The following is a 144,179-nucleotide window of genomic DNA, read 5'->3' as shown; positions in this document are numbered from 1 at the left end:
GCTATATAAATAAAAGTGAAATGAATTGAATGATCCCCTGCAGCTGCTGCAAGGACCAGTCAAAGAGGTGGAGCAGCACAATGCTATTTACATAGAGGAACAGAACTGACAGGCGTTAACACAATATCCATAAAGCTCCTGGTGAAGACTGTCACAGGGAGTACCAACCTCACCAACAGCAGTGTTAGCATCTTCTCTTCTGCCACTGTCCAGGCCTGGAGAAGCCCCTGAACTGTAGGATACACTCAAAATGTGTACATTCACTACTCAGCAATGCTGCAGCACAATCCACTTCTCACTCCCCCTCTCTGTGTTCAGTATGCTCAATCATTGTTTTTTCAGAATATGGTTAAATACATCATTTTTATAACGTATGTCAGTTTGAACCTCCTTTCTATGATATAGAAAATGAATTCACATCATAAGGATTTATCTAAATTCTACTTTGGAAATAAAAAGTTAGGAAAAATGGGTTTGGCTGGGTTTAATCCCTAACCTCTTGAAGAATACAATCATACAATCATCATACAAGATCTAGATTTTTGGAAGATGGTTGTTATGTGTTATGGGTTATTGTGTAAGATCATCAGACCGCTTTACACAGACATAAAATAAAGACAAAAACAAGTAAGTTGGAACATTGCAAATGGAGCCAGATTTCATTTGCGTTTGTGTTTTTCTCTGGAATCAGCTAAATGTCAACTGGGAAGGCACACAAAGAGGGTAGTGTTTCTGTTCTCAGTTAATATAAAATGTGATTTGAATTTTGTCATGGCTTTCATGAGCCTGTGGTATTTTCAACCCAGCCTGGTAAAACACAAGAAAAAGAGACCAAAAAAGAACATTTTTGACAGCCTTAATATTATAGTATCACCAATATTGTAAAATTATAACCAATTTTACCACCTTTCACATTACATAACCAAATTATGTAACATTATTAATATTTGGCAAATTGTTTACCATTGATAATGATGATAATAACACCATCAACATAGTCATGTGTTCTTGTTTCTCTGATACATTTAGATGAAGGTGTGAGCTCACCTCCCCTGGTGTCACAGCAGGTGCTGAGCTGATGGGAACCACCTGCTGTGACATCACTGAGTGGCATGTTGCCAGTGTGCAGCATGCTGGGTTTTCAACCTATAGAGAGCAGCTCAGCAGCAGTGTTCTGCCCTTTAGTTGTAATCAAAGTGAAACTCCCATTAGGGACCTGGGGCACTTTAATAGAGGGTAGAATCAGTAATGTAAGATGGCCGTAGTGTGTTAGTAACCTTTTTGTGCAGCAGCTACACCTTGCATGGCCTGTAAATGAAGGTTTGTGGTCAGCATCTTGCTGTGTTGAATTGTAATGCCAGTGTATATTAAGATGTTAAGATACCAAGAGTCTTACGCTGCAATTGCTGTGACAGAAAAAAACTTCCCATTTCTCTCTTGAAACTCAAAATTATAATTTTTCACCAAAGGATTTCCTCACATTAGCAAATGGAATTCTTATTTTTCTCTTTGCGATTATTTAAAAATGATTATTAAGATTGAAGTGAAAGCATGTGCTGGGGAGTATTTACCTTTATTTATCAGTGTCTCAGCCATCACACACTGTAGTGGTGGCAGACTGTATGGCTTCCAACAATAAAAAAGGAAGTAAACGTGTTCCATTCTCCTGAGCCAGTTAAAAACAAATCGTGAATCGGAAAGTGATTACAAGTGATAAAGTCAAATACAGACACGTGTGGTTTATCATCTGTCAAACAGCATTTCTCATGTGATGAATTCACATATAGGCATATGTGGTTTCTGGAGATTACATAGGTGAAATATATGTAATATTTCACACATATGACCTAAATCTAGGTTATGGCCTTGTGCCCTTGTCAATACATTTGATCACCACTGTGTTAATCAGAGAGAGAGAGTAGCTAAATGGTTTCCGGTACTATGCATCTCACTTCTTGAATAAACTGCCAAACAAACTGAAGTTAGAGACATTCTTCTGACGGATTTTAAAGTTCTACTTACTGATTTTTTCAATAATACTTGTGAATGTTTTAATTAGCGTGTCACTGTGTGTAACTTTGTATTACTGAATTGTCTTGTTGTGTTGTTGCATATATGTAATTTGTTCTCAGGTGTCTCTTGCAAAAGAGTTCTTGATCTCAATGAGAGTTCCATGTATTTATCCAACATACATGGAACAAACATGTATTTATCTGAAAATGTTGCAGATTTTTAGTTTAATTATATTATATATATTAATTAAGATTACACAAAATTATAATACAAGCATTGATGGCATGTGAATGCGCAGGAAGGGGAAGAAAATCCCCAACAGTTTATCATGTCATAGTACCGAATAGCAATAAATGCTTTCAAGAAACTAAAAATGATGGTTTGTAAAACTAAGATTGATCCATAGTCCCAAATAAGACCAGGAAAAGGAAGTTGGAGCATATGTGAGTGGACCTCAACGCATTCTGGTATCAAATGAAATGTGACTTATTCATGGAGTTCTGGCTCATTTATTGGCATCCTGTAACCACAGGATGTAACCTGTAACCCCCCCCAACCATATTATGGTGGTGGTGTTTGGGTGGGGGGGTTACCCATGTTTCTGTGTGCCTGTGTTTTTTTCACCACTGTACATGTACATGGCGTTTCTGGTTTCTGAGCACATTTGGTTCACATATGGCATCAAGGTGTCCACACCCCTCCCCCCACCACCACCCCAACACATCTTTCTGTGATTACTCTAAGGACCTTGTAGTAAAAATAAACTCTCTTCAGCTTTATTCATACTAATCACTGATTTAAAGTACTAAAGCTGCACTAATCAATATTTTTATATTAACAATGGGTCAAATGAATAAAAGTAAAGGTGAAAGGTGTCACTCAGTCACAAACTGTGAGCTTTCATTAAACCAATTTCCAGCAAAAAAGCTCTGATAAACCCATGCTACCCAAAATTTTAGCAATAAGCTGATGAAAAATGTCAAGTTGGTGATGAAAACAGAGGAAACGGGTGATTGAATATCAGATTTACATTTGTCAGGTGGGCAGAAATATGACTCCAATTGGATAATAAAGTTGGTCCATGTCTGCTGGATGTGTATATACCCAAACAATTGCTAACACATTAGCCACATTATAGACACATTATAGTATAAAAACTTTATACGGTTGTAATATGTCAGGGTTTGAGTTTGTCATCTGATTGCAGCTTTAAAGCAGCAATAATATATATTTGCCCATATTTTTGGAAAAGCAGTAAACTTGACTTTGACATGGCAAGACGGTGTAGTCCCTCATTCGTCCAGGAGTGTTCGAGCCGAAACGTCTTGATTCTGAAAACAGTGTCCAGATGACTACGACTGAAACCTTTTCTACGATTGACTTTGACATATTACCACCTTATGGTAATATGTCAAAGTTGTTATGGCGAATGTGTTAGCCCCAGTCATAAATGAACTGTATCTGTTCAAGTCTACAAATGCCACCAGGCTTTTACAGCCATTGTTGCCCAACAATTGTTTGTGTGGGGTAGTGTGCAGAATGAAGAGCAACACATAATCCTACAAAGCAGCTGAGTAAGATGCTACAGACTACATCAGAATGTAAATAATCACAATATTAATATTCTAACAAGATATGTAGTGGAAATGGTTGTGCTAGATGTGTGTTGAGCTATTAAAAAGGGGCAGATAACTGAGTCTTTATTCAACTTCCTTAATTTATTTAATGTTTATTTGTATAGGGACAAGTGTGTAGCATAAACCAATGCCACACACCACAGCATGGTATGACCACGGGCACCACTGTCGGCTTCACCTTCCATTCCTTCTCCAGCTCTTCTGTGAGCCCTTGGTATTTCTCTAGTTTCTCATGTTCCTTTTTCCTGATGTTGCCATCACTTGGTATTGCCACGTCAACCACAACAGCCTTCCTCTGCAGTTTGTCCACCACCACGATGTCTGGTTGGTTCGCCATTACTATTCTGTCAGTCTGAATCTGGAAGTCCCACAGGATCTTGGCTCGGTCATTCTCTACCACCTTTGGACGTGTTTCCCACTTTGACCTTGGGGTTTCCAGTCCATACTCCGTGCAGATGTTCCTGTAAACTATGCCAGCCACTTGGTTATGGCGCTCCATGTATGCTTTCCCTGCCAGCATCTTGCAGTCATGTGCTGGATTGTCTCAGGGGCCTCTTTGCACAGCCTACACCTTGGGTCTTGTCTGGTGTGGTAGATCTGGGCCTCTATTGCTCTGGTGCTCAGGGGCTGCTCCTGTGCAGCCATGATGAGTGCCTCTGTGCTGTCCTTCAGTCTGGCCCGCTCTCGCCATTGGTAGGATTTCTTGATATCAGCCACTTATGTTCCGGTGGTACATGCCATGTAGGGGTTTGTCCTCCCATGATGGTCCCTCCTCCAGCACCTCTTCCTCTGTTCCCCATTGCCTGAGACATTCACTGAGCATGTCATCTGTTGGGGATTTATCTTTGATGTACTTGTGGATCTTGGATGTTTCATCCTGGATAGTGGCTCTCACACTCACTAGTCCACGGCCGCCTTCCTTATGGCTAGCGTACAGTCTCAGGGTGCTGGATTTGGGATGGAACCCTCCACTGCCATTGAGCTGACTTCTTAGGACTTGCCTTACTCGTTGGAGGTATTTGGCAGTTGCTGTTTTCCTTGTTACCTCTTCGAGGTTGCCATTTGCCTGTGGTATTCCAAGGTACTTGTATATACATATATTTCATTGTCACTCATCATCATCATGAGGTAGGCAGTAGCGTGAAGGTTCTTGCCTAAGGACCCACACTGGATGATGGGTCATTGCTCATTGCAATAGCAGACATTGAGGATGGTTACAAGTACCTTGGAATACCACAGGCAAATGGCAACCTCGAAGAGGTAACAAGGAAAACAGCAACTGCCAAATACCTCCAACGAGTAAAGCAAGTCCTAAGAAGTCAACTTAATGGCGAGAACAAGTCCCAGGCAATAAACAGCTACGCCCTGCCAGTGATCAGATACCCTGCAGGAATAATAAGGTGGCCAAAGGAAGAGATACAGACCACAGACGTTAAGACATGAAAGCTCCTCACCATGAATGGAGAGTTCCATCCCAAATCCAGCACCCTGAGACTGTACGCTAGCCGTAAGGAAGATGGCCGTGGACTAGTGAGTGTGAGAGCCATTATCCAGGATGAAACATCCAAGATTTGTGGACTACCTGACTGGCTGATGACAGCACGTGCGCCTGCAGCACTGTGTATCGGACAGAGTGGTCAGCAACACTGGGGCCCCTCAGGGGACTGTCCTCTCTCCCTTCCTCTTCACCATCTACACCACGGACTTCAGCCACCACACAGAGTCCTGCCACCTTCAGAAGTTTTCTGATGACTCTGTTGTGGTGGGATATATCAGCGGTGGTGATGAGACTGAGTACAGGGTTGTGGTGGGGAACTTTGTCTCATGGTGTGAGCAGAACCATCTGCAGCTCAATGCAACAAAGTCTAAGGAGCTGGTTGTGGATCTACGGAGGGCCAAGGCACCAGTGACCCCGGTTTCCATCCAGGGGGTCAATGTGGACACTGTAGAAGACTACAAGTACCTGGGAGTACACTTAGACAATAAACTGGACTGGGCCAAGAACACTCAAGCTCTTTACAGGAAGGGCCAGAGCCAGCTCTATGTTCTGAGGAGGCTGAGGTCCTTCAACATCTGCTGGACAATGCTGAGGATGTTTTATGAGTCTGTGGTGGCCAGTGCTATCCTGTATGCTGTTGCATGCTGAGGCAGCAGGCTGAGGGTAGCTGACGCCAACAGACTCAACAAACTGATCCGTAAGGCCAGTGACGTGGTGGGGGTGGAGTTGGACTCTCTGGCGGTGGTGTCAGAGAGGAGGATGTTGGCCAAACTTCATGCCATCTTGGACAGTGTCTCCCACCCGTTCCATGACGTGCTGGTCAAGCAAAGGAGCACCTTCAGCGGAAGACTCATCCCCCCCAAAAAACACCACAGAGCACCACAGGAAGTCATTCCTGCCTGTGGCCATCAAACTCTTTAACACCTGCCTCTAAGAGTTAGTCTGTATGACCCTAGGTCACTAAACTGGACATTGATCATTACATCTCTGCAATACTTGAATAATTGTGCAATATCCGTGCAATATTTAGCTTTTTCCTATTTATTATTCATACCTCCATTACTGCTGTTGCAATACTACTTATTACTTATATTATTACATTGCATTATGATACCGGTAAACCCACTTGGTACTTCACACTTATTTTATTTTACACTTATACCCACTTGGTACTTAATTTATTTTCTGACCTGTTTTTATAGTGTATTGTATTATATTTTTTTGCTGTTACTTTCTCTTGTGTATACTGACGTAATGGCGAGCTGCTGTAACAAAGAGTTTCCCTTCGGGGATCAATAAAGTATTTCTGATTCTGATTGTGATCAAGTACATCAAAGATAAGGCCCCAACAGATGACGTGCTCAGTGAATGTCTCAGGCAATGGGGAACAGAGGAAGAGGTGCTGGAGGAGGGACCATCATGGGAGGACAAACCCCTACATGGCATGTACCACCGGAACATAAGTGGCTGATATCAAGAAATCCTACCAATGGCTAGAGCGGGCCGGACTGAAGGACAGCACAGAGGCACTCATCATGGCTGCACAGGAGCAGCCCCTGAGCACCAGAGCAATAGAGGCCCAAATCTACCACACCAGACAAGACCCAAGGTATAGGCTGTGCAAAGAGGCCCCTGAGACAATCCAGCACATAACTGCAGGGTGTAAGATGCTGGCAGGGAAAGCATGCATGGAGCGCCATAACCAAGTGGCTGGCATAGTTTACAGGAACATCTGCACGGAGTATGGACTGGAAACCCCAAGGTCAAAGTGGGAAACACGTCCAAAGGTGGTAGAGAATGACCAAGCCAAGATCGTGTGGGACTTCCAGATACAGACTGACAGAATGGTAATGGCGAACCAACCAGACATTGTGGTGGTGGACAAACTGCAGAGGAAAGCCATTGTGGTTGACGTGGCAATACCAAGTGATTGCAACATCATGAAAAAGGAACATGAGAAACTAGAGAAATACCAAGGGCTCACAGAAGAGCTGGAGAAGGCATGGAAGGTGAAGGCGACAGTGGTGCCTGTGGTCATCGGAGCACTCGGGGCAGTGACCCCCAAACTGGAGGAGTGGCTACAGCAGATCCCTGGAAGAACACCAGACATCTCGGTCCAGAAAAGTGCAGTACTAGGAACAGCAAAGATACTGCGCAGAACCCTCAAGCTCCCAGGCCTCTGGTAGAGGACCCAAGCTCGAAGGATGAGACCACCCGCGGAGGGTGAAGGACGAAGTTTATTTTTTTATAAATATATAATGTTGTCTTCACTGTCAACAATCTCCACCGGCATTAGAAACTTGTGAACTTGAGAAAACTCAATCCAAGCAGACCATGCTGACCAGGTGCATGTTAGCTACAGCAGAGTAGCTATGGGGGCTACTTGCTTAGGCTCCATACTATACCGTAACCCCTTAACGCACAACTATTAATCCAGCTTAAGTCTGATATTTACCCTCCAGCTCTCTGGCTCTGTTTTAGTCTCCACTAACTACTGAGGGAAATATCTGCCTCATTAGAAACTGAATGCTATACTTTCTTCACTACCTAGTTGCAATCTGTTTGGTGCTGGGCAGGTAGTGTACAGTGGGTTTATCAGATCTTTTTGACTGAAAACAGTTGCCTGCGGCTGCTGGAAACAAAGTTGATGAGAGTGCTGAGACTAAACCAAAACAGTAAATGTTCAGCTGTACAACCAAACCATAGAGCTGCAAAGTTGAGGGATAATCCTCTGTGGGTTTGTTACTATGTGTGACACCTTTCACATTACACATAGTCATTTGATTCATTGCTAACATAAAACTACTAATTGAAAGACATACATTTTCTTCCATTATGTACCTCTCACTCAAGAATTTCCCCATGTCTCTGTCTTTATGAGGACATTTGTCATTCAAGTATAGAAATACAACACATACACACAGTGATCTCAGATGACAGCCTTGGCTCTATAGTGGGCCACAGGTGGCTCATGTTATTTTCCTTCATTCTATATTCAATGGCATTGTGAGTCATGGCCTATCTCAGCCATGTCAAACCCAGTGCCTAGAAACCAAGCAAACAGTTAGAGTAATAGTAAAGGGGGATTTACTGGGTAACAATAGCAAACCATATGTTCCTGTTTCCCATCCATCATGGCTGACACCAAAACACTGACAGAGCCTCCTCTTTTCTCTTTCTCTGCCTTTTCTCCCTCTCTGACACACACTTTCCAATGCAGGGCACCCTAGAGGTTGTGTCTGTCTCTCTATGTGTGTGTGTGTGTGTGTGTGTGTGTGTGTGTGTGTGTGTGTGTGTGTGTGTGTGTGTGTGCCACTTCAACCATATATGAACACATAGTATACATGAACAGCTAGTGTGAACTTGACAGATGTTTGCTTTGGGAAAAGTAGGGTTTCCATTCAAACCTTCACTATAACCCAGGCCTGAGCCTATGTGTGTGTGTTTTCACAAACTGACAGGTGGTGAAAGGCCATGCATTGCTGCCTGAGGGACATACACAAAAACATAGCACTGAGGTCTGCACACACACACACAGCTGTACATTTAATCACCTTGGTTCCTGCATAGGTGCGAATGTAAACCCCACACACTAACACATCACATGGAGTATCTCTGTTGAAAAGGCAGAGAATGAGGCTTCACTATAACTCAAACAAGCCTTTACTAGTCAACACAAGAGATAGCACGGAAATGTGTTTAACCCATTACAAAAAGTACTAATAGGGGGCTTTCAGCTGATATACACAGCCTCTAGATATCATACTGGAGGTCCTCAGCTCTTGGGCAATATGGCTATGAAAACACAGATGTTATGTATGACTTGGGAATGATTATTTCTTTAGATATTCATGTACTTTATTGTATAGTGAATGTTTTTAAGGAAACTACAGTATCTGGTCAGCTCCATCCCATCACACAACAGTTTTTGATGGGAAGTTCTGAAGCCTGGAACTTGGGTTTGGTAGTTAATGAAGCCAGAAAGTACAAATCCAGAATGTGATAGGCTGAGAAACTCAACCCAAAATACCCCAAAGCGTAACTCTCTTTAAACCTTAATGTTGTTAATGAATTAATGTTTTTAATCTCCACCAAAACACACACTAAAGTGAAGTTAACTAATGAGAACTCAGTTGAGCGTATCTCCTAACAAGTCCTCCAAATTTTGACCATGAACAACACGTAGAAGAGTTCTCTGATCTGACGCCCCTATCAGCAGGATGACATCATTTGTCTGTGCTTTCCAAAATTATTAGAAATCACTGTTGAAAAATAAATCTGTTTTTGATGTGATGATGCTGTTACGGATGTATGTGTTTCCCTGTGCTCTTTGTCCCTTCTCTTCTTCTGTCCTCTCTAGTTCTGCCCACGTGTGTGACATCTGATTGGTGGTAATGAGGTACTGGCCTGGGAATGAAGTGCTTAAAAGCGCCTGTGCCAGCATCAGAGGAGACAGGCTTCTGGCTTTGGGACTGCTGCTCTTACTGCCTCTCAGCCTGGGATTTTGTGTTGCTGTTGTGTTTGACTTTGTGTCTTTTGATAGTCTTGATTTAGTGTCTTGGTTGTTTGAATGTCTTTATGTTAATAAATCCCATGGATTTGGTTGTTTTAAAGGTGTTTCTCTGTGGTTGATTTGGGTCAGTGGTGGAGTGTTGTTCACCCCATAGGACCACCTAAGGGTGGGGCATAATAGATGCTATGGTGAAGGTTTGGTTAGGTTTAGGGAAAGATCATGGTTTGGGTTAAAATACTACTTCGTTAAGGATAGGAGACCTTCATCGTCAAGGTTACAATAATAAACATGTGGTTAATATTAATGAATGATCTTTGTCATGCTTTATAAAAGATGTTTACAGTTGGTTGTAGAAAGGAAGTCTCCCACGTTCAAGTCTGAGGTTTTGTTGATACATCCATCTCCCTCACCTCCTCCCAATGCACTGCTCTACTGCAACGTCACCTGACTTTCTCTTTTGCTGCCGTCACAATTCCTACGCCCGCTAGAGGGCTTTGTGTAGAGTCCGCCTCCCCTCGTCTTGCTGCAGTCTTGTGTTCTGTCGGCGCAGAACATGGTCCACCTGTCAAGTGCAATAGCTTGATCCAGGCTGTCGTGGTGGAGCCAGGTCTCAGTAAAGATGTGAGCACAACAGTCTCTGATTTCCTGTTGCTGAGTTAGCCTTATTTCAGAGTTTTATTTAATCCATTTTGTTTTCCTGTGACTGGACATTAGCCAGGAGTAGGCTGGGTAGTGGAGCAGCCTTAGGTCCAAGCTGGGTTAGCATAGCTCTTAGCCCGGCTCTCTTCCCTCTCTTCCTGGGGCGGTCACACCACTTGCAGCGACGCTTGGTCTGGCTGGACTGGCTGGGTGGCCAGAAGATGCCATGGGCAGTGATCGTCCCAGGGTCTGCTGCACTTAATCCAATCCCTGCGCTTCATTTTCCAACATTGATGAGTGTATTTCTGTCATAGGAAATCCGTGCTTCCATACGTGCTTCAGTAATAAAAGTTGAAAAAATAGCAAACTAAAACAAAAATGTAGTGAAGTTTGAAGGAGTTACTGGCCGCCGCATCTGCACACGTCACCGCCACCATGGTAACATAGAATAATGAATAATTTTGTTTTGATTTTGGACACACATGAATATATTTCTGATTTTGCTTGTTAAACAACATTGTGTTATCTTTGACATCCTTTAAACATTTGTTAAAATGTCAACAATATGTTTAATGTTATATTCTGGTAATTCATGCACTCAAATTATTAATTCAAGTGTACGAAGTAGTATTTTCTCTCCATGACATCTGACAGGCTCCAAGAAACTAAAGGGCCAGAGTTCTATTTTTTTTTAAAGATTTGGCGTTTCCGCTTTATTTGACAGAGAGACAGGAAAGGCAGGGGAGAGAGAGGGGACGACATGCAGCAAAGGGCCCGGGCCGGAAGGATCCAGCCTTCATTCATGGTACGCGCTCTGCAAGGTGAGCTGCCAGGGCGCCCCAGAGTTTTATTTGAGTAAGCGAGTAGTAGCTATTAGAGAAACAGCAGCTTTAGGTACGTTCATATTGGCGTCAGCTATTAGCTGCAGAGCTTTCTGCTTTGTTCTCTCTGTCTTCGTTGATCTTAACAAGTTTGCACACTGATTTGTGTATCTAACCAAAGCATCTGTTAGATGCATCTGTGTGTCTGGTAGAAGTGTTCATTTTAGGAGCTATTTTAGATGTAGTCTGATTCTTTAGACAAAAATGCTTATTGCTTTTAGTCACATTTTAGTCATTTTTATCCTTTTAGTCTAGTTTTAGTCGACAACAACTCAAAACGTTTTAGTTGACGAAAAGTAATTACATTTTAGTCAAATGTAAACTAATTTAATTAAGCTAATACAGGTATTGGAAATTGTAATCAAGGTGACAGTATGTGTTTCTTTTTAAGCATGCCAAACAGTTTGATCAGGCTGTTGTGTAGATTGTACTTACAAATATTACCATTAAAATCATACTAGTGCTTAAACAATTAGTCGATTAATATACCTACCTGGCCTTAGAGCTAAGAAATCATACATAGCTTCCAAATAAATTACTGTGTAATATTAGAAACAACAGTTTGACTAGATAGTAATTGCAATGCATGTTCAGGGCCTGCCATTAAGCTTTTTCTGGTAAGGACAAGTAAGTGAAAATGGATCGAGCATAATAACAAGTTGCTTGTCCAAATATAAAAACAAATATAATTGCAGGCTATGAGCGTTACAGCAGCAACACGTGATGTGCATTTAGACACATTGGGGAACAGGTCTGAATAGCTAACACAGTTGTTCCCCATATGTTTCACTCGAATGATACGACAACATATGATAAATTATTTCACTTGTTCAAAAAGTTTACTTGTTCCAGACATGTTATAAAGCTAATTGTCGAATCCTGCATGTTTCATATGTTTCAAGATAACACACTAACCCAGCCAACGTTATGAAAAGCCAGGTTCGTTCTCTAATTTGCTACCACAAACTGAAAACTTCCAGCCAGGCTAGGCCAGCGTGGCTTGCTAGCACATTTGCCACAAGTTGACACAGCCGATTGCCCAGTAACGTAAGTGACTTAATGTTAGCAAATGTATATGCTTAGTTAACATTAGGACTTACAATTAGCTCATTTACCATGGCATAAATAGCAGGGTGGTGCTCCTTGTATTCTTCCCACTTAATATGTAGCCGCAGGGCGTCTCTCCGTCTCCAGTTACTACAGTGCATTGTGTTTTCATTTCTGCCGAATTATAAATAAAGTGTGTCCACAGATTTATTCTTTTTTTCTGACCAAACCCTTTTTGCGTTGTAGCCATCACGTTGTTATTAACTCGCTGTCGGTTTGGGACAGCATCACCTGGGATTCTGGGAATCTGCACACGTCACATCAGTCTGCACACATCAGTCAATGGCAGGGATGAATATATTTTGACAGACTAGATGCACAATTGGGGGAAAATATCATGCATTTTTTGAATGTCTGATAGTCCACCACTAACATTTTAGTCCCGTCTCATCAACGAAAACAAACATACATTTCATCATAATTTTTACTATCAAAGATCTATTTTTAGCTCGTCAACATCTCGTCTTAGTCATGGAAAAAAGGTCGTTGACGAACAGTTTTCATCATAGTTTTCATTAACGAAATTAACACTGGCTGGTAGTTGCACTTTTCTGTTGCTTCTGTAACTGTATCCTAAATGCTGAATACTATTACTTGTATTCGTGCATAGTTTTGCTCAATGACCGATAAAACTTTGTGATAGGACTCTCAGAATTGTCCCTGTGTACACTGTAGATTATAGTTCAGCTACAGATAATTAAACAGTAAAATGGTGTCAACCATTCAACCTGACTGAATGGGGGTCTGATTGGGGTCTGATTGGTGTGTGTGTGTGTATGTGTGTTAGATCCTTCTATAGCCAGTCGTTCTATCATTCTCCTTCACGTAACTGATTCTACAACCATGGAAAATAGTTGTATTTGGAAAATAGGTGTGCTGTTAAAATTGGAGACAAACAAATTGAATCCTTCAGCCAGAGAAGAGGTGTTCGTCAGAGCTGCAACTTAAGCCCGACTTTATTTAATGTGTATATAAATGAACTTGCTGTACAGCTGGATCAGTGTGCTGCTCCTCGCCTCTCCCTCCTAGATAGCGAGGTGAAGTCTCTGTTTTACGCTGATGACCTAATTGTGTGTTTGAGACACATTTCTGTAATTCAAATCCAAAATCATGTAAACTCAAACACAAAGATGAAATAAAGAAGGTGTACAGTGGTGTGATTTCTTATTTTTTTGCATGTTTGTCACACTTAAATGTTTCAGATCATCAAACTAATTTAAATATTAGTCAAAGATAACACAAGTAAACACGAAATGCAGTTTTTAAATGCAGGTTGTTATTATTAAGGGAAAACAAAATCCAAACCTACATGGCCCTGTGTGAAAAAGTGATTGCCCCCTAAACCTAATAACTGGTTGGGCCACCCTTAGCAGTAACAACTGCAATCAAGCGTTTGCGATAACTTGCAATGAGTCTTTTACAGCGCTGTGGAGGAATTTTGGCCCACTCATCTTTGCAGAATTGTTGTAATTCAGCCACACTGGAGGGTTTTCGAGCATGAACTGCCTTTTTAAGGTCATGCCACAGCATCTCAATAGGATTCATGTCAGGACTTTGACTGGGCCACTCCAAAGTCATAATTTTGTTCTTCTTCACTCATTCAGAGACCCCACAACAACATCAGAAGAACTGCAGGCCTCACTTGCCTCAGTTAAGGTCAGAGTTCATGACTCCACCATAAGAAAGAGACTGGGCAAAAATGGCCTGCATGGCAGAGTTCCAAGAGTGAGTGAGAGTGTCAAAATGTTTATTCTGTTGTGTACAGGTACAGTATATAACTCCTCCCACCATATTAAACCTGAAGGTCTGTTTAAGTCCATAAGCTAACTAGCACTAACCGCAGGTTGGAGGTGTAAAGTTGAGCATCAGTTTGCAAAAAGTTCCATGATTGCAGTCCAAATGGTACAGATTTGTTCATTTCAAAGTGGTATGTATATATGTGATAACTCCAGATTGTCATTTTGTTGTCACTGTAAAATAAAGGCTGTGTTCAGATTGACGTTAGTAGTGTGTGACACTGTGTGAAAAAAATGTAGCCCCCTAATTAATTTCAATCAGACCACTGTGTAAAGGCACAGCAGGTATGCTGCCAGGCAGGGCTCCTACAGAAATCGCAGGCTTGGCCCGCAAATAAGTTGAACCTGGCTCTTTTGCCGCAATGCAACGCCATCCATGAAGGCCCTGTGTTGGCCAGTCACATACATGCAAGCATACATTCCTGTTAGACTTTATTATTATTATTATTTACTTCTCCAGAGTCTGGTACCAGCTCTCGCTCTCCTGCTGCTGATCCACCTCCTCCGGTCACTGTCCCTGACGACTCCTGGTTACGGCTCGGGGTTAAGCCTACAGCCCTGTTCAGCGTCACTCCATCCCACCACGAGTCCTGGAAGCTGGTTGGCACTCACAGCAGGAGAGGAAGGCGCTCTCCTCCTGCGCCACCTCATTATAATATCCAGCTGGAAAATAAATATGACATCCTCGACCTGCAGGACTTCCCTCCTCTAGCTGCGGATTCCTAGCCTTTTTCTCCATCTTTTTAACAAACTCAAAAACTGGAAAGTCTGTCTTCATCTCAGGCACGATTCCCTCGTTGTGCAGGGGCATCAGCCATTTTAGCCAACTGCTCTCTCTCCACACATGGCTGCAGTCAGCCTGTCCCTCTTACAATGTGTTTTTTATCTACAATTTTAACCTTTTTTGAAAACAAACCTCCTTTTTTAGCAGAGATGGTATCCACCCTAGCTTCCATGGCACAAAAGCACTTTCAGCAAACATTTTTCATGCAGTTACTCCAGCCTCACGCCCAGTGGCAGCTGGCCAATGGAGGGGGCTAGGGTGCCGCCCTCCCTGAGCCACAAAAAAAACATTACTACTACTACTACTAATACTACTACTACTAATAATAATAACAATAATAATAATAATAAAGTAAATAAATTGCCTCGATGAACAGTTTTTCGAGTTCATTACCATCTGTCAACATCATCGCTACAACACTTTTGTAGAGGCTAAGCACCTTACTTCCACATGGACAATGAAAAACCAGGTATCAAGCAGATGTAGTCAAACTCTGACTGCAGTGTAAATTTGTTCAAGGTCAGCCCCAGTGTGTGTTTTTGTGCTATGTGCATAGCTGACATTTTAAAACAAATCTCAAATGATTCCATGTGTTAGGTCAATTGATATTCACCAGATTGTTTATTATTTTGGGTTTCCTTCTGTTAACTGTTTTGTATTGGTTATCAGGGACCCCACAATATATTTTTGAGTATAATTCAAATGTATTCACTTGTGACAGAGTTTTGAAGCAGAAGTTAGCTGGAGTTTACCATCTCTACACCTCAGAGCACTTGACTCCCATGCTTATGTCCATTCAAGAGTCTAAAAAGCAACTTAACACCACAAATTGCACTTCATGTTTACTTATCCTGATCTTTACCTCCCTTTTGGTCCATAGGGGCATCTCAAGAAATAAACATTTTCTATTACATGTTTTATATTATGCTGAATTCGCCTGTGTGGGTGACCAAAATAAGATGTACTGATGCATTTGTCAAGGTGTTATTTACTACTTTTGTTTTATGTTGTAATTTAACTGCAAAGTAGTAAGTCCTTTTAGATACCTTCTCTTTTTTTCATTAAATCATACTGGGATGTTTGCTGAAACTGATTGGATGTGGCACAGCCCTACCTAGAAAATATTTCACCAGCCGCCACTGCTCACGCCATTGACTAACCGTTACTTGCTCCACAATGGCTCTGGACTACACACCAGTCACTAATTTACTCCTCTTCCTCTGTAGCGACCTCTCCTCGAATTGTTTAACCTCTTAGAGTCTTTTAATTTAGTTTTACACCCCACAGGGCCTACACATGACAAGGGCCATCTTCTGGATGATCATATGGCCTGAAGATCAATAACATGGAACTTATAAATTTCTGTGTATCTGATCATCGTAGTATTATGTTTAATCTGTATTATTCTCCACCGCTTAAAGTTACACTGGCCACCATCCAATATCGCATCATCAACTCAACAGCTAGTAAATTTTCAAATGCGTTCTCTTCCCTCTCTTCTGAGCTGCCTCTCTTCCATGACACCGACCTTCTGGTGAACTCCTTTAATGACCTCTGCCTGATAACATTGGACTCAATTGCCCCAATCAGAACCAAATCAATTTCAAACACCCGCTCCCTGAAGAGAGAGGTACGCAAAGCAGAGCGCAAATGGAATGCCTGCAAACTCCACGTATGTTATGAGTACATGAAGGACTTAATGAAGAAATACAATGCTGCAGTTAATGATGCACGAGCAACTTACTTTTCCACTTTAATCTCTCAGAATGCCCAAAACTCAAAAGTACTGTTGCTTTTACACAGTACACTTAATCAGATTGTTGATCCCCCCCAACATTGTCTTGATTGTAACACCTGACCTCTGTGAGCAATTTAAAAAAAGTATTGAAAACAAAAATCAGATCCCAGACTGTTAGAAGCCAGCCCCATAATTTACCTAGCCTTTAACCGATACATCAATGGATTTTTCATCCTTCATCGTATCTGTTGTAAATAGCTCCCTGACCTCTAGCTCTGTCCCCGCTTGTTTTAAAGTTGCTCTGGTTGAACCTCTTCTTTAAAAACCCAATTTAGATCCCTCAGCTCTGGATAACTACAGACCTGTTTCAAAACTCTCATTTTTATCCAAGATCATAGAAAAAGCTGTATATAAACAATTAGAAGCACATTTGACAGATAATTTATTCGAATTGTTCCAGTCTGGTTTTCAATCACTTCACAGTACTAAGACTGCTCTTCTCAAATTCTGTAATGACCTTCTGTTGGCTGAAGTTGCTGGTGAGTTCTCTATTCTAGTTCTTTTGGACCTCAGCGCTGCTTTCAACACATTCTCATCGACAGACTGGAAAGGTGGGTAGGAATCACTAATGTGGCCTTAAACTGGTTCAGGTCCTACCTATCTAATAGATGTTTCTCTGTGACTATGGCAGGCTCAGTTTCATCCCCCACGAACATGCTCTGTGGTGTCCCCCAGGGTTCAATTCTGGGTTCCATTCTATTCTCCATCCATATGCTCCCTCTTGGTGACATCATCCGCAAACATAATGTCCAGTTTCACTGTTACATCGATGACCACAGCTCTATATTCCAATCAGACCCAGTGACCAGTCTAATATAGCAACCCTCCACAAGTGCCTTGCTGAAATAAAACACTGGATGTCACACAATTTTATCTAACTAAACTTTACAAAATCTGATGTCATTGTACTTGGTCCCCCTGCAAACAGAATTCTAATCATGGATAACCTAGGTGAACTAGCAACTTATGCAAAGCCCTTGGTGTAGTTTTTGATCAGGACTTGTGTTTCCTATTCCATGTTCATGTTTTAATCATTTGAGAAATATAGCCAAGGTTAAGACTTTTATTTCACCCACATATGGAGAAACTCATCCATGCTTTTATTTCTTCCCGCCTCAACTACTGTAACTCCCTATATACCTGTCTCAGTCAGAAATCAATCCACCGCCTACAGTTAGTCCAAAATACTGCAGCTTGGCCTTTAACTCATTCCAAAAAATGTGACCATATTGGATTGATTTTAAAATTCTTTTAATTACTTTTAAGACCAAGCATGGGCTGGCCCCTCCCTACATTTCTGACCTTTTAACCCCCTATGAGCCACAACGCAGACTGAGGTCCTCTAGTAGGGTGTTGCTAGCCATTCCAAGGTCTAGGCTGAAAACCAAAGTAGACAGGGCCTTTGCTATCAGGGCCCCTATACTCTGGAACAATGCCAGCTCCTCTGCGGGTGTGAGGTCCTCAGGTGGAGGTCCCCCACCAGTAGCAGTGGCATCCATCTTTTTTTTGGTGGCTAAAATGGTACATATTTACTGCTACTATTTTTACATATACATTTCAAATTTAAAAATAATTTTATTTATAGAGCACTTTTTAAGCAATAAGCACAAAGTGCTTTCCAAGGTCAGAAGATTATAACATAACACATAACAGTAAATGCATTGTAGTTATGTCAGTTCTCCTAAGTTAGCCTACACCATCATTTTAAACATACATCTGATATTATCTAGCCTGCTGATAATATAGCCACAGTCTTACTGTAGGCTAGTGATCTGAATGTTCATTTATTTACAAATACAAAAAAACATTAAGTAGCCTTGTAAAACTTACGCATTTAGTCTGTTTGTAATTTTTTGCCAAGCCATCTACCTCGCCTTGTTAATTGCGGCAGTATTGTCCTTTTTGGTGATGACTGTTTTCCTCGTACAGTTCCATCAGCAGGGTTTTTTCCGCCACTGAGAGGAACACCGCTCTCGTCTTATCTTCCTTTTGCGACATATATCCTGTTTTCGTTGACTATGCACGGCTGAATTGTGTTACTGGAACGGCTTGAGCCTGATGTCAAAGTCGACGTTATTCAAACGGGGCTTTTTCAAGTAAGCACAGATTTCATTGGCTACGTTGAGGGAATACCCCCCAGGGCAGCCGATACATAATGCCAATATCAAAACAAAGTCATGGGTAATACCATTACACCATGCACATTACAATCTAATATACATTATCGTTATCTTAGCCAGTAACATGTTGTTTTAGATGGAATTTTTATTAATTAATGAAATAGAAAAATACATTGGGTTATGCTGTAGACTTTAGACCATGACTGGTATTTAAGGGAGAGCTGGGTACAGTATGTCAGAAACGACGTCATTCGACTGCATTATACATTATATGTATAGCATAATATATATTTAACACTAGTCATTAACGGTTAGATTAGATTTGCTGTCATTTATGATGGGAGAAACATGTTAACATTTAGAAAAGACTATGACTGAGGAAATTTAGGCAAACATTTACAGAGAGAGAGTTATAGTATCGAAGCTAACTTTTTCCACCACTTCCAAAACTCACAAGGGGGAGTGCTAACATCATTCCACAGCAGCCACACTGACAAGACTGCCTGCAGATGTGTCTGCAGACATTTTGTTTATCGGCCTTGTGAGCGCAGGCAGTCCAACAAAGGCAAACAAGTCCAAAGGAGCAAACCATAAACAAAACTCCAGGCGAGGTCCAAGTGAAACAGAGAAATAAAGTAATTTAGGGGGAACACAGGAAACAAAGGCCGGGACGCTTGACATTGAGACAAAGACAATCTGACAAACGACAAGGGAAGCACACAGACTAAATACACTCAGGTGAGGAGAGATAACGAGACACAGGTGAAACTAATCAGGGCAGGGCAAACAATCCAAAACTGGCCGGAAAAGCAAACAAAGACAGGAAGTAAAACTACAAGACATATGAAGGAAGGAGAATATTTCAAAGTAAAACAGGAAATAACTATAAACCATGACAGGTTAATGGGCCGACCGATTAATCGATCTATAACTAGCCCCAATATCAGCCATACCTCTATTGTTTCACTCTAATTTTTATACTTCTATAGTGGAAAGGCTCTGATAACACTGGAAAATAAACCATACTGGATTTTTTTGGCCAGAATCACTATTTGAGTGTTTAAAAAAATTGACAATGATATATTGGCCCATATTTATTTTTTAACATAAACACAAATAAGGATATTTGATAACGATCCTTTAAATTTCTTTATTAGTTTTGTGTCCAAGGAACATCCTAAGCGGGCTATTTTACAGCTGAAAATAAAACTTCTCACTGCTCTCTGGTGGACAAACCATGTAATGGAGTTACACCTTTTCTAAATCGCCCCAAACATATCTATGGCATTTCTGTACTGCAATTTCCTCAAAAGCATCACAGATAGTGGTGGTGTGAGTGAGCATGTCGAGTCCAAAACTGCGCCATCTTAGAGTAGATAAACACGGTCTAACCTGCGGTTAGCAAACACTTGTGCTATGCTCTCCATATAGAGAGCTTAGCACAAGCTCTCTATATGGGTCTAATTCAGACCCACACACAGTCCACATACACACACTCAGTGTTATTTTAGTGTAATAACTGAAATGAAACATCTGGTTAGCGGAGACAGAAACAGACCTAATGGAAAACATCAACACTGAATTTATCATGGTGTCTAACTGCATCCATGACAATGAAGCTTTATGCTGAAGCTGGGAGCCAGTTGGTCAGTCAGTGACGGATGGAGGCTGTGGCCTCGGGGTTTGTACTGTAGGTCTGACTGCAAACAAGAGACTTTCTCTTCAACAGACACTTTATTCTTCCAGACTGCTGGTCAGTGAGCTTCTGCTGTGGGAAAATGTGTGCCTGTGCTCACATACTGTTTCTAGTGAGTTTTAAATCAGTGAGAAATACAAAATATTGACAGATAAATACAGTGCCCATATAATGCACCAACCAAAGACCCTACTGCAAAGGAATTGAATTTGCTTTGTCCACAAAGCAAATAACCAGAGCTGGTTAGGACAGGGTGGTGGTAGTGGTGGTACAGCATCAACAGAGGGGAATTCCTGTTCAAAATAATTTCAAAACTCTTGCCAAACCTTAAAAATGCTGTGGTAGAACAACAAGAAGGGTTCTGCAGGCTTAGATGAGCCATGTCCTCCTCCACCCAACCTTAAAGCAATGGTGGACTGGTAGCTTTTGAAAAGGATTCATAAGTGGAGTCACCTCTCGGCTGCCACCAAGATACCCCTATCAAGATCAAGACATGGAACCAAGGGATTTCATAATTTAAGCATGTATACCTGGGGATTATCTGGATAAAGGTTTCAGTTTGCTGCAAAAATAAACTAGTTTGTATGAAATGTCCAAATGTCTAAAGGCAAACGTGTTTATATCTGATTCAAATGGTCCCACTTTAAGGCAGGGGGGAAAGCCTGCAGGACAAGATGCAATGAATCATACAAATGAAGATAAAGGAGCCCACTGAGTCAGTCTCTACCTGAAGGCATTAATAGTGTTGCACCTTTGTTCACACAAAGAGTGACATAAGTAGTTGTGTAAAACAAAACTGAACTTGAGATCAAACCCTGCCTACTTTCACACCTGGCTATTTGTTACATGAAGTCGACCTGATTGTCAGATTGTCGGTTTAGGAAAATTACAAAAAGTGTTGGAGACAGCAAGCTGCTATTTGGCAATGCGACATGCACATCAATAAAACCCCAAATGGCCCCATCTCTACACCTGATGCATTTGAGCCATGATTTTCAGTCCTCTTTCTCATGTGCCTCTGCTAAATGCTTCAGTTATAATCAATACAGCTTTCTACATGGCTTGCGCTTCACTCCCACTTTATGAGCGTAATGGCGTCCCAAAGCATATTTTGCACATATTTCAAGTCTGTTTCCTTCTGACTTACGTACGCAATAACACTGATTGTGTATTGGCATGTGAATGCTGTCAAACTCTGCACTGCAGTACTGTGGCTTAATGCATCCAGTGTAGACTCTGTAGGAGGCCTGAATCTGCTGTTGTACTGCTTTTGCTACACTGCAAACATGTTACATTTACAAAGAATATTTTATTCACTACACTTCTTTTTACAGAGATTACATTTACTCTATGTAAAGAAATACTTGGAATAGTTAAATTATGAACTATACACTTACACACTTTTTGAATTGGAACTATTAACTCAGTACATGTGAGTAAAATCAATGAATAATGATGCAATTAAACTGGAATGTAAACTGAAAAATAAAATTTGTTCATTGATAGATGAATGCGCAGTTATAATGACTTTAAGATAATGAAAAAGGTTACATTAGAGCAGATAGGTTATGGAAAAGGATTATAGCTGGGTACAGAGTGATATGTAATACTACAGTACATAGGTTATTATAGTACATAATGAAACATGTTACACTATAATGTGTAATGGAACAGTATAATATAGAATCATACATTATACTGCAAAAGGTAATGAAATAAGATGTTACATCAGAGTAGATAATGTAATAGTATATTTTATTTCACAGTGTGGAGAAGAATAGTACATTGTAGTACACAGAGTACCATGTCATGTGTTTTTAACTCAAAGGACTATCTAGCTATCCCAGACGACCTCAGAACATCTGTATGAATAAATGATTCATTCTCCTCCTCTCGCTGGCCCCTCACTATTCATGTCTGTCGACAGCGTGATGTAGCCACATGGGGCCAAAGTGCTGACTCCAGCCCCTGACATCCTCCTCACCCACGACCTTTGACCCATTACAAAAGAGGATGTGTCCCTTGACAGATTTCCCTGCTGTTTGACAACTGTGTGGCACAAAAAGAGGCCTGGCCCTGTTGACACGCGCATTAAGAGGGACAATGAGGGGACAGACTGGGAGGCCCCCCTGGAAAACAACACTTCCCGGATGGGCATATTGGCAAATCACCATATCTGTCTTACCTGAACGGTTATCTTCTCATGCTGAAACTTCGACAAACTATCAGATTATTATTGGTGACAGTAGTGTCAGAGAATGAGTGGGCTGAGCTTTCTGGGCTGATATATAGTTCATTGGGTATATTTATAGTATACACCAAAGGTATATACTATAAATATACTATAAAGTCCCAGAGTGACGCAGGTTACATCAGGAAATATGATGATGACTTTCTTCATTTGACAAAAACTAATTTTAACTCAAGGTCCAACTTTTGTTTCCAGAGCATTCAACTACATCTCACAGTCTTCACCAGTGAATGGAGTTTGTTCAGTTGTTCAAGGGTGGTTTTGGAGTAGGATACCACATGACCGAAGTTACAAAAGCTCAGGGGGGAAAAAGATAGTGGGCTATTATCAAGAAATTACTTTTACACTCGATTTTACAATATATATTACTAATCACTGACCAAAGTTTATGCTTGAACCACCTTTATATTTACCACAGGCTGATTCGATTCAATAAAACGTTTATCATAGTCACTTTTTGAAGCAATAAAATTAGAATTACTCCCACTGCTTTACTGATTTCAAACATTCCTAGAAATGTTCCCTTTATGTTAAGGTGTTTTAACGTTTGCAGTGAGCTACATATTTGATATAGCACTTGTTACCAAGCACAGTTTTTGCTCTCTCTTGAACAGTGGTTCCCAACCTGAGGGTCACAGTCATGAGATCGTTAACAGGACAAAAACGATGAAGAAAAAAACATATTCCTGCAACACAAATTAGGTTTAATATTTCAGATTTTACTCAAAACAGTTTTTTTATATATATATATATATGATAATTTTACGTCTTCGGGCATCATTACATATTACCATTTTAAACTGCTTTTTCATTTCAGTAACTTCACTTGGCAATATTTAATTTTACGCCACCATCTATCATTATGCCTTATGACCAACCACTGTTACCAGTATACATAATTACACACCGATGCATTATAACAAAACAGTATAGATCTAATGTGCAAACATTTTAAAGGTATGTTAACATTTCTTTCATACAGTCGATATGCGGTGAAGGTTGATACATCGACACACTGATCATCTGATGTGTTTAAAGCAGCAAAATGTCCAAGTAATGTCTCGTAGTTCCATTATTTACAGTAGATCTGTGCCTGTGTGTGGACTGATTCATAGGAAATCTTCAGGGCAAGTCCAGTGGAGCAATGCCTCCTTCTAATAAACCCATGCAGCATGAACAAAAGCTATTCTGTATGTATACAATTCAGAAATGTTCATACTGATCGAGTGCTTTGTCTCTGTGTGTTTTGCGTGGGTTTCCTCTGGGTGCTCCAGATTCCAGACATGCAGGTTATGTGAATTGGAAAGTTGACATTGCCTGTAGGTGCTCGGGTTTTTGTGTCTGTGTGTTAGCTCGGTGGACTAGCGACCTGTGCAAAGCGTTTCCAAGCATTTCTTCCAGTGCATACTGGGATGGATTCCAGCTGCCCTGCGACTCTGAATGGGTCTAAGCGGGTATGGAAAATGAATGGATCACTGGTTACGTTGTGTGGAAATCTCGTGTTTGTTTTTCTCGAATGCTCAGAGGATCTAATGTTAGCGATTGATGTGAAACTAAGCAAATTAATTTGCTTTTTTCTTGGTCCTGTTATTTCTTTTTTCTTTAATTAATTAGAATAACATTTTTGGTTTGTTTCTGAAAAAAAAAGAAACTATCTTGCTAAACAAATAAACCACTTTTGTTTTTTAAAGATGTGAGTTCACAGTAAAAATGTCCCTTAAACACCATGCTGGTACATCCCTTCACTAACACGTTTGCAGTCTGTTTAAAAACTGCTCCTTTCATACTTACGGAATGTGTTCTCTGAATATTTATATTGTGGCCACAATTTTAATTTGATTAATTTATTTATTATTGCTTTGTAGTTTACACTTAACGGGGGAAACCTAACCATTGTGCTTAAGGTAGACGTAAAGAACACCACCACACTAAGCATCACTTAAAGAATACATCACACTGCACATGTGAATTCGTTCTTTCTCCTAGAAATAATGTTTATATACTGCTAATTTGTTTTACCAGATAGATTTTGAGGGAACTACCTGGATTATGTTGCGTGGCAAGGTTTTTTGAGAGTAGGAAGTACTGGTTGTAGAGAGGAAGTTGGGGTGGATGGTGGATGTATAAAATGCAGGACATCGATACGGGAGGCGGGGGTTCACATCTTGAGTTTAGGCCACAGAGGCGCTTTGGTTAAGGTTAGGGAAAGATCATGGTTTCCATTAAATCCTGTCTTGTGTTTCAAGTCACTTTGAACTTTTTCAGCGTTTGACCAAGACCACTATTTTCCCATCATCAAAAAGGTTCATCATGGTTTAGTTGCTACTAGCAGACATTGTATCGCAAGATACTTTCTGTTTGAACATTTTGCATTTTGAACGTTCATTAAAAATGTTTCCTAGTTATGTTGATAACAAACTGGCAGCATTTTGTTTCTCTCATGTAAGTAGAGGTATAGAAACGTAAATGCTAGGTTGCAATTGTGGTAACCCATACTTTCTTTCTGCAGCAAGTCACGGGCTTCACAACCCTGCTTTCTTTCTTTGTTTGTTTTGTCATTTCACTTTTGGCCTTGTGGGTGATATCACAGGCCTACGGGCCGACCTGTGACGGGGCTGTAGTGGGCGGGGGTGGGGCGGGGGATTTAGGGGGTATTAGTTCCTTTGAGGCAATGCTAGATTCAGTTTTGCTCTCTGTTCTTCTGTTCCTTTTAAAGACACTCTTTGCTCATCATATGTATGATAAATGTCGTACAGGTTCATTTTGTTTTGTGCCTTTGAACGTTCCTGGTTATGATGAATATAAAGAGTCTACAAAAAAGAAAGTTCCAGGTTTAAGTCAAACTTGTAATACTGCAGTTACAGTTGGTGACAGCTTACTTTGCCCCCAGTCTCAGAACCCATTGGCTGGCGACGATTTAACCTCTGGGGGCAAGGGCCGATGTTTCGAGGCTTCTGGCGTAGCAAGCAGATATCCGGATAACGGATATCTGGGCCAAGAATTCCACTTCCGTCATTTTTTACAGTCTTTACAATCTCGTAACCCGTTGGCTTTCATCTGACGACGATGAATGCAGATAAATTTAATAGAAGCTAATAAAAAGCTAATCTCTAGGGTTTCGAGATTGATAACAAGCTAAATCGTCGGCAGACGACAGCCGATGGGTTCCGAGCTTCCATTTCATGTGCTCTCCACACGGACTGTTCACCTGCATGCAACCAAAGCCTGCTCAAACGTGATTGGTCGATACTGCTCGGACTACAAAGGGAAACCAGAACGCTGCATTCATATGCAGAATCTGTTTATAGAGATTACTTTGCCCCTGTCCCACTCAGAGTCTGTATATGTATGCTCTGGATAGATACGCATTTTACTGCTATAAACAAGGTGACAAGACATTATCAGGGCGTGTACACAGTTAAGATGCTGTATTTAGTGAATAATGGGGCAGACCTCCACCATTACGAGCAAACACTTACCATCCTATGTTAGCATTAAAGTAGTCTATTTGTGATGTTTGAAAACCCCAAGCTTATATTCTTACATCTGTTTGAATGTATTTAGGCTAGCCTACTGAAAGTGTGTAGAGTGAATCTGTATCAGAGTGATATCAGCCTTAAAGGACGGTGAACTCATTCCTCCATACTTAACTGGTACTCCATTAGAGTACAATTATATTGCACCACAGTATTAACAAAAGTGACAGCTATCGTCATTGTCTACCTGTTTTCATACTTTCAGCATCTGCTTTTGTTGCCGTTAACCGGTCTCGTTCTCCGTTCTGCGCATGTCCTCTGCGGTCCATACACAAACCAGACGGGGAGAGAGAGAGAGAGAGAGAGAGAGAGAGCGTTAACAGGGGATCCATGGAGCATGTCATAGCACCAGTGTTTTCTATGTCTTCTTGTCCACGATGCACTTTAGGATTTCAATAAGATGCGTGTGTGTTTCCAGATAATCAGCTTCTTCCTCGCCGTAAACTTTTACTGCCAGCCGCTCCGAGCTCAGGGTGAGTCTGTCTGCGTCTCTGATTTCAACTTAAGAACTGTCTGTATGTCCATGTTGCCGTCTGTGTCTGTTTTCATGCTTTGGTAAACTTGCTGAAAAATGACATAACAGTGTAAAATTCAAGCTTAAAGCCATCTGTTCTTTTATACGCCGCAGGTCGGGACTAACTTGTTGATTCAGTGACAGCTGGCGTCCTGTTGGCCCTATAGATTTCGCTCATGTAGTGAGAAGATCGAGCCAAACTCCATTCAGAATCTTACAATGTCACCTTCACTTGCTTATTAGTGAACTTGAACACCTCCCAGACTAGTCATCCAAATGTATTCTGAATCAAAAAAGTCCTCTAGCAAATTCGGACAACGAAAGGTCCAGCAGCCAGCACTTTTTTCAATAAAACCTATACGTTTTAACTAGTTCACACCGCCCACCACGGGGTGACTAGTGTTAACGTTAGGTGTGAAATGACTGTGGGAATAACGGGAAAAAACAAGTGTAAAAGTGGGAATTTAATCAGTTTTTGAGTATTTATTGCAGGCCGAATTGACGAGTGCATCCTTGACATTCACTAAAGGTTTTCAGTAGTGATTTTTAGGTTTGTACCTTTCCCGAAAAGCAAAGCGACGATACCTGGAGTTAATCCATTATTGGAATGAATGTTAGCATGGCGCTCTGTCCGTCTCGGACAACGCGACGTATGGGGTTAGCATCCTGTTTATCGTTTTCTGAGAACAAGAAATCTTTTCAACGAGCCTTTGAAGATTTGAGGACAAGTATGGCGCACTAAACATACATTTTCCCCTTGGGGTTCCTTTTAGTAATAGTTGGCTGCTGGTAGGCTAGAATAGTTTTGAAAGTAGATTTGTTCGGCTCTTTGTGTGACAAATAGACAGGGATAGGAAGGAAACAGCTGACATAACGGGTCGGGGAAAAGTCAGAAGGGACTGTTACCGCGAAGGCAAACGTCATGAACAGTTAAGCACTTTTGGTTATTGGCAAACGCACGCAGCTTCTAAGAATAATTCTTAAGATATTTTACGAATCAGTAGGACCCATTCTGCAATTCGGCATCCATTCCATACGCTCAAAACACATTTACTTCCATAAAATACTTAGAGATTTAACTGGTTTAACTGGTTGAGGCGTTATTCCAATATCATTCTCTCCAAAATACACCTTAGTAAATACTGGCAAATTTCGAGCAGAAAGTGATTTTAATTCATACCAGGTATTGATAGGTGGATTATCTAGGCTATATGCCACATATCTGTAGCTAAGATTTAGTCCTAAATCACGATTCACTATCTTTCCTAAGTGAGAAAGAAAGGAAACTGGGAAATAAAACTGCCTGCCGTTTTGAATAGAGTCTGGCCACTAAAAGAAAGAACTGCATGTAAGCAAAACGTGTCTGAATGAATAGTGTATTAGCGTCTCAGGGTGCTAATTAATTCACTGGGACTTGTTAAGGGAGTTAGACAAACACAGAGGTGTGTGTTGGTGTTGTAGGACAACTGGCCCTGAAATTGCTTTCACTTGGTAATTGGCTGAGTCAACAGGAGCTGCCACTTTGTACTTTGTTGCTACATTTTCGAGCCATTTGGCAAGGCGTCTTCTCAAGAGACCTTCAGCTGTTGTCGGCCTTTAATGTCATTTTGGCCAGTGTGTAGCCTAGCCTCCTTTAGCAAGTGTTTTAAGGGGCTCCATGGGCAGGGTTATAAATTGGTCTAACATGCTGGTGGGTAGGTCTTTGATGTTCAGTCCATATGGGTGCAGGATGTGGATTTGCTCTAGCTAAATATCACTTTGTACAGTTTTCTTTTTCTTACACATCTGCCAGGAACATGAAAGAAACACAGCTCTTAGATCCTCATTTGGGGTGCACATTGTCTCCCAAAGGCTTGTGACAGTAATAAAGGAGGTCCAAAAAGGTGTGATAAATAGCAATAGCATAAATAGCATAGATCTGCTGGTTTTGCCCTAAGGAAGATAATGGCTTCTTCTCCAACTTCCTCCCTCCACTTATTTTGTGTAGAGATTCCATACATTTTTTTTCCTCCATCGAGTTTTGCTGAACTTCTCTTCATTGCTTTCATGTTGCGATTTGGTTATGGAGGCTAGCCGTGAGAGAATGCATCTGGAACCAATTTGACTCGTCAAAGCAGAAGGGGAAGAGGAGGGGAAGGAGGGAAGTGAACGGCAGCCCTTTTCTTTCCATGTCCACTGTGAGCAGGCATGGGCCTGAGTCCCCCAAACCTAATTATAGTTTTGTGAACACAAGATTAAAGTGCAGCATACAGAGTTGAATTTCTGAGCTATCCCTTGGTATAGTGATTATTACATTGACTATGAAATACAATGTTTTTCCAACCAGCAACCCATCGCTAGTGTTTTGTCAAGGCTAGATATAAAGAAAGAGAAATACACCCAGTGAAATTATAAAACATTAGGGTCAGTTCTTTGGTTGACAATTTATAATTTTGGGCAAATGAGTTCTATGTAAAACTGGAGTGTTTCAGAATATTCCAGTACAACAATGGTTTTTGACTGAGACTGCTGACCCGGCTGTGTTCCCTGGAGATGCCGTGTTCACAGCACTTTGCTATCGAAGGCAGCAGCAGTAGTCTCGTCATAGTTGAGGTTGACATGCTAGTAAACAGCACAGACATTTGCAGAACAGCAGGACGGCTCTCGTGGTTTAGCTGCAGATACATCATATCGGCTTTCATATCCAGGTGGAGTTATCATTAAGCACAAGCAAGCTTGTACTTAACAAAATTCAAGTTAACTGTTCACACTTCAGACCCACACGCAATACCTCTGGTATTTTAGAGTATGTCCGCATTAAGCTGGTCAAATTTGTAAACGCGTCTTTTTACAGACTAAGACAGCATTTTTCTCCCCACATATCAGAGCTTTTCCAAAACGGTTTCCAGGGTGTATACATCTTAAAACGCTGGCTTGGTGTTTCAGTGTGTTCTGGGAAAACAGAGCTTTTGCAAAACGATGACATAAGCTGCCCAGTGAGAGTCGGGGGCTGTGTGACAGTAAAGTTAAGAAGACGACCTTTAGTTGCCTCTGACTTCTGTGGTTGATCATTTTAAATGCCAACATAGCTGGAAAAAAAACAGCAGAACTACTGTCATTAACCTGGATTCATGTTGATTATGTCAGACGATGTTGCGATTTTAAAATAAAGATTTTTTCACAGCAGTGCAGCGGCTTGGGAATGATTGCTGGTCAATATGTAGTGTTAAAGAACTGAAAAAGGGCTGCGGGCTGCGTGTGTACCGGGGCTGCGTGTGTACCGGGGCTGCGAGTGTACCGGGGCTGCGAGTGTACCGGGCTGCGAGTGTGCCGGGGCTGCGGGCTGCGTGTGTACCGGGCTGCGTGTGTGTACCGGGCTGCGTGTGTGCCGGGCTGCGAGTGTACCGGGCTGCGAGTGTAACGGGCTGCGGGCTGCGTGTGTGTACCGGGCTGCGTGTGTACCGGGGCTGCGTGTGTACCGGGGCTGCGTGTGTACCGGGGCTGCGAGTGTACCGGGGCTGCGGGCTGCGTGTGTACCGGGGCTGCGTGTGTACCGGGGCTGCGAGTGTACCGGGGCTGCGAGTGTACCGGGGCTGCGAGTGTACCGGGCTGCGGGCTGCGTGTACCGGGCTGCGTGTACCGGGCTGCGAGTGTACCGGGCTGCGAGTGTACGGGGCTGCGAGTGTACGGGGCTGCGTGTGTACCGGGCTGCGAGTGTACCGGGCTGCGAGTGTGTACCGGGCTGCGTGTGTACCGGGGCTGCGTGTGTACGGGGCTGCGTGTGTACCGGGCTGCGTGTGTACCGGGCTGCGAGTGTACCGGGGCTGCGTGTGTACGGGCTGCGTGTGTACCGGGGCTGCGTGTGTACCGGGGCTGCGTGTGTACCGGGGCTGCGAGTGTACCGGGGCTGCGTGTGTACCGGGGCTGCGAGTGTACCGGGGCTGCGTGTGTACCGGGGCTGCGAGTGTAACGGGGCTGCGGGCTGCGTGTGTACCGGGGCTGCGTGTGTACCGGGCTGCGGTGTAACGGGGCTGCGAGTGTACCGGGCTGCGGCTGCGTGTGTACCGGGCTGCGTGTGTACCGGGGCTGCGGGCTGCGGGGCTACGGGGCTGCGTGTACCGGGCTGCGGGCTGCGTGTGTACCGGGGCTGCGTGTGTACCGGGGCTGCGGGCTGCGTGTGGGCAGTATGTAGCAGAACTATTTACTATCTACTGGGCTGTATGTCCCACTCCACTGAAAGAGGGCGAGGAAGAGATGTCGCCGTTTTTATGTTGTGTTTATGTTGGCGTAGCCAGAGCCTCTCTCTATTTTCTCTATACTGTTGTGTTTACATCCCCCTGGCATTTTGTTCAATAAAAAGTTATTGAACAGTGAAAATAATGCTCTCCGAGCTTAGCCCAGTTGCCAATGCAACAATATATTCACACAGTTTTTTTTTTTTTTTTTTTTTTAACTATGTAGGCCTATGTGTACCATCGACTCTTGTCTTATAACTGTCTGCAAACCATTGCTCTTTTATGGACCAGTTTTTACTCAGATAGAGGAGGTTAAATAAAAGTGAATAGCGTAACACAGCTAATAAGCTACGACACGGTTTCCTCTGTTTTGGACTCTCGGACTCTCCATCCCCTCAAAGGACAGCACTGTCAAGATGTCTTGCTATTGGCCAATGGCACAAATTCACGTGTCAAAGTTCACCAAAGTTGAACTCTACGCAGAATATTCGTGCAGATTAATTTTGAAGAGGATTCCAATGGTATGAATAGATTTCACCAATTCAATTACATTTTATTTATATAGCACGAATTCATAACAGAAGTTATCTCATTGCACTTTTCCTGTAGAGCAGGTCTAGACCGTACCGCAAAATTTTGCCGTTTTAATTCCTGGTGTGTCCAGGCCTTATTGAGTATGAATACACTATAAATACATTTTGCTTACAATACTTCAGTACTTTTACTTAAGTAAAAAATTTGAATTCAGAATTTTTACTATAACTATATACTACTTTTACTGACTATAACTTAAGTAAAGGAGTGACTACTTCTTCCACCACTGAACCCTACACAAAATATTCCCTAATGACAAAAGCTCAAATCTATTTTGATTTCAGGCTGCAACAGTCAAGGGGCTGACGTTATTATTGTTGGCTCTGTAGCTGTTCATTGTATCAAAATGAAGTAAAGGGCTATTCCAGTATAATTGCATTTTCTGCTCATTTCCTGAAAGTCTTCTTCCACTGCTTTTCTCATGAAATGCATACTGTATTTGGTGTATTTATCGCTGCGTTCTCCCCCACAAAGGAATTGTTCTGAAACAAATGTTTTCCCGGAAGCACTCCTAGTAGAAATGCAATTAAGCTGTAATTGGAAACTTTATTTTTCATTTAATTTTAATGGTCAGTTGATTGTTTGTTTGAGTCGTTTGGAGGAGACATGGAAATTAAAGATAACAGGAAACAAAAGATGTTTTGTTTTTCTTTCTTCAAATTTTAACATTCCAAAATACATTCCATATTGTTTTCGTTGTACTGCATTTCCAAAAATTCCAAAATACAACTGTGTTTCTCTTTTCTCTGTAGAAATTGTTGAATGGTAAAAGTTTGGAGCAGGTGTTGTATGTTTTACATGCTTTAGTTACTGTGTGAGTGTCAGCTGTGGTCAGAGAGGAAACCTCTGTCATATTAGAACCAGTCCACACTGATTGGCTACACTCACTCTGATATACTGGCAAAGTGACACATCAGTCTGAATCTGGTGTGTTGCTGTGGAACAAACGGCTTCCTGAAGCACTGCTGAGTGTCTGTCTCAGGCTGCTCTACTTACTGCAGCAGACTGGAGCTGCATGATATTGGAAAAAACTGACATTGCAATATCTCTTGTTTCTGCGATATTTATTGCGATATAAAAAAATACAGGAAATTTCACCAGATACATGCGGTGTGTAATTCATGTACAGATATACAATTAACAATCATAATTTTCATCATTTGGGTACTTGAAAAATCCATCCCATTGACTGTATTTAAAGATGGACGACGCGTCTCCACTTCCTCCCACTGTACTCAAATGAAGCCAAATTATATCGGATATGGGAGCTGCCATCTTGCGCTGATGACATCATTTGGAGCCAGAGTCTGCACAGTAGTGATCGGAGTTGGAGCCGCAGTATCGAGGTCTCGCCCATACACCCGGCTGACTCGATCGCGAGCAGAGCTCAGCTGTCAGTTATGACGTGAAACCAACTTTTTTTTAGCATCAAATAACTAAATTAGAATCAAACTTATCAGAAAAATGAACACTTGAACACACATCAGCGTGATAAGAACTACCTAAAATGACAGAAACCATCTTTGGGGAAAAATGTATTTGTAAATGTATAGATAAATCTGTAAATATGTATAATAATAATAATAATAATAATAATAATAATAATAATAATAATAATAGACAGTTTGACAGGAAAATGGAGGATACAGTAATGTTGGGCATGAAAACATCCTTCTCTCAGCGGTCCAAAGCTCCTGTGCTAGCGGTGTAAACAGCTCCAAACTCCCAACCGGGCTGAGCTAGCTAACAGCAGCTAACGTTAGCAGCAGTTAGCGGTTACTTTAACAGCAAGTAAAGCATCTGTCCATCAGGAAACTCGTAAATCACAGTGTTGAGGCAGAGGGGCCGGACATTAGAGGGAAAACCAGGCAATATTTTCCCCATAAAATATGATCCAATTCCACCCAAATCAGTAAATAAAGTTGTGTTTTTGTACAGTAGTGAGGCCTGGCCCCAAGAAACACTCCTCTCTGGGGGAGTCTATCGTTTTTCCAATGTTGTCTCGTGTGGTCTAATAAACAGGAAATTCATAAAACTTAGTGCCCGACGTCGCTATCTAGCTAGCTGTCTTGTTGGAGGAATAAAAGTAGAAGAATCTTAAATAACTTAGTGTTTGCTCAGAAAATCCTGAGGGCTTTGAGGGCGCTTTCCAATTTCTTTTCAAAAATGGAAAGCTAAGCTATTTTACATTCTTTTCTTTTATTCCCCCAAGGACGACATATGACAGCTAGTTCTTACAATACATCCCATAGACTGTATATAAATATATATATATACAGTCTATGATACATCCATGCAGATTGCATTTTCACAACCACTACCCAGCCCAGCAATGTGGGTGGTATGCAGGCTGTATAGCTACTGAGGCAGACAGACAAATCTCCACACACATTTGCAGATCTCTGCCACGGCAGAAGTGTTGCAAAAGTCATGGGAAAAAAGAGCCAATTGAGAGGCCCGCCTGAGGCGTAACTGATGACTTGTCAGTATTTCCAGCTCCTGGAGCTAAATACTTTTCAGCCATTAATATCTATGTATGCATTTACAGATTTGTCAAATCTCAATACACTTGCAAATCTGAATACAGTTTTGAGATATTTATTATTTTTTTTACACATTTACAAATCTGATTACGCACTCGGATTCTGAATACACATTTGCAGAATCCTGTACACATTCACAAATCTCAGCACTCATCTAGAGATTCTTTCACACAGAATGAGACACTCTCCACTCACATTTGTAAATAGTTCTGCTACAATAATGGCCCGAGATAAGAGCCCTACTGGGTTCATATTCTTCAAGATTATTGAGTGATTTAAAAACTAGCCGCAGCACTTTAAAATCTGTTCTGTAAGTAACTGAAATGCTCTCTCCCCCCTTACCTCACTCTACGTGGCCATATACGTGGTCAGGTCTGCATCCTCCTTTGAGTCTGCTGATTGAATATGAAATGAGGGGGCGGGGCATAGCTCTACCATCTGGAGGTGTGTGTGTGTGTGTGTGTGTGTGTGTGTGTGTGTGTGTGTGTGTTTGACATCTGCTCTTTCTTTGATAGGATTCAGGTGTTCTGGAGGTTTCGTGGATGTGTGTGTGGCTGGTGTGTGTGAATGTATGTTGCCTAGTACACACCTGGTGAGCATGTGGCTGGACCAGTCACTCCAGCTCCTTACATAACAATATTTCACTCAGAAGAGACTTTGTTGTGAATGAACAAATATTTTTATTGACATGTGCGTAATGAAGATGAAGTCTAGACACTGATGGTGGAGGAGTGGACTTCTGATGGGCTCAACCTGCAGTGGGTGTGATGAACTGGAGGTGAATAGGGTGGAGGAGGGTCACTCTGATTCCACACAGAATTGACAGCTGCCATCCCCCTTGTTAGCAAAATGACCAAAATCTGTCCCCCTTGTTGGCCGGCTCAAAAGATGCTCTGTGCTTTTAATAATAGCCCTGGTCTTGAAACATATGAAGCATACTGGTTTTGAGCTGCCTGTGGGAAGATTGAACAGTCTGTCCATTCTTGATTAAAAGCTCTGTTTTCGCTGTCTACTTTTCTCTTTTTAGAGCACACCATGTGAAATAATTTCTGACTCGTCTCGTCTCTACTCTCCCTGTGTGTGTGTGTGTGTGTGTGTGTGTGTGTGCGTGTGTGTGTGTGTGTCTCACTCACTGACTCTACTCGTGGGCCGCTAAACCACTGCCGTAAAGGCTAGAAAAGCTGCACCGGTTAAAAAAGAAACGCTCCATCAAAATTTAATAATTCTCAACAATTTATCGATATCCTCTACAGCATCCTCTCGACTGTCAACATTTTAGTGGCTGGTGAAATAGTAGTAATCTGTGCCTAACACCCACCAGTGTAAAGGCTTGTAAATAGGATACAACTTGTTAACCAACCATATCTAGTTTTTTATGGCTGTGTCTTACTGAAAGTTCAATTCAACTTTATTTAGATAGCGCCAGTTCATAACAGAAGTTATCTCATTGCGCTTTTCCTACAGAGCAGGTCTAGACGGAACTCTTTATAATATTATTTACAGAGACCCAACAAATCCCACCATGAGCAAGCACTTGGCGACAGCGGCAAAGTCAACTTGTTGTGAGATTCCCAAACTGTCCCACTCCTAACTGATTAGCAAAGTGATGCACTGACGTGACACTGGCTTTAATATTTTATTTGAGAACAACAATACACATGCACACACACATAGTAACAGATCCTCTGACAAGGCCTTTGGGTCCTGTAAAAGTCATATTTTAAGTCCATCACAGGAGAGTACTTAAACAGAGCAGGATGTCTGTTCTCTCCCTGAAGTCTTTTCATCTTTCTCTCACAGATGTCAGTCTGAGGCGTCTGGCAGACGATATAAGTTCTGTATCAGGAACAAGTAAATGTTCCATTCTTCAGTGTCTCCCGCTGAACACTGTCGGAGAGGCTGTTTGAAGTGCCTTCAATGAGGGAAACGCTATAGAAGCACAAAAGTTTTTCATTGTCTCACATGTCAACAAATGTTGCCAAATACCAAATGACTGGCTACCAAATAAATTGACTATTTAGTCAGGTTTCTTACATCTTACTTTTGTGTGATAGTGATCACTATCACATCTTACTAATATTATGCAATCCCCCTGAATTCCTGTGTGAAAAGCTCCAGAAATATTTACACCATTATGAGCCACAAAAAACTGATAATGTGGGTGAATTGCTTCTGCTTTCTTTTTTACATGATAGATAAACTTTGTCTATCACATAATGATAGAAAATTGTCTTAGGTTAAGGGCTCACAAACACAAGAAGACTCGCATACAACTGCATTAAAATGACAATGCATAGGGGAAAAAATGCATAGTTCTGAACATTCTCTCTTGTTCTTTACTAAACATGCTCTGTTGGTTATTTAATGCTCAGCTCCTTATGGCAAATCTCAATTAATCAATGCACAGGAAGTGACCTTTGACCTCCATCCATTAAGTTCTCCCCCCAAGGACTCTGCAGCAGCTTTGAGGAATGCAGTAAGGAGAGTGGTAGCAGGCTTCTTAGCTCTCATGTCACTGTTAAATGTAATTTAAAAAGTCGATGTTCACTGTTTTATTCACCTCCACCAAAAGTTTAAAGCTGAAATTTAAGTTAATCTTGATAAAATATGTGTCGTCTGCATGGTGATTGGTGTTCGACATTAAGGCTGACACATTTATCACAGCTAGACTTGTGCTGCTGTGTGCTGCTATTCAGTCTCATTGGTCTTTCTGGCTGAATGAGAATGTCAAAGAGTTACTGGTTCCTGTCCATACTGGCCGTGAAGAGAGCCCTTCCTAACACAATTCCAACATAAGACATGGTGGTATATCAGAATCAGAATCAGAAATACTTTATTGATCCCCGAAGGGAAACTCTTTGTTACAGCAGCTCACCTTTACGTTGCACACAGGAGAAAGTACTAGCAAAAAATATAATACAATACACTATAAAAACACTAAAAAAACAGGTCAGAAAATAAATTAAGTACCAGGTGGGTATAAGTATAAGATAAAATAAGTGTGAGGTACCAAGTGGGTTTACCGGTTGATGATGATACTACAGTATAATAATACAATGCAATAAAACAAGTAATAAGCAGAGGTGCATGTACTGTCGAGAGTAATTGAGGTTTATAATATCAATAACAATAAATAAAAAATAAAAACTAACATGGCACTAATATTGCACAGGAGTAGTACACAGAATATTGCACAATTATTCAATTATGGCAGAGATGTAATGATCAATGTCCAGTTTAATGACTTAGGGTCAAACAGACTAACCCTTAGAGGGAGGAGTTAAAGAGTCTGATGGCCACAGGCAGGAATGACTTCCTGTGGCGCTCTGTGGTACTTTTTGGGGGGATGAGTCTTTCGCTGAAGGTGCTCCTTTGCTTGACCAGCACGTCATGGACAAGCAAAGGAGCACCTTCAGCGGAAGACTCATCCCACCAAAAAGCACCTCAGCAATTGTCTTTTTTGTTTTTGTTTTTGTTTGTATATATGGGCATGTGAGTGACAGACACGCCCAGTTGGCCCCAGTACAACCAAGAGCAGGATCAGTGCTAAATTTTAGCAAGCTTCTAATTTTTAGATTAAAGAAGCTGTAGTCAATTAAAGTTTTCTGTGTTAACAAAAAAAATTAACTGGTGGCAATTTATTCATTATTTGTTTAGCTAAAGATGGGTTATTATGGACAGAAAAGCCACTCTGTATTGTTCTCATGTTTTAAGAGAATGAATTGTGTTTTTGTTTAAAAAGACCAAGACTAAGGATCTAGCTTCAGTTCGAGCTAGCTAGTAGTTGAGTACTGACTGTCAGCAAAAGCTAGCAAGTCAAGTCAAAATCCTGTCTTAGACCAGTTATTACACATCATGTATACTTTACTGCCAGTCATTCACCAAAGGATACTATTCCAAATGTGTTTTTAGATGCATTAATGTGTTTTCCTACCTTACAGATAGTCATTGCTTTTATTCATTTCTCAAGTCAACTGGCAGAGACCAGGACTGGATTAACCCATATGGGTCCCCAGGGCAAAAATGTACTATTGGGCCCCTGTTCTGCACCGAGTTCGTATCCTCTCACCTCTAAATACCCATTAAGTGTACTCTGCAGACTAAACACATGTCATATTTCACCTAGAGACCCAATAAATAACCTGTAGTACCTGCTGAGGGTTTGCTGTTTGTTCATTAGCTTTCTGCAATTTAAACAAAAGCAAAACCCATTCTATTGAAGAATCTGCACCATGTTAGGACAATATTACCTAAAAAATGTCCTAGTAGATGTCACACAAGGGAGTAGGGAACACAAGGAATAGGACCCAAATGCAGACTAAAGGCAGAGCAGATGCAGTTCATCAATTTATTGCAGGAAAGGCTTACATGGGTATTCAGGCAGACAGAGGTCCAAATCGGGAAGTCAGTCCAAGACAAGCAAACAAATAAAACAAGGAGCAGGCAATAAACAAAATCCAAAAGTCCAGGCGAGATCCAAGCAAACGCAGAAATAAATCCAAGAGACTGAGGAGAAGCACAGGAAACAAGGCTGGGACACCTGATGTGTAGACCATATACCACTGCTGATGCAATTGATAATGATAACGAACTGACACTGAACAAAGGAAAAAACCCGGACTAAATACACTGAGGTATCAGAAATACTTTATTGATCCCCGAAAGGAAACTCTTTAGGTAGGTAGGGGAGACAACAAGACACAGGTGCAATCAAGGCAGGGCCAACAATCTAAACTGGAGGGAAAGCAAACAACGACAGGAAATAAAACCACAAAACACATGAGGAGAGGAGAACACTACAAAATAAAACAGGAAACAGGACAAAACCCCAAAACTATGACAAAAAATGTAATTCTTGAACTTAGGTTTTATCAATTTATATCATGCTGTAGTGGTGCATATTCCAAAATTTAGAGAACAAATTTCAGAATCAGATTCAGTATCAGAAATACTTTATTGATCCCAGAGGGGAAACTCTTTTGTTACAGCTGCTCACTATCACGTTAATGCACACTTGAGAATAGAAGGAATAGAAGTACTAAGCAAATCAAAATATAATACACTATAATACAGGTAAGATAAATTAGGTACAAAGTGGATATAAGTATAAAAGCTAAAATGAGTGTAAGTACCAAAGTGGATTTAGAGGTTAAGTATGTACGGTATAATACAATGTAATAATATAAGTAATAAGTCATGTAGTGCAATATTGAGTACTTTCAAGTTAAGTGTAGCAGATTAACCAGATTATTAGACGGTGGATACTGCATAGCAGTAATAGAAGTATGAATAAATATCAATAAATAGGGAATATTAAACTGAAAACAGAGTATATTGTACATGAGTATTAAACAGAGAATATTGCACAATATACTTATTGCACAATAAATATTGCAGTGATGTTAATGATCCAATGTCCAGTTTAGTGACTTTGGGTCATATAGACTGACACTTAGAGTGAGGAGTTAAAGAGTTTGATGGCCAGAGGCAGGAGTGACTTCCTGTGGCGCTCTGTGTACTCCTTTGTTTGACCAGCACGTCATGGAGTGGGTGGGAGACACTGTCCAAGATGGCATGTAGTTTGGCCAACATCCTCCTCTCTGACACCACCGCCAGAGAATCCACCTCCACCCCCACAATGTCACTGGTCTTAAGGATCAGTTTGTTGAGCCTGTTAGCGCCTGCTACCCTCAACCTGCTGCCCCAGCATGCAACAGCATACAGGATAGTACTGGCCACCACAGACTCATAAAACATCCTCAGCATTGCCCGGCAGATGTTGAAGGACCTCAGCCTCCTCAAAAAAAAGAGGCGGCTCTGGCCCTTCCTGTAAAGAGCTTGAGTGTTCTTGGTCCAGTCCAGTTTATTATCCATGTGTACTCCCAGGTGCTTGTAATCCTCTACAGTGTCCACACTGACCCCGTGGATGGAAAGGCAATGGTGCCTTGGCCCTTCGTAGATCTACCACCTGCTCCTTAGACTTTGTCGCATTGAGCTGTAGATGGTTCTGCTCACACCATGAGACAAAGTTCCCCACCACAGCCCTGTACTCAGTCTCATCACCACTGCTAATACTTCCCACCACAGCAGAGTCATCAGAAAACTTCTGAAGGTGGCAGGACTCTGTGTGGTAGCTGAAGTCTGTGGTGTAGATGGTGAAGAGGAAAGGAGAGAGGACCACACTATCCGACACACAGCGCTGCAGACGCACATGCTGTGGTCTGCCAGTCAGGTAGTCAACAATCCAGAACACGAGGGGGGCATCCACCTGCATCGCTGCCAGCTTCTCACCCAGCAGTGCTGGCTGGATGGTGTTGAAAGCACTGGAGAAGTCAAAAAACATGATCCTCACCGTGCTTGCCAGTCGGGGCTGTTAGGCGAACAGAAGGGGGTCCAGGAGGGGTCTGACCATGGGCCGCAGCTGTTCCAGCACCAGTCTCTCCAGCGTCTTCATTATGTGGGAGGTCAGTGCCACCGGTCTGTAGTCCTTGCAGCCACTGGGATGCGGCGTCTTCGGCACAGGAACCAGGCAAGATGTCTTCCACAGAACAGGGACCCTTTGAAGACTCAGGCTCAGGTTGAAGACATGTTGAAGGACTCCACACAGCTGGGGGGCACAGGCTTTTAGCACCACGCTTTTGTTTGAGTGGAGTTTTATCAGCTGTCCTCTTACCTGGTCAGCAGTCAGGCACACAGCAGAGGTTACAGGTGGGGGACGGGGGAGTCATCAGTCTCCCCTGACCGAGTAGCAGGAGAAGAAGTTTCACGGTGAAAAAAAGTACCAACACTCTCTACTCTCATTTTCGTAAAGAGCGTAGTTTAAATTACACTTACACAAAAGTTACTCAAGTTTTGAAGAAAAAGGAGAAGTAAGACGACGAGATGGCGCAACGGCAACAGGCAGCATGCACATTGGTGCATGTGCACATATGAATCGAAAATTTGCAGTCAATTAAATTACTACGAATTGGTTGGTAAACCAGCCTTGACAAAAACTTTAAACTTTTTGAGAAGTATCCCTATCCTTCACAGTGAAAATAGTGTTTGATTTTACTGTTGTAATTCAAATGATTGTTATGTGATAATGCAGTGCATACTTATTATGTGCTTCACAGTACTTTGCAACAGTGATGCAACTTTAACAACAAGCAGGAGTGATGTTCACTGTGAAGGATAAGCCTGCTTCCAGAAAGTGTCAAGTCTCTGCAAGTTGTTTTAAATCCTGTAGTGAAATGAAGTTAAACCAACAGCTGCCTGGAAGGGGGGTGGGCAGTATGACCTAAAATTTATATCACAACATTTTTAAAAACATTTACATTGTATTATTTTACAGTATTACAAAAATAAAAGGGATACTCCACTCAAAACATGATTCTACCTCTTTTCACTCTACTGGCAATGTAAGGGAATATATCTTAAGAAAGAAAATTATTAAAACGTTATGTGTTTATTGGTTCCAAATAGCAATGAAAATGAGGTATAGGCCTGCAATTTCTCTTGACTGTCCCTCAATATTACAACATTAGTCCAGTTCAACAGGATATCCTGCAAAATAAACAGTGAAGCAACATAAAAATGTCTAAACTTACAGCTTCCGAGTTTAAAGTTGATATTGATCCATCATTGAGCTTCAGTTTTGAAGGTGCTTTGTACTGGCCCTCGTCCAGAGTAAAATGGTCAACTAGCGCACACATGTGGGAGTAGAGAAATTGACGTGCTTTGCTCGTAACGTTACCTTCCATCTCTTCATGTGCACAACACTGGAGTCGGCGTTAGCGAGGAAAATAGTTACTGGATGTAACTCCGGTTCTATGAGTAAGTGCGTAGCCCTTTACCTGCATGTTATCGCAACCACAGGAATGCACATTAGTTTAATATGCTAAAACCTTTATTCACGGTAATGACAGTATTCCAAAATCTATGTCATGAAAGAACGTGACACCGGTGACGGTGACGAAACAGGTATACCATCCACCCCTACCTGGACGAAGGGAATACCCATTTAAGAACACGAAACACTGCACCATGCTCTGGAAAATGGCTGGCAGTGGTGGAAAATATATGCAGTGTGTAGTAAGTGGGCAAACCGCAGTGGTGCTTTTAGATTAGCAACTGCTCAAATTCACGAGTTTTACTGTATTTAAGGGGAGAATGGAACCAGATATTGGAACCAGATATTAAACCTGAATATTCACAATTCTTTAAAGCTGGTTTATTATTGTTTATTATCTCTGGGCTGTTCAGTCAGATAGGTATTAAATTGATGACTTGAACAAAAATTAATTTTCATCTCAAAAGGCTTAATCTAGTGCTTTCCGAAACTTGCAAATTCCCTGAAAAAGAGTGCCAAGCCACACTGTTATGTCCACTCTTTGCTTCCACTCAAGCATGCACAGGAAACTGGCTGGCAGGAAACTCAGAGTAATGTTACATTTAACTAGAAGGGGGTGCACTGAAATTCCTCTCGTTATCGTCCCAACAGCTGGCTCCCAGTCATGAACAGGGCTGCTATTTCCAGATTGTTTGTCATAGTTTAAATAGTGCTTTTTATCCTGGTCATTTTCAGTGGGGCAGCCCAGTGGCTCTGCTGGGTGGCGCTGGCACTTCAGTGGAGGGAAAACAAAACTGAAGAAAATAGCTTTCTATAATAGTCTACACACTGTGATAATTTAGATTTGGGTTTAGAAAACCAAGCACTTTCCAAGTTGAAGTGTATTTAAAATCTACTATATTCTCAATTCTGCGTTTCTATTCAACATTGTCTCAGTTTAACTATGTTTGATGTGTCCTGTTGTGCCCTGCTCTGATTTATTTCCTGTTCTATCCTGCCATAGTTATAATTGTTTGCCATTTTGCCCTGTACTGTCGTTTCTTCTTAAAATTTCAGTTCATGAAGTTTCTGCAGTTTGCACTTTTTTACTTTCTCTGTCAAGGGACACAATTTTTCATATCAAAGTGTTTACACTTCACGAGGAGTACTGTACTACTCATGTGAAAACCTCACTACACCTCTAGAGGAGCTTTGTCAAGTCTGAGAAAATTACTGAATTGACATCACTTGTGTAATCTCAGTTTGGAGATGACAAATTTATTAGAGGGTCAAAACTCCAGCAGCCCTTATATAAAAACATATAAAGAACAACTTTATTGTGGGACCAATGCGATTCAGCTTGTGGCCTTTATCAGGGTGGCCTTTATACTACAAGTCTTGCTGTAGTTTTGAACATTTAAGACGGTTTCCATTTTTTATGCATCATGGAAGAAGGTGAAGTTGTGCCACAAGTCCCTACTATTCTTCTACTATGAGATGACAAATTTAAAACTGAAAGCCTGCATTACTAATTGTGGGATGTGGGTGTTTACCATAGAAGCTCTAATGAAAGATGTTATCCAGTTACAGTATGGGAATTCTCTGGGTTAAGTTATACTTGATCAGAACTGGGGGGGAGTGGAGGAGAGTGGAACGTGGAATAGCCTCACAACCTTGGTCTAAAAAGACAGGGGGTTGGTAACCCTGGGAGCACTGGAGGGGGGAGAGGCCGGTAGCAGAGCTGGGAAGGGTGTTGCGGGTGTATTTAGCTGCGTTTCCACCGCAGGAACATTCCCCAGGGACTAGGAACCCTTGGAGGAACTCAGTGCGTTTCCACCGCAGGGACCAGAGTCTGAACTTTCGGGGTGTGGTTTGCTGCGCTGAACAGGAAGTAGTGGCTCTCAATTTCACCATTATACACAGGTAAGCTCAGTATTTAAAAGAGGTGAGAGTGCAGAGGTTAAAATAAGCAAAGGTCCTCATGCTGAATTGCAGGTGATGTGTTTAATAAAACAATAGAGTTATGCAGCTGTGTGATGGGTGTAACCTAATTTGCCTAATCTTAGCGGGTCTTTAGACTGTGGTGGAAATGCACACGATGGGCTGAAGGAAGTTTTTAGTTCCTTGAAAAATAGTTCCTGGGGTACTTCGGGTGGAAACGCGGCTTTGGACTCAGAGGAGTTGTCTGGACTAGTAGGAGCTTGGGAATACGCAGGGAACGGCAAACAATGCTGTGGATGTGTTTTTGGAATGTTAATGATGAGCCTTTCAGTATTCACTTTACTAAATCAATTAGACTGTGGTTGACTGTAAATGTGTGCTGTAAATCAGAGCTGTTGTCAAGTAGCAGTTGTTTTTTTTTATTGTTGATGATGTGAGTTAAAATTGTGTACAGCTTCTTCTGAATTTAACTTTTCCATCAATAAACTAATTCTGTAGTTATGGAGGCTTTTGCAAACAGGGTAAAAGAGGAGTTGCATGTAAGAATAACGGAATGTGTATGGAAATGGGTTCATGTCCAAAAAACATTCCCACGAGGCAGTTAAGGCCACCTTAACAAGGGGAGGCGTAAATCACATTTGAATTGGTGCAATTTTAAACCACAAGAGCTGTGGTTTAAACCACATTATTAATTCGTAGCACCAAATGTACTCAGCTGTAGCTAATTAACATACATTCTGTGAGTTGGCCAAACTACGAAATTCAACTCCTCACTGTTGAACACATTTTATCATTGTTTTAAGCTCACCAAGTAAAAACGGGGACCTCCAGGAGTCCGGGCTGTAAAGCAGCTTGTCATGTCAATTGTTTGTTTTTTTTCTTAGAAGTTGCTCCAACCCAAAAAGAACTTGGGGAGGATCTGAACAAGAAATTACATAATTTGGGTTTGTGATAAGTATGTGATTATTTCGCTTATCATGTTTAATACTGTGTAGACCACCAAACAGCCCTGGAGTTACTTTATAGAAAATAATGTCAATATAAATCATTAACGCAACACTGGAAACAAAAATCACAATTACATATTTTCCCCTTATTATTCAGCCCTTATGATGACACCTTCATTATGCACTTCATGATGAAAAGTTGTCAATTTGGAAAACATCAGTGCAATGCATGGTTCTGGTCCTCCACTATATCCATGATAACTAAAAAAAAAAAGTTTAAATTTATTTTATATACAGGGACAATGCACATTGATCGACATCACTGTAAATGTGCCAGTGTTAACCACAAGGCTAATTTTCAACTGTTGTCGCTTGGCCTGATGTCAAATTAGCCATGAAAATAACAATAAAACACACAATATGTAAAATTAGAACAGGAGGAAGCAAAACATGAACAGCTGAACAGGATAGCTTGGAGGAGTAAATCAGCATCATGCAAAGTAGGACATGAAAAATGCAGACAATTAATACAAAGCAGTGTTAAGCAGAGTTAAAACATGACAACATAAAATCTCATCACATTACAGAAGACAAAGGTAAAATCAGAAGGTTTGACCAACACAAACAAAAGACCAAGCAAATGAGAGCAAACAAGGGAGGTATGCAGTTCTACTTTGAAACCATATACAACTTTTAGATTTAAGATTTATAAAAATATTTATTATTTAGTATTATTATTTTTGCTTGTCATTGATTAGATTGTTTTCATTTGTTTTTTGATTGGCACATCTATTCACTTATCTGTGGTTTTAAGACTTTATCTATTGATTTGTGTACTTCATTAAAAGATGATTTCTTTGTCTGTTAGGGTAATTTAATGGTAGTTTACAGTGAGCCAACAACTAACCTGATATGATCTATTCATAAGATGTATCTCAATCTGACATTATTGTCTGTAGAAAATGCACACAATGTTGTGCAATTTCTGCAGACAATACTGGCAGAATCTGTTGCATTCCCAGTTTCCATGATTTTTCCACTCCACAGAAAGCGCGTTAGTGTGGAGCAGATATTTCTCTCACCCAACAATGGAGTGATGCTCCTGCATCTAGTTTGGCTCATTGATGGCCACGAGCTGGCTGCATTCACCATTTTGCACCACATTTACACCACATCGCATCAGATTTGGAGTTCATGTGGAATTCTCATGCACTTTGATTGTTATTGCCAGTTTATTGCTACTTGTTTTGTTCAGTTTTTCTCTCTGCTGTCTCTTCGATGGTATGTGGTTTGGATGTGATGTTGTTTTTGGATTCTTAACATGTCTTCACACACGGCACGGATGCAGGCATGCATGTATGCAGATAACGGTGGGACTGATGCTGCAAACTCAATTTGACCATCAGGTGGTGGAAAAAAACACTGCTAATGTAATTTGCAGGTGGGACTTTGAACACTGACACCAAAGACACCCAATTTACCCCCTAGTGGTTTGAGTAACCCCCCACAGTTGGGCCACATGTTCTTCCTGGAGAGATCATGCCTTATCTCTGGGAATAAGGTGTGTGTGTGTGTGTGTGTGTGTGTGTGTGTGTGTGTGTGTGTGTGTGTGTGTGTGTGTGGTGTCAAAGGTACTTAGATAGTTCAGGTTTCAACAGCCCATTTCAGACATGAAATATGCATCATTGCTTGCTTTATCTGTCTGTTAAAGTGAGGGCCTTTTGTCATTCAGATACAGGAGTCCATTATGTAAATGTTTCTTACAGAAAGAGCCACAATTCTTGCATGATATTTGTCACCTGCTGCGTGAGAGGGAGCGGGTTTTCACTTCCCTCAGAAGTCAAGTTTCTGTCCAAATTTAGTACAAATTTGAGTTGAATGTCCAGAAAATCAGTAAAAGAAAATGCTAATGAATGCATGTTCTGCTGTTATGTGAATATTAGGAGTTGGGTGCATCGATATAAACAGTTGGTGGAGCCAGTTCTCCACTCAGGTGCTATTAAACCATTGGAGGAAAACATGATGGAAATATGGCAATGATGGACATGATGGAGTTATTTTTATGTATATATGTATGTATTAATGTGAGGAAGGTTACAGTCTCCTCATGATTTATTTGCTAAGTCACTTTCCAGTTTCCAGTCAGTTTTTCACTCTTTTCAATACGCCAACTTTTCCACCTCAGCCAAGTGTAAAAGTTTTTTGCTTTTTTTTAATTTCCAGCATTTCAGCTCAGGATTTTTTATACGCAAATTGAAATGCGCATGAAAACAGGCGGGTGGAAACTCACTTATAGACTGCATTAGTAATTTACCATTGACCGTTCAAGCTTTGTGGGGAGGCTGTGGCTTAGAGATAGAGCGCGTCGCCCACCAATCGGAAGATTGGCGGCTCAATCCCCGGCTTCCCCCAGCCCTCATGTGGAAGTGTCCCTGGCAAGATACTGAACCCCAAATTGCTCCCGCCGGCTGTGCCATCAGTGTGAGTGTGTGACGGATTAGTTTCTTTCTGATGAGCAGTTGGCACCATGCATGGTAGCCTCTGCCATCAGTGTGTGCAAATGGGGTGAATGTGACATGTAGTGTAAAGCACTTACAAGTGCCATACAAGTACAGTCCATTTATCATTTACTTTAACTAATCACCACTTCTCACAGTCAATCCACTGATACATTTTTTAAAATCAGTTACCATTTTCTCCTGGCCCAGTATAGCCTGCTTTGATAAAGAATACTAATTAAAATGTCAACAGTGCCCAAGCAAAGACAAACACCACAAAGGGGAAAAAATATTTCTACAGACCGATCTGACACGAGCAGAATCTTCTCATTAACGTGAAATGAGCTCATTCACAGAATGCGATATGCAGTGTGTGAAGTGCTTTGAGTGGTCAGAAGACCGTTTATCAAGATTATCTAAACCACTTTATTTGGTGGTCAAACAGAAAGTGAGCTCACCAGAAATATCGGCAAGTACTGTAGGTGAAAGTTGCCAGTCAGTTTGTAAATTGTAAGACTTATACAACAAGGTTTTATAATTTTACCATGCATGTCTGACCTGCATGATCATACATGCAACATTATCTGTTCACCTGATTGCTTGTGTTTCTTGACCCAACATAACAATAGAAATGATGGCCAAAACTACAAAAATAAGACCCAAGTTGGAAAAAACTCCTTAAGAAAAGTTCAAATTGTCTTTTTGAACCGATTTACACTTGCTTCCAAATATTGACACACTGTCAATATAATAATATTCACACCGCAGACGCACATCTTCCAATACAACGTCTTGAAAAAATCCTACTGTCCTCATCGATGAGTAGCACCCTGTACTGACAGTATCCAGACAGTTTTTTGTATAGTAGTATACAAGAAACTGTGAACTGTAATTTGGATGACTGAATGAACTGAGAGGCTGGCTACACTGTGCTTCATTCCAGTGACTGAATGTAACAATGTGGCTGAGGGGGAGTTCTTGTTGTGCGTATGCTGAGGCAGAATGGGGCCAGCACTCATTAGCAGCCAGCCAGGGGGCCTCATACTGTACATGACTGAATGGCCTCCATAATGCCTCCCCCTCCTCAAATTATTATGTCACCTGCCATTGTTTGGAAGGCTGTCTCTGGACCAGAGAGAGAGAGAGAGAGAGAGAGAGAGTTCTCAGTTTATTCAGGCCAGAAAGTACACAGACAGATGAACAGAATCAGCTAAAAAGGTCAACAAAACATTTTTAGCCATGCTAAAAAACCTAGGGACGGCAATGTCAGTGGACTGGTCGGTCCACTGTGGAGCCAGGACAGTGACTTTAAATTTTTGCATTGAAAATAAAATTTGGCATTGAAAACAAAACCTGAACTGAAAAAAGGAAACATCAGCTTTGAAACACTTATATTGGAACAAGTATTGGAACTGAAAAAAGTTCCACTAAAAAATAAGTGAATAAAAATAAATAATTAAATAGATTATTTAATTAATAAATACATGAAAAATTATTTCATTTTATTTTGATATTTTTTGCATTCTGATGTGTTTTTCAATGACAGTGGCAATGGAGTTTTTTTTATGCTGTCAGTTTTTTTTCCAGTGACAGTCGTTTCCAGTTTGAACTTTCTGTCACTGTTTTGACGTGGAGAGGAGGGGTCTGAGGGGAGGGGGCAGGAGAGCAGGATTTACATATAATCTGCATACTAAGGAGACTAATACATTCATCAGGCGGACATGACTCAACATGACTCCAAATGAATGATGATGTTCGGTAGCAGTTTGTAACAGTTAAAAAAACCTTTATAAGTTGATTATATTCAAATGTTGTGTTTTCAGCTTGTTCTGCTGCCCCCAAGTGGACAGAAATGATTTAATGCAGCTTTAACCATACTGAGAAGAAATACGACATCTGACACAATACTGATTTCGATTTTTTAAGATAGGGAAAGGAAGACAAATCAAACGAGCAGAGAATCAGCCTGCTCGATAAATGATCTGCAGGTAGAAACGCTTTTTTTTCAGGACTCTGGTATGACCACATAAAGGACTCTTTAAACCGTAACAAGCTCAATTTAGGGTACAAAGCAGGTTTCAGTTTTAATTATTCACGTCATTCATTATGCACACTCTCTACATCACACACACAGACACACACATACATCCTTGTACCTCTATCTTTGTGAGGACCATCATTGACATAATGCATTTCCTAGCCCCTTTCCCTAACCTTAACCATCACAACTAAATGCCTAACCCTAACCGGCATGAGGGTAAGGGTTAGGGTTAGGGTTAGGCATTTAGTCAAAATGTCTTCACTTTCCAAAAATGTCCTCACTCTGTAGGTAAAAAACATGTTTCAGTCCTCACTATTTAGCAAGTACAAGTACACACACACACAGTCGTGTCACTTTTGGGGACATTACATTGACTTACATTCATTCCCATGAGACTTACCCTAACCTTAACCTAAACCTAAACCTAAACCTAACCACACCCTAACCTTAAACCAAGTCTGTAATGATTTATGTTATGGGGACTTGCATTTTGTCCCCAAAAGGAAGGCAAGTCCCCACAATATGACTGCGTAAACAGATTTATGTCTCTACAACATTAGTGATACCCGCCCACACACACACACACACACACACACATGCATACACACACACACATGCATACACAGTGGAGCCTGCTCCTCTTTAGAGCATCAAAAATGAGTGTAACAGACCCAATGATGGAATCCAAAAACTCCTGTGTCAGGCAGCTGAAGACACAGCACCAGAGGGGTTGCTTACACACACACACACACACACACACACACAAGAAAGCAGTCACATGTGCACTTCCCCACACATGAACCTACTGATAAGCAGGTGTTATGGTTTTCATCGGCCTGTGTCAGGCCTGTCAAGTACACTCACTTTCCCCTTAAGTCTCATAATGCCTGCCAGCATTGGTCAAAAGGGGAGAGTGGAACAAAGGGGCTGCTGGCTGGTTGGTGGGGGCAGCAGGGACTGGAAGAGAGAGCTCCAAACAGGGACAGGGATACAGCAGAATTCAAGGCCCTACTTGTTATTCTCTCAACCTGATACATGTTGGACACTTGTTTGAAATAATTACAATATATATCTATAACTTTTACACTTCAGTTTTATAAACATACAACATGTTAATTAGTGAGCTTTAGAGGTGTGTATGTGTGTTTTTTTTCACTCTGGACAGAGCCAGGCTAGCTGTTTCCCCCTGCTTCAAGTGTTTATGCTAAGCTAGGCTAACCATGAGAGGGTGGGTGAAAAAATTGTTTCACATGAGAACCATGATTCCAATCATCTACGATTCTGAATTGATTCACAGAGTATAAAAATGTATTTTTGCATGTCATTAATAAAGTTATTTTGACACAAACAAAAAAAGGTGCAACTCAACAGGGAGAGCAAAGTGCAGCACCTGGATGGTTTACAGCATGCTCAAACTGGAGTTATTGTGTATTTCGTCTTCAAAGCAGAGTATCTGAATTGAAATCAGTTTCCTCAAAAAATCTAATTTACAAAGGTCTTGAATATTTTCTGTTCCTGCCATCAGCAGTAATCTTAGTTATGAAATGTTTCTGTATGTGGTTGCGGGCTGTCAGGAGACGTTCTACACCTATAAACTAAAAGTGGGATTGTTGTGACAGTGGATCGTGCTGTTAGATCCTTTTCTGTGGAGTTTCAGTCGGCACCATTAGACCTGTAGCAAACACTGTCACTACTGCTAGCCACAGTAGCTAGGAAGCTCATCAAGTGAAGATTTTAGCAAAAACTAAATGAACTTTTATTAATCATTTTTAATTGTTTTATCTATCTCTCCATGTACTGCTGCTTATCTGGGTCATTAGGAATTACTGTTCTAGTACCATATCATCCCTACTGGTTTTTCATCATACTCATTCTCATGGCTGGTATTATGATGAAGCAGCTGCTCACAATGGTTAAATGGGCACCACACTGTGTAGGTGCAATCAATTAAATCTGGCTCTCAAAATTATCAAAGATAATCATAAATAATAACTTTTTAATTAAGTCCTTGGGGCTGACCACCTGTAAACAAGGGAAAATGATAGCTAATTAATTGATTCAGTCTTGTAAAACACATTAAACTATCAATTTGCATCTGATTAATAATTAAATTAATAACTATAATCAAAAGTACCATTAATAGCTAGTAGGTTGAAGGATTTGGAGTTCAACATAGAAGACGTTGGCAAATTATTCACTCTTGTGGAAGCTGCAGTCTACTTTTAGTGGGGCGAGAGCGGGACTCGGTGGTTATCCTTCTCTCTGTGAAGGCAAACGGTAAATCCCCATCTTTTTTCTGCATGCAAAGATTGTTATGTGGAGTATAACAATCAGGATCCAAAGTGCGTTCAGCAAACACAAAACAGTCTTTTGCTCGTCCAGCGAGTTAAGACTTCACCTAGGGAGTTAAAGTTCACGTGATGTGTCCCCTGAAGCAACCGAAGTTGCAGTGGAACGACAGGATTTGACTGGTGTGCTGTGAGTTTATAGGCATGATGACCGGAGCGCAGGAAGCCCCGATGACGGCTTGTCCAATAGGAATCTAGGGTTTGGATTCAAGCTTAAATCTTGCACGTCGGTTTGACTTTTTGTTCAGATTTTGTTCACATGCAGGCCTCTGTTCTTTGTTCTCCACACGTGGTGAGGCACAACACTGGAGAAGAGAGAAAGAACAATGGCCGCTGATCCTTTTATTGACCTGGTGACATCACAGATCACAGGTCAGACTGACCAATGGTAGCTGGAGGCTGGGTCCATGGGGGGAGTTTACAGGTGTGAAGTCTGGAGGATTGTGGGAAACTGAGTTCTATGGCTTTCCTTTGTTTACAGAACAAAAGAGCATGCGGCCTCCTAATAAAAGTTCAGTTAAAGTGCCACAAATGAATGATTTAATATGTGGACACAGCTATTAGATTTCATTCTATTTGGTACTAAAACGGTCTTCAGAAGTCTTGAATTAAACTTGGTGAAATACCTGTAACCCTGCAAAGAAGGCAAGCATTTGGGTGCATTTTGGGTTAAATAGCTTGATAATTAGCTTTGCTAGACAAAAGTGATGTATTTTGCTGAAACTTCATACCCCATCACCCAGAGACTAACGTTAGCCAAGTGAAGCACCAAACTCCAGCACCTAGTAAACAGGTGGCCAAACCAACACGCTGCAACTCCTCACAAAACTTCAGCTAGCTCTGATCAGAAGTTATTAACGCGGTCCATAGTCTGTTTCATTTCAAAAGCCCTGCAGCCATAGAGCATTGTGGATATTGATGTGCTTCACTGGTAGTAACACTGCAGCAGAGACGGGGGGTTTTCACTGCTGGAGACAATGGTAGTAACAGCACAGTGAAGCGCTCCACTTTTTTTTTCTTTCCCCCTGACTCCAGAACACATTGAGCAACTTCTGTTTTACAAAAAAACATTTAACCAGTTTTGTTGGTCAGCAAATTACACTTTAATTTTGTTATTCTTGTACAGGCAGAAGAGTTGAAGCTGAATACTCCCACACTCTTTTCTCTACCTAAACTGTTTGGTCAGACAGTGACCCTTTGTATTTATTGTATCGAGAATCAATTCTGAATCGAATCATGACACCAAGAATCGGAATTGTATCGAATCATCAGATTCCCACTCCCACCCTTACTAACCACAACTGTTACTTTAAATCAGTGTTAAGGATCCAGCTTTATATCCCTTATTACTCTCTATTGAGTGTCTCAATGCGGGTGCCCAGGAATTACCCTTAGCCTTGGTTAGCATGTGACATTTATGACCCTCAGTCTAACCACTATTTTATACTGGCACAGCTGTCTCACAAGAGAAACACAAGGATATTAGTTTCACAGGTGTTCAGTCCATGTGAACAGTGATGTACTTACTGGTGTGCCTTTTAAATGGTGATGCGATCACGTAGCTTTCAAAAGAATGAACAAACAACATAGGCACTGACTATGAATCTTGAACTTGAGCTGAACTGAGCAAAATGATCCCAATTTTCAGTTACATATGATATGTCAATGACAACACCTTTCCTGTGTGTTTGGCTTAAACAATATATAGGCTTAGTGATCAGAGAGAGTTGGCAGCACTTTACCTTGCTGAGATCAAGCGGAGTGTGTCATCAGTTATATCTGTCAAAACTCCAAGTCCAACCACGTTATAGGAGTGCAATGCTAAATCATTTAAATAGAGTTTCACCTGATGTTTTTTGGAGTGAACTGTCCCTTTAAACCTAAAATGAATGAAAGAGACATTGATAGTGGACAATAATGGACTATCCACTGACCCGCTGCCTGTATGTCTGATTATATCTTTCCATTCCTTACTGAAAGAGTCCAGCTCAGCATCACTGTGTTAAAATGTTGTGTTGTGTTGTGAAGTCCACATATGTGGAGGAGGAAGCAGTTTGACAACAAACTGAGCCAAGTCACTTACTGGAACCCTGGGTTGGGCTGTGGTTTGGAGCTGTGCTGCCAGCCAACGTCTCCTGTCTGTGTGTGTTTTTATTATTCTATTTAGCTATGGGACAAGTACATATTATTTATATGGGTGATATAAATGTCGCCTTGCAACTCTGTGTACACAGATGATGATTATATCTTTGCCACATCACCAAACACCATCCCACAGTTAGACACAGTCAATGTCTGAAGGACTACTACTGTTTTCCCAAATTTTGGTGAATCTTTCCCCCTGGTGCCATCTCTGAGGAGACAGAATCTGGTACATACAGTTTCAGGCAACATTGACACAGCCAATATTTTGGACTGAGACCGATTGGGAGAGCTGCATGTGGAAACATAACCATTGTGTTTCTTCGACACAATTTCTATATTCATACCAAGTAACCTCTGTACAACTAAGAACTAATTGAAAACCAAGCAATATACTGTAGAGTGTTGGGATAGTTAACAGTAGTTTTCTCTTATGTATTAATTTACATCTGTATCTGAGAAAGATTAAGGCAGCGGTCAATATACGCCTCAGTTGGACTAGAATCTCAGAAGTGCTTTTTTCCTGCCCCATTCTATTAATTTGAAAGGACAGTTCGGCTCTGAATTGTCAGTATCATTTTATCAGTCAGTATCCTTACATTTAAACATTCTAAGGCCCGATCACACCTGGACTTAAAATGGCCTTAAAATGGTGACAAACGTGGATAAGATTGGGGTAGCTATACACCAACTTGTCCAGGTCTTCTGCTTCCTTCTTTCTTAAAGTGCAGACACTTTGCTGCTTGTTCTTGCCTCTGCTTACATTCTTTTGCTGATATTCTTGTTTTTTCTGCTAGAAATTATGAGAAGCGGCTCCTGGATACTTATAAATCATTAGGACTGTAATTTATTCCGATAAAGTAAGCTATTGCCAAATCTTCAGCACTTTTATGACCTCCTCAGTACTACGTGAGTGCGGCCTACGAACAGTACAAGCCTGTAAAACAGTGACTGGATACTTAGCTAAAGCTAATTAGCAGCAAGATGGCTCCCTTCTCCACGGACAACTTCCACAAACTTCTACAGAAAATTGCAGTGCTGGAAATCAAAATCCACCGGTTAGAAGTGAACGTGGAAGTGAATGGACTATGTGGTGATGACACCACTTTACCATGGGCTTAAAGCAGTGGACAAGAGCATGCTAACACATGGCTAATCAGCATCAACAAGACTACCAAGAAACAGGGGGGCTGTGTACCGGGTAATAAATCTAAAAGTGGTAGTCCTCCCTGGTACTCTCTTGATGCAAAGCCTAAGAGTAAATCATTTCCCTGGGAAATGGGAGGACGAGTAACAGGTAGAGCCCAGTGCCCTGAGATTTGCGATGCGACTGGCTGACCTGCATTATCATCCAGGCAGAGTACCTCTTCAACCCCTGTTCTTAGTAGGACACAGCCGTGGACAGCTGCGAAAGAGAGATTTAGCAACAAACCTCCCCAACCAAGTGTGGAACTGCAGAACTAACTGCAGAACAAATTTGATCCACAGTTTCAGGACCCTGGATCTCTGTCTGATGATCTGGATAACCCCTCATCTTCACACAGCAGGGTAAGGACTGAGAATAAATCAGAAAGTAAAAGGCAACAGGAAAAGCTAACGACTGGGCCTGAAACTCGGATTGTGGGTGATTTCGCTGTAAAAGATGCAAGAAGCATGTGCAGTAAGAACACCACTCTGACTTGGCAGAAAGAATCCTGCATATTGTGGCTGCACACCCAAATGTGGAAAATATACTGCGCATAGGAACCAATGCTATTGTGAAACAACAGTCTGAAGTTCTGAAACAAGACTTTATTGATCTGTTGATCACAGTCAGCTCTCTGAATGCTGAGGTGTTTATCAGTGGCCCTCTACCACCAATCAGAAGAGGAACTGAGAGATTCAGCAGATTGTTGCACTGAACACATTGCTCTCAACTGCATGTAGTTCAGTGTATTTTATTGACAATTCCAACTTTTTCTGGGACCGGAGACGTCTTTTTAAGGCAGATGGACTCTGCCTTAACAAGTCAGGAGTAAAATTGTTCATCTCTAACCTATTTTACTTCCTGCATCACCCATCTGTTCCCGTTGCCAAGGACAAGATACAAGAGGAATCAAAACAGGAGGTAGACATAACACAGCGCGACAGAAAGCCCCCGCCTGAAGAGAGCATTAATCATCAGAGACATCAGAGCCGAGAGGAAGAGTCTCCACCCCCCTCACCAACAACCACCAGTGAGGATTCACCTTCTTCATCCCCCCAAACCACATCCAGGTCACCCTCATCTCCAGTCACCCTTTCTCCCTCCTCCCTCCTCTTGGAGTTCACTGACCAGATAAAAGAGGAACGAGTATAGCACGTCCAGTTATTTGTGTACAGAATACAGCAAGCTCTAACTGCTATCTGCCGGGTCCAATCTACAAGGCTAATGGCACTCAGTTTTCTCAATTCTTGTCTTGATAGGTAATAGAAAAAGAATGGTGAATCTGCTAAGAAACAGGAAGCACTCAAATGATTCTTCAAATTTAGCAAATTTAGCATTCATTCCTTGTCAGCCACAGCAGTCACAAAAAAATGGTAGATAATGCTCACTGAATTTAGTGTTATTAAACATCAGGTCTTTGGCAGGAAAAACATTTTTAATCAATGATTTTATTATTGAGCACAATCTTGATTTCATGTTTTTAAGTGAAACTTGGTTAGTCCAAGATAACAGTGCAGCTGTTCTTATCGAGTCTGCCCCTCCCAACTTCAGCTTTATGAGCGAGGCTAGAGTGCATAAAAAAGGAGGTGGAGTTGCCGTTTTGTTTAATGATTCCCTCCAGTGCAAGAAGATGTCTTATGGAAATTTAGCTTCTTTTGAATATGTGGCTCTTCAGTTGAATTCCTCTTCTCAAGCTATATTTCTAAATATCTACAGGCCACCTAAATACTGTGCAAACTTTTTTGATGACTTTACTGAACTGCTGTCTATAATCTGTATTGACTTTGACTGTGTAGTCATTGTTGGTGATTTTAACATCCATGTTGACAACCTCCAGGTCAGAGGGAGTAAAGAACTGTGTTGTGTTCTTGATAACTATGGACTGACTCGGCATGTGACGGAGCCCACACACAACAAGGGGCACACTCTGGACTTAATCATCTCCAAGGGTCTGAACATTTCTAAGGTTGTGATGACTGATGTTGCTCTCTCTGATCATTCTTGTGTTTTCTTTGAGAGTGCTGTCTCCGTACATACAAATGTTCAAACAGAGGTAATCACAAAACGTTAATGAAAACACCAGTGAAATATTTATTCAGGCGTTCTCTTCCACACCCGCCCTTCTCTTGGGTCTCAGTCAATGAGCTTGTAGATAACTTCAATTCTAAAATTACAAATGTTATTGATGCCATTGCACCCACTAAGGTGAAGGCTGTCTCTGGTAAGAAAAGATCTCCATGGAAAAATGCCAGGCTGGTAAGAATAGAAAAAAGAGAGTGTTGTAAAGCTGAACGCAGGTGGCAAAAACAAATCCCCAGGTTCATTATGACATCTATAAAGAGAGACTTCACATTTACAATTTAGAACTGAGAAGTGCAAAGCGGTCCTTCTTCTCTGACATCATCGCCAAAAACAATAATAATGCACGTGCCTTGTTTGCTGCTGTTGACAGACTAACAAACACTCCTGTGTCAGTAGCCTCTGAAATTGTGAACTTCACCAGGGCCTGCAATGAATTTGCCTGCTTCTTCACTGACAAAATTCTGAAAATTAGAAAGGCAGTCAGTGCCTCCATAACAGGTACAGGATATGTGTTGTCCCTGTGTCCACTTAAAATCAAAATAGCATGACACAATTTGATCCTATTAACCACATAAACTTGGAGGCAGTTATACAACATCTGTAATCCTCTTCCTGTTGCCTTGTTATTCTGCCAACAGGCTTTTTCAGAATGTTTCTAATTGCATGGCCTCAGATCTTCTACAAATTGTCAACATGTCTCTTCTCTCGGGTGTCTTCCCACAGGCCCTGAAAACTGCAGTCATCAAGCCACTCTTAAAAAAGAACAATCTAGACCCGTCACTAATGAACAATTATAGACCCATATCAAACCTTCCGTTTTTAAGTAAAATCATTGAATCATTTTTCAACAGCTGAACAACTTCTTGGCATTAAACAGCTGATGTCTTCCAGTCAGGTTTTCAAGCACACCATAGCTGCGACTGTTCTTGTTAAAGTTTTCAATGACATCCACTTAAACACAGACAGTGGCAGAATTTCAGTCTTGGTATTATTAGATCTCAGTGCTGCATTCAACAAAGTCACCCACAACATATTACTAGACCAACTGGAAAACTGGCAAGGTACTAAACTGGTTTGAATCCTACATAAAGGACAGGGATTACTTAGTGTCTATAGGTAATTACACATATGAGCGGACAAAAATGACCTGTGGAGTTCCCCAAGGCTCCATTCTGGAGCCTCTTCTGTTCAGTATCTAGCTACATGCTTCCACTAGTTCAGATTATGGAAAACAACAAAATATGTTACCATAATTATGCAGACGACACACAAATTTACATAACAATATCACCAGGGGACTATGGTCCAATACAAGTGCTGAGTAAGTGTATTGAACAAATCAATCATTGGATGTGCCAGAATTTTCTTCAATTAAACAAAGATAAAACTCAAGTTATTGTTTCTGGAGAAAAAGAGGAATGATTTAAAAGTCAGCGCTCAGCTTCAATCAGTAATGTTAAAAACCACCTGATTTACAACAGCCACATTAAGATAATTACAAAGTCAGCCTATCACCTTAAGAATATGTCCAGGATTAAAGGACTTATGTCTCAGCAGGATTTTGATTCTGTCCCCTGAGTGAAAACTAAACATGGAGAAGCAGCGTTCAGTTTTTATGCACCACATATCTGGAACAAACTCAGGTCAGAAAACTTCAGGTCTGCTGCCACTCTCAGTTCTTTTAAATCAAGGCTGAAGACGTTTCTGTTTGATGCTGCCTGTTATTAAATCAAATAATGATTATTTTCTTACACTGCACTGTAACTTTGACCCTCCAGTTTTATCTTGTTTTTATTTTCTATTTAACTCTTAAGTGTTTTTTTTAATGTATTTTTATATTGCCATATGTTGCTTTTATGTGTTATGTAAAGCGCTTTGAATTGCCTTGTTGTTGAAATGTGCTATACAAATAAACTTGCCTTGCCTAAGTTGACTTACAGAAAAACAACTTAAACTTAAATTTGCATCGATTGTTGTGAGAAACGTGAAGTCAACTGATCCTAGCAACAGCTACCACGGTAACGTTGGAAGGAAGGATACGTCACTCATATCTTATTTACTGGTTAGGGTAAAATGAAACAAAGTAACCCTTTCCCAAACAGAAATTTGCTAACAAGAACACAATGTCTGGCTGAATGAAGAAAGTGATATGAAATGATAATCAGGGTATAATTAAGCTTGCATCCATTTTAAAGTAAAAATACAGTCTTGTATAGATGATCAAAATGGTTCAATAATTTAGAGGATGGAAAAGTATCTCATAAACTAATAGACACACTTTATGTAGGGTACTCATGTGTATCCTAATATTACATCACATCTAACTTGGTTCATCTGTCTGCAGATCCCTCCTGTTGCCACCATGCTGCCGAGTTTTCGCCTTGCAAAGAAGCTTGTGACCAGGTATAAACACACACACACACACACACTCACACACACCAGCCCACTCCTCAGTCCATTATAGTCGGTCTATGAATAGAGGTATTTGAAGGGTAGTAGTGTAAAGTTTTTTGTCTCTTGGCTCTTTGAAGTGTAGAATAAAAGTTCTGTTTCACCCTGTTTCAATTGGGAGCAGGTGATTCTCTCTCTCTCTCTCTCTCTCTCTCTCTCTCTCTCTCTCTCTCTCTCTCTCTCTCTCTCTCTCTCTCTCTCTCTCTCTCTCTCTCTCTGAAGCCCCCATGTCCTTTGTGTCAAGAGACACAAAGGAGACCTAAAAGAAGCTTTTCTCTGCAAGCAACAAACAGGCAGAGATTTCAAACTTTATTCCTGCTTTTGAAGTGGGGGGACAATGAAGAGGGAGGTTGGATATAACTTATTGTGCTCTTATTGGTTGACATCACCATTTTGGTAGCCAAAGAAAGACAAAAACGATTTAAAAAAGTGGGAGTGTGGAAAAAAGGAAGAGTAAGATGAAGATGGAGAAGTAAAGATAATGGCCTCAAAATACCCTTCAGAGGTTGTGGTTGAGGTCTTGAGTGTGTGGGTTGGTGTGTTTTGGTGTAGGGGTGTAGGGGATGGGTGTGAGGCACACATTGTAATCACCAAGACCATTTTAGCTCTAATGGAAGCTGCCTTGTGCCTGGTTACACCCAGAAGGTTTGTGGTTCTTCAAAGGTTCTGGTTGTTATATATAGAACCATAACAGCTCAAAGAATCTGCTTTTTCTTTTTTAATAAATCAGAAGAAAATGTAACAGCTCAAAATAAAGGCAAGTGTGAACCCAAAAGCACGACTCACAGACCGGCAGGTAAAATAAAAGTCCATGTTTAGTGGACTCTCCACAGTGGGTTTGAGTTGGGAGACACGGAATGTCAGATGGATCCTCATGGAGCGAGGGAGGCAGACTCGAACTGCAGCTGGGTTAATGACCTTGGAGATGGGCAAGGGTCCCACGAACTGGATTCCTGGATTCCACCCTCAGAGGTAAGTCCCAGGTGGACAGCCAGACCTTCTGGCCAGGGAAGTAGTGGGGGACAGGAATGCGGCCTTGGTTGGCGCTCCTCTGGTAGCACGTGGAGGTGCGGAAAATAGTGGAATGGGCCTGCAACCATGTCTGCTGACAGATGACGGCCTGGACCAAGGGAACGCTGGCCTCCTGTTCCTGTTCCGGGAAGAGGGGAGGCTGATACCCCTGGGAGAACTGGAAGGGGGAAAGTCTGGTGGCAGAGCTGGGGAAAGTATTATGGTGGCATATTCCACCTACAGCAGTTGCTTGGACCAGGACGAAGGACTGCAAGATGAGAGACAGTGCAGAGCCATCTCCATCTTTTAGTTCATTCTTTTGGTCTGACCGTTGGACTGGCAATGGAAACTGGAAGACAGGCTGGAGTCTGCAAAACTCCTGCCAGAAATGAGAGGTGAATTGAGGCCCCCGGTCAGAAACACTGTCTCTGGTGAGATTTATAACACAGTGCAGAACCATTTGGCGCATGTGAGCAAGCTTCTTGTACCACCCTTTAAATGCCCATAGTTGCCTATAAATGGTCAGTGAAACACCCCTAATTAATATTAATCTACTGCATACTGACTGCATGTAGACAATGATGGCAAATTCTGACAGAAAAGCTAAAAAAAAAAAATTTTACCCAGTGTGAGATTGAAGTTCTTGTTGGGGAGGTTGAAACAAGAAAGAAGATATTGTTTGGTGGACACAGTGTGGGCATTACAAATGCTAAAAAGGCTTTAGAGTTGCAGCATGTGGATGTGGATGCAGTGAATGCTGCTGGCTCAGAAGGTCAGACCCTCCGAAATAAAAAAGAAGTGGTCCGACATAAAAGTAGAAGCCAAAAGGCGCATACCCTTACACAGACAGTGTTTGTGCCACGGGCGGGGGAAAGGGGACACCGGAGCTCGACCCCCTTGATGAGCGACAGAAATAATAGGAGAATCCTTCCTGAGTGGAGTAGTGACAGAGAAGGAGAGGGACACAGATATGCAAGATGCACCGCATTACCCAGGTAGTAATTTATAGTCCTTCGTTTGAAAAGAGGGTAAACCAAATGCATTCAAGTTGTGTTTAAACATTTATTTACACAAACAAATGAGATATTCTCTATTGTTTTTAGTCACTGCGTGTTCCAGCAGGGTCAGTGGTGCGGCAGCTGAGCGTGAGTGCGCCCAGCCCCGACATCTCCACTGCGCCTCCTGCGTCTCAACCCTCCAGCGGCCGTGTCCTCACAGATGTAGTCCCACAAACGCAAAGAGACTCCATCGACTCAATAAATGAGGTTGCCAAGAAATAAGACTTATGTGACACTGAAAGCTCTACTTAATAAGTTACCCTGATTGTAATTGACAATGAAAGGGCCATTATCTTATTGACAGTTCTGCACAACGAACATGTGATAACATGTATAGTTTCATAATTTATGATTTATGTTAGTTTCATAATTTATGAAACTATGCACTTGTATCTGCCCGACTGAGGCATCGAAAATGGCATCAGTTTAAATGTAATTTGTCCTGCTGTTCCCCTTATTATTTATGAAAATCTATTTCATAACATGCAAGTATTGTTCAATAATTACAGATCCAATTAAATATATCTGATTAAACTGTACAACATATTTGATTTGAGGGGTTATTTTACAAAAACAGATATCTCCATTTGTATTTATTATCCTAAGTCAGTGTTGTTTTTACTGTGCACTTCAGGGAATATCAATCAAACTGGTGTTTGTTTATTCATTTTAAGAATAGCTTTTATCTGTTTTTGCAAATGAACTCTTCATTAAATATACGTGAGAGGTAATATTAAGATTTATTTTACAAAGAGGTATCACTTTCAAAATGTTTTTCGAGTTTCATCCTTCTGCCAGAGTCGCAGTTTCTCATATCTCCAGTTTATGTGCGTACGCATTGGTCAGAGGAACCGTGGAGGACCACACATTCTCCCTTTAAGTTTGTTTTTTTATAAATCCCACAGTTTGCTTGGTGGTGTACGGCTTCTTTTGTGCATACGCAATGAGGAGGGCCGCTGAGGGACTGACAATGGTTGTAGTAGACCGGAGGGGGCCTGGTGGGAGCTCTTGTTCTGGGAGCAGACCTGACAGGCGGCGACAAACTCCCTAGTTCCTGCTCCATGGATGCCCACCAAAAACATTGTCTCAGGGTGAGCCAGGGTGCGTGCGACACTGGGATGACTGGCCAGACGGAATGAATGTCCCCGTTGTAGAACCTGGGAGCGAAGGTTAGCTGGGACAAAGAGATAGCAGATATAGTATCATAATTTGGGGCAAAATGGGGCATAAAAACTGAAATTATTCATTGTAAATGTCCGTTATATTGTGAGTTACTTCCCTGTTTAATGTACTGAACTTGTACGACCTACTGTAGTTACACATTCCAAATAAATTTGATTAGCTGCTCATGTGGGTTGATTTACTGGATTATGTTCTAGTGATATCATCTCGTCCTAAATCTTTGTAGTTAACTTGGTGAGTAAAATGTTGCAACTGATAAGAATGTTTTTTAGCCGCACCTTATAAGTCCTGTGAAGATCTATTGTCACATGTTGCTACAGAATAGAGAACGATTCTGAAAAGGTTCTTTACAGCCAACAAATCTATAAGTCTAAAGGATGTAATTGCAACTAAACACCACAGGAGTTAATTCTACTCTCTCACATACCTTCATACATAGAGAAGGAACCAATGAACAGAATCAGCTGTTTTTGACTTTTGTTGCAATAAAAAGCCCACAGACTCTCAGGCCTTGATTGCACATGATTGGAAACCGCTGCTGTACTAAACCGTTTTTCTTAGGCGTGCACTGCTTGATGAGCCTTGCACAGGAGAAAGAGCCCATCAGTCTGCCGGCCAGCACTTATTTACTTTTCATACAGACTGAGAGAGTCTTACAAATGGCCTGCTTGGCTTGCTGGTTTTCAGAGTTGGTCTTATGTTACATCAGAGAGATTTGTTCTTTGATTATCTGCCAACACATCACTGTCGCTCCATTTGGTGTTGTGTTTTTCTGTCATTTCAGAAGGGATGTAAGGCCATTTGGAATAGGAGTAGATGAAGTTACTGTCAATCTGCATTGCATTCCTCTGATTCAGTTTGTGCCAATGAATAAGCTCTAAATCGACAGTGCTGCACAATCAGAACTACAGTTGGACTGTTGCAGCAGCAAAATTGTAACAATACACAGTAATAGACCCATTTGGGAATGTTTAACATGTGTTACAACCAACACTTCCGGTGTACAAAAAGAGCACATTAGGCACAAAAGTGTGAAATAAAATAAAAATAAAAACATAATTTACAGCATTATGAAAGTAAAATAGAAGCAGCATAAGATACTGAGACCAAGTTTAACCTGCATTAACTGACTTTTTTGGCCTCTTTGGTGGAAACAAGCTGCAAAGACAAAACTGACATTTTATCACCTTATAAAGTTATGGGGAACTTTTCAGCAAACTGTTTTACACATCCAGCAGACACAGAGCCACATTAGCATTCTTTGGAGTCATGTTTATGCCCATGTGATGAATGTAAGTCCAATATTCACTCTCCTTTTAGTTAGTTAGTAGTTAAATGTTGCTCACCGCCAACCCTTGAGAAAAATATCTGATACTTGTTTATTGATTGTCTTATGGTTTTATTTTCCCACAAAAGCCAACAGACAGGAGTGAAAAGTATTTTTTCACATTCCTTAGAGGAGATAAACATGACACTGTGACTGCAGACCATCAAGCATCTTTGGTATTCTTGCCTGTTCATTTTCACATGCAGTGTTTGGAGTCACTGTAATGTCTAATAGCTGTGGAAGAAAAGAGATGATCCACAAAAACATCTAGTCCTCCCAGCAGTCTGAGTGTGTGAAGCTGTAAATCTCACTCACTTGGTTTCATGACTTCACACTTCAGCCAGAGACGGTTGGCAGTGGCTGCATTCTCCCAGGCTCTCGCCTTGTATGTTCACACAACACTTGGATGTGTTATGGCTAAGTATGTGTGTGTGTGGATACACACCACAAACTTGGATGCCTTATTAATGTCTAAGTGAGCATATGTCAGAAGTGTTGGGACTGACTACATTATCCAACACTCTCTCACCATGGCCTGAACACATTCTTCTGTGTAGGAAAACAACATAATACATGGCTAAAGGTGCATCAAGTACATTTTTACTGCCTCATGGATCAAAGTGAACAGAATAAACTATATCTAGTGATTTTGATCAGTACCAATGACTCAGTAATAGAGTTTAGAAGTGTGAAGAGCCGCTGGTTCTTGAAGTATTTTTCCCACTGTAAATTGATATCCACAATGTTCCCCATCTTAGAAACACAGGAGTCCCCTGGATAATTTACAATAATGGTACAATTACTATTGGGAAGCACCCAGTCAGAGGTGTGAATCAGACCTGTAGCAATTTGAAATTTAGATTCATTCAAAATTGACGTAGAATCTCTAAGTGAATGGATTTTACTCTTTTAAACCTAGGCTTTTTTTTCCTTTTGCTCAGTTTTCACTTGCTCTATTTACAGGCTTACAGCAGTCACTACATGTCTTATGGTCTTATGATTATTTTCAGAATAAATTAGAAATGCTATCAGTTGGCATGTAAGTTGAAATATGCATGTTCTGGGAAAGTTTTTTTTATTAAGTTAGCAATTTGAAATGTATGTTCACAGCTTTTCAGCATATGACAAATATCTTTAAATCAATGGATAGGGGAGAGTACCAGTGTTCCAGTGACATAGGAACCACGCTGATAGGACAACGTGAGATTTAATAATTTCAAAAATGTGCTGATTGTGCTGATTCTTGCATTTTGTCAGTCCTTTTTCTTTTGAAATAAATGAATTTAGCTATTTTTTTGTTTTAGCCTTATTTTATTTTTTTGCATTTTGGTGAATCTGCACCATGAAAAGTCATTGCACTAGCTCAAGCAGTTCCTGTACTGTAACTATGGAGTAACAGACACCGATCAGCTGGATTACTGGTGAAGAAAAAGTCTGACCTTCAAGTAAGAGTTTAAGTTCTAAGGAGTCTCTTTTGTTCCAAGATTTCTAAGCAGATTTATAGACATTTGTCAATAATGGACATTGGAGATACTGCCATCAGTGGGTGTGCTTTTCATTGGGTTAAACTAGTAAATGTTTTATTGGGTTTCTACAAGGCGTAGTCTTTGGCTAGAATAAGTGTGAATGCTGACTATTGTTAATCGTTATTATTCTGACCTCTGACTAAGTATTATTATTCTTTTTTTATACGTTTTTCGGTCAACTACTACTTCTGCATACTTTCAGCTACAGAAACTATTCAAATGTCAAAACGTTAAGGACATTTATGCTTGTTTTTTCTATCTTTTATGCTTCTTAAAGCACAAAGCATTTATTCTTTCAGTCTTTTCAGTCAATTCATTTCAACTTCCACCTTTGACAGTGTTACAGTTTGGCTTCTAGCTTTTCTAGCAATTAATTTCAGTTCTTTGCTTCTTTAGGTAATACAGTTCAGCTTCCAATTGTCATTTCATGTCTATTCAATCCTTTTAGTGCTCCAACTGTCACACACCTATCAGTGGGCATTATGCCGATCATGTATTGTTATCTTAAACTTCTTTTGCTTTTTTCGTGAGCTTTGTTTGTACGAGTGTTCTAAATTCAGCAAATCCACCTACCTGCACAAAAAGGTCGAAAATGTCTTTTCTTCACTCTCTATCTTCTGCTCAAAAACCATGCATAGGCACACATCCATGGATTTAAAATGTCTTATATTAATTCTGTGTTTTGCTATTGTCTTGCAGCTCGCCACTATAAAGAGTGAGTCTCGTCTAAAGCATCTCCTTCAGAGGTTACCCGGTTACTGTCCAGAGTCTATGGTGAGTCCACTCCCTCTATTACAACAACAGGTTATTTACGAAATTTATACTTAACCTTGTGTGAAAATAACCACCAAAGCTCCTAAAAATGCTTTTTTTTTTCAACATCGCATCACATCACGTAAGGGAGTTGGTGTCCTTGATTCTGCCTCAGCTCAGTGTGCGGTAGTAGGTCGTAGTGAGTCCGAGCGGCTGTAATTTAGTGAGTCTATTTTCGGTAGTTTTACATTACATTTCACCATTTTACATCATGGTGAATTATTGTGTTTGTGCACAATCTCCACCTGTCAGGACATCGATTCCACCATTTCCTAACAGAAAAAGCTTGCTAGCTAGCAACTTTGGTGCCTGGTGCGTGTTACAGGTGAAGAGATGGGACTTCACTGCTGCATCTGCAACGAAAATTGCAGTCGTGTTGGGCGCTCATTTTAGACAGGAGGCTTATGTTCCTGGTGATAAGTTCAGGACGGGATAACGAAGCCAGGACTGTGTGAGACTGACAGTACATCAGGTCCACCCTTAGCATGCGGCTGGTAACTGTCACCAGCGGAAAATGTGAGCAGTGGACCATAAGTCTTGTTTTCTAACTACTTGCTAACTTCCATATTATTCAGCATAATGATTTCAATAATGAAAAGCAACATGTGGGAAGTATTTATTGTTGTAAGGCAGCTAGCTGTCTTGTAAAACCTACCAGCTGATAAGGCATAAAGGCTAATGTTAGCTAGCATTAGCATCACATGAGAAGGTATAATCGGTAACCTCAGTTTGCTAAAATTAGAGCCCTGAAGTCTAGTTACAGCTTGGTAACTTTGTTTGCACAGCTAGTACATTTAGAATTTACACTGCATCCAGAAAATATTCACAGCACTTCACTTTTTCCACATTTTGTTATGTTACAGCCTTATTCCAAAATTGATTAAATTCATTATTTTCCTCAAAATTCTACAAACAATACCCCATAATGACAACGTGAAAGAAGTTTGTTTGAAATCTTTGCAAATTTATAAAATAAAAAACAAAAAAATGACATGTACATAAGTGTTCACAGCCTTGTACTCTGTTGAAAAATGGTCTTTGTGTATTTTTATGTAGAGATAGATGCTAATGAAAACATTTTCTATTAATAAAATATTGAGAATTGTACAGCTATAGTTTGAAGTGTGCTCTCTGAGTGCATTCTAGTTTTAAATGGGTCAATTGGTATTTTTTTCTTTTGACCATATACATTTGGTACATCCACATACATATTTTAAAAAGTTCAAATCTTGTTTTGGTGGTGGGGGTTAACTCTTAGTTTACATTTGTACTGATTTGTACTGCCTTATTGTCTTAACTGCAGTTCCTAAATATAAGAATACATTAATAGTTTATTATTATTTATATAGGGCATGTTTGTTATTAGCTTTGATGCTGCAGCATGCAGGCCTAACCATTAATGCAGTATCTGTTCAATATAAGTATGATCTTAACTGCATAAAATGTTATACAGTATTAGGGTTGGGCCGATGAACGATCCCATCATCCGTCACTGTTGGCTGACAGCCATCGACCACAGTCCTCTACCATCGTAACATTGTGATTTTACTCCTCGTTGGCGAGTAAAATCTTGTTACTGAAAGTGCAATAAAAGCTTTGCGACTAAAAAGCTAATAAGAGTAGCTTTAGATCACTATGACTAGTATTTAAAATATTTTTTATAATCATATGATCTCTTTAATGAGGTAACTTAAGCATAGTGTTAACCGTTCCTGCTGCAGCTTTCAGACCGTGGTCGGGAAGCACAGAGAAGACTGTTTTCCATCAGGGCTGAAGTTGATGCTAACCTCGGGGCTAACCACCTTCACTTTTACCCAGCAGCTGGGAAGCAAGACGCAGGAACATCTTGGGTACTGAGGAGCTGCAGCGTTTATTCATGGGCAAACCGTAACCTACACTGTACATTTAATGCTACTAGACAACTTCGCTCGGATCATCAACACCTGTCTGCTCTGAGTGTAGTCACGTCACTCTCTCTCTCTTGCTCGCCCACACACTCACTACGCACTGCCCTGTTCAGGACAGGAGCCACGCTGCTCTAATAGGGAGGAAAAGTAAAGAAAGACCGGGTGAGGATATGATTTAAAAGCAATGATTTCTGGGTTTAGGTACCTGCTGAACACTCAGCATCAGTATGTACTTTATTACCTTGGTCTACAATGCTTTTATTCTAATTGTAGAGAAAATCATACAATTCAACAGAATAATAGATTATTATTCTCTGTATTCTCTCTCTCTCGACTGCAGTAACGTTAGAGCATTGTAAAATGTAGTGTGGAGTTATAATATGCAGTGTGAGATACGACTGATACAAGCTGATACTCGCACATTAGTTTCTGTTATGGGTAGGTATCAATACATCTCGTTATATTTTCTAATCCTTATCTGTTCCTGGTCTTTTGGACACCCGCAGTAATGTAACAAGTTTCCTTCATACAGTCCAGGTTTCAATGCAGTTCACTGTAAAACTAAGTGAGCTTTACACACAATTTGCATCCCCTTTTTTAAAGTAATGAGAGGAAAGGGTTGGAGTCCTTTTAATGTGCTGGATGAATGTGTGTTATCCAGTGCTGCATGTTGTAAAAATTATAACTGAAACTACAAAAATTTTAATTGTTGTGTAAAAATTTTACATGTTTTTTGAATGAGTGACAGTGTGACTAATTATTAGGGGTCCAATCCCGAATGGGTTATGAAACACGAATGCAGCGCATTGTGGCGCTCAGTACCAGCGGTGCTGGGAACCCTATTTTTTATTCATTTTTTTCTCCTGGTAAAAGTGGTGCTGCAGCCTACACCGTAAGAGTTATGCAAGGGAAATTCACAAGGGAGGTATAGGCTGGTGCACACACCTCAGACACCAAAAATGACAAATGTCCACCAGCAGGTGGTTCTAATCAAGTTAAACGCGTTTTGGTGAGTAACTCCCACATTTAAAAACCTTACACACAATACAGGAAGTGATGTCATATCTCCACATAGGTTTGTCCGATTAACGCAAAACTTGGACCTGTACTTTTCCATGCCCCACTGAGGCACTATGCAAAATCTGGTGCCAATCAGCCACTAGGTGGTGCTACAAATGCAAAAAGTTTCTCATAATCGGCTGCATGGATTCATACGAAATTCGGTGCATAATAGGGTCATGACTCAGTTGATGCTTAAAATTAATAATGATTAATAAAAGTAGGCGTGGCTTATTACAACAATTTCTAAACGTTTCACATTCCAGACTTAAAAAAAATAAGCACAAGTTTTCAGCACATTGATTAAAATGGCTAACTGCAATAGTCAGGTTTTTTTTGAATAGGCAAATTTTGTATGATGGCAGTCTATACGGCACTATGTAATTGTAGTTCAGAGGCTGAATCCGTTGGCGAACCCGTTGGCGGTTCTAGTGTTAACAAGACCAGCTGTCACATCTATATTTTTGATAAGCATAACTCGAGCCTCCCGACAAACACTTAGCAATCTATCCAAATCAGTTTTTTATCATAGGTATGTAAACTGTTATGTGCAAATCGCCCCGTTTGAGGGTTTTTTATCAAAATCTTGAGCTTGAATTAATAAGATAATAAATAACTGAATATACCTTATTGAAATTATGTGTTTGCACTTCACTGTTTGTTGCAAAAATGTGAAGGTCCTTTGTGTCTTCGCATTATTACCAATTGCAAAGCTGTTGTGTATTGTAGCATTAACATTACATGTGGCCACACCAGTAGGAGCAGTTAGTAAAACATGAATGTCATCTGGATTAGACATTCTTGCTAATAATCTGCATGTGGCTCTAAATCTGAAATATATTCTTTTTCATTGGGACACACATCCTTGTTAATACTAATTTTTTCTTAACATTCTAATCGCTCCAATTCTGCTTCAGGACAAAGACCTGTGACTTGCATCGTGCTCATGGGACTGCAGGTCCAACTTGCACTGCATCCATGGGCCGCATGTTGCAACTAAGTGGCACTTTTATTGCAAAATCATGAAATATGTGAACATACTTTTTTGAACTCCTCCTAGGCCGTGAGTCCAATCTGCATGAAACTGGGCACATAGAATCTATGGATGCTCATGTCAAGTTATTAAAATAATTTTGATACTCCAAAAAGTTATAAAGCAAAAACCTCCTCTGGGTTGCAGTCAAAAGAGGAAGTAATGTCATATCTCTGTCCAGTTAACACTTGTGTCCAGCCAGTCCTAAAAAAAAACCTGGGCTTGATCCCACCCTCCTGGATAACTATTGTCCAATTTCCAAACTGCCTTTTATTTCCAAGGTTCTCAAAAAAAATTGTTTCTAAGCAGCTTCCTGCTGCTGTAGAAAACAATAATACCTTTGAAAAGTTCTAATCTGGTTTTCGTCAGCACCACAGCACTAAGACAGCCCTTCTCAAAGTCACTAATGACCTTTTAATGAATGCAGATGCAGGCATGTGTTCAATTCTTCTGCTGCTGGACCTAAGTGCTGGCTTTGACTCAACTGATCATGGCATTCTTCTAGATAGACTGAGGCACTGGGTGGGCATATCTGGCACTGCACTAGACTGGTTCTCATCTTATCTGTCCAATATCAACTATGGTGTGCCTCAAGGGTATATTCTGGATCCAATACTGTTCTTCTAATACATGCTTCCTTTGGGTGATGTCATCCGCAGACATGGGATTTCTTTTCCTTGATATGCGGATGACACACATTTGTACCTCCCTGTCAAGCCCACTGACCTTAGTACGCTGAGTTCTCTGCAGGACTGCCTGTCTGACATAAAAAACTGGATGTCGACAAATTTTCTTCAGCTCAACTCAAATAAAACTGAAATCCTTGTTATTGGGCCCCAACACATCACTAAACAAATACTGCCATCTACTGGTAACCTGTCACAACATATCAAGCCTGTTGCAAGAAATCTTGGTGTCCTGTTTGATAGCAATTTATGTTTTGAGCAACATATCACTAAGCTTGTCCAATCATGTTTTTATCACCTCAGAAACATTGCAAAAATCCAATCTATTTTAAATCTTAGTGATGCAGAAACTGTTGTACATGCTTTTATCTCCTCACGCATCGATTATTGTAACAGTCTGTTCACTTGTCTTAATCAAAAAACTTTGAAACAACTGCAGACTGTACAGAACTCAGCTGCTAGGCTTTTAACCAGGACCAAGAGGTTTGATCACATCACACCTGTTTTAGCCTCTTTACATTGGCTCCCTGCTTGCTATGGGATTGATTTTAAGTTATTATTGATTACTTTTAAGGCTCTTCATGACCTGGTTCCAGATTATATTTTAGACCTTTTAATCCCTTATGAATCTTTGAGTAGTTTGAGATCTTTGGGCAGGAGTCTTCTGTCTGTTCCTGAGTCCAGAATGAAAACTAAGTGGGGCAAAGCTTTTTCCATCAGGGCCCCGAGGCTCTGGAACAACCTGCTCGAAGAAATTAGGTTGTCTGAGTCAGTGTCGTCCTTTAAGTCTCTTCTCAAAACACATTTTTATTGGAAAGCCTATCCTGATCTTACCTGAACTGTCTTTTTATTTTTTAGTTTATTTTAATGTATTTTATCATTAACTGTGGTATTTTGTTTCTCTCACTGTGAATCACTCTGTACTTTGTTTTGATAAGTGCTCTATAAATAGTTATAAAAAGTTGTATTATTATTATTATTAACACGAAAGTTGGATCAGTAGTTTCTTATTCCCCACTGTGGCTCTCTGCAGAATTTGGTGCCAATCGGCCATTAGGTGGCGTTTTGTTTTTGTTTTTTTGCAAAGTCCTAAAATATGCAAAAAAAACATTTCCACACTGTTTTTGAACTAAATGTTTTCCAATCTCTGTGCTGATCTCCACCTGCGACTTGCATCATGCTTGTGGGACTGCACTTGCGACATGCACTGGAGGCTTGGACCCCGTTAATTCCTGCTTGCAGGTCTAGTTTATGATATTATTGCTAATGTATAATGCAAGTTTGGTTAAACTTCGAGCAACTGTAATGTTCTGATGTCTTGCTGTGTTGCAGATGGTTATCTCTTGGCCAGTGTTAAGACAAAATTTGTATCAACTCTCTAATTAGACTTATACAGGAAGTGGTTTGGTGGTTGTGAGCACCTAGTTAAACCACACAATCTCTCTCTCTCTCTCACATACACTCACACTTACACACAGGCTCAGTCCTTCCCACCATGGTTAATTACAATGTAGAGAAGCTGGTTTGGTGCTTGTCTCATCTCTCTCCAAGCAGCCTATTAGAACCACACCAGTAATTAGACTTAGTCTTAAATGTTTGCTCTCATTTGAAGATGTGTCCTGTTCTTATTTAGCTGAACTAATGTTAAAGCCCTGTAAGCTATTGACATGCGTTTACAGTACATATACGATGCACATGTATGCGATAAAGTCACATAAACATTTAGTATTATGTTTTTTTTGCATGCTGCCCATGAAACTTCTAATTCGAAATATTCATCTGTAAAAGTTTATTTCAGATGCTATTGTAAATTGAATTGGGGTCATAATATGATTTCTTAACATGTAAATGATAGTTGGGTTTATATTTGCAGTTAGTTTTAGGTTTAGGATTAGAGGTTAGTGCTGTCACGATAACAAAAATGTTGGTTACCATGCTTTTGGCGATTTACATGCAGATTGCGAACGCTAACTCAATGAAATTCACAGTACATAACACACAATGCCATTTTCCTAGTAAATATGGCCCAATAGTCATCAATACTGGATATATTTTGATACTGATCCTAAAGAGCAGAAACACTCAAAAGCGGGGATATTCAAGTTTATAAATATAAAAAAGACTAATGTCAGCGCACTGAGAAGAACAGAAAGGCCAATAATTTGTAAAGAAAGGCATTGAATTTAACTCACTCACTTACCTGTAGCTGTTTCCTCCAACCCACGCACACAACACATGACTACTGTTAGGCAAAAATACAAGAGGGGAAACAACGTAGATACCATCAAATTGATCAGCGTGAAAGTTCATTCTTGACCCTAAAAACAGTAGTTTGACAAAAAAAAATCCTAACTCAGTTTGCTCAGTTGTCATGGAGATGGTTCAGTTGTCATCAGGCTGATGGGAGCATGGTGTACAGGAAACTCACTCACCAGTATTTTAAAGTTAACTCTAATCACCACTTACAACATCAAAGATCAGTAGTGAGGACCTGCCTATACAGACCATAGTATCTTGTTAATAAGGAGGAGGACAGGGAAGAAGAGTTGCTGCTGGTCTGGGGGACGCTCAGGGCCACTGGGTACAATGAGTGGATGATGAGAATCCAAACCTGACTTCAGACCAGGACGGATACTTGTTAATCAACAGGGACCAACAGAAGCATCCCAATGGCTGGACTGTCAGAACATCTAACCAGAGTCTTCAAGTCACAAGGAGTCAGAACTTACCACAAACCATTCAACCTTAAAGCAACTACAAGTAACTTTTATTTTGTGTTGATTCTGGTGGCCCCTGTGGACAAAAGTGGTAGTGTTTCCACAGCCTGGTGTCATAAAGATCTTGATCTGGCTAGTGTGTGCATTTGTTTTGGAAGAGAGTGAAAGAAAGTCGGAACTTATCTTTAATACTATTTTTCTTTTTTAAACTGTTGATTGCAGGACGCACAGCGATGACATAATGTATCTATTTGTGGCTATGTACGATTAATAACAGTAATATGACGATGGTGAAACAAAGTAAACTTTCTTTTAGTAACGTTCGTACACCGCGGTTACATGTAAGCCTACAACTAACAGATTTGGTTGCTTGGTAATAGTAATTTTGTTGAGAGAGCTATAGTTATCAACATTCCCTAGTAATGTTGTCTTCATAATAATAAGCTAACAGCAAGATATAGCTCGGTAGCAAGGCCAACATAAAATGTTACGTTGTAAGCCAGTTGAATTACTGTAATGTGCACTGTGACCTATACCTCCGTGGACTGTACACAGCCAAATAAAATGGACATATTATATACCTGTCTAGGAGGAAGAGGGCCAATTCAGGATCCGTTTTGAATCCTTTCAAATCCCTCAAATCTCTCCATCTGTTGTATAACCGACCAAGGCTGAGTCGTGTTTTTGCCTGACTGTCCCTTTTAGGTTTTTTTTGTTCCTCGGCCAGTTGTTTTCTCACTCCTTAGTGACGGTGTCTGCCCCCTGACCACTTAAATTAATAAAATCTAAAGTCAACAGAAGAGGAGTTATACATAAAAACCTAAACAAAAACGCTGAAATAGCACAACAAAATAGGAGAATTAAATGTGGACTCTTAAACATCAGATCTCTGTCATCTAAAGCTGTACTAGTGAACAATTTAATATCAGAGTATGTCTTACTGAAACCTGGCTGGGTCATGAAGAATATGTTAGCCTAAATGAATCCACTCCGCCCAGTTATTAATACCCACATTCCTCAAGGCACCGGCCAAGGAGTTGGAGTTGCAGCCATCTTCGACTCAAGCCTTTTAATCAACCCTAAACCTAAACTAAATTATAACTCATTCTAAAGCCTTGTCTTTTTCACACACGACCTGGAAAACACGACAGCCAATTCTAATTGTTATAGTGTACCGCGCTCCTGGTCCTTATTCTGAATTTTTATCTGAATTCTCTGAGTTTTTATCAAGTTTAGTCCTTAAAACAGATAAAGTAATTATTGTAGGTGATTTCTATATTCATGTGGACGCTGAAAATGATAGCCTTAGTACTGCGTTTATCTCATTATTAGTTTCGATTGGCTTTTGTCAGCGTGTACATGAAGCCACTCACTGTTTTAACCACACCCTCGACCTCGTTCTGGTATATGGCAAATTAAAGCAAACATCACGAAAACTTGAAAGTTTCTACTGTCGATTTTCTTCATCTGACGATTAATTCATCTAAGCCATCAACCCGTCTCTTAGACCCCATTCCAACTAGGCTGCTTAAAGACGTTTTACCCCTAGTTAGCACTTCGTTACTGGATATGATCAATCTGTCTTTATTAACAGGCTATGTACCACAATCCTTTAAAGTAGCTGTAATTAAACCTCTTCTTAAAAAGCCCACTCTTGATCCAGGGGTTTTAGCCAACTATAGACCTATATCTAACCTTCCCTTTCTCTCTAATATCCTTGAGAAAGCAGTCACCAGTCAGTTGTGTGACTTTCTAAAAAACAATAGTTTATTTGAGGATTTTCAGTCAGGATTTAGAGTGCATCATAGCACAGAGACAGCACTAGTGAAAATTACAAATTACCTTTTAATTGCATCAGACAATGGACTTGTCTCTGTACTTGGCTTGTTAGATCTTAGTGCTGTGTTCGACACCAATGACCATCACATCCTATTACAGAGACTGGAACATGTAATTGGCATTAAAGGAGCTGCACTAAGCTGGTTTAAATCCTATCTATCAGATCGATCTCAGTTTGTACATGTTAACGGTGAGTCCTCCGTGCACTCCAAAGTTAGTCACGGAGCTCCACAAGGTTCTGTGCTTGGACCGATTCTATTCACCTTTTATATATGCTTCCTCTAGGCAATATTATTAGGAAACACTCTAACATTTCATTGCTATGCAGATGATACCCAATTATATCTATCGATCAAGCCAGATTGAACTAACCAGTTAGCTAAACTTCCAGCATGCCTTAAGGACATAAAGACTGGGATGACCTGCAACTTTCTGATGTTAAACTCAGACAAAACAAAAGTTATTGTACTTGGTTCCAAACACCTCCGAGACACATTATCTAAAGAAATAGTTACTCTAGATGGCATTGTCCTGGCTTCCAGCAGCACTGTAAGGAACCTCAGAGTTATCTTTGATCAGTATTTATCATTTAACTCCCACATGAAACAAACTTCAAGGACTGCCTATTTTACCTACGTAACATTGCAAAAATCAGGCACATCCTGTCTCAAAATGAAAAATTAGTGCATGTATTTGTTACTTCTAGGCTGGACTATTGCAATTCAATATACAAAGCTCTTAATGGTCTGGCACCATCGTATCCTAAAGATCTCATAATACCATATTATCCAACTAGAACACTGCACTCCCAGAATGCAGGGTTACTTGTGGTTCCTAGAGTCTCCAAAAGTAAAATGGGAGCCAGAGCCTTCAGTTCTCAAGCTCCTCTCCTGTGGAATCAGATCCCAGTTTGGGTTCGGGAGGCAGACACCATCTCCACATTTAAGAGTAAGCTTAAGACTTTCCTCTTTGATACAGCTTATAGGTAGGGCCGGCTTGAGTGAGCCCTGAACCATCCCGTAGTTATGCTGCTATAGGCCTAGGCTGCCGGGAGACTTTGCATGATGCACCTCTTTCCTCTCTCCTTCTCTCCCTCTCCATCTGTATGCATTTTTATCCCATTGAGTCTGGTTCTGTCCAAGGTTTCTGCCTCTTAAAGGAAGTTTTTTCTTGCCACTGTCGCCAAATGCTTGCTCATGGTGGGATTTGTTGGGTCTTTGTAATTAATATTATAAAGAGTATGGTCTAGACCTGCTCTATAGGAAAAGTGCAATGAGATAACTTCTGCTATGAGTTCTGTTATTGGCGCTATATAAATAAAATTGAATGGAATTGAATTCTTTCCTTTTTCACTTTGCTGATCCTACCCCAGTATCAGCCATAACCACAAAATATAACATCAAAAAATAAATTCTTTAAAGAAAAACTCCTCCTGCTTCCTTTTAACTGGCTAATGTACTACTCACTGCATGGGATAATGTTAACATAGGCTCTTCCGGTCTGTGTGCCGTAAATTGTTTCGTCTGATTTTGCGGGGAACACACCTGACAAAAACAAACTGACAGAAACAATGTTTAGTTGGTCTAATGTAAAGGTATTGAATTCTCAGTCATATCAGTCTGAAACAAAAGAGAGAACAAAATAAAAACTTACACATACACACAAAGGCCCTGGCTCTCTGGGTAGACTGAAGGGATTTGGCTTGTGTAAACTGCAACATTATTCTTCCTATCATGTTCTTGCCTTATTGGCCCCTGCTTCATCACAAATCATTTTTATGCTTCATATAAAGACACTGTTACTCCTCAGTCTGCCTCATAAATGATGCTGATGCCCAATGACGGGAACCTTTGTTCTCTAGCCAAGAAACACGGGGGAGTGTTAACAGTGACGTGGTAAGTTTACACAAATGACTGTCCTGTAAAAACATGAAAGGGATTTCTTTTTCTACCACACTTCTCTTTCCATGTCTTTCTGTGCTGCTGTCCCTATCTGTATCTCTCTGTCCTTAGGCAGCGGAGACAGACAAGATTGTTTGTGATGATTTATCCCACAACATATCACCACACACCCAACCAGAGTTTCATAGGATTTTCCTGTTTTTCAACACTGTTGTGATCCAAGGAATGCAATGTTTGTTTTCTGTGAAATTAGAGAAATTTCTCACAGCTTCCTCACCAATTTTTCCACATCTCTTAACATCTCAGTCAATTGTTCAGTATATTTTTTCACTGAATTAGAATTTACTTTGAATTTTCCTAAGACGAGGTATCACTGGAAAATGAGTCAGCCCCTTACCCTAGCGCCAAGGGTTTCTCATCACATACCAGAAAATTATATGCCCCTAACACTAACACTAAGTGTGTACATTAGACAGTTTTAATTACATAAGCACTTCATATGATGAAGTACTAATGTGATACTTAATCAATAGAGCTGGAGCCAAGAGTCCACTGTCCACAACCATGAATGTGTACATAGAGAGCGCTAGCTCTCTAGTAGCAGGAGTTTCCATTGCACTCCAGCAGTGTAGTTTGCGCTGTGGTGTGAATCTACACCATGCAGACTGGAAATCCACCTGGAAGGTCGACATCAAATGGCCCCTACAAAAACCTAGTAAATATACAACATTAAGTATATTTCTGTGAATAATTCTACTTGTTTTCATTTACTGTTGTACATTTGTATTCTTTTAAGTTGACTAGTTCAATACAAATTGTAGGTGTATCCCTAGTATGTTAATCAAAGGTAAACTAAAGGTATACTGTCTTTACGTGTATACTAAGATATACTTGTTTTTGGTAAGGGTGGGTATACCAGCAACTAGACTGTTACCACAGTTTAACCAGCATACATCTGGATGTTTGTTTTGCATATCTCCTATAGTGAACCGTCAAATTGTCACCCAGTTAGAAGCATATACAGCAGTTGTAAGGTTATGTTCCCATAGACAAAAGAACATTCTTTTCTGTGACCACCAGCTGATTACAATTGTAGGTCACAAAAACCATGAGCCAATCATCAAAAAGGAGACACTTACAATGACACAATCATGGGCCGCTATGTTTGAAATTTGGAGAGCTACGTGGCAGATCAGCACACCAGCCGCAATTACATAATAGCAGAAGTTTGTGGATGCACGTGAGAGTGTGATGACAATGCAGAGGCCCCTAGGATGCAGTACCATTAACTACATCTGTGGCTCTTTAGATGTCTTTTCGAAAACTATCAACTTTTCTCTCAAAATAAAAGGTCAATAATTTGTCCATACATGTATGAGACATTATGGTCTTAATAGTTAATTTCACTTCTTGTGTCTCTTCTTCTGTGTGTGTCTTGGTTGGGAATGATACTGGTTCCGCCTATCTCAGTCAACCATGGTGGCTGCCACTTTTTTGTTTGACCTCAGTTCCAACCAGGCTTCTGCCAATTTGAACAAATATGGAATTTCTTGTCCCAGTACCTGCCCAGATGGTTAGCGGTGAACCCAAATCAAGCTTCAAAAGCCCCTTCATGGAACATGGTGAAGCCATAGTTTTGCTAGTGGATGGAACCCACAAAGTATGCTTCAAGCTTCATATGTCATTACACTACACCATCTCATCAGATGCAAACCTAATGTGATCCAACCACTTTTACCTAATACCTAATGACAGGCATAAACTTAAGCTGGTCTGACTGTCTAAGATATTAGCTCTGTGTAACATGCTCATGTTCTCAAGTATTATATTTGCGAGTTTTGCTTCAAAAACTGTAAAAGCTATTAGTTAGGACATATTTTGTTAAACCTCAAGTGACATCTGACATTGACCTTTTTATCTCCTTTGTCTTCTAGAATGAACTTTGGATGTGCATTAACTCTACACTTCCAGGTAAGAGAAGAGTGACCGCAACTTTACTGTTTTGATTCAGCCTTGGGTTGCTGAAAGCGCTGTTTTCAGCTAAAATGTTCTGATAAACCTACTGTACACTAACTGCTAGCTGGTAAACACAGTAGAGCATTTAGCAGCTAAAGAGCCAGATATTTTTCTCAGGAGTTGGTGGAGACCAAAACAGAGCTAAAAAAGAGTGAATATTGGACTTTAAGTTAAGTTAATGATAATGTTGTTGCATGGCTGTTGGATGTGTAAATAGGATGTGTCATAAGGGCTTTAAATATAATAATGTAAGAGGCTATATGTAGGATATTCTTCAAATACATTTTAGTTTTCGAAGTTGTGTGTCTTTTAGAATTTTTTAAGTCATGTGAAAAATTATTTAGATATTTATACAGTTGTTTTCATTCTCATATTTATTCCAGTATAAAACTTTGGTGAGTCTGTCATTGTAAAGGTCACAGAAAATGGCTGCTTAAATCCTGCTGCCTGTGCTTGGAACAAATCTACCGGTCAGAAGCCTAATAGCCTCCAGATTGGGAGGTGTTGTTATTCTTACCTTTTTGTACCCACTGAACACTGGCGTCCAGACAGCCTGGGGAGTCTGTAAAGATTGAATCTCTTACGGAACAAGCCTCCCTCAGATCCTCTCAGACTCAGAGATATCATCGATTCTCTGATGTTCACTGCATTCCAGCCGCTTTTATGGATTTACTCTGTTGGTGTAACCACTTCTCCCAAACATGACAACTTCAATTAATGATTTCCTTCATTTCTCACAGTGTCTTTCCTCAACTCTAGAATTAGTTGGAACTCAACATATAATATAATAGTAAGGGTATAATGGTACACAAAATCCACGGCTCGGTATGTTTTTGGTACAGCAGGGAATACAAAAGAAACGCAGAATATAACATGATTTATTTTGACTACACACCCAAATTCTGCTAGCTCCCTCCCTCCAAGCATATTTTAAAAATGCAAAAGTGGACTGCACAAGACAAGAGCTGTAGGGGAGACACCGACCAGATGGAGCGACAGACCGCTAACCAGCCACGAGCAGCTGCTGTCAGCCTCTCCGTGTCCGCGCTGGAAACAGAGAGTCCGCTGGAGCTTTGACCGTCACTAAAAGCACATTCATGGCTCTTTGTGAAAGCTTCTGTGTGGTACCTGGGTTGTAGCTGAGCTAACGTTAGCGGCTCAGAGAGGCTGAGAGGCTCTCCTGTGAGTGTGTGTCTGTGGGAATGTCAGTACGTAGCCATAGCCCTGCTGTTTATCATGGGGTCATCATCAAGGGAAAGAAAGCAGTCCGGTGGTGCTTCTACAGCTGTCAAACGCAAGTCCGAACCACTGCACCAAAACTGAAAAATACTAAGTAGAGGGTTAGCAGAAAATGGAGTAAACTCCTGTGAATGATGCGTCTCGATCTGCATACCTATATTTGAAAATGCGCCCTGTTTCACAGACTCCCACTCACAGGCTGGGGCTGGGGGAGGTGGGCCGGCCACATCTGATTAGAGGGCGTTAACTTTATTTTTTAATCAGTGTCATGACGTAAATTTGTCCCAAACGGTCGACTATGTTAGCATTGGCCTTGCGAGGTTCAGGATGATTTAAAACACTAGATGGTGTGTTGAGCCATTTTCAACCCATGAAATATGAAATGCAGATCTTCATAAATTTTGTAAGAATGTCAATTTTAACACCAGCACTGATGTGCTTCATCACAGTACAGCCATATCATTTAGTTTACAGCTCAAAAAACACATTTAAGTGTGCAGTACTGTACCTTTTTAAATGGCAGCTCTTTGGCCATAATTAACACAGTTGGCATAAATATATATTTTATGAATTTAAAAAAAGGAAATAAATGTAGTATATCAGTAATACCTAATCATTATTACCAACAAACACTGTGTATTAGCAAATATAAAGTAAATTAAAAATATGTCCATTAAGACAAGTGTAGGATATTTACTGTAAGTTACTGTCAGCGGTAGAGTTTAAGCTTCTTTAAGTACAATTCATCGTTTTTAGTTTAATGTCAGTCTGTCAAGAATCATTCTAGAAGTTTTACACAGTCCAGTAGCTCTCTGTAGTCCTGGATGTCAATCCATCAGTAGTGAGAGTAACTGGCAGGGTAGTGGATAATTCCTAGACCGCTGCAGCTTGTGCTCATTTATACAGGGCAGTAACAGCAGGCTGGCTGATGCACAGCTGAAGGAACATTGTAACGGGGCTCAGACCTTGTAATGGATGCATTAAGATGGCAAATGGTTTAAAGTAGCATGTTTCATTGTTTGGGTTTCCAAAGCCATGACTTCACCCAACTTCAGTTACACAGATCGATACACAGTTTTAGACAACTGTAACTTACTGAGAATCCATAAGGCTTCCAAACAATACATCTAAATTACATTGTGTTCGCCATATTTAGCCTGACTAGCATGGTTGAGCTGAAGAGGTCAAAACACCAGCAACATTTGTAGCACACTGGGCAGCCGGAGCACTACAGGGGAAAGATGACTGAGCATGCCTAGCTGTGATTGGTGCTGAAGATCGGTCAATTGCTGTTGAAGCAGGAAAGACTTTTTTCTGCACTAAAAGCAAACAAACCAAACTGAATTGAAATCTGCTAAGTCATTTTTTGATATCCTGGTAACAAACAGACGAAAAAGAAAACCTGCTTGGTGGAGGTAATCAATAAGTAATAAAAGAAGTTGCACCATGTACACCATATTAGCAGGAGACAACACATATATCAAGCCTTTGATAAAGACCAGTATTGTCCCAATAAATAAATCGGTCTCCACAAACTGTACAAGCTAACCTCCATGAAATAGAAACACATAACATATGGTTGATTGTGTGGTATTTGATTTGTCTCCAGGAGTATCCAGGAAGTCAGACGGCTGGGTGGGGCTGGGCTGCTGCGAGCTGGCTATCTCATCTGAGTGTCGCAGGGAATGCAGACAGGTGAGATATTGTAAAGAAAGGGTGTCCAGTTTTCTTTTGGAAGTATGACTGCCCTAACATTCGTTTTGCTCAGACCTGTGTTCATGTGTAGGTTAGGTCCACCTACGCTGTGTTTTCTGTTCTGTTTTCATGAGTTTACCTCCTTTGATTTCATTTCCTTTTCCCTTATAGGCATCATCTAAAAATGACATAACAAAAGTATGCAAAAAAGTCACAGAGGTGAGTCCAAGCGTTTCAGAGAAGGAACATTAATTCAGCAGCTGAAGCTGTATATTGCTACCACTATTCCTAATACCTGTACTTCCACTTCATATTTCACTAGTTGAGGTGCTGCAACTACAACTGATACTGTGAAACAATATGATACTAATAGTAACTTTTATGGTAGTGTAACAGATTTCTGCTGCATAACATTCTGTTTATTGTTTTTGACATTAAACTTTGCAGTTTTTAATGCATCTACTGGATACTTTCACATTGTCAGGCCTCTAAAAATCCCTTACATGAAACAATCTGAGAAGGAAAAATCACTCTTTGGTTGAACTGCTTATGACACATCCATCCATGTAGTCGCTGTAAGCAGTCACTAGCCAATAAGGTTGGGAACCACTGAGACAGAGCTTTAGCATGCTTTTTTTAATGTTAAAATAGTGAGTTAGCTGAACAGCTCAGTCAGCATCACCACAGCTTTTCTCTTCTCGTTCTAGAACTCCCTCTACAGCTGCATCACCAAAAATGAAAGTAAGTTGTTACTCACACACACACACACACATACACAAGATGAACAGTGAAGAAGCCAACATTGCAAACATTGATCTCATCTCTCCTTCCAGCCCATAAATAAATAACCCCCCCGAGCACACCACTATCTTCTTCGACCAATAGATGGGCTTGTTTGTATTCTTTCTCTGTTTATCTTTCTCTCTCTGCGTCTCATTCTCGCACTGTCTCTCACTTACTGTGGATACACACCATGCACAGATGCACACACACAAAGCAGAGCCGTGTTATCTGCCTGGCAGGATGTGAGGTCGGTAACTTCCTGTTGCAAGGTCTAATGTTTGTCAGCTTTAACCAGATTAATGAAATCTGAGGTGCGTTTATCTGTCAGAGGGTTAGAGAACTGAATTCAACCTACAGTACATGGGTCCAGTCATTGTCAATGAAACAATATTCAGGACCAAAAAGAAAATTAATACTTAGACTGTAAATCTTTATCATAAATCATAAGCACTGTTTAAAGGAACAGTTCACCCCAAAATCAGGTACAGAATTATGTCAGGTACATAGGAAGGTTTGCATCTTCTCATGTGAAACAAGTTGGTAATGGGGCATGGATGTGAAACTAACAATTATTATTATTGCCGCTTTTATCCAACGTGGCTTACAGTAAGTGCATTTCAACCGTGTGGATACAATCCAAAAATTGCAAGAATCAGGCAAGTACATCAACTTCATCAAATATCCTGAACTGCTTAAAGTGCTACATTTAGAAACAATAGAGATGGACAAATACTTTTTTGACCATGTCCTGGTAGTTATCATTATGGGTGCCCTTTTACCACTGTATGAAATTTTGCAAAGAGTTTGGTTTTGCAATCGTTTCTAAAGCAGCGGAGCGCTCTCTCACAACATGTTTTTAGATTGGGCCAATGATGAAAAGTTCGCCTGCTATGTACTAATAGACTCACAAAATGTGATGGTGTTTGATGGATGTTTTAAGAAAATGTTTTTTCACACACTCACTCTCACTGCTACTTTTAAAATTGCTTTTAAAACCGCTAACTTTAGCTGATTTCTCACAAAGCCACTGGTGTGTTTGGGTGTGTGTGTGTGTGTGTGTGTGTGTGTGTGTGTGTGTGTGTGTGTGTGTGTGTGTTTCTTCCAGTGGGCTCCACATGCTGCAGCTATGCAGGGCGTCACACCACCTGTAGGGAGTACTGCCAGGCCATCTTCAGGACTGACTCAACCCCCACCGTGTCCCAGATCAACGCTGTCAAAGAGTACTGTCACAGTCACAGTGCTCAGCTGCTCAGCTGCGTCAGCAACTTCACCAAGTCCTACCCCATACGCAGCCCTCTCGACAGTAAGTCCATCTACACTTCATACTGCAGACAGCTGACACTCCCGTACTGCTGTCTGTTGGAGTACTGGATTCATTAGTCCAACACAGATGTAACTTTACCCTCGCCAATATACTATAGCTACAGTATAGTAAATGCACTACTTTTGTGCCATGCTATCACCTTCATATAGCTCTGAATCTCTACCAGAAGTAGAGCAATTCATAGACCAGCTGTCATAGACGTTGAGTATTTTTTATATTCAAAGATATATATTTTTTAATTGAATTTAAATAATAAAACAACCAAAAGTACATATATAATTACATCCGTTTTGCATACCTTACAGCAATTTGCACACTGTATGTAGGCACATGTTTAAAGGACATACTTCTATCCATCTATCTATCTAGAATACATATGACAGCAGACATTTACTCCCACTGTCACCCACACACAGTCACAGTCACATCATAAAGATTGATAAGATAAACATGTGTAGTACAAAAGTACAAGATGACAGATAAATAAATAAACCAATATGTAAATGAAAAGTAAATTAATGAAAATAAATTAAATATAGTTGCCAGTCTACTATATTCTGACTTCCAGTCATCAGCAGCCAGACAATATAACGCATCATGTAGTGCCTGTAGCTGGAGTTATCAGTCAAAGGAGAACGTAGCCATAAAGAAAGCTTTTTAGTGGAGTATTACTTTAAGACAATGAACCCAGCAGGAATCTTACTCTGCCGGAGTTATCCATATATTTACAGTATCAAATATTTTCTTCCTTTTCAATGTTCGATTCCTTGTCTTAGTCATAGTTTGAATCCTATTTACTCAGTAACAACATGACTTTTTTGAACAGTGCCTACTTAGTTTTAACTTTACTTGGAATTCATTGGAATACATGTAAACTCGGTAACTTCCTGAACCGTGACATCAAAAGCAAGTTGTCACGTATATGATAATTATGACAAAACAAGTAAAAATATTTTTGACCACGCCAGCCACCTTGTGATCACATCTCAGAAAATGTAAGGCTGCCCCTACATCCTTAAGTCCAAGTGTGAAAAGCTGAGAGTCAACAAGAACTACAGACACTCTTGATAGATTGTTATATTCAACATGGAAACAGGAGTGGGCGACATGGATAAAATCTTCCATTCTAATATATATCATTTCCTATGGTGGCGGCCACATATATGATGATGATAGTACAGCACTTACCTGTCCATCCGTCCCTCACGTCCAGGTCTGTACTGCTGTGACCGGGCGGAGGCTACCCACTGCCAGGTGGCTTGCCGGCGAATCCTTCGCACCATGAGCACCGAGCACGAGATCATGGAGGGTTTGATCGAGGAGTGTGGCTCCCAGCCGCTCCCTCAGGAACCTATGTGGCAGTGCTTTCTGGGCAGCGCCCACCCTCCTTCCCCACCTGAAGAGGAGACCCCCCATCCTGCCAAGATGGACTGTGCCAAGCTGCACTGCTGCTCCAAGGCTAACACTTCACTCTGCAGGTACAGCACACTGCTTAGCACATGACATCCACTGCTTAGTGGAAGCCAGTACATTGATGGCATATATTCTGAGGCTGAGTACAGGTTGAGGTGAAATGTGTTAGTTTTTCTTGGAATAACCCAGACTCTGTGCTCTGCTCTGACAGAGACATGTGTCAGGAGATCAGTACTAACTGGGGCAGCCAGACGTGGCAAGACTTTGACCAGCTCTGTGAGTACAACCCTGGGGAGACAGAGCTCATCAACTGCCTGGCTGATGTCAGAGAGCCCTGCCAGCTGGGCTGCAAGGACCTCAACTACTGCACCAACTTCAACAACAGGTCAGACTCCTGGATACTCACAGGGTTGAACTGATGGGAGTTTTTCATGGTCGCCTGCTGTTTATCTGCAAGGAGTATTTTCCCCACTAATGATATCTGGATGTTATCTAGTCACTCTCATGTCAGCTGAAACACCTACTGAATGTGTACACAGTGATCACAACACTCTCCAAAACAACAGAGGTACTTCAGGGTGCTTAAAAATTCTCTTACTGCCTTCAGAAGCTACTTCTCAGTCTGACACTCAAAAATACAACTTTTGTTTTTCTCAGACAAAAATCAGTCTTGTAATAAATTACATGTGTGTTTTGATGAATTATTATCAGAATTTTAAATGTATTTTTAAATTTTATAAATTGAATGGGCTGTTCACATTTCGCCACAGTATTTCACACTTCACATGTCACGTTTTGGATGGAGATCTTAAAGTTTGGGTGTTTTACTGTAGAAATAGTAGATAATATTATCCATCAAAAATCAGTTGATTTCATTTTGTACTCTTCTAAAGACATTTCAACTGTTTTTAGTGTTTCCACTTCAACTGACATTTCCACTGCTTCCAGCATCTACATGTCAACGGATCATTTCATTTAGTTCAGCTAGCAGTTCAGTTACCTCAATTGACATCTCAACTGCTGTCTCTGCTTACATACTGATTGACACTTTTTACAGTGCACTCACTTCAAGTATCTCTAGCGCTTAAAATTAAATTTCAATTACTTTCATTGTTTACAGTTCAACTGACATTTCAACTTTTATCTCTAGCTCTAGCTGACAGTTCAACTGCTTTCATCTCTTGCACAACTGTTAGTTCAAGTACTTTCAGTGCTTACGTGTAAATTAACAACTCCACTGCCTACAGGACTTGAACTTGAAACCAAAATTACTGTGCTGTCAGCCATTTCACTTCAACTGATTATAACTGCATTCAACTGCTTTTAGCTTTAACACTTCAGCTGACACATCCGATCCTTTCAGTGTTTACATTTCAACTGTAAATTCAAAAAATGGCTAAACTGCAACTCTCAAACACAATTTCACATGCAAAGAATTAACATTTAAATCGTTTTACAGTATTCACACCTGTAATCAGCACAAGCTAGCACACTTAGAAAAGGCTACATTTTCTGAGGAAACTATTTGTGTTTATTTATTTGTATCATTACACCCATTTCTTAGTCCTTTAACTGTGCCTCTGAACATCTGTTTGAAAATGCATCATTTAGAGCCTGAAGGAAAGAAAGAGGCAGAGAGGGAAAACAAGAGACAGATTTATGTTGAACCCAGTGTGACCCTCAAGTTATCAGTACCACAGCATGTTTTACACACTGTCTACAGTTGAGGCAAAAGGCCAAATGGAACAGCTTCAAAGCCCGCACTGGGAAGTCAAACTAACACACATACATAAAACCTCAAATATACTTCATACATTCACACAGTGGTCTGCAGGTCACCTGGTGAGTGAGACAACCACAAAAGCTCACAGTCACTTGATACTTAAGAGCATTCTGAAAAGCCCAGATCATGTTTTGCACTACAGATGAGATGTGATGTTGTTTTATCACACAAGATTCAATTGGACTGGAGTATGAAACAGTTTAAATAGTCATTTTGAAGTGGTCATATTGTGCTTTTTGGCTTTTTCCCTTTCCGGTATTGTGTTCTATATCTTTTTTGTGCATGTAATAGGTTTGCAAAGTGAAAAATCCCAAAGTCCACCCCAAAGGGAGTTACCCTCTCCCACTGAAAACACCGCTCCTGCACTGCCTGAGAACAGCTCGACTGCAGTCCAGCCTTCACTTCCGTAATTTATCTACGTCACTATGTAACACGCGTCACAATGCACAAACTGAGCATTACCTAAATATGAAATTAAAATAACGGTATCCCTCCAGGCAGCCAATGGGCACAAAGTTGTTACTGTGATGCAGAGACAGTGCACAGTTAAAACGTTCCCTATCAAAGATAAATTAGTTACAAATGAATAACTTCCCACTCTGAAACGTCTCGCTCCAGTTCAAGTTGTGAAGCTGCTTCGGGTTGTTCTGCCTGTGTTTCGGTATCAGACTTGAGCTCAAACATGTACGGCTGAACTGAAGCCATAGTTACCGGCTGCGGCGGCTTTGTTTTGGATCACACTACCTTGCTCGTCAGGACCCGCCCTACTCTGCTTCTGATTGGCTAGTAGTCCTTACCTAGGTACTGCGCATGTGCAACTCCAAAAAATAAGATGCCTCACTCGGTAGCTAAAACGGAGCGTTCAAGACACAGGGTGAAAAGAGGTGCTGCAGCAATGTGCAGTGTGAGAAAATTTAATTTTTTTTTTTAAATTAAACCATGTCAACCTATTCTGGTACAACCCCAAAACAAAATTATGAACCTGAAAATGAGCATAATATGACCACTTTAAAACAATACTGTATAGTTGTTGAAACATTTGGTATTTGTGTTAATTATAATTGTACTAATAAATTCCTATATCATTATTATTATTATTATTAATTACCACTGAAGCTGCTGAACATATTAAGAAAAACTTTATGATCTGCTCACTCAGTGTGTATGCTGTATCATTTATCTCTCTGACTAACTTGGTAAAATTGTGCTCTAAAAACAGACACAGCTGTCAGATAGTAACCAGTTTATTTAGAGGCTTGAAACAAATGGTGCACAGCACAGAAGAAATGGACTTTTAACCCTGTCTGTGGGAAGGGGTTAATAGATGTTTACTCTTATTTAAATACAGACATTTTCAGTCTGAAACCAGATTAATCATGGCTGAGCGAGGTTGGCACTTAAAATACGATTGTGCACTTGAGCAATCTGTTTTTAGGGTGAGGAACAAATTGACTGAAAGGCTTTGGGGCCCCAAACACCTAAAAGTAGTGATGTTTGTTTATTAAGCAGAGAAATATTTGGCTTCAACAATAAGGCACAGACGCAGAAGTCTTGCCCAGATGGTGACAGAAGCCACACCAGAACTTCAGGTTACATCATGTTACACATATATTTTGATTAGATGTGTGTTTGCCTCATAGCTAAAGAGTCAGTTCACCCATTTTAACAAAAAGCGTATTTTCACACATACCACTAGTGGTACACTTGTGTTAATGCAAATAGTTTAGTTTTTATATACTGATATTTTGCGATATCTTCCTCCGAAACTTCCTGTTGCCACCCCAGTACAATGGAAGTAGAAGGAATTTTGTTTAGGCTCCTTGTTTCGGTTTTGCACTTCCTGTTTAGTTATTCAAATGTCATTTTTCAATGCTGTGAGCACCACCAACAAAATCGCATTCATGTCTAGGTGGAGGCAGAAATCTCAGACAGATATTTCAAAACCTGGACAAATAAAACAAAAAACTGCATAGATACCAGAAGAACAAGACTACGAGTGTACAGCTATGCTAGCGGCTCTGTGAGGCTCTGCTTTGAGCCAAATGCTAAATGCTAGTATTGGACAACTTGAAATTTTGATCTAATGACGGCACTAGATGAAAAGTCATTAGGATTCATCCTCTGGCAACCACGTATGTCTGTGCAGAATTCCATGTCAATCCATCCAGTATTTGTTGAGATATTTCAGTCTGGACTAAAGTGGTGGACCGATCGACCAACATCCCTTTCCCTAGAGCCACGCTGCTAGTGTGGCTAAAATTCCTTTTGTAATTTGGTGGAAGTGACCCTTTAATATCCTCACAGTGGCCACAGATCATCCTTACCACTCAGTGGCACTTTAGATTTAGAGGAGAGAAAAGAAATTCAGACGTCATGTTATTTTGTCGGATTCTTCTGAACAACCAGAGAACACTTGGAATGGCATTCGGTATTCTGAGCACAAAAATGTAAAAGCTTTATTCTTTTACATTCCCCAAGAAAATAATATAATCAGATTCCAGATAATTGAGACTGAGTCTCATTAGTGGCTGAAGCTCAAACAACAGCCTTCTCTCAAAGTGAAGTGCATCGTGGCAACGATACTCCCTCTGAAGTATTTGAATGTGTTTTTCAAATTACAAGTGGATTTTACCCTGAGCTTTCTGTTATTACTCACATAAAATGATTTGACAAATTGCGGTTTCAGATCATGATGGCAGGGAGCTCATGCTGTGGCATTGTGGGATTTGAAGTTCAGGCAAACAAACTGTGTGTAAGGCTCTTTGAGTTTCCTTTGATGGGCTCTAGGAGAACCTTGTATGGTCTGAGGGGTTCAAATGCTGGGCTGCATAGCTGGGAGCAGCATGGAAGACAAACACTGGCCTGGAGGTGGTGTTTTAGGCCGAAGGAGTATGGAGCTAATAACAGTGTGTGTGTGTGTGTGTGTTTGCCTTTCTGGGTCTGTGTGGGTGTAAGGCAAACAAAAATTCTCGAACCTTAAATTAGAAACAAATCCCTAAATCCATCGTGCTAACCCTGATTAAGAGTACTGTGTCCAAAACTGGATAGTTTTAGATGCAAGTAACTCACTCACATGCTGATTAATTCATTCATTCACTCATTCATTCTATACTTCATTAATGGTTATCCTATCTTTGACAGAACACTGAGTGAATAGTCACTCTCTACCTCTGAATGCGTGGCAGATATGAATGGAGCTGTGTCCCAGTTAAGGGGCTGGTTGCATTATTATTGCGGGCGACTGTGACTCAGTGGTAGAGCGGGTCATCGGAAGGTCGGCGGTTCGATCCCAGCTTCCCCCAGCCCATGTGTCAAAGTGTCCTTTGAAGCACTCTAGTCGGAAAAGACTAGAAAGGCGCTGATTAAGTACAGTCCCCTTACCATTCCAGGGTCTCACATAGACTGAAGTGAAGGTGCAGTTCGGCAGTATTGAACACTCTGGGCCCTGTTTTAATAGGACATTTAGTTTTGGTTTGAGAGGAAAGCCACTGTTGACCATTTTGGGGTTAAATCAAGTTAAGGATCCAGGGTTTTACACAAACACGCGCTCGCACGCACACACTGTTGCTTCAAGATAAACAAAGCATCCACTCATCAGCAGCAAATGGAATGATGGAACCACACCCAGAACTTCTGCCTGGAACCGTCTCCCTTTAAACCACCAATTAGCTGACTCACTTGAGACCAAACCCACCAATCAGACATCAAAGACACTCTCTGGTGCAGTGGAAGGGGAAAACAACCCTCACATTATCCAGAGGGACTTTGGCTCCCTCTATAAGGCGACTACAAGGCTACAGTTGCCAGCACACCTTGTTCTGCAATCAGCCGGGTGCGAGTGTTGAGATACTGACCACGATTGTTGCTTTTTTATGAGCACACTTATTTTTAAATAGTTTTATCTTTTTTTTTTTTTTTTTTTTTAGGTAGAAACCAATTTTTCTTTCTCTTTGCGTTCACCTCTGTCTGTTTCTGTCCACAGGCCCACAGAGCTGTTCCGCAGCTGTAATGTCCAGTCAGACCAGGGAGCCATGAATGACATCAAGCTGTGGTCCAATGGGACGATCAAGATGCCGTTCATGAACATCCCTGTGCTGGACATCAGGAAATGTCTGCCGGACATGTGGAAGGCCGTGGCCTGTTCCCTGCAGATCAAACCCTGCCACAGCAAGTCCAGAGGCAGCGTCATATGCAAGTATGTCTTCTACCATCCTACAAGTGACAAGTTCCCACCCAGTAGCAATTAGTAACAGGGCCGCACATGACCAGACCAAAATGTGGAGTGAAACTAAAGTTGACCTGTAATAAATACTGACTTATTTTGACAAAGTTATCAAGATTTACTCAGGCAGCAAAACAAAATTTGACGTGACGTTTCGAGCACATCTGCTCTTCATCAGACTCAAAGGCAATGTCTGACGCCATGTTTAATATCCATCCAGATGTGATGGACAGGTGGAGGCCCTGCCCTTCTCTCAGGATCTGCTGTGTCATGTCTGGAGTGTGTGTATGTGTGTGTGTACTGCATAACAGCACTCCACCCTTAGGCTATATGTCTTGTTCAGCCATTTGCCAGATACAACCTTCCTCTCAGGTTTTAATCTCCCACTTGTCTTGAATGACATTACACCATCACACAATGTTCACATCCAGCTTGAGGCTGTGTGTGTTGGCAGAGCCTCTCACTCTGCACCCAGCCTAGCTTACAACCCTCCTTACCTTCAAAATTCTACATTTGTAGGCATAGAAGTTACACATGACCACTTTATGTTGATTGATTCTTATACATTTGTTTCAAGCAGAGTTACATTTACGTAATGTCCTCAGGTCAGATTGTGTGGACATCCTGACCCAGTGTGGGGACAGGAAACGTTTCCATGAAGGACAAACTCCAGAGAGGATCTGTGAGCTGCTGTCACCCATTGATGACCCTGAACGCTGCATCCCCCTCCACAGATACCTCAGTGAGTCACAACGAACAGCACATATTCCTTGAAATGTCTGTGAAGCTTCAGTGTTGAGCAGCAGTCATTCTTTCCTCTAGTGACATCTAGAGGGGCTCAGTTACAAATGGAAATACCAACAAAACACAGTATTGTAACTGGAAAGAAACACAAATAAAAAAACAACTAATTCCACAACTTACACTGGCTGCCTGTTATGTTCCATATTGATTTTAAAATTCGACTGATTGCTTTTAAGGTTCGAGGTTCAAGGTAATGCTTTGAAAGCATTAAACGGCCGTGCTCCAAATGAGATCAAGGATGTACTGACTCCCTATGTGTCTGGGCATTCCCTTAGATCGGTGGATTGGTCCTAGATCCCGGCATGTGACCAGTGTTGACCAGGCCTTTGCTGTTAGACCCTACATCATCAGCATCTTTCAAATCCCTTCTTAAAATGTTAATGTTGCTGTTTATTTATCATTATTTTATCCCCCGGTGCTTTATGATCCCTGTGCTGTTTTTATTTGTTTGTGTTTTTAGCTGAGTCCGTTTTTTTTTACTGTAAAGCACTTTACCTTATTAAAGAAAGTTTATTATTATTATTATTATTATTACTATTTCAGGCCTTCAAAAGCTCATGCAGCCAAATCTGCAGGTACATTGATTTGTGGCCACCAGGGGGCAGAGGAACACAGAAGCTGACAGATGCAGCACTGACAACACATCATCTCATAAAGCTGTTATGGCTAACATTTTAGTACGTGGGTGTTTCTACCCACCTGACAATTTTAAGACTAATAGTCACTGGCCTTTTAGCTAACTGCGTCTGTCTGCTGTTTGCTGCTGGGCAGGTAGTGTACAGTGAGTTTATTTGCTGAAATCAGCTGCTTGCTGCTGCTAGAAACAAGGTTGATGAGAGTGCTGGGTCAGTAAATGTGCCATAAATCCAAAGCAATGAGCTAAGAGAGACAAGGTCATTGTTTCACAAGTAACTGCAGAGTCACATCCAACTTTCCATTTCCTAAATCCTAAACAAGCCATTATGTGCCTTTCAACAAATATAATGCCATTTTTTAAACAGTTGCCATAATACATTTAGAGAAATAATGAACAGTAAAATTTGTATTTATCACTTTCAAATAAACTTTATAACATTTAAAAGGAAACTCATCAGGTGTGCAATGTGTTATTCCTGTGACACAGTTCCAATCATTTGTCATCTCTGAGCTGAATGTTTTGCATGTTGTCGTTCAGTTTTTTTGTTAAGCACAGCAGAGTGTTTGCATACGAATGTGATAATCTGAGGTACAATCTGTCTGCTGGTCTGTTCAAACACACCTTTCTCTTCTGCTCGGACTATGTGATTGGCTGCTGTCGGATTGATTTTATATCTATATCTATAAGTATATCTGTATATCAGGAAAAGGGTTTTTGTAACATGACTAGTGGCATGGCTCTAGGGATGGTAATCGGTCGGTCCACCACTTTGGTCCAGACTGAAATATCTCAACAACTACTTGATGGATTCTCATAAAATCTCGTACAGCCAGAGGATGAATCCTATGACTTTGGTGATCCCCGCACTTTGAGTGTTTGTGTGTCCCAAATGTAATGACAATCCATCATTCATGTTCCCCTCAGGATGAATGGTAATACCTTTGGTGACTTTTCATCTTTACACCTTCTTACTGTCATATCTTATCTGACGGTCATGTTTAATCCTTATTTTACATTTCCACATCCACCCCTCACCTACACCCCTACCCCTTCACACACTCCCTCCAGCCCCCAGTTCTCTAGGCAACAACATTGTTGTGGAGGTCATCCATCCATGCAACCCCAACCCATGCCCCAGCAACCACTTGTGCCAGGTCAACAGGAAGGGCTGCCTTGATGAACTCAACTGTCAGCCATACCTCTGTGTGCCAGGTACGACCAAAGACAGCTACAGTTCAGCAGCTTTACTGTGTTTGCTCTAGAGTCTAAAAACTGCAGCATGGCAGTCATTCTGAGTTTGTGTGTATGTATGTGTGTGTCTTCAGGCTGTAAACTGGGCGAGGCCTCAGAGTTTCTGGTGCAGCAGGACGCTCGTATCCAGGTGCCTACTCGTGCTGGTCCTGCTGGATGCTACGAGGTCTGCAGCTGTGGTCCCAGTGGGCGTCTGGAGAACTGTGTGGAGATGCCATGTGTGGACACCAGCAAGCCCTGCATCGTAGGAGGACAGAGGAAGAGTAAGACCTCCCTTGTGTCTTTCTGCATGTCCAAAGAGTTTCCACAAGGCTTAAAAAGTCTTACAGCAGTAGAAGTCTGAATGCCACCACTGGTGATCTGACATCCATAGACGACCCCCATGAAATAAGTAATTAGATACATCACTTCCTGTGGAGAGGAGAATTAAATTTGGACAAGTATGATTTATCTACAGCATCTCATTTAGAGCAGTGGGGGACTGTTCTCCTCATACCATGTCATTTCAGTGTAGGTAGGTGGGTTTCAATGCGCATTTTGGCGCGCTTAAAGAAACCTGAGTTGAAACGCAGAAAATTCGAAAAAAATCTCGCATTATCGCAAAAAAGGTTTTTACGCTTGGCTGAGGTGGAAAAGTTGCTTAAGTCAAGGTAAGGCAAGGCAAGTTTATTTATATAGCACATTTCAGCAACAAGGCAATTCTAAGTGCTTCACACAAAACATCAAAAACATGTGAGAGTGCAAAAGAAACAGTCATTAAAGAGCCAAGAGAATAGAAAATAAAAACAAGCTAAAATAGAATAAGACATGTATAAAATACAAGAATACTTCAGTGGTGGCAATTTTAAACTTAATATGCGAAAACTCAAAATGTTTTGCCTTGTGTACACAATCTACAAATTGGTGCCTAGTCTTCTGAAGCCATAAGCATAACAGAGCCTCCCATTTTCCACAAAGAACACAGATTCACCATCGGTCTTGATTATCCATAATAAGCCTCTTTCAGTTTACCCCAAAACGTCTGCCACGGGTTTAACCTCACGGTGGGTCTTATCTGTGTCAGGCGCAACCCAAAGCTGCCCCGGGGGAAAAAACACCGTCTTTTTCCCAAATCTACCAACCACTGACATCAGCACTTAACCTAGAAATGTATAATTATTTGATTTAATAAAAGGCAGCAGCAAACAGAAAAGTCTTCAGCCTTGAAAAACAACATAAGACAATATAAAAAGACTTTTAAATACAATTAAAGAGTTAAATAGAAAATAAAAATAAGATACAACAGGAGAGTAAAAGTTACAGTGCAGAGTTATTATTAATATAAGATATTAATCAAAAGCCTCAAATTTGATTTAATAACAGGCAGAGTCAAACATAAAATTCTTCAGCCTTGATTTCAAAGAACTGAGAGTGGCAGCAGACCTGCAGTTTTCTGGGAGTTTGTTCCAGATATGTGGAGCATAAAAACTGAACGCTGCGTCTCCATGTTTAGTTTTGACTCTGGGGACAGAAAGCAGACCTGTCCCAGACGGCCTGAGAGGTCTGGATGGTTCATAACGTAGCAGAAGATCAGGAATGTACTTTGGCCCCAAACCATTCAGTGCTTTATAAACCATCAGTAGTATTTTGAAATCAATTCTTTGACAGACAGGAAGCCAGTGTAAAGACCTCAGAACTGGAGTGATGTGATCCACTTTCTTGGTCTTAGTGAGGACACGAGCAGCAGCGTTCTGAATCAGCTGCAGCTGTCTGATCGATTTTTAGAAACCTGTAAAGACTCCGTTACAGTAGTCGAGTCGACTGAAGATAAATGCATGGACGACTTTTTCTAAATCCTGCTGAGACATAAGTCCTTTAATCCTGGACGTATTCTTCAGGTGGCAGTAGGCTGACTTTGTGATTATCTTAATGTGGCTGTTGAAAATCAGGTAGTTTTTAACATTACTGATTGAAGCTGAGCACTGACTTAATCATTCCTCCTTTTCTCCAAAAACAATGACTTAAGTGGATGTCACTGAAGACTTTAACAAGAGCAGTCTCAGTGCTGTGGTGTGCTCGAACACCTGACTGGAAGACATCAGCTGTTTAATGCCAAGAAGTTGTTCAGCTGTTGAAAAATGATTCAATGATTTTACTTAAAAACGGAAGGTCTGATATGGGTCTATAATTGTTCATTAGTGACGGGTCTCGATAGTTCTTTTTTAAGAGTGGCTTGATGACTGCAGTTTTCAGGGCCTGTGGGAAGACACCCGAGAGAAGAGACATGTTGACAGTCTGTAGAAGAGGCCATGCAATTCAATACAGGACGCCTTCTGTCTTGTGTTTCTAGAGTTATAAAATAATAATAAGTCGTAGAGATAAAACTATTTTACATGGTGGAATGCTGAGGATGAATGAAGGAGTCTCACAGCCTGAGGGAGCTGCTCTGTAGTCTGGTGGTACGACAGCGGATACTTGTGTATCTCTTACCAGACGGCAGCAGAGTGTACGTATGTAGAGAGGATTTGTCTACTGTGAATATGTCTGCTTTGCAGTGGTGGAATGTAACTAAGTACATTCATAGTACACATACTTAAGTACAAATTTGAGGTACTTCTACTTCACTTGAGTCTTTTCTTTTCATGCCGCTTTCTACTTCTACTCCACTAACGTTACATCTCAGCGTCAAATATTGTAGTTTTTCATACCCCTCCTGTCCAGTGAAAACCATGTAACTCCAAATGTGGTGATTTTGAATGTTTGTGATAAACTGAAGGATGAAGTGTTCCTTTATGGTTTGAGAAAATTCACCTACTTCGTTAAGACAAATAAACTATTTTAACCCCCCCTCAGATCAGCTGGAAAATGCATCGTCACCAAGCTGAAAACAGGCTGTTTCTCTGGGCTCATGAAAAGTTGACTTTTTAGAGATACGTGGTTCTCATACATGCTGATTTTATAGAATATGATGCATAGCTGTAGGTTAAACTACCCAACAGTATATAAAATAGTTCAACCAGTTAGCTCAGTTAGCTCAACCTTAAACATCTACATTAGTAAAATACAACATACACATTAATGCAGCAGTAATATTAATCCAGAAACATCAGATATAATAGTAAAACACTGACAGGGAACTTTTTGCTGTTGAAACTTTGAAGTACATTTAGCTGGTAATACTTACAACTTAAGTAAGGTTTTGAAAGCAGGACTTTTCCTTGTAGTGGAGTTTTTTCACAGGGTGGTGTTAGTACTTTTTTACTTAAAGGATCTGAAACCTTCTTCCACCACTGCCGCTCTGGCAAAGCCTTCAGGCTCCGCTACCATTCAGACTGCAGCCACACAGTTTTAGTTTTTTAATGAGAAGGTAGTTATGTAAGCTAATGTGCACTGAATAGTTCAGTTATTCAAATTCAACAAAACTCAATAACGGTGTATACTGTAGTGTAGTTTGTCGATTTCTTGTGCCGCGGTAATGGTGTTATTTTGTCCTTTTGGAGGTATCAAAAAGGTCCTAAAAGTCATTACATTTGTACTTAAAAAATGTGCAGATACCCTGTAGAGTGAAGGAGGTGTGACCGCCAGTCCGAATTGTCTGGGGTCTGTTTGTGAGGAAGCCCAATATCCAAATTTTTATCAGGTAATTATTCTCAGTTTCTAACGGCAGTATGCAGTAAATGGTTGCCCTTTGTGTGCGTATTTTTAATAGAGCCCGACCGATGTGGGATTTTTGAGACCGATACTGATTTTAGAAGCGAAACATTCACCAATTACCTATATGGCAGTCGATATAGTGACATTTTGAGCAGGAATGAAAATAGACCTTTTCTGTGTGGATTGTGCAAAGGTACTTAAGGCTGCTTTCTCAAACAAAAACTTTATTAAAGAATATTAAAGTTAAATATTCTTTAACATGTTTAATATACATTGTCAACCAATTCTAGAAATAAACGCTGAGAAAATAAAGAATAAATAAAAATAAAATAAATAGCTAAATAAACATCAGTACTGGATGTTCAGTATCAGTCAATATCTGACTATTATATATTGAAAGGAGAAAATGATGGTTCATTGTTTATTAACTTTCCAGCAATGTATTTCACAAACTAGTTAGCAACTTACTGCGAACACACCGCTTTGACTTTACCACGTCTGCTCAGCTGTGCTGAGAGTATTATAGCCATAGCAACGGCCAACATTTCCCAGCATGCACTGCCTAGTGCTGAAAGCAGTTTAAGTTAGCTGTTATATGTTCCAAAATGCAAATGTTACTTTTTGTTAGTGTTTGTAATGTGTCTGTTCAGAACGTGGTGGTTTATATGGGTAGTTGTCATTTTTGTGCTGGTTTTTAGTTTTAACCATTAGTGACGTGGCTGTTACATTTCATGACACTAGCTGTATTTTAACTGTGTGAAGCTAGTTCTAGAGAGGGGTTTTTTCTTGCATGTGTTACACTGCTTACCATTGTAGTAGCACCAATATGATAACACAAGCATCCTGCTTAATAATCAATTCAAATTAGATCTGCTGATATTTCTGATAGGCCAATATTAGCTGGCTAATAAACTGGTCAGGCTCTAGTTTTTAACTATTTTACTGATCAACATGATGTGCCTGATGGTGTTATGACTCCTAATGAAACTTAGAAGCTCAGCGTTCTTGTTGCCCTTCAGCATCTGTTTTGAACTTTTATTCAGCCAGAAAAAGCTAATATTTCTCTGTATAATATGACCTCTTTCTGTCAGCTGCTGTGTGTCTGCAGTGGATTTGGAATTGTATTTGTTTGATGTTATATGGTTATTAATGTGTGTTGAAAATGTATCTGAAAATTAAACACGAGTTTAACGCTACAATTTCAAAACCCACAAATTTTATTGGGGACCCACTCAAATGACCACCTGTGGGTCCCGGGGACTCACTGAAAACCTATCAACATCACTGAGAGTGTGGCCCTTGTTGTGTGTGGGCTCCGTCACATGCCGAGTCAGTCCATAGTTATCAAGAACACAACACAGTTCTTTACTCCCTCTGACCTGGAGGTTGTCAACATGGATGTTAAAATCACCAACAATGACTACACAGTCAAAGTCAATACAGATTATAGACAGCAGTTCAGTAAAGTCATCAAAAAAGTTTGCACAGTATTTAGGTAGCCTGTAGATATTTAGAAATATAGCTTGAGAAGAGGAATTCAACTGAAGAGCCACATATTCAAAAGAAGCTAAATTTCCATAAGACATCTTCTTGCACTGGAGGGAATCATTAAACAAAACGGCAACTCCACCTCCTTTTTTATGCACTCTAGCCTCGCTCATAAAGCTGAAGTTGGGAGGGGCAGACTCGATAAGAACAGCTGCACTGTTATCTTGGACTAACCAAGTTTCACTTAAAAACATGAAATCAAGATTGTGCTCAATAATAAAATCACTGATTAAAACTGTTTTTCCTGCCAAAGACCTGATGTTTAATAATGTTAAATTTAGTGCATTAAATCTGCCCAATTCTTCGCGACAGGCTGTGGCTGACGAGAAATGGCTGCTAAATTAGCAAAATCTGCAGAATTGGTTGAGTGCTTCTTAGCACCATTCCTTTTCTATTTCCTATCAAGACAGGAAATGAGAAAGCTACCGGCACACGGGGCACCAGCTTGTCCTGGGAAGAGCCATGAGTCCCATTAGCCTTGCAGCCTGGACCCGGCACACATCGGTTAGAGCTGGCTGTATTGTGTACACAAATAACTGGACGTGCTGTACTTTTAACAGACTGGGGAGACAGAGGATGATTCTCAGGCCGCCGGTGGGGCGGCTGGATGTCGTACCTGTGACAAATGTGTCAAAACTGGCTGAAGACTTGCATTTAGTCGCATTTAGCTTAATGCGACACAATTAAATGCGAAAAGGGTAATGGAAACAGACTTAGTGAATAAATCATGACATGAAGCATGCGACTAGAGAATTAGCACTACCAGCTGTTCATCTTGACCAACCAACCTTTAATATCCGCATAACTGTAGTGGATGGAAATGCAATTCATTTGCATTTTGTTTTGCAGATTTTCTCAAAATCTGGTTAAAATTTACGCTACATGTGGATGGAAACCTAGCTAGTGTTGGCTTCTTTTGTTCACATTAACTTCAACCCATATGTGTATTTTTTTATTTATTTAAATACAAGTAATTTTATTGATTATACATTAATAGAGACATTAAAGCATTAAAGTTTATAATAGTTTATAGTTTAATAAAGTTTTTATCATTTTTGGTTTTTAGCTAGTCTTAATGTCATGGCTTGTCTTGAATCTTACTGTCTTAACCATGAAGATAACCCTTCTACCCAGTCATTCTTATTACCTGACTTAGAGCCCACGTGCTTCTGCTAAACAAATCCTGGAGTAGAATAAAACAGAATTCAAAGCCTCCAATCAAGTCTGCAATTATCAGAGTGATCCAGTCTCAGTCTGAGAGGTCTGCCTCAAATAAAAAGTGTTGTGTCATTAAGAAACCAAAAATGAAAAATCATCAGCATCCTCTGCCCAACCAATTACATGAGACATCACATCAATTCATGTGCAGATAAAGCAGTAATATTCTAGTGGAGATGAATGAGTTGTGGTTCTTTTCAAATTAGGCACTGCAGCTCTAAATTTCCGCTGATTTGGTGACTGAGGCAGAATGGTTTCATTTGTCCCTCAGACCGTCAGTGACTGGCGTTAGCTGCACCTGGATCAGAGCAGGAACCTCAAGCCAGGCGTTTCTACTGTAGGCTTCCCTGTCGGCGTAGTCACATTTATTTCAACAGAAACAGGACTTCTAAGAGGCAGAGCAGGCACAGGTTCCACTGTAACATACACCACCCATATGCTAAGAAGACAAATATGTTGACTAATATTTGTAAATAAATGCACAATTAAGAGTCAATTTGCACAACTCTTTAGGTTTATGTATCAGTGGCATTACAGTTGGATGCTGGAAAGCTAAAGAGCCTCATTTTAGCAGCAGATTGCAGATATTTCTTACACTAAAACTGTCCAGTAAAAGCCATATAATGAGATGACTTTAGGTGTGTATGCTCCTTAGGGCAGAATGAAGCAGGTTCCACTGCAAATCCTCACTCACTACACTGGAAGTATTTCTCTGTTGAGAAACTGTAGTACATGCTGATAAAGTGTGGTTAGAGGAAAAACTCTTTACATATTCAGAACTAACCCCAGGAACGGAGATGGGCTGTGAAGCAATTTTGGCATAGTGGCCGCACGGGATATTGCAACTTGCGCGTTCATCACGCACACTGGCCCAAAAAGCATTATTCCCATATACAATCATTGGAAAAGGAGCAGCTGGAAAAGGGTGAATACATTTTTCTAAGCATCGCAGACTAATTAACATCACATGTGCGCTCACTCTAAATGGGTGAGAGCAGAAGGTGCATGGGCTCAAAATGCCGAAAGGTGGAGACAATTTGTAACATCTCATATCATCATGCATTGCTGTCTGCTACAGTGTCATGTTTGATACTGCCACTAGGGGGCACTAAAGTCAAAAACTTTAAACAAACAAAGTGGCATTAACATTTTAGAATCAGTAAACATTCACTTAGACATTCCATTTAATGAATAATCTTTCTCTCTGTTTGTAGAGACAAATATTCTTGTTTCCACTTTCCCTTGGTGCGTCACCCCCTCCTCTCTCCCCTCACCAACTCAGGGTCTTCGCCCACAGAGGTTTATTGCTTTTATAGCATTCTGCTTTTATGTTTGTTTTCGCCTGCACTTCTAAGGAGGAGCGAGCTGCTCTGCTCTTATTGAAGACAGATGTTTGGTTTGAATTGGACACATGCTGTTCTGTTTTGTGTAGAGCCAAACTCCATTCAAAGGTCTGGCAATTTAATGTGCTGTTGCCTAACAGCGGGCACAGACGCATCACAGAATTTGACTTACCTTTTCAAAATCCTCTTCAATTCAGCATGTTTATATTTCACCAAGCAGTTTTATATTTCAGTGAAATAATTGAAAGGGTTGACTTGTTCTAAGCAGGTGAGAGAGTTCACACTCAAAGGGAGCCAAGGACTATACATGCATTTGTCTTTATTCACTCCTCTTAATTCAATCTTTTGAATTGGATTGCTCTGCAGTCATCTTGTTGCCTGTTGACAGCAAGATAAGACATGTTGTGAGCACATTTTTGCTTTGAGCACTGTGAAACTTTCTGAAGTTTGTTATTACCATATAATTTTCCACCAAGACACACCATGGTAGGTGGTAGCAGATAGTGAGAAACAAAAAAGATTTTTAAAAAGTCTTGTTAATTATGTTGAACAAGACACATTAGATATATTAAGATCAAACTATCAGATTATAACAACTGAACCAAGTCCATGACGACTGAGCAAACTCCAATCACTGATAAAGGCATGGAGACGTGGTTGAAAGCTGCAGAAAAGCCTAGCAGTTACTTCATTTAAGGCTGAAGAATCACCTTGAAGCAGTAGTTCGACATTTTGGGAAACGGGCTTATTTGATTTTATTCCAAGAGTGAGATGTTCAAACGGATATCAATCTCTTGTCTCTGTGTTAGGTACAGAGCTGGAGGTAGGACGTGGTTAGCTTAGTTTAGCATAAAGACTGGAAGCAAGGGGAAGCAGCTAGCCTGGATCTCTCCAAAATTCAAAAATGCACCTACCAACACCTCTAAAGCTCGAAAACAACACGGTGTGGTTTTACAGGGAGTTATGTGCTGGAACTATTCCTTGACAAACAACAGTTTATCATGCGCCCAGTACTTCTGTGCACCATCTCTGGTTGCCAGGGTAACTCACAGTGACAACAAGACTTGAGTGTGAAGTCACTGCACCCAGCTGTTGTTTGCCTGAGCCAGGCTAGCTGTTTCCCCTTGTCTTTATGCTAAGCTAAGCTAAACACCTCCTGGCTCCAACTCTTTACTAAGTATGTTTATAAAAATTTAAAAAAAATGTATAAAAACAGTGCCTTTAAACATATTGTAACTAGGCAGTCAAACCCTGACAAAATCTCTAATGAAGCAGAGTAAACTTTAGAAATTGTATGACAAATGCCCTCAATCCATAGAACCAAGTTAGCTGGCTAAAATCACGTTAGTCTGGATTAGTTAAACCACATCTGAAGAATTGCGGCTCTGCAGGTTTGTTGTTTGTCAGGAATGTTGTTTACTGTATAAGCAGTATGGGCTATACACCAAGCGGCAACCTCCTGGGCTGACAAAACTGCAGTTCCTCGAATGGCCACTCAAGGCAGGCTCCAAAAGCGAGTCAGTCCCCACAGAGCCCCGTGTTAAAATGCCCAACTTTACAGCAGAAATAAACACGTTTACAGCCTGGTACAAACAACTGTTTTGGTCTCTATAGCTAATTTCCCCCTTCATGACAACTGTGAGGGGGGTGAATTTTTAAATAACTCACCAATTGAAATAATATTAAGGCTTAAAGTTATGCATAATTAAGGACGCGGCCGCTTTGAGTGACCTATCAGGTGGCTTGCTGCTAGGTGGTTCAGCAACTAGGCCTCATTCGGCCCGCCTCAGCTCCACCTCTTCGCCCATTTTAGGATTAGCCTGAGATGGCGATGGCTGCACCTGCAGAGCAACCACCCCACTACTCCTGTCAGCAGCCCGGTGGGAGGATGATAGCAGAGGAGGTGGTAGCAGCGTGTGGTTCAAAAGCAGTTTAGCCGACTTCACTAACTTTCAGCACCGGAGCTGAGGGCAAGGGAGCGGCCAACAGACAAGCGTCGCGCTGCCCTCCGTTTCCATAACCCTTCTCCACTTCCTTCACAGCTGGTTTTGTGTTACCGTCATTTTGACGTAAGGCTCGATTTGTGAAGGTAGACGTTAAAGCCTACCTTGCTGTTGCCCCTGGATTGCTCTGTGTACAACTACTATAAAAAGTGCAGTGATTCGACTGACAAAGTCGACTCGGGGTCTTCTGAACTGATGACTCAAATCAGAGACTTTGAGGGGGCAGCCCTCGAAACCATAACTATCAAATTATATTACCCCACTAGTAGGAGTTTGTAGTAGCTAAATCGCTAAAACCCATTTGTATCACATTGCTCTTATTAAAAGCACATATGTTTTCCCATCAGGCTATATGATAAGATAAGAAACTTTATTGATCCCATGCAGGGGAATAGAAGTCTCACAGAGGCAGAGGTGCAAGAACAGATGCATTGTATAGATAAGTAAGCTCAAAAAGCCTAGAATACTATAAGCATGAATGAAGCATGAAAACAAAATAAAAAGGTACTAAATACTATACACACCAACAGAAATAGGAACCAAAATGTATTTAAACAAGAATGGTCACAAATAAACTAAGAGACCGGGACATTGCAATAAAAACTTAAATACAAAAGTCGCACTTCAGGTAATGAGACTGGTAGTGGATGAAGCGTCTTTAGCAGTCTGAGCAGGCAGTAGAGGGTCGTCCAGCAAACTGGACCCACCAGCTCCTTGGTCTTGCTTATACTGAACTGGAGGCCGGTCTGCTAACACCATTACACAAAGAGCTGTACTGGCCTCCATTATTCACCCTCTTCACTGCCTCCAAGTGCTTGCTCATGGTGGGATTTGTTGGGTCTCTGTAAATAATATTATAAAGAGTACGGTCTAGACCTGCTCTGTAGGAAAAGTGCAACGAGAACTTCTGTTATGAATTAGTGCTATATACTGTAAATACAATTGAACTGAATTCTCTGTCGTGCATCCGACAACGGCCGAGTCATCAGACATTTTTTCGTGTACATTCTTCTCTAGTTTCACTTGTTAATTATCTGTACATGTAAATCATTCCGACCTAAACATACAGTAACATGTTGTTCATGTGTTCTTTTGTTGCCTTGCTGCGTGTTGCGTGTTACCACCAGGCCATGGGACATCTTTCAGGATCGACTGCCACACCTGTTCCTGCTTCGCTGGTGACACCATCTGCTCCACCAGAGAATGCCTCGGCCTGGACAGCTCTGATGAGGACCGCCGACACCTAACTGGTCCGTCCGTGTGTTTGTCAAATGCCACACGTGCACCTGTCTTTCAACAATGTAATGGTTTGAACAGGGTTTGACTGATTTACTGATTGATTCATGATTTATTGTAGGGTGTGAGGGAGATTTTATTTAGTTTTGCTCTGATTAGTAGTGACTGAATAATCCGTCCTATCGACGTCTTTTGGAAGCAGTGTTCATTTTGGTACCTGATTTGTTTTGTTAGTTATGTATATTAGATTTAGTCACATTTTTGTCATTTGATTTAGTTTAAGTCAACAAAAACTAACAACATTTGAGTCTAGTTTTTGTTGGTGATGTTTTAGTCTCATTTCTGTCATGCATTTTTTGATTTGTATGTCTTCTAAGCATAGGGTTTAGGCATTTAGGCTACAACAGTTGCCATCTTTGTTGTGTACAGTTAGCATTGTTCCACGTGTTGTTCTTGTCTATCGCAAGGTTAGTGGAAAAGGCACTGACACACAGTGTCCGTGTGAATCAGCTCTGCAGTTCCACAACAGGCTGACTCCCCTCAGTAAACCAGTTGTCATTCTAAACTCTGGCCGTTGAAACAGAGTCCTGCTCACCTAGCATCACCAAAGCTGCCTGTTCTCTCCACTGCAGAGCAGCTGATCATTCAGAAGCTGGATTCACTCACTTGTTCACTAAAACAATGCTGTTCACTGTCTGCGTTTAGCTTGAGAGGAGAAGCTAAAATGTCGGATAGCGTAGTGATTTATCTTCAGCGAACATCTAGAGGAAGACTTAGCTGCCTGACCGTCGCCATTAATCCTGAAATATACTCCTTCCTTCTGAGAGCAGCACTAAAGATAGCCGACTGAAAGTAACGTTAACGCTACAACGCTTAGTTTGTATTTGTTGACGAAAACTGTAATACATTTCGTCATAGTTCTCGTTTGCAAAAGTTACTTTTTATTTAGTTTTAGTCTCGTTTTTGTCATGAAAGAAAGGTTGTCAACAAATCTGTTTTGCCATAGTTTTTGTTGATTGAATTAACACTGCACAGGAGCTGTGTTGGCAGTTGTTAGGAGCAGTTAACATTGATCAAAGAAATATGTCGAGTTGTTATTTCTGTGATTTTTCTCGCTATTTTTCCTGGATCTAGCTAGCTAGCTATGTAGGAAGATGACGTCCCCATTCTTAATCCAAACTTCTGAGCTCTGATTGGTCGAACCACCGTCGATGGTGCAGCAGATCCATTTGAATCGCTAAACAAATGTGAAATGTCGGACCAAGGCCTGGAACCAGGCTATGCTACATCAGCAGTGCTGATTATTGCACAGAAATCGTACAGCTCTAGCTCGTAGCTCTGGTCATCGGTTCTATCAGTTATGATAATATTGTTCTCACCAGAGGAATTACTGAGATTTGGGAACATGTCGACGTCGCTAAAAACAGGTCCCACGGGGCAAGAAACTCGAGCGGTCAGATGATCCAGCCTCCCCAAACACACCGTGTTCTGGGATCTAAGCACTTACTTTGGTGAGTACAATGTTATCATAACCAAAAGTTGTGGTAATGGCCAGAGTTACGAAAATAAACCCCATGTTGTAATAAACGTTGTTTTCCTTTAAAGCTAAAGGCTGCAGCTTCACTGGCTACTGCTACACTGCACACCAGTGCTTCCACTGAACCCCAGATGCCATGAATACTTTCCTCCCTCATACTAGTCGTCATCTCCCCCTGTCCTCCTCCAGGTCTTCCCTGTAGTTGTCCGGACCGCTTCGTCCCAGTGTGTGCCTCTAATGGGCGGACCTATCCCAGCGCCTGTGTGGCTCGCTGTATGGGATTCAAGGACCATCAGTTTGTCTTCGGCCTGTGCCGCCTCAGTAACCCCTGTACCAACAAACCCTGCCAGAGAAACCAGAGGTAGGTTCAGCTGTACAGCCAGTGTAGCTGCTGGTAACTATGAGCACCAGCCCATCAACACTAAGGAAAAACTCCCTCCGTTTCTTATTACTCCTCTCCCTCCATCTGACTGACTGCCAGGTGGTTGTTTCAGGTGGCTGTGGTTGTGGTAAGTGGGGTTAACTGGCCACGAGGCCCTTGTCAGTATGGGGTTTGTTATTCCATTTCATTCACAGATAATCATCATCCCCCACACTCCTCCCATGAGCTTTGACCCCTCACCCACGGTCTAAATACTGTTTCAGAGGCTTTTCCACTCTGACTGGAATACAAATCTGAGGAAACTTATTGTTGCTTATTAACTTATCTGAGGAATTAGCTCAGCTACAGAGAGGCCTTTCTTTGAAACAAGCTCATATTAAGGCCTGTGTTCCTAACTTTCCCTGTTTTGAGGCATTCGAAGGTTTATTTGTCACATACACAAGTAATATGTGTAGAGAAATGCAATGTGGCAGGCTCTTAAGGCTGTCCTACAAGGCTAGTGGGAAATATCAGGATTAGAAAAATGAAATATAAAGGATAAAAATTCAAGATAAAAAGAGAAATGTAAAAATCTAAAATGCACATATGTTGCAATTTGAACCTTTTTCTAAGTATATTTTATCATAATAATTTTTAACATAGTAATTAGTAAGATGTCTCCCTGTTCTCTGATCTGCTCCTGTTAGTTTGTTGTTAGTGGAACCTCAATACTTCCTTCATGTTTACTCATTGTCTTGATCAATTCAGCATAATGTACTTTTCCACAGCAGAGGAACAGTCATGTCATACTTACCACTCTGCTGCTCACCTTGTCTTTTCAGAAACACTGTTTTCATTCACCAATTAATTCCAGTCTGTTCTACTCTGCTGTTTTTACAATCAGTGTTCAGCTACTGTCAATGAAACTCAGCACATCCTGCGCTCATGTTTCACATTCAAAGCTTTTTTAGCACCTCGAAGGCCATAACCCCTATAGAATGGTAAAGTGCCTTTCTAGTCTTCGACCACTCAAAGCACTTTACATGTCAACATTCACACATGCAATGTGCCAACTGCTCATCAGAGCAAAACTAATGCTCATTCACACCCACTCACATAACCTTCCACCCTTTTCGTTCAACATGTGGCTGGAGGGGGAGCCGGGAGTCGAACCGGCGATCTTCCGATTAGCGGACGAACCACTTTACCTCTAAGCCCCTGAGAGAGTATGCGTTATTTGCAAAGAAGATTTATTTTTAAATAATTTGAACCCTTCATTGTTTGCATCCATGTTTGCTAGCCTGCAGTGTTCTCCCTTGCCTTTGTTGGTGTGTTGCTACGCTTCTTGGAGATACCGCCACCAACTGTTTCATTTTTGATGTATCTGGAAGACATTTATCCGACACACACGCACACACACACGAGCTGATTTACCACCTTCACTCACACACACACTAATGAGTGGACGTATGTGTGGAGACCTGCTGGTTGCTATAGTGACAGAGCATTTCTTTGTGTGCTTGGAGGGAAGAAGTTTGCTCCTGTTGTTTTGATCATTTATTGCAGCTTTTTACCAAAATATACTCCTAAGTGTGTGTTGTTGACCTCCTTCAGTGTGTGAATGGATATCGAGGGTGGTGTGTATGTGATCTTAATGCACATACATACATACTATTAGTAGTCTAAAGCTTCTCACCTGGTCTCCTCACATGAGGAAAGAGAGTAGTATAGATGAATGTAAAAAGTCATATTGTTTGTGTTTCCAGGTGCATCCCAAAGTATCGTGTGTGTTTGAGTGACTCGTCGGACTGCCCGCAGTATGAGTGTGTTGGCCGGCCAGCAGCCTGTGATAAGAACAGTGTGGAGCCGGCCTGTGATACCGACGGCCTGGTCCACCCCAGTCTGTGCCAGCTGCAGCAGGCTGGGAAAACCCTGGCCTATATGGGCCATTGCCAGGTAGGTTGCACAAGAGAGCTGGAGGCAGCAGGGCTCAGGGACTGCTGTCTTCCTCTAGAGAAACACTAATTGCTATACTTAGTGCAGACCTTGCTGTTGCTGTGTCGATTTTTTTATGCATCCGTGCGATACAGACCTGGGAGCAAAACCTTGTCCAGCTTCCAGTGTTGTTAAAGCTAAAGAGCACTCAGTAAAGTGCAGTCCTCCATCATGGTTTAATAATCCTCTCAGTTAGCTGTTACCTTCAGAGTGGACACAGTATGACGTAGAGGACAGAGCAGTCACAGACGGACAGCAGAAGTATTAACCTTACGATGCCACTAAAAGGAAAGTTGTAAATCAAGCCAGTAGGTTTATTCTTGTTCTGAGTGTGAATGTGCAGAGGAATTTTGTCAGTTGAGCTTTTGGTCTGTTTGGTCCAAAACAAGGCATCTTGACAACTACAGTATAGTGTCCTCGCACTGGATTTTAGCTCTCAAAAAATGTATCTGACCCTATTTGATTATTTTTCGATTATGTATTGAGTCCTATCATGAATTGAACATATAATGGCGTCAGCATTGATGTCACTGATGTAACCAGTTCGGTGTCCATGTATACAGCTCCCTGCTCTTTGTTATGTTGGCCGTTTGCCTGCTGAAGGCCGAGTAGGGTTGAAACATTGCTGTTTTCAGTCAAATAAGTTGTAAGTCCAGTGTGAGGACGCTATCCTTTCTTCCTTTATTGTTGTCGTTGAATCTGTTGTGCTGCACCCATAAAGGATGAGATGTGCACACAACTACCTTTCTCATCTTGACAACTACAACCATATTGCCATGATATTTAAAATAGTAATCCAGCAATCTTAATATTACACTTTACACTTTAATATTACACTAAGATGGGGGACTTGCAATAGACAAATAAAAACACTTAACTGTTAACACTTTTAAAGGAATGGTCAAAATTTAAGCAGCAGAGTCCGAGATATTGTGACTTTTAGTCTCTAGTATGGGTCAAGTTTTCAGAAACACTGGACCCTACATTTCCCATAATGCAACTCAAGAGTGTCTTTCCTTAAACCCTCCCTGCCTGTCTTTCAAAATGTTAGGCCCCCAGTTTGTAATGCAGACTTTTTGTTATAAATTTGTAGTGTCCAAGTCCATGCTAAAATAACCCTGATGACATCACTATGACATAATCTAGGTTATTTTCTCAGACTTGTCCAAGCTCCTCCAGAGTCACAGAAGACTTTAAACAAGTGATCATAGAAGTTCATTCTTGACCTTGAGATCAGTATATGTCACAAAATAGTCTCAACACACAGGTTCACTCACGAGCTTTTCCAGAGCTTTCATTCGCATCTCATGGTCTTCATTAGCAAATGGTATCTTCAAACCGAAACAGGGGTTACAACTTATCGTGTGATAGACGTTTCACACCCAGCTCAAGTAATGATGCATCCGCCTGTTCCATCTGAGATGCAGCTGGAAGTGTTACTGTACCCCATTACTAGTCAACTGGCTTTGACCTGTAAATCTTGTTAAGGTGCCCCTTTAATATGGATATTTATTTTCCCAGAGGAGGAATCCTGATGTTCTTCATAGCCATCTGAACTTTACTCTGGTGTCACCATCAGGACAACACTCACATTTTAGAGAAATAATAAAGGTTTGCAGTTGATACATCTGCTTGGTGTGTTCTGTTCTCAGGATGCCTGTAGGAAGCCTCAGCAGGTTTGTGGCCATAATGGTGAGACCTATAACACAGTGTGCGATGCCTTCTCGGACCGCGTGGCTGTGGACTACAAGGGCCCCTGCCACGCTGTGGGGGCCGTGTCTGACGTGGCCCCAGACTCTGCGTGCAGTGTAATTCCCTGTCCGCCTCTGTCCACTCCGGGCTGCTGGCCTGTCACCCCACCTGGTGAGTGCACTGCTGACTGAAAAGCACCCTTTTTTTTTTGCATCACCTCACTTGAGGGGTCTTTCCTTGTGACATGTACACAGCGTTTCTGGAGGTTGTGTTGAAATAATCCATGACCTCATTCCAGGAGCCTGTTGTCCCATATGTGCCAGCATGCTGCAGATCCTCTGGAGCAAAGAGCAGATGAACACTTTCTCTAAGGTATGAATGGGTCACAGTTCACCTGCCACTTACTCACTGTCCACTTTAATAGATTCATAAATAATGAATGTGTTAATATAAGAGAATATCAAAAGCACTACAGTCTTTCCTCAGTGTTGTTGTAAGGTTTTAATTGTAGGCAGATACAGTCCCAAAGAACAGTTTCAGTACCATAATGCTCAACAGTCAAACCTAAAAAACACTGAGAGCTATATATAGTCAAACATATTATTATTCTACAATATATTTTTTGAAAATTGACAATAAGGAACATTGATTTGAATAACATGAAAGCAGATTTTGATTAAACTTTTAAACACTGTTTAAAAGTGTTCTCTATCTGGATGCTGCAGGTGGTATTAGATGTAATTACAAGTGTTCACCACTTGGGGGAGCTATAAATCCAAGTCCAAGTCCGCTACTAAAGCTACAAGCTGACGAACAAATATCCTGCACAAAAGAACACAGTGCTGTTACTGTTACTACTGTTTCATCTGAAGTAGTGTTTCACTGTTGACAGTTTTTTTTTTTCTCGATGTTTCCTCATAAAAACACACACACACACACACACACACACACACACTCTATTCATTTCCAGAGAAAGTCTATTGTAGGTGAGTAAATGCTGCCCCTTTCTATCTATCTATCTATCTATGCTCTACAGGAGCCAGTGTATTAGGTATTCTCTGCAGGGGATCAGTACAAGTGCAAACTATTAAGTGTTAGGCAGAGTTGCCAAAATGCTAACTTAACAGTCAAGACGACGTCACAGTTTAGCCATCACGCTGCATCAGAAGAATGAGAGCAGGCATTACTTGGAAAGTGACATAACTTTGAAAGGGAGTCCATGTTATAAGTTGCCCTTATTTTTGTCCAATGGTGGAAAGTAACTAAGTACATTTACTCAAGTACTGTACTTAAGTATAGTTTGAGGTACTTTTACTTTGCTTGAGTATATCAATTTCTTCCTACTTTATACCTCTACTCCACTACATTTCAGAGGGAAATGTTCTAATTTTTACTCCACTACAGTTATGTGGCAACTGTAGTTACTAGTTACTTTGCAGATTTTACATAGAACATATTATACGTTGATAGAATACAATGCATTGTTAAAGATTAAACCAGTGTTTCCCAACCTTTTGTGGCTTGTGCCCTTTTACAAAAACGCACTGTTTGGTCATGGCCACTTGACGCAGTTGAGACCCAACAAGGAAATTCTAATATTCTAATATTCCCCCTGAAAAGCAAAGATTGGAGAAAAGTCCAAAAGATGAACAGTTTTTTCTTATTTCCTCTCCCATTAATTCAATTTTATTTTATTTATATAGCGCCAATTCATAACAGAAGTTATCTCATTGCACTTTTCCTACAGAGCAGGTCTAGCCTGTACTCTTTATAATATGATTACATTGATCATCTCACGACCCCTCAGAGGGGCCGGCCCCCTATGCTGGGGACCATTGGACTAACAGTGTACAAAGCAGTTAAAACTAGCTCCACCTCGCGCAGCTACAACAGAAAAATGCTGCTCTAACATTGATGCGTCAGTATTAACAATCTATAATGTCATGTATGATGAAATATCAGTCACAGTAGACAAGTAAGATGTTGAATGCGGGACTTGTAATGGAGTATTTTTACCACTGTTTTTGTCAAAAGCAAGAATGGCTTTTTAGTTCCATTCAGTTGTCAGGTGAATGTGTTTTTTGTTGGTTTTGAGTGGTGTTACCTTTTTTGTGGTTACATCTTAACCACCTAATCATTTTTTCACATTTGCACAAAAATGCATTACACTTAAACAGTACTACTAATACCAAGACAATTTGCTGCGGTGGCTGACAAAGGCAAACAAACTGCAACTTAAGAAAACACGTGCAAATTCAGAAAACATTGGATGATACGGACCCGACTTTGTGAGTCACAAACCTTTTCAGTGTCCTCTGGAAACACTTCCGTTGTCGTTTTGTGTATTTGCTGCGCATGTGTTGTCAAATTGATGAAGATGTTTTCTTAATTTGCTTGTGTTTGGTCTATTTGCATGTGTTTTCTTAAGTTGCAGTGCGTTTGCCCTCGTCAGCCACCGTAATTCGCTCTAGTACAATATAGGTAGTATTACTTGAGTGAAATTTGGTACAAGCACAGTTCTGTGTTACAGTTTTACTCGAGCTGAGATGTCTGAAGACAGACATCGACACACGGCAGACACACAAGCCCAAATAACAACAAGTTAAAGAGGATAGAGGTGGCCAAACAAGCACAATGCTGCACAGTACATTCAAGTCCCCTTACTCTACAATGCATGTATGTCAACATATTGTTTGCTACAAGTTGGTGGTGCTGGAGGTGCTGTACATCTCAAAAGAAAAATGACTCACTTGACATTCATAACACGCTAATCAAAAGTGGTTTCTTTCTTTCTGCCACCTTTGGCCGCAGCATCCTCTCGCATGCCTCCCCGAGCTTCCCTGGATGTGTGCCCAGCCAGCCGAACAGCAGTAAAGCCTGGACTCAGCTGATGCCTAAACGCTGACATGTTTGCAGCTAATAAGTCCCACTGGCAACTCATTCTGATCAGCTTAATTATACAGCAAAGCCTCTTTGGCTGTTAGTCAACTTGGCTGTAATCCCCAGCACAAGCACATCATAGTAAGACTCCACATTACAGTAAGCCTGTTAATACCAAACACAAGCAGAGCTGATTTGATCTGCAGCTGCTAAGATTCATGAGAATATGAGTTTAACTGTGTTACTGAACTAAAGCTACAGCTTAGCCTGCTGAGAGGCCCCCTGCCAACAGAATATGTTTACAATACCAGCTCATTCATTTATCTTTCATTTATTCATTTTATTAACATTATTCATTCATAAAATGAAACTTTAGGACTGAGGCCATTTGCCCTTAAAGAGGAACTCTAAATCGGTGGAGTACTCTTTTATCAAACAGGATGTGTATTGTGGTTATTATTGCATTTCTTTCCCTCAGGATCCTGTTGCTCTTTTCTAATACAATATTTTACACTACATTAGTGGCAGCTCGGCTCGCAGCGCCTCAGGGACATCCTTTGTCCACCGAACAATGTCGGAGAAATGCTGATTTTTTAACGTGAAACTGCTTTATTAAGCGTTTTACCGGTTTTATTCACCTGGTCCGTTTGTTTTGGAGAGGAGGAGACCTCTGCGGATAATTCGGCTCCCGGTAAAAACCTCCTGAACAATGAACGCTGAAGGAATCCTAACCTGGAGAAGCTGACTGCAATGAAGGCAATGGTGGTGAAGACAACAACTCCCATGATCCCACGCTACTTTATGATATCATCAAACTACGTCTTTTGTTATTGTTTTGATGTGAGAGACCCCTAGCGGCAGAAATTACATACTATGTGTTTAAGTGATATATTTAATATCTTTATATATTCATTCCATTATGAATTTCTTCAGTCACTTCAGTGTACACTTACACACACTTACTTGCACTTATATACAATATATATACACTCACAGTTTATATATCAGTTTATCAGTTCACATAAGCTTACAGGTGCCAGGCATCAGCCAGGATTATAGAAATACGAAGGGTATGATGTAAAGTCTCCCCCTCCCCAGAAGGCAAGACCCAAAAAATAAAATATCTTTATTATTGGTCCCGTATTGTAGAAAGGGAGATTTCCATGTCTTTGTTTTATTTTAAAGCAGGTCTAGGAGAAATGCACACAGCCCGTATTCAGAAACTTCAAACGAGCCGTCAGGACTTCCGTAACGTTGTGATGTCACAACTATCCAGTCACCGCCCGCACAGCGCGGCCACGAAGTACAGGGACGCCCATCCACCCGCTCAGTATCAGACCGCTCTGCTCGCAGCACTTTCTTTACACATTTACAAATCTGATTATGCACGCGGATTCTGAATACACATTTGCAGAATCCTGTGCACATTCACAAACCTCAGCGCTCATTTAGAGACTATTTTCCACATTTACAAATCTGAGTACGCACACGCGGATTGAGATACAGTTGCACAACTCTCCACTCACATTTGTAAATAGCTCTGCTACAGATTTTTTCCTCACTGCATTACTTTTCTTCAAAATATTTAAACTTCATTCTCAAAATGTTTTTTTTGAAATTTCTATAAAATAAAATATCATTGCTATTTAGAAGTCATTTAAAACAGTTTTTCTTGTTTTTGTCTTTAGATGAAATTAAGAAGATTTGGCCAACTATAGCTGACACTTAAGAACAATAATTAACCGAGCCTTTAAAGGCTGTTTCTTGATGGATGTTTATTCTGAAGCTCTATTCTACAGTCAGAAAGACGGTTTTATCCCTGATTGAAATGCACCCAACATGCAGTATTTCTTTACTGGCTTAACCTTACTCAAGTTTTGCTTGAGAGTTGGACAGCAACATTCATTTAACATTGTCTGCTCCCTCTCCCTCTGTTTGACCTTTGACCCGTGCGAGCAGTTGAATAAGAACCAGCCGGTGACGGTCCATGACATCCTGCAGACCCTACGGCTTCATGTCTCCGTGCCGCAGTGCGACGTCTTTGGCTACCTGAGCATCGACCACGAGCTGGTGGTCCTCATCGCTCCAGTGGACCAGCAGCCAACACCGCTGCAGGTAACACGCACACACACACACACACACAGCAGATTGAGTGTGTTTATGTAGTGAGCAGAGATCATGACGGCTGAAACTCATGCCAAGATAATATTCTGTCTATTTGACAGTTTTCTTGACAAGAAAATGTTCAGTTTTTAAAACAGCATTTAGAGCAGAATGGCACTCCACTGAGCGCATTAATGATGACATTTATTTTGGTGGGAATGTCACATTGAGATAAACTACTTGATTCCCATGAGAGATGGATGATAGTGGCTGATTGTTTTTAATTCTAACTTTTAATTAATTCTTTTTGATGTGTTATCCCTTTATTGGTATATATAGAGTCCACCTGCAACTAATGAGACTAGCAATATTTTTTTATTTTCATATTGTCAATAAATCCTGTGGAAAGACCCAAACTAGAGCTTTCAAGAGGCTCTCAGCCTCTTGAAATGTCTGCAAACTCCACTGTGTGAATTGATAAATACAGTCCATCATTATCATAAATATTCATTAATTAATCACAGAAGAAGTTAATTTTCCAGGTTGCACAGTTTTTGCCTGACAACAGGAGCTCTTTCATCTTCCCTTTTATTTTTACACACACAAACGTTATAAACGCACAGACGCAGCCGTGTTTGGCTCTGCTAATGACCCAGCTCACTCCTTCTGGACATAAATATTCATGATCCAGGTGTGCAGTGGTAAACTGAGGGGGGGCCGCATCTGTCTCCTTCACCCTTTTCCACTTGCATTATTTTGTTGTCATGATTGTTTGTTATGGACAGTATTGACAAATGTAGCATATATGGTTAAAAAAAAAACATTTTCACACCATAACTAATACTACTAATATCATATAACACAATCATAACAATGTATAACTGTATAACAAAATGTCCCCCTCTATTTATGACTGATAAGTAGTTTCTTCTAACACAGGAGAAATGATGTCAGTAGTAAAAGTAAGTACTGCTCATCATTATCAACATGCCAAAATGTCCATAATGCACCAAAGCATCAACGACTTATTTAATGAGTGTGATTATGTGGCAGCAATCACATCCATTTTTTTAACCAATTAATTTTTTTATTGAATAGTGGTCTTTGGGAGTGTATATAAAAGCATTTAATATCTGAAGTACTACCCATGCTAAAAGAAATTGTACTTAGTGCTTTTAACTCATGAAGGTAGTGACATCTATCTGTGTAGGCAGTGTTCGAATTACACCGTCATTTCGAACCCTGTGCGTAGGCCGCTCCTATTTGCACCTCACTAAATATGCTGCTATTTTGCTTTTTTTTGCACCTTTTTCACCTCTGAAATCATCCAAGCTGCCCCAAATCTGGTACATACCCACCATAGTAACAATATTACCTTTAGTAGTATAAAATGCCATGGTCATTGCCATGATTTCCTTTACATTTTGCACAATTCAGGCTGTAAAATACTCAACATGATCTGCATATTCTCCAAAAGTCTGTCTGCCATCAGCCATCAGCATCAATTTGAGGACATTTTGCAATGCTCTATCAGCACAACATTTTATGGGTGTGTGCAACTATGGATCTTGAAATACTGTGTAAAGTGTGGGAGGGATTGGCCACTAGGTCCCACTTTGAATGGAAATATAGGAAAGGAGTGCCAGACTGATTATTACTATGGTTGCACAAGGTGTCTTTTAACCTCTTTTGCCCTGCAAAAAACCTTTTTATAGACTGATGTGACATGAGAAGAATCTCATGAACAACTGAAAATGGGCTCATTCATGGTTTTTCCTGGTTTAATCAGTTTTATTTTCTTTGTGTATAAAAGATGATGACAAATGAATTACAGTACAGTTGCTCCTACGAAGGTGGAGCCAGACATGCATTTATCTCTCTCTCTCTGTTTGCATTTAACCTTGTGCTGAATGTTAATATAACAGCATTTGACTTGAAAGTGTCATGTACCAACCTAGTAATATTGCCATATGTAAAAGGGACTGCGACGCCTATTCAAACAAAACCAACATGTAAAATTGCCATCACAATTATGTATCAATGTATGAAAGGGGCTTTGGAGATCTGATCCAGCCCTTTCTATTGTCAGTAAGTCTAAACATCCTTCAATCACTTCTCAATGTTGAAGCAGTTTGGTTCCAGTGGACAATGTCACAATTGGATCAGTGGACCCTCCACATCACAACTATACAAGCAGTTTGATGCTTCAGAATTAATGTTCTTCAATAAGAACTGTGTAAATGTATTATCTTTATTTGTATCTATTTATATCTAATGCAATATGAAACTTTTGTAGTTATTACTTGCTGCATCCAGTTGTGTTGTGGAAATGAGTACACCCATGTCATGTATACCGCTGTATATGTACCTCTACTGACAGCATCACTCACTTTTTATTCAAGCTTTTTATTGTATGCTATATCTATGGCCTTAAAGAAGTGATTCACTCATAATTGATTGTAAGTGTAAATGACAATGACAGTGTACATGAAAATGTAGGATTCGTCCCATATTGTACGCGCAAGTCATCTAATAGGAAGAGGTTTATGTGTGTCACCCAGTAAGTGGGTTAAAAACACTGAAGTACAGTTGCACTCTATCTGGAGCTAAGACGTCTTCAGGCTGGTGTTTAACTGCTGCTGGTAGCAATCTAATCTAATCTTAGACCAGAATCAGTTCATGCCCAAAAGCATTGAACATGCTTCATACAAAAGCTGCTGATAGATACTGATACTGTGTGGCAGAAGGACTAAAGGATGGAAAGAAGGGTGAAGGGAGAGAATAAAACAGCAAGAAACTGAAACTTGGTTTGAACGAGGGAATTATAAAAATTCACTCTCACTATCAGAAGAAAAAATCTCAGAAGTGATGAATTCCAACATCAAGACAAATTTTTATATGAAAAAAAAGTGTTTTAGTGTACATACATCTCTTTGAGTTGAAGAAGACAATAATTAGAATAGTTAAACAGTTAAAGTCTGGCCAGTATTTTAACTTTATTTACACAGGTCAGTTTCAAAGTTCTGCTTTTACAATACCTTAAACAAAGTAAAAATACACTTGATCAGAGTTCTCAACCAACTGCATCAGATCAGGCTGACTTAGGCATCTCTAAGAATTTTCTTCCCAATGTATTTTTCTTTGACACTTTTCAGAGTAACATACAGTAGAACCTCCCCTCAAAAAAATAAACAGCATGACTTAACAGCAGAAACAACAGTAGAATACATAATTCCCACAACATTCTTGCATGGGAAATGTATCTCCAAGAAAGGTTGTATCAGTCATGTAATTTAGAGGAAATTGTCAAATCAGCTCAGTACAGCAGTTGAATCCTTTCAGGAAACATTTGGGCCTGTGGGAGGAACGTACAAGTATTGTTAGTGTTCCTGTCTTTTTTTAGCTCAAGGTCTTCATGTCCCGGTGAACAAACCAAGAAACACTGTGACCTCATAGCAACAGTATTTTCGAATAAGAAAGTTATGTTGAAAATAGGTATAAATATACTGTAAAGAGCATTAGAAATGATTAGCCTCAGTGATTAAGAAATCAATGGCTGTGAGGTTCTTCCTCTCCAGTGTCTTTCCTGGCTTTATCTCTCAGTTCCAATCCAAAGTGTCTCATTAAAAAAAAACATAGTTCTTGACAAAGCAAAGGGAGCAAATATAACCAGATTTATTTATCATCCATGACAATGTAACATTACAACAAATTGCTCAGTGGTTTGTCTTGACGATGATCTCATTTGGGTCCAATACTGTACAGGTAGTACTGTTTTTTACTGTAGTAAAACAAGCTTTGAACTTATAAGGAGCACCTTTTCCTGTGATTTCTAAATGGATCTAAATGTTCATCCTCAATGGACATTGGAGTTCCTGACGTCGCTGTAAAGAGTGAATTCCGCTGATTGTAGCAAGGTGTTACAGTGGTATCTGTAAAAATAAACTATTGTATATACTGTGCCCTTATTAGAGAGAGGACAGTGAAGAGCTTACAGAGAGCTCAAACAAAGGTCTGCGGCCGGACTCAAACTGGGGGTGCCGAGGTTACATGGTCAGCACCTTAAACTCCCAGGCCACTAGGACGTCCCAGATACAGTAGTATCTGTGACCAACAGCATCTTGACATGCATCAACCCACAATGACACACATCAAGACGCCCCTGTCCTATTTCCCAGTGCTGACTTGTGTCAACTCTTCAGAACAGCAGCTATGTTATCACATTCACTCCATGGATTGACACATGCTGGCTACAATACCTTGACGACTTATTTTGCCTGTATGACGTGTTTAGTGTGTGTTTATAAGTTAAGGACAGGCAGTTTGTTCACAGTGTGTTTCCGTGCCCCTGCCGACTCAGGGTTTCAGACCAGCATTAGCACTGTCAATGAAAGCATTGTTGTGCCAGCAGGGTCAGCTGGCAAAAAAACTGAACCTGGCTCAACTTTTACAATCATCATCCATCAATGCACTGTGTTGACCAGTGCAAATTCCTGGTAGATTACTTTGTAACTTGAATGCCATAGTCCTTTCTCATAGTATTATAAACTGCTGTCCATTTAATAAGCCTTCAAACTCATGGATCAATCCCCCAAACGGGCATTCCTGGATCATATTCCAATGTCAGTATGCAGGCAAGATAGCTAAGTAGCCATTCAGCTGTAGCACAATAAACAGCTTAAAAACTTAACTGCAAATGACAGTTTTGTTCAGTTTGCAGTTTTCAGTAGATGCTTAATGTTTTGGTTTTCATTTTTGAATACCACTGCTGACAAAACAGACTTACGCGGCTAACTGTAGCTTCAAAGCAATGGAAAGACTTTTTAATATTGCTTTTTGCGAAGGAAGACTTGCTAGCTACTGCTACTACTTGTAGCTTTTGCTGGGCTTGCTTAAGTTAGCAGGAAGGGGCGGAGTTAGGTGACCTTTCAACTTGCTGGGCAGATGTTTTTTCTTAAGAATGAGTTCACGCTGTATGGATTGCATTTACACCTGGCTGAGATCTGATCATAATGTGACCACTTCCAGATGGGGTCTGGCTAATCTGATTGCATTCCATTTTCAATGCGTTCTGTGTGCATTTATACCTGTAGTAATAAGTTTTTCCTTATCCAGATACAATATCCAGATACAGAACATGCATCACTTTTTAGTAATGGCAACAGCTTGATGAATGTGGTTCATGTTTTGTGAAAAGAATGCCCCTACCATATGCTAGGTTTATTCTCCCAGATGTTTTCAGCTACATTGCCTTTATCAGTGCGGTAATGTAGCTGAAAACATTTTGTGAATAAACATAGCATATTTTAGGAGAGTTGTGCAACTTGATTTTCACTGATGTCAGTGTTTCAGTGGGTTTGGATTGCTTGTGTCTCTACAGGTTTGCTGCTCGCTGTGTGCATGCTGCCTGAATATGAAAGGTATTCAAATGGTCAAACAATTTGATTTGTTTCTAGGGCTATATTTTAGTTTATCAGATAGGATGAAAAGAAAATCATCCCTGCATTCCCCCAATCTTGTATTGTCATCAGGGCTGATTCAGTTCCACCTTCACTTTTAACCTGCAGATCTTCTCTAGCTTCACTCTTTCAAGACCATGGCACTAATAAACCAAAACTGTAGGACTGACAGTTTGAATCATTTACACTTTTTTACTTCATAATTCATGGTGCCAAGTCAGACAGGCTTCCACTTCCAAAAACTTGCTGCTGCAGTTAAGCAAGAGAACGATCAGACTGTAACTTAGTGAAGAAGACCCTGTGAAGTTTAGTATTTATTTTGATAGAACATGGATTTCCAACAAAACAAAGAGAAGATTAAGAGAAGAGGTAACTGATATCAACTGAGTTTTTGAAGAACAATATTAATACTTGATTGAAACTATATTAGCTGTTGTACTACAGCCACAAGGAATCCTCACTTCTTAAAAATATTACATTTGAATAATGATTCATGGAACTAATTAAACATACATTTCAACCTTTTTGGGAATAAAAAGATTTCAAGAGAAGCAGAGGATGAAAGTATGGAGAGACAGAATAAATCTCTCATCACAAGTGTTAAAATGGCATTGGATTTAGACAGAAGAGCAACGGAAGAAAAAAGACAAGCATAAACATGAAAAACACAAAGCAAACAACAGCCTCTGTGGTTAAGGGAAGCTTCTTCTGCTAGAGTTTTAGTTTTAGCTGTTACTAGGCAACAGCGTATCCCACTTGTTTGAGAAGTAAAGCAAGATTCACCCCCAGGTTGACGAAGGCAGCGCTAAAACAAAGTTTCTACATTCCTAATCACATCTGAACACTGTACATAGTGCACTTATAGTTTGTTCCTTAAATAAAACTCTCAAATTTATTAATGGTTTTTATGCAAAAGCACAACCAGCAAACTGAATCATTAAGCACAGAATAACTTTTTCGCCAGAGTTATCCCAATTTAAATTCTGTCTTCTGTATGGTCACTGTTGAGGAATCTGTACACGTATAGTGACAAATAGCAACTTGACAGGAAAGACTGTCAAAGTTAATGAGGGCTGACAAAGGTCAGGTTGAAAGCATTGCACATGGCAGACTCAAACATAACCTTTACCTTTTACTTACATAGCCTTCAGTATATATACAGTTAATCGTAATCATCTATTCTGACAGGACGGTGTAGTCCCTCATTCGTCCAGGAGTGTTCCATCGTAGAAAAGGTTTCAGTCGTAGTCATCTGGACACTGTTTTCAGAATCCAGACGTTTCGGCTCCCATCCGGAAGTCATTCTCAATTGTGAAAATGGTCTGAGAACGCAGAAATTTAAGCTACTCTGTGTTGCTTAAGCCCTGCCCTCAGGGAGGAGTCCTCCTGAGTGTCTGCTGTTTACCCTGCCTAGTTTCACCTGAAACTGACCTTCTTTTGTTTCCATGATGGCCCAATAATCAGGCCTATTGTTTTCTGGCTGCACCTCCCTCATCACTGTTAAGTACCTGATTAGCATATGATTGGCTTGACCATGGTGTTAATACACTGTGGTAAATGGTTGGCAAGTTGAAGTTGACACTTTGCATGGCAAGAAATTCAAAGTGTTCAAGTTCTTATCTAAAGAATTTAATTCTCGTTAAAATCTCTTAAAAGGCCATGGGTCACTAAAGGCCATTTTCAGTCTGTGGTCTTGTCTGTACTTGTGTTCTTGTGAAATGTCAACTACTGTTCCAATTCAAAGTCCACATCTAACCAAGTACAGTCCAAATGACCAGCAGTGTTCTCAGTTCCGCCTGTTTTATCCAGGATACTTTGGGAGCTGACTTGTGTGGACTAGGGGTAGTATCCGAGAATGCATTTTGCGCCAACCAGCGATGATGGCAGAGAATTTGAGCCAGGTTCATAGCTGTTACAATTTTTGTCCTGGGGCTGTTATTATGTAATTGTATTAAGTTTTGATATTTTTTTCAGGCAAGAAAGTAACTATTTAGATTTTGAGTATGTGGTCAATTTATCCAAATAATGCCTCTTTTTTTTAATAATTTGCTCTGAAGTTTTTGGAGATGTGAGGACCTAGCAGTCATCTCAGCTAGCAACCTGGCTCAAGTCAATGTCCATCGTCACCCAGGGGAGAACTGTCTTATCTCCAGAAGCCCTTTGGTAATTTACCACTGGCTCTGATGTCTCTGTAGGGTTTTGATATATGATATAACTCATTTTGAAATGTAAACTTTGGTGAGTGTAAATCTAATATTTGTTGCTGCTACATTTGTTTGTTTGAAGGTAAAGTTCAGGTTCATGTTGTTTTTGGACAGTTTAATGGTATACAACAGAGCTGCCTGTGTGGACTTTTGCCTCCTTATACGTACAGATGTCACCACATTTCAATAAAAATCAATACAAACGTATAAATGAAAATGAACAGAGGCAGTGCGGTCTATATTAAATTTTCAATTTATTTTATTTACAGATTGGACCACAGAAGTATCTTTTGACTGCATCTCACCGTCAATTAGGTTTGAAAAAAAAAGCTCTATTTTTTTCTGAATAAGTCTATTAGTGGACCTTTTGAGATGAGATTATTTGTGAAAGTACAGCAAAGTACAGTTGTGTTGAAGTGTAATCACTGGAACCCAGCTGAGCTGGTTATGTCAGAAGAACACTGCTGTCCCAGTTGCAAATTTATCATACTGTATCTTCTCATCCTCAGGACTCCTGAGTTGAACTTGCCAAGTTTGAACTCCCAAGGATGTGAGTTCAAACTTGCCGTACTCTGTTTTGAAAAAGGCCTTACACACAGTCACACACAGAAAAAATATTTTCTGCTATTGTTCTTTCATATTCATTAGATCTAGATCCCCCAGGGTGGTGCGGAGTCAAAACTGAACACAAAGACATGATACACATATTTCTAGATTCAGTGTGACTTACACTTTCCAATATCATTATTTCCGATGTCCATAGTGAATTAACATCCATACATTTGCTTAGAAATCATTGAGAAAAGATGCTCCTTATAACGCCATTGTTTTTTATATCTCTGGAACACAGAATATCTGTATATGAATGGATAGAGGAGTGTGTCAGAGTCGAAAACCTGTGGACTTATAGACAAAAAGGTCACCTATTTAAAATTGTCTGAGGGGGGGACCCACCGAGTCAGACTTTGAAAACCCCTGAATTAGATTATGTGGTTCACAATGCAATCCCAGTGCTGGGCAGGTATTTTTCTTGGAAAAGGGAGCAGAATTTGGCGAGAATTTCCGGAACATACAGGGATTGGCATTAAACCCTTTTCCAGTGTAGACATTCTTAAAAATACTTCATTCAAACCCAAGGAGCAATTTGGGGTGGAATTGCGAAGCACCCTTCCATTGAATTCAGGATAACACCAAATTGTGCTGATCTACAACAAACATGTACCTGAACGTATTCATATACAGTACATCATTAAAGGTGGATGATATTGATTTGCTGACATCCAGTTTGTAATAAAAATATAATAAAACCAAGGTGCATTTAAAAACTAATAAAAAAGATTAATAAAGAAACAGAGAGGCTGGCAGTGCTCCTGTGCTGACTGGAAATCTGAGTGTTGAGCGTGCTCTTGTATTTTCCAGATTGAAGCCTGCAGTAAGGAGGCCGAGAAGATTGATTCCCTCATCAATTATGCCAGCCCTACGCTGGTCTCCCACGTCCCTCTCTCCGCCTTCCTCACCTCCGAGATCAAGACCTCCTCCATCCACTCATCCGGGGGCACTCTGCTTTCATCTCTGCCCCCCGGCCTGTGCTTCCTCCTAGGCCTCCTCATCGCCACAGCCCCTGTCCTCCACTAGCTCTAAGTGCTTATTATCCCCACCCAGCCCCTCCCTCACTAACTCTTGAGTGTTCCAAAGTAGCCCCCCCTCCTGTGATGACGCGGGTGTCAGTGTGTTCGGGCGGTCACGGAGCAGGAAGAAGCAGCGGCGACATCTTCCCGACAATCATTCCTATTGACTCACCTGCGTGTCAAACAATCAAGGTGGTGGAAAAACTATTATTATGGAAAGCTTTTGTATGAACTGTGTTACTCAGTGAATGAGTTACTCACTGGGTTTCCCTCCAGTGAAGTATGCTTAAGTGTGTGAGTGTGTGTATGCGTGTGTGTAACCTTTAAGAAGCATTTGACTTCATACCAGCAGTGTTTATCCATTAGTCCCAGCAGCAAGCTCTCCTCTGAAAGCTGTTGAGTGGGAATGGAAATTTCATGACTCACTCTGTCTTGTTCTGAGGCTTTGTGTGTGTCTTTATGTGTGTGTTTGTGCGTGTCCGATTGGATTTTGGAGACAGACAAGGACAAAACATCTTTGTCTGGCAGCACATCTGTCTGACAAATTACCCGAAATTCCCTCAGCCACACACACTTTCACATGCACTCACACACAAAGATTAGTGTCACTTAATCCACCTCTGTTCAGTGTAAACCATATAATAGATGGAGTCTGATCAGCATTTGTGACAGCAAGTGACACTTTTTATGCCTCCGGTAAACACAGGCATGCAAACTTGTAACCTTTCGGTGAAATTTGCCGTTTTTAATCCAAAATATGTCACGTACGTGATTTGTGCAGATCAGATGAGAAATATAAAAAAGGGCAGTCAGAAAGAGGTAAGAGATCAAATTGGATGAAAACAATAATTGTTAGCAAGCTAGCTAACATTGTTACCTATCCTGTTAGATACAGTAATGTTAATACCAATTTGATAACCTAGCATTGTTAGCTAGATAATCGACCACATACTCACTCAGAGTGACAGACAGCTAAGGTAATGTTAGCTAGCTAGCTAATTTTACATCATCGTTACATGCGTTGTCCATCTTAGTCCATGGGCCAGACCAGGACATTTCACGTATCGGTACCATCTGAGGTGGCAAAGGTTCAATGGTCCTACGTTGTTCTTCACATTTCAATGAACAAGTTGATGTATGATAGACCTGTCAAAAGAGTAGCTAAATATATTTTATATGCCATAATAGATCGGCTCATTCACAGAGAACAGTGGCAGTAACCTGGATGTAACATAACGTTACCCCTCAACAGGATACACTAAGTCGCAGTCTCTCTCCTCTTGCAGCAGACAATACATACACGTTATGTATACAACATGTAATGCATGCATGAGCTAGCTTGTATCAAAAGCAGAAGAAAACGAGACAAAACTGAGTTTTAAGGATTTTCTTTTGCCGCAAGTTTTTACATTAAGTAGCCTATGCTCCATTCAACATGTTGGATACAATAGCAAACAATAGACCAGATAGATTAATAAGGCAGCTGGCTATTTTGCTAGCTTGCAATCACTAACTAATGGTAGTGTTAAGGTTTGTTATTTGAGTGTTCTCTTATATTAGTCAATATTACATTTGGGGTAATGACACTGATCCTAGATCAGCAATTAAATGCAACTTTTGCCTCAAGTTTATTCTAATACATTCTTATTAATTATACTGCAATGGAGAACAGGGTAAGATGAACACTTTTTACATTTTAAACAATCATGGCCAGAAAAATACTAATTTGATCTAATAATAAAGTGTTAATTTATCTGGTCTATCGTTTGCTATCGTCCTTAAAACTCAGTTTTGTCCCATTTTTTTCTGCTTTTGGATAAGCTAGCTCATGCATGCATTACAGGATGTAAACATAATGTGTATTTATCCAGCATCGTCTGTTGAGGGGTTACTGCCACTGTTCTCTGTAAATTAGCCGATCTATTACAGCTTACAAATTATATTTAACTACTCTTTTGACAGGTCTATCATGTATCTGTTTGTTCATTGAAATGTGAAGAACAATGTAGGACCATTGAACCTTTTGCCACCTCAGAGAGTAACAATATTTTGCACTTAAATTAATACTTTGTACTTTTTAATGCTCAGTCTTGTAATTCTGTTAGCTTGTGACCAGCGCCATAGGATTCCTAAAAGTCATCAGAAATGATCATTTAGTAGCTTATTTATCAAACCAAAAAAATAATGGAGGAGCATACCCCCGGACCCCCCTTGCGGTCTGTGTTTTTCTCTGCTCACTCATCCTTCACACATTTTTCACCCCTAACCAGTTTGCATGCCTGTGAATGAGAATGCACAGTCTGCACCACAGTGCATGATATATATATATATACACATACACACATGTGAGGTGTATATGGACCTAGTGTTTGAACCTCTAACCTCAGCAGTGTTAGTGCCATGCTCATGGACTGAGCCAGCTCAGATGAAACTAATCCAGCCTCCAAAGTCGGTTGTAACTACTGACCAAATAAAGAGACCGAAAGTCAATCAGAAAGTATTAAGGGAGCCCAGGTTCTGTTGTGTTTCACACAGCAGTGAAGTGAAGCAGATCAGAGCTGAAATGGTGATCTAGGATCTAAATCAATCTTAGATATTGATTGTATGTTAGTTTTACCTGATAACATGAAGCTTTTCTCCAAAACAAACCTGGTAACACTTTATCTGACGTGGTTGTCATAAACCTCATCAGTATCATCAGTATATTATAAACACATTCCAAGTGCATGAAAAGAAATACCAGAACATGATATATTATTCACAATGTGAATAATGTGTCACAGAAAATTTAGGGATAAACACTTATTGGTGGAACTGTATAATTAATTCTATGACAAAAGAGCTGTTTAAAGACCGTACCAGTGTTATTCTGCACCGTAGCCTGACAACTAAAAGTCATGTGTACTTTACATATCTACTGAGCATTTTTCAAAGCATAACATCACTACGTAGACGGATTTCCTACTTGTAAGCTCATTTCAGAACCATATAAGGGCTTAAATTAACAATTACTTTTATTTAAGACAAAAAATTTAGGTCTTCATTGCGATGGATCACCCATCTCAACATTTTCAACCATTTAAAATCTGACTGTATGCTTTGTGAAGTGGTCAACAGGAATGCTAAGTATGCATGATTTGTAGTTAAAGGGGTACTCCAACAATTTAGTGTTGCGCTTCCATAAAGTCAGAGGACTTGCAGGACAGGATTAGAAGCTACAGCAAAGGCATCACAGTGACATCAACTAATGTGTTCCTGTGTTGAGAGTGTTAGGGAAACACTGTATGGGAGTATCTTATGAGCACCACTTCTAATAAAGTGCTACCAGGATGTTCCCCAACAGCAGGTGAATGGTCCATTCTCATATAAAACAGCAGAAAAGCCTGGATCACCACTCCCTTTGTGTGAGGCCAGTAGCTCTGAAAAGCATTAAAAGGGATGCTTCCTGTCTGTACATATGAACTAGAAGCCATTTAATAACAAAGGACAATCAGCTAGTCACTACCCACAATCCACTTTGGGTAGAGAAGATTTCCACAGTATGCCTTGCATATAGTGTCTTATATGAAGTAATAATGAAAATGCAATAACTTTATATTTGTTAAGAAATTCTCTATATTTGATATGTATCTGATAATAGATTGAGATAATGATCATCTATGTGCCATGTTTTTTAAACAAATACCATGTTCTTTACTGCATGATGACAATTATGAAGTGTTTTTACTCCAGAATGTATTATAGTGTGTATTATCCCGTCTTTATGTGTTTGTCTATCTGCCTGTACAGCACAATGTGTCCCCCTCTCTAACAGTATTACTGTGCTAGGCAGCTCTGTAGCAGGGAACCCTCACCATGGCTCCTCCATCTATTATTATTTGTATTATTATTATTATTATATTATTATTATTAATATAGTTAGTTATGTTTATGTCCTCTGGAGCCAACATTAATTTGGTTACTTTTCAAGATTTTGTCTTCAGTGTGTAATTTGATTTCATGTTAAATTAGGGGGAAAAAAGAAAAGTTAAAGAGTTCACACCTTCAGACTTCGTTGAAGTTGTAAAGACTGAAGTTTTCTGCTCCTCATGAATTATTTCTCAGCTAAATGAATAGTTCAACATTTTAGGAAAAGCTTTTAAATGCTTTTTTTTTCTGAGAGTGCGATGAGAAGATCGAAATCGATCTAATGTCTGTGTATTAAGTGCAGACATAGTTAGCTTAGCTTTAACACTGGAAGTAGAGATAAACAGTTAGTCTGACTGTTAAAAAATATGCATACAAGCACTTGTGTACTAAACACAACAAAGCTGACAACCGTAAATTCTCAAATAATGGCTGGGGCCTTTAATTACCTCAACTGCAGAGAGTACCAGGGCTTTATTTGAAGCAGGCTTATATTAGAGACAGGCCTTTTATTTCTAATTCCCTCTGTTTGGTAAATATATTTGGTCATATTTTAGTATGAAGCCTCTTTTTTTCTGATCTGCTCCATTTACCCTGTTAAATTTTTGCTACTGCATTATGCTGTTAATATAAACTCTACACTTCCTGTATACATTTCAAATTAAAGGCCATCTAGCGTTTCAGTGGACAGAATCCCTTCAATTCCTAACAAGGCTTATATTGTTAAACATTTGCAGGATCATCGTGTGGAAAATGTATTGACTTGCACGGTTCCCTACAGTACTTCAAATGTAGTTGCTGCCATCCTGTAGCTCTTGTAAGTTACTATACAGTTTGGCTGAGACATTAACACACATACAACCACAGTGACTGAAACAGGACAATAACACTTTAGATGAGTAATCCAGAACAACAAAGTGTTGAAAATAACAGTTGAATTTATTCAATTAAAGCGATGGTAATATACATTATGCTTAGTTGTCATGCACATTATATAACAGGCACCGGAGTTTATCCACCCCTTGTTTTTTCCCCTGGCCTGTATTTGGGGGCGGCCTTTATTTGTTTGTGGTGACCACGCCCCCAGCCATTATTTGACTACCAGCTTTTATTTGAGAAAATATGGTAATTTAAATTAACACTTTGTATCTTGTTTTTTTCATTCACCCATATATGAAGAGAAATGTAAAAACGGCAATTTGTGGTTTTAGGGGTAGATTTTTTTTGGAGCTATATCTTGACCACTAATAGTTTATTGATCTGTTAGCTAATTAACATTAGCTCCATCAGTTGGTTTCAAAACTCTCTCTGGACTTTTTCATATAACTGACTCGTATGAAGATGACAAACCTGCAAAAGGGTCTAAAATATACATTTGATGGCTTCATACATGATATCATGGTAATTAAGTGCTCTGTAATGATTGAAAAAAGACGGGCTAAAGCTATATGTCCCAGGCAAAAGGTCAGCTTTCTCACCAGTTGATGAAACATGCAGACAACAAATAAAGGAGCAACATTGTTGTATCACAGGATGGAGTTTGTATGCCCTAATATCGTATTAGAAGAAAAAATTTAATGTTATTTCTTTCTAACAACATCATTCAGATACTTAAAATAGTAGTATTTTCAAGCAAAATGTTTCATTTTTACATGAGAAAAGGGTGTGAGGATGAGGTTAGTTTGGCAAAGTAAACTTCCCCAAATCCAATATATATTCCATATTATACTCCAGATATTCCATATTTAACCCACAGACATGAGACTGATATCCATCTTCTCATCTCACTCTATGAAAGGAAGCTACTCAGCGAATTTCCCAAAATGTTAAATTATTCATACATTATGATAATTTTTTGTTTTACGGCTAACTTGGCAGCCCTCTGGAAGCCGAGAGGAATAGTATTTTTATCAGGGAGCTCATTTCTCCTGTCTTTCCATATGATGTTAATTTCTTTGCATCATCACTGTGTTTGACTTTGTAAAAGTTCCATGAATTAAAAAAAAAAAGATTTGGAAGAAAGTCAACAGGATGCATATTTCATGAAATATAAAAAAAAGCAATACCACAACCAACAATGTGTTTTTCGCTGTGTGTTTCCTCACAAACTGCTGTGAGACATTTTCAGATAGTGACACATGCTAAAGGTAAAATATAAGATGTGTGAAGTCAAAGTGGGCTTGAGTTCTAAGGCATTAATCTTTAATCCACTTAGATACAAATACAACCTGGGAGTTATGTTCTCTCTTGTTCTCACACACACACAAACACTTTCTTAGATGAGCACCTGAAGTGAATGAGAAATGATGAAACCAACCAATTTGCGAACACAAACATAAGGTGGAAGAATTATATCATTTTGCTAAGGCATCTTTTTCTAAATGAACCTAGTTTTGCACTATTGTTTTTATATTTTATGCTGTGCTTACATCAGCTTTTTTCCCTCACTTTAGGTACTTTTGTAGATGTACCAGTAGATTTACAACTTAAGAGACAATTAGCTTAGCTTAGCATGAAGTGGGAAGCAGTGGGAAAAAGCTAGTCTGGCTCCAAAGTTCAAAAATACACTAGCCAACACCCAATTCACACATTATACCTTGTTAACATTTTATATCTCATTTATTTAACCAGTATACAAACAGAAATGTTTGAAGCTGGTTCGTGGCTTTACAGGGAGTTACATGCTTTCTTTGTGAACAGCCAGGTGCAGTGAATTCTCTGAATCGTGTTGTCAGTGAGGTTGCCAGGCAACTGGCAAAGATGCTGCACAAAATTGCTGGGCTGATGGATAAACCTTTTTGTGAAGGAATAGTTCCAGCACATAACTCCCATAAAACCACAAATAGTTTCTGTTTGTATAGCTACTAAACAAACAATATACATAGTGGTAATTAATGTGCTGTAGAGGTGTTGGTAGGTGTATTTTTTAATTTTGGACAAAGCCAGGCTAGTTGTTTCCCCCTGCTTCCAGTCTTTATGCTAAGCTAGACTAACCATGTCCTCTCTCCAGTTCTGTATTTAACATACAAACATGAGATTGAGATCGATCTGAACCTCTCACTCTCTTAAAGAAAGTAAAGTATTATTCTTATCAGCTGCTAATGATTTTTTAAATGCTGCCATTTGACAATGATATGAGGGAGTCAGGAGTCACAGAGAACACAAAAAACATATTATTAATGTAGTTTCTTGCCCTGTTTGATGGATTTTCATAAATTCTTCAGAGCTCTCACAAATGCTTTTAGTTTGGCTGTCAAGATGAGTTGTTTGTATCTTTGTTTTCTTTAATCAAATGTTCCATTTAGGAGGTGAGCAATTGCACTGAGGATTGGTGGTGAAACACAATCTAGTCATTCTCATCACAAATCTGAAAACTAAAATAGAAGTTAGAGGGTATAGTGTTCAGTAGACAGTGGGAAAAGCTCACTAATTATAGTGGTGACAGTGAGATGCCTCCACTGAAAATGGTACTCATTAAAGTGGAGATATTTGATATTTAATGTGCCAAACAAAAACTGAGCATTCATTAAATTGTCCTATCCAATGTTTTGTCATCCAAATGTTAACCGTTAACGAAATGCGAATCTAATTTATTCTTGGACTGTTAGTCTCTCCTGAAATAAAAATGGCTGCAAGTTCAAGTCACCAGTTTAAGAAATGTTACACAAAACATACAGTGCATCTGGAAAGTATTCACAGCGCTTCACTTTTTCCACATTTTGTTATGTTACAGCCTTATTCCAAAATGGATTAAATTCATTTTTTTCCTCAAAAGTCTACAAACAATACGCCATAATGACAACGTGAAAGATGTTCATTTGAAATCTTTGCAAATTTATTAAAAAAAAAACAACAACAAAAAAAAACAAATCACATGTACATAAGTATTCACTTTGCCATGACACTCAAAATTGAGCTCAGGTGCATCCTGTTTCCACTGATCATTCTTCAGATGTTTCTACAACTTGATTGGAGTTCACCTGTGATAAATTCAGTTCCCACCCTGCCCGAAGATCTCAAACTACGTGAAGATTCATAAGGGATTACAAGGTCTAAAATATAGACTGGAGCCAGGCCATGAAGAGCCTTAAAAGTAATCAACAAGATCTTAAAATCAATCCTAAAACAAATAGGGAGCCAATGTAAAGAAGCTAAAACAGGTGTGATATGGTCTTACTTCTTGGTCCTGGTTTACAGCCGAGCAGCTGAGTTTTGTACAGTCTGCAGTCGTTTCAGAATTTTTTGATTAAGTGAACAGGCTGTTACAATAATCGATGCGTGAGGAGATAAAAGCATGTACAACAGTTTCTGCATCACTAAGATTTAAAATAGATTGGATTTTTGCAATGTTTCTGAGGTGATAAAAACATGATTGGAAAAGCTTAGTGATATGTAGCTCAAAACATAAATCTATCAAACGGGACACCAAGATTTCTTGCAACAGGCTTGATATGTTGTGACAGGTTACCAGTAGATGGCAGTATTTGTTTAGTGATGTGTTGGGGCCCAATAACAAGGATTTCAGTTTTATTTGAGTTGAGGTGAAGAATATTTATCGACATCCAATTTTTTATGTCAGACAGGCAGTCCTGCAGAGAACTCAGCGTACTGTAGTCAGTGGGCTTGACAGGGAGGTAGAAGAAATACCATGTCTGTGAATGACATCACCCAAAGAAAGCATTTATAAGGAGAACAGTATTGGTCCCAAACCCGCAAATTAAAGCAAACATCACAAAAACTTGAAAGGAAATGGCGTTCCAACAACCTGGAAGAATCTCGTTTAGTCTGGCAAGACAGTCTTAAAGCAAACAGGAAAGCCCTCCGTAATGCCAGAGCAGCTTACTACTCATCATTAATAGAGGAAAATAAAAACAACCCCTTTTCTTTTCAGTACTGTAGTCAGGCTGACAGAGAGTCATAGTGCTATTGAACCATGTATTCCTATAGCCCTCAGTAGTAACTTCATGAGTTTCTTTAATAGAATTTTAACTATTAGAGAAAAAATGTATCACGTCCTACCCTTAACCAGTACCGATTTATCTTCAAACACAGGAATCTTAGAAACAACTGTAAAACCTGATATATGTTTTGACTGCTTTGCTCCTATCGACCTTCTTCAACTTCAACAGTTAATTCATCTAAGCCATCAACCTGTCTCTTAGACCCCATTCCAGCTAGGCTACTTAAAGACGTTTTACCCTTAGTTAGCACTTCTTTACTGGATATGATCTGTCTTTATTAACAGGCTATGTACCACAGTCCTTTAAAGTAGCTGTAGTTAAAACTCTTCTTAAAAGCCCACTCTTGATCCAGGGGTTTTTGTCAACTATAGACATATATCTAACCTTCCCTTTCTCTTTAAGACCCTTGAGAAAGCAGTCACCAATCAGTTGTGTGACTTTCTAAATAACAATAGTTTATTTGAGGATTTTCAGTCAGGATTTAGAGTTCATCATAGCACAGAGACAGCACTGGTGAAAATTAGAAATGACCTTTTAATTGCATCAGACAATGGACTTGTCTCTTTACTTGTCTTGTTAGATCTTAGTGCTGCGTTCGACAGCATTGACCATCACGTCCTATTACAGAGACTGGAACATGTAATTGGCATTGCAGGAACCGCACTAAGCTGGTTTAAATCCTATCTATCAGATCGATCTCAGTTTGTACATGTTAACAGTGAGTCCTCTGTGCACACCAAGGTTAGTCACAGAGTTCTGCAAGGTTCTGTGCTTGGACCGATTCTGTTCACCATACACATATGCTTCCTCTGGGCAATATTAGTAGGAAACACTCCATAAACTTTCATTGTTATGCGGCTGATACCCAATTATATCTATCGATCAAGCCAGATGAAACTAACCAGTTAACTAAACTTCAAGCATGCCTTAAGGACATAAAGACCTGGATGACCTGCAATTTTCTGATGTTAAACTCAGACAAAACTGAAGTTATTGTACTTGGCCCCAAACACTTTCACATTAGAGACACATTATCTAAAGATATAGTTACTCTAGATGGCATTGCCATGAACCATCCCTTAGTTATGCTGCTATAGACCTAGACTGCCGGAAGACTTCCCATGATGCCCCTCTTTCCTTTCTCCTTCTCTAGCTCTCCATCTGTATGCATTTTTATCCCATTACTGCATGTTACTAATTCACCATCTTCTCTCTCCCATAGTTCTGTGCTTTCTCGTTTCTCTCCTCTCTCCTTCTGTCACTTTCACCAGGTATTTCTACCTCCGGAGCTGCAGAGTCTGGATCTGTGGTTGTGGGCCACTTGCTGTCCCAGTGTTCCTGCTTGACAACTGCTACTACAGTTGTTGTTATAGGCTCTGTTACTAATACTGTCATTATTTTTCCTATAGTTGTCATTCCTATTATTATTATTATTAATTTATTAACATTACCACTACAATTACATTACTATTAAAATTCTAGGTGGTATTTGCATTGTGCCTTGCCTTACCCCCCCCAAAACCGTTCTCTCTCTCTCTCTCTCTCTCTCTCTCTCTCTCTCTCTCTCTCTCTCTCTCTCTCTCTCTCTCTCTCTCTCTCTCTCTCAAAACATAACACAACCCACCACTGAGTCTGGTTCTGTCCGAGGTTTCTGCCTGTTAAAAGGAAGTTTTTCCTTGCCACTGTCGCTAAATGCTTGCTCATGGTGGGATTTGTTGGGTGTCTGTAAATAATATTATAAAGAGTACAGTCTAGACCTGCTCTATAGGAAAAGTGCAATGAGATAACTTCTGTTATGAATTGGCGCTATATAAATAAAACTGAATTGAAGATCACAGAAAGATCTAATTACCGTAATAATAATAATAATAATAATATAATAATAATAATAATTGATCGTAATATATATGATGTACCAGGCAGTCAGTGGTCTGTGGACATTAGAATTTGGCCAGAAAGTAAGTTTCCTGACATATATTTAAATGTCTACAGTATAGTCTGTCCTATGAAGCAAGATCAAAACCTGGTAATGACCAAATTATATTGTGATTTTCTGTGGACAGGAGTGCAAAAATATTTTCTTTTATTATTTTAATATTATTTGTATTATTATGTATCATTCAGAAAACTATATGCTTGCTTACACAGTCCCTTAGAAAGCAAGCGTCTCTTCATGTTGCTTCTCTTCTCACAAATTATTTTCCAAGATTGGAGTTCACACATACACTTTGATTAGGGTTTCTCCATTGTTGAATATTGGAATAATCAGTCACTTGTTTAAGATTTCAGGATATGTTCTCCTTCTTAAACCCAATTAGATAATTTCACTAGGGTGCTCTGCCTCCAAAAACAGAACTGCAGTGTGTTCTAGCAGGTGTAGAGGTGTAGTTTTCATGTTGATTGTTGATTGCATAATGTGTCCTTTAAAAAGAGCTCTCACTGATGTCATATATCCTCTGATGAAGGCTTCACACTGAAAACCAAAATGATTAAGACATGAGCTGACTTTCACTGTCCAAACAGTTTAATTTTGTATTTTATTGCTGTGTTTTCTCTACTCATTAATATCTGAAATGTGGCTTTCTGACATGTATTTTTAGCCATGCTAGCAGCATGGCTCTGGGGATGGCAATGTCAGTCGGCCTTTTGTTCGGTCTTCCTCCACTTTGCTCCAGGCTGAAATATCTCAAAAACTACTGGACGGATTGAGATGAAAATTGGTGCACACATTCATGGTCCCCAGAGGACTGTAAACTCTTTCGGACATTTACATTCTGGATTTCAATACTACCAACAAACAACCTAACTCACTAGGAAATCAAGCTGAAAAACATGAAAAAATTGTCTAGTTTTTACTGAATACTAAAGTCATGCTGTCTGAAAACCTTGACAAAAGTAATCCTTTTGAAAACTTGAGGAGTTATCAACACTAAAGTGACCTCAAAAATCATTTTCCTACAATGCAAATAATGTCAGGAAATATTTCCTTTTGTTGCAAATAAACACATAAGAGTTTTCTAGATTTAGAGTTACCATTTATTTAGGATAGTTTTTTCTAATTGCTCACAGTCTTATTCTGACTGGGTTCAATATATAGATACTGGTTAGAAGATCCCTGAACCTAATGATACTGTATAGATAATGGTTTTCTCTCACTCCAAAAGTTGAAGTTCCAATGTGAGTAAAACTGAATATACAGTAAGAATAAAAGTGTATAAATGTGGATTGAGTGCTCACCCATTCATTGAGAGAAAATGTTGTTAACTGAATCTCCAGTGGGGTCACGATGCACAGATAAGTATTGCGTAAAACTCCAGAGAATCATGAGTTTGCATTTTGGCAGCTTCAAACTGTTCTAAAAGCCAGCATTTCTCACTTGCACCTTTCATCTGAATGGAATATAACACTAGGATTTATGGGTATTTAAATCCTTAACGGATAATTCTGGTTTCTCATTGTTGTGTGTCATCATTTCTGTAGGTTAAGACAACACAGTCTGATGAGATCTGGGAATCCCATTGATTTTGTTGAGGCAATATCACCGTTTACCCAGATCTCAACAATTAGTTTGGTAAATACGTTCACATAACCAATAGAAATCATGGTCCAAACTACAAAATTAAGACCCACATTCTAATAAACAAGAATGAGTTAAAGCTGTCAACACATTGCCATTTGGTCCTGCTAACATTGTTCTTTAAATAATGCAGCAGGCTGTGATCACACCTGCAGGTCGTTTTCTTTGGTCTGAAATATAGCAGAAAATCTTACAAGAACTCCTATGAAGCAGGGTTTATTGGACAGCATTTTAAGACATTTTAAGTTGCAATTGCTATGTCACAAGAATTTTTATACCAGCCGAGTCCAAACTGTGGCTTCTTAGTATGTCCCATACAGTGTGACAAGTCACATACCCAAACAAAGCCATGAAGCCATGTTTAGCAGAAGAGTTTGGCTGAGGCAGGACTTCAATAGTGCAAACAGAGCATAGTTCATGTTTCCAGAGATAATCCACACACCTACAAGTATTTGGTGAGGATGAAGTCCAGCTCTCTTGCAGTAACTGTGACATCCTTGTTCAAAGTCCAATTTCAACTCTAGTTGGATGTTTTTAATAAATTATGTAACCCTTTTGTTAACCCTAGGGGTTAATTTCGATGCTATGTTAAATAAGAAGAACCTGGGTTCCCGGCAGTTGAATGGGGAATTTGGCCGGTGCTTCTTTTCTTTAAATTAAAACAGTTGTAATTTAGCTTTTCTCCTGTACCAATAATCACACAATAAAATTTAAAGTAAGAAAAACCCTTATTTATAGTTTTCTTAGAAATTTGTAACTGTGTTAAATGAATTAACTATCTAAAAGAACAATGAAATGCCAGATAACAAATTTCGGGACAAAAAAAAAACAGCAATGATTTATTTTGTTTTACACTAATAAAATGACTTTGTTTTGTTTCCAAGAAAGCACTAAATGACGAAACAAATAAGTTGTATAGAGTCTTCCAGCAAATAAAAGATTTATACAATCTCTCAGAATTCTTTTTTTCAGATAATTAGTTTCTTAAACCTGTATTCTTAAATTTTAACCTCAAATTAAAATATGAGATAAAACATCAAACCCTTAATTAAGTTACACACTCCAAAAATAATACAATACCAAAATCACGTTCTTTCAAGATCTTTCAAACACCTCCAAAAGAAAAGAAAAAAAACAGAGATTATGTTTCTGTCCCGTATGAAAATTTTGGTATGAGTCAGTACCACAGTCAAAAATTGTACGTGTACTTTAACGTTGGGGCCCAGTCCGTTGGTGCACATATAAAGCTGAAGAGTTCTGTGCGATCTCTCTCACAGTCAACAAGTCTCAGTAGATGAACTCACCCACGTCCATCCAATGATAATGGCGAGGCAATGTTGGAATCACTCACGACACAAACTCACTTTCTCCAGTCCCGTTCAATCCCCACGAAACAACGTCTAGTCGAGCTGCATCCAGTGATGAAATGCAAGAGGTGTCGGGTCCCAAACGAATTTAGGACGAGTTCACAACGAACTTCTTCACATCAGTCACTGTGTGCAAATGTAAATGTCTCTATCTGGTGAACAATCAGCACACACGGAGTTCTCAAGCAATCGCGAAGAGACTAACAGGAAAAATAAATCACTTTAAGCTGTAAAGCAAAATAAAGTGAATAAAATGTTTCCTATAAACGTTTTCCTTTGCACTTTGGGCCTTACATTACAGATAACATAACTGGTCTCCAAAATGACAACAAGTCTCACGCAACCGAGTCACATGCAGCTGCTTCTCTCCATGTGCGATGCCCCTCTTCTTCTTCTTCCGCACGTAACTCACGTCATGATGCAACAACAACAATTCCAACATTCATTGGCCAGCAACAAAACACTTGTATTAAACACACTTTTTTCACTGGTCATGAACAAAACAAAAAATACATAGTTGCATCATATTTTGAAATAAAAACAAAATACATTTTAATTTGTTGTGTTATTTTTACTACTAACTATATTCAACACAATACACATTTTAGGGGTCCCTACACACTCCCCCCACCAAAAGTCCAGTATGCCCCCATGCTGGTCATAGAAACAACAACTCCATCTAAAGAGTGACTATTGGTTCAAACACAGGGCTAAGACTAATTGGCATAAGTGTGGGCTTATTGTTACACACATTGCATAATGCATCTATATTACACCACCAAGCATGTGAACTGTTATATGCACTAGAAGGATACAAAGCATTTGTAGCGGTTGCAGTGACACTACAATATTTGGACGAAACAGATTCAGTACGTGGCACTCCCAGTGTATCATATGTGAAACGTGTGTTTGGCTTTTTCTCCCTACTTGATCTGCGTACTACTGGAGGTATCACATCTGACTGAACTTTAGTACCTTCACCAGTAGCATCAGCAGTTTCAACACCAGTTTCATGCTGAACATTAGAAGCTTCAACTTGACATGGAACTATCATTGCTTCTAATTCACCCTGAGAATCACCAAGCTTGGGGTTTTCTACATCTTGGACAGGAATTTCACTCTGAAGCTCCTCTGCCCTTGGAGAAGGAATGTCTACCACATCCTCACCATAAAACCCAAACTCAGACTCTGAATCGGAAGAACTACAATCTTTAGGCAAGGAATCAACTACAAGAGGTGAGTTTGCTGATTCAGAGGTTTTCTTTTTCTCTTTCGCTCTCCGACGCCTCAAAGCTCTAGGTGATGGAGTAGGTCTAATGTCTACTTGGGGTTGTAGCCTGACTGCCCGTCCCAAAGGCAGGATATGATTACGATGCAGGACTTTGACTGGCCCCTTACCATCAACAGGCCTCGAGCGATACACAGGAATACCAGAGAATTGACTCTCCACTACATAGGGATTAGCACTCCACCTGTCTGCAAGCTTTTGTTTTCCCTTTAGGCCAAGGTTTCGAATCAGAACTCTGTCTCCAGCATTCAGACTATGATAACGGACTTTCTGGTCGTACCTCTCTTTGTTACTCTGATTCATCTTTTCTGTAGTAGCCTCAGCTAACTGATAAGCTGACTGTAATTCCTGTTTCATTTTGGTCACATACTTCAAATATGACTCAGGCGAAGTGTTGTCAGGGGAAACACCAAAACATACATCAACAGGTAATCTGGCATCCCTGCCGAACATGAGAAAGTAGGGTGAAAAACCAGTGGCCTCATTGACAGTACAATTATAGGCATGCACAAGATGCGCTATGTGCTGACTCCACTTGCATTTCTGGCTAGGCTCAAGGGTACCCAGCATGTCCAACAAGGTCCTGTTGAATCTCTCCGGCTGAGGATCACCTTGTGGATGATAAGGGGAGGTCCTTGACTTCTTTACACCCAGCATTGTCAACATGTCAGCCACCAACCGGCTCTCAAAATCCCTGCCCTGGTCCGAGTGTATGCGAGTTGGAAGGCCATAATGGATGAAATACTTTTCCCATAGAGTCTTTGCCACAGTAGGAGCTTTTTGGTCCCTTGTGGGAAAAGCTTGAGCATAACGCGTGTAATGGTCAGTGACCACCAATACATTACACACATTGCGAGAATCTGCTTCGATGGTAAGAAAATCAATGCATACAAGATCCATAGGACCTGAACTCTGCATGTGGGACAATGGAGCGGCTCTTTGAGGCAACGTTTTCCTCTTTATGCAGCGGTCACACGTTTTACAGTAGGCCTCAACATCACGCTTCATGCGTGGCCAATAAAATCGGTCACGAACCAGACTGTAAGACTTATCAAAGCCTAGATGTCCTATCTCATCATGCAAAGATTTCAACACCATACTGTGGTACTGTTTGGGAAGCACAAGCTGTCGCTTCACTCGTTGGTCACTCGTTTTAATTGTTCTATACAGCAACCCATTATCTACTGACAACTTCTCCCACTCTCGTTTCAGCAGCTTCATCTCCGGGCTGTTATGATGAACAGTACCTACAGGTTTCTTATGACAGACAGCTTCCCACACCCCTCCCAAGAATACATCCTTCCTTTGGGCAGCTTGAAGCTCACTTGGACTAAGTTCAGGTAAGTGGTCTCCAACGAATGCAGTAGCTTGACAATAAGCCTTAGGAACAGCAGACATATGGGCCCCTATCTGTTGTACGGCACAGGGATAAGAGATACAGCCCGCTCTTTTCTCCACAGACATTTCCTGACAGAGAGCTCGGACACCCGCCGCTGGAATTTCCTGCCAGTCATCATCGGCGCTCAGGTGAGTATACGGACGTCTGGACAATGCATCAGCGTCAACGTTCTTTCGGCCTGGCCTGTATTTCAGACTGAAAAGGTAGGTGGTAAGGGCTGACAACCAACGATGACCAGTCGCATCAAGCTTTGCTGACTTCATTATATAGGTTAGAGGGTTGTTATCAGTTCTAACCTCAAACTGGACACCATAGAGGTAGTCATGCAGTCTATCCACAACGGCCCACTTCAAAGCTAAAAATTCCAGTTTGTGCGCAGGATAATTTCTCTCTGAAGGGGAAAGGCTTCGACTGATGAAAGCGACCGGGCGGAGCCTTCATCATGCTCCTGATACAGCACCCTCCAAGTCCATCCATGCTTGCGCCCACATGCAAGACGTAGGGCTTTTGTGCATCAGCAAAGGCTAACACTGGAGCTTGAGTCAGGCAATTCTTGAGTGTTTGAAAAGCAGCATCACAATGAGCTGTCCATCGGGAGCCAAAAGGTTCAGAGGATTTGTAGCACGGCTTTACACCATTAACAGGTGAGTTGCTGTCTTTCTTCTTCTTGGTGGATGGATACCCCTGCAGCAGCTCATTTAGAGGCCGGCACAACTTAGAGAAATCCTTCACAAAACGGCGGTAATATCCACAGAACCCTAAAAACGCTCTGAGCTCTGTCACTGTTTTTGGCTTGGGCCAGGATACAACAGCCTCTATCTTTGAAGGGTCAGTAGATATTCCATTCTGTGAAACAATATGCCCAACATAGTTCACAGATGTCCTGCCAAATTGACACTTGTCAAGGGAGATCTTTAGCCCCTCTTCCCTCAGTCTGTCCAGAACCTTCAAGAGTCGCTGTTGGTGCTCTTCAAGCGTCCGCCCAAACACAATTAGGTCATCCAAGTACACAAGCACCTCCAAGAAGTTCATGTCTCCTACAGTTCTCTCCATAACCCTCTGGAAGGTAGCGGGTGCTCCACAGATACCCTGAGGCATACGCTCGAATTCATAAAACCCTAGAGGGCAGATGAATGCGGTCTTTTCCTTGTCGGTGTCACTCATTGGTATTTGATAGTATCCACTCCTCAGATCCAAAACAGTAAACCATTTACTCCCAGAAAGGCTGTGTAGAGCATCCTCAATTCGGGGTACGGTGTACTGATCTGGTGTGGTCCGTTGGTTGAGTGTCCGATAGTCCACACACATTCTGACCTTCCCTGACTTTTTACGCACCACTACAATTGGCGAAGCGTAGGGACTTCGGGACTCTGAAATAATGCCAGCACTCTGAAGTTCCTGTAGATGCTGCCGCACATCCTCCCAATCAGCCGGAGCGAGACGACGAGATCTTTCTCGGAAAGGGCGCGAATCATTCAGCCTTATCTCGTGCGTGGTACTTTTTGAACAGCCCACATCCCACTCATGAAGGGAAAACACTTCTTTTCTCTGCAACATTTCCTCACACAAACTCCGTTTTGCCTCTTCCGGCATTGGAGAATCTCCAAAATCAAAAAATGCAGGGGACAGGTTACTTTGTTCAGGCGGTCGTTTGGAGGAAAGTTGTGGTACCATGGTCACTGGAAATACGTGAGCAAGAGGAGTTCCTCGCTTTATCCATACTTCTTTTGTGGACATGTTCCTAACAGTCACTGTTACCCGTCGGCTGGACACAATGGATGCTGAATGAACTTCAGGTCTCACTTGCAAGTCAGAAGTAAATGTGTTATCCACTTCCGCTTGGTCTACCAACAACAAAGATTCAGTCATCTGACCGGGGAACTTAGGCAGACCTGGAAGTTGCACAACTTGACCTGGCTTCAATACAACAGGGGTATGCTTCACAAACCAAACTGTTCCATGTTTGTCCGAATCACCCTGTGACACGTCTGTTTGTTGAATAGTCTCAAATGCATCTCGAATTACAGGATGTATA

General features: G+C 40.4%; 1 protein-coding gene across 3 annotated transcripts; it reads left to right on the top strand.

Moving 5' to 3' along the window:
- Positions 1-26,553: 26,553 nt before the first annotated feature.
- On the top strand, positions 26,554-131,627 carry reck (reversion-inducing-cysteine-rich protein with kazal motifs). Of its 3 annotated transcripts, XM_044176516.1 has the most exons (22): positions 26,554-26,742; positions 59,474-59,532; positions 66,384-66,458; positions 79,574-79,610; positions 82,504-82,589; positions 82,761-82,808; positions 83,297-83,330; positions 84,478-84,675; positions 85,910-86,174; positions 86,321-86,494; positions 91,875-92,087; positions 92,720-92,856; positions 94,624-94,767; positions 94,881-95,069; positions 105,679-105,852; positions 107,514-107,685; positions 109,452-109,641; positions 111,333-111,543; positions 111,671-111,744; positions 116,212-116,367; positions 124,288-124,333; positions 124,528-124,568. In XM_044176516.1, the coding sequence occupies exons 1-22, from the start codon at positions 26,670-26,672 to the stop codon at positions 124,539-124,541; spliced, it is 2,769 nt and encodes a 922-aa protein (XP_044032451.1). In that variant the 5' UTR covers positions 26,554-26,669; the 3' UTR covers positions 124,542-124,568. The 3 variants fall into 3 exon arrangements, with proteins under 3 accessions (XP_044032451.1, XP_044032449.1, XP_044032450.1); XM_044176514.1 differs by lacking the exons at positions 124,288-124,333; positions 124,528-124,568 and adding an exon at positions 125,438-131,627; XM_044176515.1 differs by lacking the exons at positions 124,288-124,333; positions 124,528-124,568 and adding an exon at positions 125,438-131,627 and having other exon boundaries at positions 26,556-26,742; positions 105,679-105,801.
- The last annotated feature ends 12,552 nt before the right edge of the window (positions 131,628-144,179 follow it).

This window comes from Siniperca chuatsi, linkage group LG19, assembly GCF_020085105.1.
Source record: "Siniperca chuatsi isolate FFG_IHB_CAS linkage group LG19, ASM2008510v1, whole genome shotgun sequence".
Taxonomy (NCBI): Eukaryota; Metazoa; Chordata; class Actinopteri; order Centrarchiformes; family Sinipercidae; genus Siniperca; species Siniperca chuatsi.
This window is presented reverse-complemented; position numbering and strand designations above follow the sequence as displayed.

Bases quoted from the DNA above. Each gene is read 5' to 3' on its own strand.
- reck (XM_044176514.1), top strand. From the start codon at position 26,670: ATGCGTGTGTGTTTCCAGATAATCAGCTTCTTCCTCGCCGTAAACTTT. The intron at 94,768-94,880 runs GTACGACCAAAG...GTGTGTCTTCAG, and splicing joins GCCATACCTCTGTGTGCCAG to GCTGTAAACTGGGCGAGGCC. The intron at 111,544-111,670 runs GTGAGTGCACTG...ACCTCATTCCAG, and splicing joins CTGGCCTGTCACCCCACCTG to GAGCCTGTTGTCCCATATGT.